Source organism: Barbus barbus, assembly GCF_936440315.1.
Source record: "Barbus barbus genome assembly, chromosome: 26".
In the NCBI taxonomy this organism is placed as follows: domain Eukaryota; kingdom Metazoa; phylum Chordata; class Actinopteri; order Cypriniformes; family Cyprinidae; genus Barbus; species Barbus barbus.
In genome coordinates this window covers 18,554,870-18,666,183 of record NC_136754.1, presented here as the reverse complement: position 1 = coordinate 18,666,183, position 111,314 = coordinate 18,554,870, and the positions used below count along the sequence as shown (strand labels likewise).

The 111,314-nt window shown below is 37.5% G+C and overlaps 8 protein-coding genes across 15 annotated transcripts; 5 read left to right on the top strand and 3 right to left on the bottom strand.

Moving 5' to 3' along the window:
- Positions 1–246: 246 nt before the first annotated feature.
- Positions 247–6,422, top strand: LOC306846320 (uncharacterized protein). 2 transcript variants are annotated; one of them, XM_079379613.1, is made up of 14 exons: positions 247–478; positions 591–711; positions 793–906; positions 1,747–1,860; positions 2,088–2,141; positions 2,685–2,750; positions 3,196–3,306; positions 3,452–3,658; positions 3,922–4,008; positions 4,096–4,235; positions 4,319–4,475; positions 4,572–4,673; positions 5,519–5,647; positions 5,814–6,422. In XM_079379613.1, the coding sequence occupies exons 2-14, from the start codon at positions 639–641 to the stop codon at positions 5,918–5,920; spliced, it is 1,461 nt and encodes a 486-aa protein (XP_079235739.1). In that variant the 5' UTR covers positions 247–478; positions 591–638; the 3' UTR covers positions 5,921–6,422. The 2 variants fall into 2 exon arrangements, with proteins under 2 accessions (XP_079235739.1, XP_079235738.1); XM_079379612.1 differs by having other exon boundaries at positions 476–505.
- On the bottom strand, positions 5,950–30,184 carry LOC306846319 (nucleoprotein TPR-like). Of its 3 annotated transcripts, none has more exons than XM_079379609.1 (51): positions 29,968–30,184; positions 29,340–29,444; positions 29,193–29,248; positions 29,009–29,105; positions 28,359–28,462; positions 28,074–28,238; positions 27,886–27,978; positions 27,713–27,793; positions 27,535–27,622; positions 26,869–27,009; positions 26,658–26,752; positions 26,385–26,582; positions 26,184–26,291; positions 25,571–25,791; positions 25,309–25,469; positions 25,087–25,214; positions 24,438–24,586; positions 23,545–23,707; positions 23,316–23,450; positions 23,087–23,227; positions 22,804–22,975; positions 22,558–22,730; positions 22,315–22,467; positions 22,114–22,230; positions 21,819–22,022; positions 21,254–21,444; positions 21,012–21,159; positions 20,554–20,691; positions 20,228–20,359; positions 19,955–20,085; positions 19,637–19,847; positions 19,390–19,536; positions 18,277–18,475; positions 17,025–17,221; positions 16,733–16,806; positions 16,411–16,607; positions 16,078–16,326; positions 14,057–14,214; positions 12,687–12,767; positions 12,389–12,589; positions 12,189–12,320; positions 11,874–11,964; positions 9,861–10,054; positions 9,699–9,770; positions 9,518–9,609; positions 9,322–9,431; positions 8,434–8,532; positions 8,185–8,344; positions 8,002–8,111; positions 6,527–6,622; positions 5,950–6,222 (listed from the first exon to the last, which is right to left on the bottom strand). In XM_079379609.1, the coding sequence occupies exons 1-51, from the start codon at positions 30,116–30,118 to the stop codon at positions 6,164–6,166; spliced, it is 7,068 nt and encodes a 2,355-aa protein (XP_079235735.1). In that variant the 5' UTR covers positions 30,119–30,184; the 3' UTR covers positions 5,950–6,163. The 3 variants fall into 3 exon arrangements, with proteins under 3 accessions (XP_079235735.1, XP_079235736.1, XP_079235737.1); XM_079379610.1 differs by having other exon boundaries at positions 14,066–14,214; XM_079379611.1 differs by having other exon boundaries at positions 20,554–20,679.
- LOC306846322 (protein odr-4 homolog) lies at positions 30,121–36,792 on the top strand. 4 transcript variants are annotated; one of them, XM_079379621.1, is made up of 15 exons: positions 30,121–30,337; positions 30,915–31,020; positions 31,097–31,234; positions 31,329–31,424; positions 31,631–31,737; positions 31,854–31,890; positions 31,984–32,121; positions 32,264–32,359; positions 32,431–32,490; positions 32,567–32,698; positions 33,157–33,244; positions 33,679–33,864; positions 34,561–34,683; positions 35,489–35,593; positions 36,503–36,792. In XM_079379621.1, the coding sequence occupies exons 2-14, from the start codon at positions 30,922–30,924 to the stop codon at positions 35,551–35,553; spliced, it is 1,365 nt and encodes a 454-aa protein (XP_079235747.1). In that variant the 5' UTR covers positions 30,121–30,337; positions 30,915–30,921; the 3' UTR covers positions 35,554–35,593; positions 36,503–36,792. The 4 variants fall into 4 exon arrangements, with proteins under 4 accessions (XP_079235747.1, XP_079235746.1, XP_079235749.1 ...); XM_079379620.1 differs by lacking the exon at positions 36,503–36,792 and having other exon boundaries at positions 35,489–36,456; XM_079379623.1 differs by lacking the exon at positions 36,503–36,792 and having other exon boundaries at positions 30,261–30,337; positions 32,573–32,698; positions 35,489–36,456.
- LOC306846323 (phosducin-like) lies at positions 36,789–40,218 on the bottom strand. 2 transcript variants are annotated; one of them, XM_079379625.1, is made up of 4 exons: positions 40,145–40,218; positions 39,010–39,075; positions 38,583–38,731; positions 36,789–38,117 (listed from the first exon to the last, which is right to left on the bottom strand). In XM_079379625.1, the coding sequence occupies exons 2-4, from the start codon at positions 39,053–39,055 to the stop codon at positions 37,599–37,601; spliced, it is 714 nt and encodes a 237-aa protein (XP_079235751.1). In that variant the 5' UTR covers positions 39,056–39,075; positions 40,145–40,218; the 3' UTR covers positions 36,789–37,598. The 2 variants fall into 2 exon arrangements, with proteins under 2 accessions (XP_079235751.1, XP_079235750.1); XM_079379624.1 differs by having other exon boundaries at positions 40,124–40,213.
- A 15,358-nt stretch (positions 40,219–55,576) lies between these two features.
- On the bottom strand, positions 55,577–58,991 carry LOC306845924 (prostaglandin G/H synthase 2-like). Its single transcript, XM_079378941.1, has 9 exons — positions 58,798–58,991; positions 58,570–58,686; positions 58,340–58,483; positions 57,934–58,238; positions 57,756–57,839; positions 57,198–57,444; positions 56,827–57,113; positions 56,413–56,560; positions 55,577–56,304 (listed from the first exon to the last, which is right to left on the bottom strand). The coding sequence occupies exons 1-9, from the start codon at positions 58,856–58,858 to the stop codon at positions 55,892–55,894; spliced, it is 1,806 nt and encodes a 601-aa protein (XP_079235067.1). The 5' UTR covers positions 58,859–58,991; the 3' UTR covers positions 55,577–55,891.
- Positions 58,992–61,949: 2,958 nt separating this feature from the next.
- Positions 61,950–76,955, top strand: LOC306845736 (cytosolic phospholipase A2). Its single transcript, XM_079378705.1, has 18 exons — positions 61,950–62,023; positions 62,254–62,334; positions 62,751–62,832; positions 62,917–63,065; positions 63,830–63,943; positions 64,050–64,087; positions 64,181–64,325; positions 64,436–64,572; positions 65,050–65,272; positions 66,721–66,835; positions 67,362–67,499; positions 68,284–68,373; positions 68,993–69,058; positions 70,608–70,847; positions 72,261–72,445; positions 73,756–73,945; positions 74,640–74,797; positions 74,898–76,955. The coding sequence occupies exons 2-18, from the start codon at positions 62,302–62,304 to the stop codon at positions 75,036–75,038; spliced, it is 2,244 nt and encodes a 747-aa protein (XP_079234831.1). The 5' UTR covers positions 61,950–62,023; positions 62,254–62,301; the 3' UTR covers positions 75,039–76,955.
- A 5,379-nt stretch (positions 76,956–82,334) lies between these two features.
- LOC306845514 (actin-related protein 2/3 complex subunit 5-A-like) lies at positions 82,335–88,035 on the top strand. Its single transcript, XM_079378369.1, has 4 exons — positions 82,335–82,551; positions 83,051–83,122; positions 86,088–86,264; positions 86,390–88,035. Exons 1-4 carry the CDS (start codon positions 82,411–82,413, stop codon positions 86,450–86,452), a joined length of 453 nt encoding a protein of 150 aa, XP_079234495.1. The 5' UTR covers positions 82,335–82,410; the 3' UTR covers positions 86,453–88,035.
- Positions 88,036–93,665: 5,630 nt separating this feature from the next.
- Positions 93,666–104,333, top strand: LOC306846627 (influenza virus NS1A-binding protein homolog B-like). The gene is made up of 15 exons (XM_079380118.1): positions 93,666–93,967; positions 96,746–96,880; positions 97,221–97,341; positions 98,530–98,702; positions 98,814–98,889; positions 98,975–99,148; positions 99,238–99,363; positions 100,139–100,246; positions 100,511–100,628; positions 100,939–101,163; positions 101,603–101,724; positions 101,801–101,927; positions 102,089–102,220; positions 102,318–102,491; positions 103,321–104,333. Exons 3-15 carry the CDS (start codon positions 97,231–97,233, stop codon positions 103,575–103,577), a joined length of 1,923 nt encoding a protein of 640 aa, XP_079236244.1. The 5' UTR covers positions 93,666–93,967; positions 96,746–96,880; positions 97,221–97,230; the 3' UTR covers positions 103,578–104,333.
- Positions 104,334–111,314: the final 6,981 nt, after the last annotated feature.

The window sequence follows — 111,314 nt, the reverse complement described above, 5'->3', positions numbered from 1 at the left end:
TAGCTTCATTTTCATGACCACATTAGAAAGGTCAAACACCATCTGTGTCAACTAAATAAAATCTGGAAAATGTGCAAGACCTCTGCAGTGACATGTTTTGGTTTCTCTGAATTTGATTAAAACGCTTCATTTTGACCCATGAGCTGACCGCATTGTGAACATTCTTGCACTGAAATCCAGTATCAGAACCACTGGACACTGAAATTTTAATAGCCATAATAAAAAAAATAAAAAAAAACCGATTGTGGAACATTGAGATCCAAAGACATTTTAAGAGGTCACTGACTCTTCTGTCAGCATTGTGGACACATTGCTGCTGTCTAGTGTGTGTGTGTGTGTGTGTGTGTGTGTAGGAGGTTAGTCTTTACATCATCATGCTTTAATTGGGCTGTGGTTGTTAATTAAAGTTTCTAGCCAACAGGAGAAATCCAGCTGCCATACAGTATAAAAGCGACAATGCGCCTAAGGACAGAACAAGGTGAGTTGAGAAAGACGCTTCTCTTTGGTAAGTCCTTCTCTGCATGCAGACGACTTTGATGATGACAAACTAACTTCAATGTTTTATGATCATATCATGTCTTTTTTTTCAGACATACAGGTGTTTTTATCAGTGTTGGCTGTTCTGTTGAGGTGTTATCATGACTGGATCTGCTCTGGTCTCATTTCTCCTGGCGCTGGCCTGTGTTCTTCTGCCGCTGTGTGCTGCTCAAGGTGAGTCGGATCATTTCTGGGTCTGTCCATCTCGGTTCTGGTAGGGTTTTGGTTGGATTCAACTTGTGGTGTTGTGTGCAGGCAGCTGTGTGGGCAGATGTGGCGAGCCGTTCACCCGCGGACAGGTCTGTAGCTGTGACTATAGCTGTTTTGTCCACGGCGAGTGCTGCAAGGATTTTGATGTCTGCACTGTTGGTAAGACCTTTATCATCTCACAATGACACTTGTTCTGTATTTACTTGTTTTTGACATTTAAATAATAGGAAAATAAGCAAAACTATGAATTTATGTAGTGACTGAAAATATCTTTTATTTTATAAATATTTTTGTAACTTGAATAAAAGTAATATAATCAAAACTATGAATTTATGTAGTTGTACCAAATGTACGTTTTATTTTAGAATGTTGGATACTTAATGCTTTTCCTTCACTGCCTGGTCTAATTAATACATTTTCATTCAATATATATATATATTACTATAACAATTGTGTGTCTTTATATATATATATATATATATATTATGCAAACAAAAGCCTTTCATGAGAACAAAAGTTTTCATGAGTGGGTCCAAACCTTTACAGGGACTGCAGATTTATTACTGCAAATAGTGACTAATAGTTTATATGGACTTTAACATTTTATACAAAAATCTCTTAATCTCTTAGTAAGACAATTGTTAAAGGTTTTATTTTATTATTTTTTTTATGATCAATGCTAGTTTTAATTGTGGGGGTAAAACATAATGCAACACAGTGATGACTGACAGATGTCCAAATAAATGTTACTCAAAAGGCTGATGTACCACATTTGATTCTGACATTTTAACATGATTTTCGTAATTTATTTATTTATTATTATTATTTTTTAATAAATAATTATTTTATTCTATTAAATAAATAATTTATGAATATTTATTATTATTATTTATTTATTTAGCGCATAGGTTTGATCGTGTTGTTCATTTCGAGGCCTTAGAAATGCATGTATCAGACAGGATGCAGTGGATTTGATAGGCTGCTGTGTGTAATTGGCAGGTGACTCCTGCAGGGGTCGCTGTGGTGAGGCGTTCCGCCGCGGGAGACAGTGTGAGTGTGATTCTAACTGTGCGCTCCACAACTCCTGCTGCCCAGACTACAACGCGCAGTGCGGTATGACACAAGACCACTCATGAACTACAGACTTAATATATATATATACATATATAGACTCAGGGACCCACAGTATAAAAGCACTATCTAAAATTACTTTACTAGGCTGGCTGCTACTTATAGATCATTAGCAAATGCTCACTGAAATTGTAATAAATATATGTATATATGATCTTTTATACCAGTTTTATTTCGTGTTTTGACTTAATTATTCTTGTCTTCTTCAGATGCTTTCTCCCAAATGCAAGCTGCAAGAAGCTCAAAACTAAACAAACCAACAGGTAGGCTGTTTATTTAATTCTATTTCTTTTTTTTGTATGGTTGTGAACCTTTTAGCCATTTGAGGAACCTTTTTAGTGCTGATTGGCTGTAGATTGTGTTGATGTTAAAGGTCATTCACTTAAGCTGCAACATGTTAAGATATAAAGAGCAAATAGTTTTCAGTCCCTCCCAAAAGTCCCTTCCTGATCTGAAGCCCCCCGGCCTTCAGATAGCGGGAGTGAGGAAGCAGGTACTCATGTTAAATCTGTGACCTGTAGGTAGGTCACCGACTAGAGGATACAAAACAACCCAATGTTGAACTAAACTAATAGTATAATGATCCATTCAATGGCACAAAGGTAAGAGCAGAAGGTTTAAAAAAAAAAAAAAAAACGAAAAAAAAAAAAAACAGGTATATGAATCAGTAGTGAACAGCAGTGGTTTATAACACCAATAAATGTGTGTTCCCTAGCAGAAAGAAGTCTGATTGGAACCCTGTAGTTCTCGTGTTTTATTAAATTCAGATTGGATGATGACAGTGTATTTTATTTGATGTTTTTTAGATTATACTGAGGAGTGTATGACAGTATGTCTCGCAGCACAGCAAAACCCAGATCTCATGAGAGATGGTAAGCTACATTTATTATTATTTGTAAAGTCCCTTATGCTTATCAAGACTGCATTTATTTGATTAAATATACAGTAAAATAGCAATATTGCTGAAAAACTACGAACGTAATTCATTCCTTTGATGGAAAAGCTGAATTTTCAGCAACCATTACTCTAGTCTACAATAACATGATCCTTCGAAAAATTATTCTAATATGCTGATTTAGTGCTTATTAAACATTTCTTATTATCAATGTTAAAACAGTTGTAAACAAGATTGTTAGACTAACTGAACAGCATTTAATTGAAATAGAAATATTTGTCAACTTTATAAATGTCTTTACTGTCACCTTTGAACTATTTAATGAGTCCTTGCTGAATGAAAGTATTCATTTCCTTCAAAAAATAAATTAAATTCTTACTGATCCCAAACCTTTGACCAATAGCTTAATAATTTTTTTCCAGGGAGCAGACTGTATAACTTTATGGCTCCATCTGATCAATCTGCATCACTTCCTGCTGGTGGCCCTCTGCCCCAGGACATCTTCGCTACTCTGACACCCGCTGACATACCCGGTAACAGCTTAAAAATAATTTACCTATTAAAATGTAAATTTATTTTCATTTTAATAGGAAAGAGAAAACAAATTCAAATCTACAGAAAGTTAGATACATGTGAGCTGATCAAAATATTAACCAAACTACTTATATGCCCTCACAGGCATCGGTTCCAACCCTTCTGGGTTCCCTCTGCCAGGATCCGGCCCTGCTCCTGCAGATGGACCTTCCTCTGACAATCCCTTAACCATCCCTGTGCAGGTTTCCCTCTCCGTCAGCGGACAAGGTGAGGGGCCGTCTGCTGCACACAGACCCAGCACTCTTGCAGACATCGCCCAGGCCATGGCAGCCAGCAGCCCTGCAGCACCAGGTATGGAATTTACATAACATCTGGATTCGTTAACATCCCTGATATTACCTTCTGGGTATGGAAAATATTTGAAATACAGTTCTTTTAAAATTTTAATATTGCTGTTTTAAATGTATAGTCAAATATGTTTTAGTCAAATAAATGCAAGGCTGATCACAAAAGACTTCTTTCAAAAACATTATCTTGATCATTCTTTAAACCTTTGACCAGAAGTGTAAATTAAATCTGAATATATTTGAACTATTAATTTCTGTTTTTTTAAGATGCCAACTCAAACCCTGATCTCTGCAGTGGCCTTGCCATTGACGGAATGGCAACTCTCCCTAATAACTCCATCATAGTTTTCAGAGGTACATCTTCTGTATAGATGTACTGTTGCATATAGTGCATTTCTTTCCCCCAATATCGCTAATTAAGAAAAGTGCTATCCATCTCAGGTCACTTTTTTTGGGTGCTGAACCCCAAGACCAAAAGAGCTGGTCCTGCTCGTAGAATCACTGAAGAACTGGGCATCCCGTCTCCCATCGACACGGCCTTCACACGCTGCAACTGCCAGGGCAAGACCTACATCATCAAGGTACTGAAGAACATGGAAAACCGTCACTAACTGTGTTTGCAACCCTTGAAAATCCACTGAATTGTCCATTTTCTCTCACTAAGGGTGACAACTACTGGAGTTTGGAGAATGGTGTTGTGGAACCTGGATATCCCAGATCTGTGTCCCAGGACTTTGGTGGGCTCTCCGGTGAGATCACTGCTGCTCTGCCAATCCCAGCCACCAGAAAGAGACCCGAGTCTGTGTACTTCTTCAAGAAAGGTGCTGACTGGAGCCCTCGGAGTCCTACGTTTGGTTCGAATAATTAGAAATGACCAAAAATATGAAAATTCATTATAATTTGTGTTTTCTAATCAGGAGGCACAGTTCAGAAATTAACCTTTCCTCCTGGAAGTGCACCAACTTGTGGAAAGAGATCCAAAAATTCAGACAAAGTTCCCAAAAATGGCAAACAAGCAGGTAATTGAATTGTTTTTATACTAAATTGAGGTACTCAAAGAAACCTATTGCAATGCATTGAAAAGAGTATTTAAAATTATAGCAATTATATCATTTTAGTATGATTTAAATGTGTCTCTGGACCACAGAACCAGTCATAAGTAGCACGGGTATATTTGTAGCAATAGCCAATAATACATTGTATGGTCAAAATGAACCATTTTTCTTTTATGCCAAAAATCATTAGGATATTATATCCGGTTCCATGAAGATATTTTGTAAATTTCCTACCGTAAATACATCAAAACTTAATTTTTGATTAGTAATGCATTGCTAAGAACTACATTTGGACAGTTTTAAAGGCCATTTTCAAAGTTATTTTTTGCACCCTTCCAGATTTTCAAATAGTTGTATATCGGTCAAATATTGTTCTATCCTAACAAACCATACACCAACAGAAAGCTTATTTATTCAGATGATGCACAAATCTCAATTTCAAAAATATGACCCATATGACTGGTTTTGTGGTCCAGGGTCATATGATTATTGTATTATTCATATTCAAACGTGCTTTTATTTTCAGGTTGCTCTCCTATTTTCAGCATTCATTATATTTAGAGTTAATATTTTTAGTTTTTTAATATTTACTTAGCTTTAACTTTTCAGTTTTCATTTTAGTAATTTGACATTTTATTGCATTTAATTGCCAAAACAACATTTTCATCTAATATTTATATTTTATTTCTGCTTTATTTCAAATGGAAAAGATTTTAATAGTATTCATTTTGGTTAATATTAATGCAGCAACAGGAAAAAAAAAAAAAAAAGATACAAAAGTTATTTATTTTGTTATTCTAATTTGACAGCGATCCAGTTGTCAGGGGAGATCAACATCAACCTCAAAATGAAGGGCTTCCCCACCCCTGTGACATCAGCCTTGTCCATGCCCAACCCCAAGAAGTCAGATGGTTTTGATTTCTTCGTTTTCTCTTGGCGTAAGTAACATTTTATCTTGCAACAATAGAAGTATTACATGTGTAATTAAAAGCAAAGAATCTTCTTGTGAGAAGATTCAAACGTAAAATATGTTACTGAGTCTGTTTCTTTGAATCAGTACATTTAAAGCGATGCATTCAATAACAAAATCTCTGTGATTTACAGCTAAAGTGCTAAACATCAAGGTTAGCGGTGATCTGCCTGCTCTGACGGCCCCTGCCAGTCATTCCTCCCAGCAGAATGACATCAGCAAGTGGCTCAACTGTGGCTGAAAGAGCAGCATGAAACAAACACCACCAGCAACTGCATGGCGAGAAAGATTCTCCATTTATTAGCAAAACCATTGAACATAGCGTCAGTATGATTACTCACAAAATATAAAATAAATCTAACCCATTTTAAAGCAGACAAACAAAACATTAAACAAAGTCAATCAGAAGTAGGTTGATTCTGGGTACTTTGAAGAGTCGTGATCAGTGTTTCTGCTGGGCAGACGCTGTAAAGGTGGATGGGATTTAGATGGGAGTGCCTCTGTTAAGTCCTCGACCCCGACCTCCACGAGGAAAAACAGCACCTACAGGAGAAGATCGAGATATATACCCAGACAAACCAAATCAAGTTTCATTGAAGATCTTTGTAGACATCCAAATTCCTGACCTGTTTCTACAGAACAGATAGCAAGTAGCCAAACAAGCACAAACTGACCAATGAAAAGCTTCTGTATGCATTTCAAGTAATCTTTGCTTTATTAAAAACAGAAAAGTTTTAAAATCCAGTCTGTGTTGTTACTTTTTGTGAGAATGTGTGTCTGACTAATGAGTTTATGTATGAGTAAGAGGATGGATGTAAAGCAGATGAGTGAGAAATGGGGTCCTGACCTCTCCTGATGATCTGGTTCCTCCGGGGCGGCTGGTGCTGAGGAAGGAGCCGGCTTGCAGGTTTGGCCTGACCAGTACTGGTGCTGGTGCTCGTATCTAAAAAGAGGAAGAGAAATGGGGTGATAAACAGGATCAAATACTTACGGGTCGGTGACAAATAAAAGTGTCAATGATAAAGACATGTTAAGTTCTTGGAAAATGTACTCTTTGTATTCATGTTGGAATGATGTGTAAAACCATTTATTATTTCAAAGAGTGTTAAAATTGATGACAAAATGTGGTAAATTGCTAAATCCAACAACACAAAAATGTCAAATTAAATAGAATCATTTAAGTTTTAGGTATCTAAAAAGTACACACATAAATATATAAAATGAGAATGGTGTATACATATACAGTGCCATTCAAAAGTTTGGGATCAGTAAGATTTTTCATGCTTTTAAAAAGTTTATGCACATCAAGGCTGCTTTAACAAAAAAATTTGAATTTTCTGAAATATTACAAATTAAAATAACAGTTTTATAAAATATAATTTATTCCTGAATTTTCAGCATCATTACTCCAGTCTTCAGTGTCACGTGATCCTTCAGAAATCCTTCTAATATGCTAATTTATCAATGTTTTGCTGTTTAATATTTTTTGGGACCTGTAATGGTTTTATCAGGATTTTTTGATAAATTAAAAGGTAAAAAGGACAGTCTTTATGTAAAATAGAAATTTGTCACAATATACACTACTATTTAAAAGTTTGGGGTCAGTAAATTCTTTTTTGTTAAGGAAATTAATACTTTTATTCTGCAAGGATGTTTTAAATGGATAAAAAGTGATAGTAAAGACTTGTACTGTTAGAAAATATTTCTAATTTGAATAAATGCAGTTCTTTGTAACTTTTTATTCAAAGGTTCTAAAACAATATTAAGCAGCACAACAGTTTAAACACGGACAATAAATCAGCATATTAGAATGATTTCATGTGACACTGAAGACTGGAGTAATGGCTGATGAAAATTCAGCTCTGCTTCACAGAAATAAATTATATTTTAAAATATATTAAAATAGGACACCAATATTAGAAATTGCAATAATATTTCTGTATTTTGATTAAATAAATACAGCCTTGAGCATAAGAGACACCCATAAAAGTAAAATAAAACAACAATCAAACTTAGTGATCCCAAACCTTTATATAGATTTCTATATTTATATTACACACACATTTCCATTTATCAATATCATGAGGTTTTAGACTCTGGAAAAATTGACACGGAGATTCTTTGCTTCTAAATACCAACTAAACATTCTAAACTACTCAAGGTATTTTGGACTTTATACCCCAACAAAATAAGAAAATACATTTTACTTTAGATGGAATTAGGTCAAATTTAATTTTTTTTATCTATTTTTGAAATGACCAGATCTAGAATAATAAATGGGGGGAAAAAAGTCTGTATACGTATACGGTATACGGTGTGTACCTGCGGAGCTTGATGTGGGCTCTTGACTAGTGGAGGGCAGGCTGGCATCATCGACCGGCTGTGCGGATTCCAGCTCCGACTGGCCCTCTAGACATGCCTCACTACTCGCCCTGCACACACACAACACAATCACTACAACTGAGCCGCTCTGAAGTGAAGCATGAAACTGTTGTGAGTGCTCACCCTTCGCTCTCAGCCTCCCCCACAAAAACATCATCTCCATCATCCCCTGGGACAGCTTCTCCTGGTGTGGTCAGACTGGCGGTGGACGTGCTGACCATGGGAACCGACTGAGAGGCGGTCTCTGACACATCTGAGGGGTGGCTCTCTGTGAAAACCGTCACTGTCAACACAAATGAAAGGAGGAGAGCAGTTAGGTTTGACAAAGATATCAACCAAACAAATTTGACATGACTTCCTCCAGCTGATCACCTGGAGCAGCCACTTGTAGAGGAGTGGTGGGGACACTCCTGCCTCCAGACTCTTCATCATGAGTGGGCAGGAAGAGAGGACTTTCATACATGCCCAATCCTGAAAAATAACAGGATGTTTTAGTTTAGACAAAATAATATAGAATTTTTATATCAGAAATGCATCGTATTTAATATTAATTAATTTGATTAACTTATGTTTGTTAACAATGCACTAAAAATGTGTACAGCTTATTTAAAATGTACACTAACATTTAAAAGTTTGGGCTCAGTAAGGTTTGAAAAGTGACAGTAAAAGACATTAATAATGCTACAGAAGATCTCAAATAAATGCTGGTTTTTCAAAACATTCCATTCTTTAAAGAACCCTTAAATATATCACATTTGCCACAAACTTATTATGAAGCAAAACTGTTTTCCGCAAGGATAGACATGTTTCTTGAGCACCAAATCAGCATATTAGAATAATTTCTGAAGGATCATGTGACACTGAAGACTGGAGTTTTCAACTTTGCCATCACAGGAATAAATTACTTTCTAAAACATTACAACTTAAAATAATTAATAATCAAAATTACCAGTAAAATATTTTTTTATTTTAATAACTATTTCACAATATTATGGTTTTACTATATTTTTGATCAAATAAATGCAGCCTTTGTGAGTATAAGAGACTTTCTTCAAAAATATAAACTTTTTAAAAGTAGTGTATTACTAAATGAAAAATTATATAGTAATTAATACTGTAAAAATATTGTTCAGTGTTGCCAAAGAAACTAATGCTTGCGTACAAAGGACATGAAAGGCTCAAAAACAGGTTGCCATCATGTTATCAAGGTCATTCGGAAACAATGTGAAAGCAGCATTACTGTGTCGTGTCTGTACTCACCTCCATGTGTGGCCAGATGGCTCAAGTCAGAATGAACGGAGCTGGCCTGGGGCATCATATCCTCAGGAGGGCCAAAACGGAAGCGAGGAACGCCGGCCACCTGGGGGGAACTGAGATGCAGGGATGCATCATTAGTCAAGGTGTTTAATGATGTATCCCTTCATGGTATAAAAGCGTAAAAGTTGCTGTGACTCACTGAATGGCCTCTGCAAAGCCATCTGTGCGGTGTGGCACGACGAGGGTGGGAGTGCTAGGAACCATTCTGTCATCATCATCAAAGAAGTGTTGCTGAAGGAACCAAAATACTCTGTCAGAATTTATGAAGCACTAAAGACGCAGGATGTTTATATTGGTTAAACAAAATAAAGTTCACTCACCATGCTTCCGATTCCAGGCGTGAGTTGGGGAACACGACTCATCGAGGGCCGTCTGCTCTGTCCTGACTGCCTCTGTCCAGAATAGTAGAGTCATCAAAATTATGTCATACAGAAATGGAAGAATTTATGTAGAAACAAAGGACATGGACATGGTCTATATACCTGCATGATGGGGGGTCCAAGTTCAGGGACGGGGTGGATGTTGAGGCGTGGGGGTGGGGTGTGATGTGGTCTCCGGGGGGATTGGGGAAGACGTGGGACCAGGGAGGAGGTGGTGGTGGTGGTGCTGGGGACTGGCTGTTGCTCTCTCACAGGCTCAGCAGGGAAGGACTCCAGGGTGCTGACACTAGCTTCACCTGTGAACACACAGGAAAGTTATTCAGATTCATTATTCATAGATTTGTCACTTATTCCTACAGGAATGGTGCCATATTGCACACTTTCATAGTCTAGACTTCAGTGTATAACCCTTTTTCCATAAGGTATGTGTGAACTGAACAGGGAAACTATGTTAAAGTATACATTATCATTCAAACGTTAGGGTCAATGCATTATTTTTGAATGAATTTAATAGTTTTAGTTTAATTAATAGTTTTCAAAGCTAGAATGATCGATAGACAGAGAAACAGACTTACAGATAGATGGATAGATAGTCACTAGGGTACTTGGAACGGTTGCTAAGCTGTTGCTAGTGTGATTTAAATTGCTAAAATAAAAATCAATTAAAACCATCTGATTTAGTAAAAACCAGATTAAAACCAGCAGATTCAACTAAAAAGTTAAAAACCATCTGATTCATCAAAAAAAAAAAACAAATTTAACCAACTAAATCCAGTGAAAAACTAGCTGATTCAATAAAAAAAGAAAAAAAAAACCCTAAAACCAGCTCATTTAGCAAAAACACCTAAAAACCAGCCGATTTAGTTAAAAAAAAAAAAAAAAAAAAAACTAAAACCAGCTTATTTAGCAAAAACAGCTAAAAAAAAACAGCTGAATTAAAAATAAACAGCTCAAACCAGCTAAAAGTAGCTGATTTAGCAAAACAAAAGCTAAAACCAGCCTAAACCAGCCTAAACTGGTTGTCTAGTCTTAGCTGGTTTAAGCTGAAAGTAACTGGTTTAAGCTTGTTTGGTCTTTTAACAGGTCTCCAAGCCTGGCCAGCTAAGTGGCCAAAACCACTTTAAAACCAGCCTGGGAGACCAGCCAGAGCAGCCAATCAGCTTAGGCTGGTTTTAGCTGTTTTTTCAGTAGTCAGTTGTTAAGGTTTGTTATAGCAATAGACAGCTTAAATGCACCATGGACTGGTTTCACAGACAGGGCTTAGACTAAGCAAGGATTAGGCCATAGATCAATTAAGATATTTAAGTATTTTTTATAAAAGTGCCTTAGAAAAAAACATTACTGGTGTCCATCTTGAGACAAAACAAAGGCACTGATATATTTTAAGATCAGTCAGTGCAAGTTGCTTTCAGTTGAAACAGCTCTTGACTTACATTTTAGTCTGGGACTAGGCTTAAGCCTTGTCTGTGAAACCGGGGGCATAGGTCTCATTATATAAAAGTTTCCAATCCCTCAATGAAAGTCAAAGGGATTTTTGTTGGTTTTGATAGTCTTGTTTACAAAAACCGTAAATCAGATCAGTTAGAAAAGATAGCAACTAACTTCAGAACAGTCTGAAGGTCTGACCTGAGTTTGGTAGTTGAAGCTTTAAAGCTATAGGAGATACTAACGAAATTTGGCCTAAAAAGGAGGAGGAGACTTTCTCAAGGCAACTTCATGGAAATCTTCATTTCAAAATTTTTTTTTTTAATAATGAACCATTTATCCATAAAAACTAACAAACAAAACAGTATTAACAGTATAGTTTCCACAAAAACATTAAGCAGCTCAACTGTTTTCAACATTGATAATCAGAAATGTTTCGGCAAATCAGCATATTAAAATGATTTCTTGAGATTTTCCTCATGTGACAACGAGGACTGAAGTAATATATTAAAATAAAAACTTTTTTCAAACTGATTTTGCACCAATAAATGCGGCCTTGCTGAGCATAAGAGACTACTTTCATAATCATTTTTAAAAGTCATAGCGACCCCAGACTTTTAATTTTTTTTGGAATATCAGCGTGTCGCAGTACAAGTATGAGAAATGAAAGCATTGTGTATGTCTTTGTACCACTGCTCTGAGAGTCTGCTTGTTTCTGGATTGAATCAGATGCTTCTTGACTCTCTTCATTATCAATGCCTGGATCAGCTGCTCCATCGCCCTGCCAACACAACAAAACTCTAATCAAAACCACCAGAAAAAGGTAAACGGTCAAAGAATCACAATCAGCTCACAAAAATTACAATAAACAAAACAGAACCAAAAAAAACCCCCTCAAACCTTAGTGTTTGCAGAAACAATGGAACAACTTGTTTTCTAGTAACCAACTGGCTTTCATTACAAAAGCAGCTTTATGCCCCGGAGCATTAGAAAACTAGGGGTCACCTCTGCTTCATCCCCCTCATAGGCCTCATTGGCATCTGCACTCCCACTGCCTTCATTACTCTCTTCTGCTGCTTCTGCCATTCCTCCGTCACCATCTTCATCATCATCATCTTCTGCATCATCCTCTTCATACTGCAGAAAGAAGGGAGGTTAATACATGCTAATAATTACAGAGTTTCCACTTTGAGAACCAGACTGACCTGTCCAGGCTCCTCCTGCTCTTCTTCCTCCTCCTCAGTGCCGCTATCTGTCTCGATGACGATGACTTCATGCTTATACTCCTCAGATGAGTCCTGTCCGCTGATCTGAGATTCTGAGGGTTGGGACTCGCTCACCTGATCCATCGGGACAGACTGAGACAAAGATTCTTCGTCTCCCTCTCCTAACACGGGATATGCTTCCTGTGAGAGATGAACAGACAGGATCAGTGCATTGGTTGTTCATTGTTGGGATGAGTGGCTGTGGTTATACTGTTTCTAAGGGATAAAGTGCTGGTACCTCACTGGCATCAGGAGGCTGCTGGCCTTCTCCTGGAGCTTCACCCATAGCATCATTACTCTCCTCAGTGCCGGAAGCATCCTGCAAAAAGAGTGGGGTGATGTATAATCAAAAGAGTCTATTTTAAATAGCCAAGGTTATAACTACAGTGAGTGTTTCCTGCACCTCAAGTGCAGTATCTACAACAGAAATTTTACATGCACAGTGTTTATAAAGCCTGGGTAATTAAATACAAATAGACTAAACATCTTTCTATCAAAATCAATGCATTCACTGTATCTGATTTACAAACAAGTGAAACACTTCCTTTTCCCTCCTAATGCATTCTAGAACTGCAGTCACTGGCAATTTTCAATTTTGACCTGGTGGAAGGTAAACTTGCGCAAGTCATAACTTAATATTTTTCAACTAAAACCATATTGTATCTGATCAATAACTTCTCATTAATGAATGAATGCAAAACAATCTTTTCTTTTTTCCAAAAGTCCTTATTGCAACATTATTTGAACAATTAAGAAATTATTTTACATTTTAAATTTTACAGCAAAATCACTATACTGCATCAAATTGAGAAATTTTATTTGAATATATCATTATGTGAAGTTAAGAAAAAAGTCTGTGAAATAGAGAATTACCAGCATTTAATTCCTTTAAAACCTACATATTCATTTTCTAACAAAACAACAAATATGGAATGTTTTCCAACAAAATATAGGCTATTCATTTTAGTTGCATAAACTTTCAATTTTGATGAAAATTACACATTTTTCATAATCCTCTTCCTCTAAAACCCTCATTACATTTTTAAATTTACACTATTTGTTTTTTGATCTTTAACTCTACAACCCAATGGGCTGAGGTTCATTTGAGCTAGTTTATTTGTTACGTCAGTAACATCTTTATGCCGTCTTTGTGCGTGCATATTTATATTTACAAACACAATTCAGTCAAAAGTGTATGTGTAAGATACAAGGAGGGTATATTTGTTAATACACTATAAAATATATTTCACATAAGTATTTGAGACAAATCTAACTCACAGTGGAAGAATAGTGTAAAAAGCCTCATAAAAGCCTCAGTGTTAAAATGTAAATTTTATTTTAAAGGTTTAAAAAAATCTGAAACAAATGTGTATTTTGATAGTTTTATCTTATTCCCAAAGTTTATGTTTCCATATTAAAATTATACTGAAAATAATCTATGAACTTCAGATATTTTTTGTACCTCTGCACAGTCAAAACTGACCCAAATGCAGGAGGAGGCTTTTTAGAATCTCTTTCACAAACTAGAAAGTTTCCATTTTAAATCAGGCATATTTCTTAATAAATTACAAGCCACTCCCACAAGATGACATGTGCACATGTACGTACACTGCTCACCTCCAGGCCCATTTTTCTTATGATGCGAAGCTTCTTAGTGATGGGTGGATGGGTGGGGTCATCCTGTGTAGTGTCGGTCACCTCTGTGGAGCTCTCCTGCTCTTCCTCTCGCACTCGCTTGGGCACAGATGAGCCTGCTGTTGCTGACACTGACAGAAGAAGAACATGTTAGTCAGAGTGCTGGGAGGGAGGGGGTTGGTTCAGTGAAAAATTTAGGAGTGTGTAAATAATAGTGCTGTCAAACGATTAAATCGCATCCAAAATAAAATGTGTTGTTTACATAATATATGTGTACTGCGTATATCTATTATGTATATATAAATTCACACATACAGTATATATTTTGAAAATATTTACATGTATATACATTTATATATTTATATTATACATAAATATATTCAATATATAAACATATATTTTTCTTAAATATATACACATGCATGTGTTTATACACATAAATACACACAGTATACACACATTATGTAAACAAAAACATTTATTTTGGATGCGATTAATTGTTTGACAGCATTAGTAAATAAATACAAATTAACAACCTTGTGCGCTCCTCATTTGGGGGTCACACTCATGGTCTTCACGGTCAAAAGTGACCAGACGACCACTGACTTTTTTTCCTTTCTTTTTTTTTTCAGTAAAATCTTTGTATTTTAAAAGAATTTTATGGTACTAATTAATATTTATGCAATAATTATGACACATTTTTCCCACTGAAAATAGTAAAAAAAAAAAAAAAAAAATTCAATTAATGCAGTATTTCAGATTAAAATAGAGACTAGGCCTTTAAAATCCAAGTTTTGAAAGCAAAATAGCACCTCCTGGTGAGAGCAAAGAAAGAAAAACATGTCATTTTATGGTGTAACCACTAGATGCCTGTATAGGTTTCTATAGAGAGGCTTGTGAATTCCCTAGCTGTTTTTATAAATAATTCTTTACTTTTATTAGGCTGTGGATTTAAATGTATATTAACATTCTCAAAGACTGTTTTTTGTTGTTGTTTTACATGTTGATTTGAAGTGTAGGTTTTTGCATTATTACTACATTCAAACCTCAACACAAAGCATTTTGTTACACAAAACATTAAAATTCTATAAAAAAAAGTAACAAAAATGAACAGGAATGCTTTAACAGAGGTTAATCCTTCTGGGTGTGATCTGATTTTAACCTCTTATTTCAGTCTTCTGGCTCATTTTGGCTATATTGTTATAGCCAGACCAATTCATTTGAGTGTGTATAATTCTGTATGTGTGTGTGTGTGTCCGTGAGTGTGTGTACATGAATGTGTGAGAGTGCATGTATCCGTTTTACACTCTTGATGTTTTAGAGTGTAACCCCTTCCTTGCTGTTCATTTTTTTTTACTGCATTGTAGTTGAATTTAGTTTTTTTTACAAATTTGCTGTGTTACAGTCACACCAGTTCATAGGTGTGTGTGTGTGTGTGTGTACAAGTGTGTGAGAGTGGGTGTGTTGATTTTGCACTCTAGATGTCTGAGTTTCACCCCTTCGTTGCTGTGCAATTTTTTCTGCATTGTGGGGGATTTGTAGATTGCGCACACACAATCATTTTTGACCGAAGACCATGAGTGTGACTTTTTTTTTTTTTTTACACCCACGTAGCCTGTTCGAATCATGCCCTCAATTTTTTTCTGTGTTCACATTCCAAGTGCCATAAAAGTCACCAAGTTTCATATCATTCCGATGAAGCTGTGATTTAAAAGAATTCAAAACATAAAATTCTCCGGTCAGAAGTGACCAAAGACCGCACAAGGGTTAACACATATCAAATATCACATTGGTGTCTTTATAATATCATAGTTACCATTTTCTCCAAAAATATAAATGGGTCTTATTATCTGTTTGGTTTGTTAACATTATTTCTGAGCTAAGCCAAAAAGTAACTTGATTCAATATTTTTCTCTATTTATAATAAAAAAAATAAAATAAAAAAAAATCAAGTAAGACTAAGAACATGTAAATTTCTTCATGGTTCTTCGTACCTGTACCAAAGACAGCAGTGGAAGTGGATGGCCTCTCCATCTGTGAGCTATGTACTGCCTCCATTATGGTCGTTGCTGGCTCCTGACTGGTCTGCTGCTGAGTGGGCTGGACAAAGGCAGTGGCTTGGTTCTGCTGCAGGCTGAGGATTGGCTGTGTGGTCTGTATGTTAGGGCTGGTGGAGCGCACTGAGCCGCTGGTGCTGCCGAAGACCGTCACATGCTCCATTGGACCCTCTGTGGATTGGAGAGCTGATGGAACAAACCAATGACAATTTACAACTTGTGTACTAATATAGATCCTATCAGATGTCAAAGTCTGAACTCCACCCATACCTTCCTGAGTTTCCACCTGTGTTGTGGGCATGACTGTGGCTGTGGGCGTGGGAGTAGTCACGGGAGCGGGTGTTATCATTGGGCGGATGCTTGCCCTAGGGGTGGACTTGCTCCCTGCGATTGGTGAAGGCTTGCTGGGGGTGGCAGCAACTGGTGTGGGTTTGATGTTAGCGGTGGGCGGCTCGGAGGTACTGGCGCTGTTAACAGATGGAATATAGAGACGATATTTAACAATGCTAGAATAAAATATGCAGAAGTCTTGCACATTCATGGAAAATAGTTTATTTCCGCAGTGCAAAATTAGGTGGATATAAAGCATTACCTTCCTCTGTCAGCAGCAGGTGTGGGTTTGAGAGTGATCTGGCGAGCATCTGATGACCTCTGTGCCTCTTGAACCTAGAAAAGATCACAAGTACTTTGATGATCATATATTTACTTAAATCCTTTCATTCAGCAAATAAAGCCCAGGAAGTCTCTTGTCAGATATATAAAACATAACAGTAAAAACCTATGAATGCAAATAAAGTCACATAGTATTCATACATACATTTCTATATACATAACGCATAGTATTTCTACATAAATTTGTACAGAGGGCATTTGTGGTGCTGTACCTTGCTCTGGCCAGGCTCCTGAGCTTCATCTTTCTGATCTCCGTGTCTCTCCTGTTGCTCACGGAGCTCTCTCAGCTCTCTCTCCTGTCGGCTCAACCGTCCTTCATACTGGGACTTGAGCGCACTCATCCTCACCTCCAGCTCCTCTCTCTGCTGCTTCAGTTCCTCATTCTCTTTCGCCAACTGCTCCTTCGCACCTAAAACACATTGGATATAGGTATGTAAGGATATAGGACGTAACTAAAGGCCAACAGCCTCAAAACCATGATATTTTTTTTTTCAATCTAAACCATCACATAATACTGAAGAAATGGATGTGTTAATTAAAATGCCAAAAACTTATATGGTTCAGAATATTCAATCTTTAAAGGGATAGTTCAACCAAAAACAAAAATTCTGTCATTAATTACTCACCCATGTCGTTCCAAACCTGTAAGACCTTTCATCTTCGGAACACAACTTAAGATATCTTTGATGAAATCTCAGAGCTTTCTGACCCTGCACAGACAGCAATGGAACTGACACGTTCAAGGCCCAGAAAGGTAGGAATAACATCATTAAAATAGTCCATGTGACATCAGTGGTTCATCCTTAATTTTATGAACCTACTAGGGAAGTTTTTTTTAAACATTTGGTTCCACAGTGTTTGTTGATCTTCAGTTTTGTATACCTAATATTAATTAGGCATATAGCATGGTGTATTTTTATTTGTTTTGTTAATAAAAGTTCTAATGTTCTACGTTGTATTTAGTTGGTGCTTGAATTGAATTCAAGCAATTGACGCCAAATTGACACTAATTTGAAAGTGAAATCATGCATCGTGGTACTCTTGTAAATGGCGGCAGAGACCGACACGGAAGAGAAGAAATTGTTGAATAAAGTCGTTATTTTGGTTTTCATTCTATTCACACAGCTTCATAACATTACGGTTGAAACACTGATGTAACATGGACTATTTTAACGGTGTCCTTACTACCTTTCTGGGCCATAAAACATTTCAGTCGCGTTTCAGTGACCCAATGCAGAAAGCTCTCGGATTTCACCAAAAATATCTTCATTTGTCCTCTGAAAATAAATGATGGTTTTGAAACGACATGAGGGTGAGTAATTAATCACAGAATTTTCTTTTTTGGGTGAAGTAACCCTTTAACTTATAAATAACGGTCATGATTTACTATATTGACTAAACTGCTTTGGATCATAGGAGTATCAGCAGGATTAATATGCTTGTCACGTATTCTGGTTTACTAACTGTTGAGCTGGTTGATCTTCTGCTTGGCACCCATGAAGGCTTTCTTGGTCTTCTCCTCTTTATCAGCGATCTGCTGTCGGAGCTGCTCCTCCAGGTTATTCTTCTCCTGTAGCTCTGTTCTCAGACGACTGAGCTCTGGCTGCACCTGTACCAGCTGCTCCTGCAGGCTCTTCACCTCGGCTTCACGCTCCCGCACTGTCTGCACACACAAACATCACCACATGTGTTTTGAATGCACTGCTGGCAATCTCATCGAGTATGTTCACTTCATCACTTTTATGAAGTCAACAAACACTTCATAAGCAACAATGAATGAGGACCAGAAAGAAAAAAAAAAACTCTTTAAACTCTTTTCCAAAAAAGTCCAAAAAAATATTCGTCTTACTCCATCAAACTAACTTCACACCTCACTGTCTCAATAGTAAATTAACAAATAACACTTCATTACTCTCTCACTTCCTGGATTAAACACTTTTATTACAGTTATATAACATGAGCCAAACCAGAGAAACCTACAATGGCAATGTTTGTGACTGTGTGCTGTGTACTTTTACAGCACAAGACCGGACGTCCCAGTGCTTTGAGGGATTATAAAACTGTGGTTCTGTAAAAGCAATCATTGTGAGGAAACATTAATTGTTTGATTTGTATGTTGAAAGTTTTATTCTAATGCAGAGGCAAAGGATTAGTTCACCCAAAAATGAAAGACTTAATTTAGCCTTTTATTCACACATAATTTTTTTTTTTACCAACATACATAGCGTAGATCAAACATGGTAAACAGAAGCTCAAACCAATGAGGTTTCTTCTTGTGTGTCCCACAAGCATGTCTAAGCTTCTGCAAGAACCTGTAAGGTTTGTTCATGGTTGATCTTATGGGTTTTGAATGCGTTTCAGACCTAATGAGGTCAAAACAGTAAGTAACATGCTCACTTGTGTTCATGCACTTGTAAAGCATTAATGCATAGCAATTCCCACTTGATCCAATTGAGGAATTCACATTTTTAGCCTTTCTGGACACCAATGAAAGAAAGGATCATCTCACATAATCGTTCGTCCTACCTATGGGAAGGCTTGTTTGTCTGAGCAGCACATGAAGCCATAAATGAGTACCTTTTGTATGCTGTCCAGCTGAGTTTCCAGTTCTGAGGTTCTGTTCTGTGTCTGACTCAGTGAGCTCTTCAGGTTTTGAATCTCCTGCACTGAGGCCTGACGGTCTTCCTGCTCCTGTGCTGGCTTAGAAGCAGCCTCTGCCACCATCTGTCAGATAGATGTGACCGACTCAGATTATTTCAGGACCTTTTCATTGGATAAAATGGTTCACATGAAAAAAGGAGAACAACAGTATGTTGTGGTGTACCTTATCATGCTGTTCTTTCAGCTCTTCATACTGGGTTTTGTAGCGACGGCCAATCTTCTTGACCTGCGTGATGGTTTTGAGTTTCTCTTGGATGTCCACGATCTTTGCCTCCAGCTCCTTCTTCAGACTGTCCCTTTCAGTGGTGACCTTCCCAAGGCTGTCCTGCAGGTTCTGCACCTGGCTCTGAGCTGTGGTGACTGAAGCTTGGCTCCTGTTTGGTAGGTAGAGAATGAAGATTGTTTTGTTAAAACCAAACTAATAAATATAAAAAAAAAAAAAAAAAAAATTAACATTGATTCATACTAACTGCACACTGACCTGGCCACCTCATTCTTGAGTTTGCCCGTCTCCTCTATGAGCTGCTGGATGCGTTTAAGATGAGCCTCCCTCTCAGAATGAAACCTCTTAGTTTCCTCCTGATCGCTGTCCTTCTGCTGACTAAGAAGTTGCTGCATGACCAATTAAATCAAAGTGTTAGACACTGAGAACCATACCACAAGTCAAGTTTTACTGAATTAAGCTGACCCAACATACTGGTGTTGTTTAATATAAGATTCTACATGATACATTAAAGGTACAGAAATTCATCACCTGTGTTCGAGTCTTCAAGCGCTTGACGTCCTCCTCCAGGAGTCTCTTCTCAGCCTGTAACATGCCACTCTTCTCACTCAGCTCAGCATTAGAGTCCTGCAGGGGCTTGATGTCTGCTTCCAGCTTGCGCATCTACAACATCATATGACAATCAATGTCTTCCATATAGTGTGTTATTCTTATATATAAAAACCTCTGACTCTAAAATCTGATTGGCCATGTCTGAAACAAATATACAATATCTATGTATCACAAAATGTTGGTACATCTGACTGATCTGATTATGTATAATGGTTGATGCACACTGTGTGCTCTTAAAGTCTTACCTTTGCTTGAGTCTGTTGTAGTTCATGCTCCAGTCTGTTCTTCTCATTCTTCAGCATCTTGTTGGTCTCAGTCAGAGCGCTCATACTCTCCATCCGCTTCATCATGTCTTCCTGCTGTGCCAAAGTCTTCGTTGTAACCTGCAGGTTTGAGATGATAACTGATTGCAAGAATATGCAATATTTTTCAAAATCAGATCAAGTTAGGTGAAGTGTTAAACACCTTAATGTTAAATACTTTCTCTTATCAAACCTAAATATGCAGTAACAACTAAACATAAATAATTTTAAAAATTTAAATGTACATAATATAAAATTAATAAAGACAAACAAATAAAAATACATAAATATAAATAATGTGGGAAAATAATATTGGCATGGGTTTGTGGCAGAGCTGTTTGTCCAACCAATAGCATATGCAGCGAAAGTTTGAGTTTCTGTCTGAAAACATTTTTTAGGACCTGTAGTTTTTCTCTCTCTGCGTTCAGGCTGTCCTGCAATTCCTTCAGCTCTCCCTCCAGGTACACCATGCGCTGTTTATAGCGCAGGGTCTCAACCTCAGCCACTTCCAGCCGGGTCTCAGCTATCTCCTTCTCCCGCCGTACAAACCTTTTGGGAAAGAAAGGCCACATGACTATTACCCATTTCTTTTTTAGTATTGCAAGGCATTCTAACAGCATGTCATTCTTCAAGAGGGTTTTACCTGAGAATGTCCAGGATCTGCTCATGAGATTTGCCCTCCTCGTTCAGAGAGATGTTCAGACTGCTCTCTCTAGCGGTCTGCTGATGGGTGGAGGCGGTTATCTTGCTGCTCAGGTTCTCCATCTGCTCATGGAGCATGGCGTTCTGCTTCTGCAAATCCTCTGCTCTCTTTTGCTCTTTAGAAAGTTCTTCCTGGGGAGAAACATTGTAGAGGAAGTATATCAAGTAATAGCTCAACAAAAAACTATTATGCTAAAGGGATAATCCTGTTATCACTTATTGAAGTCATTCCAAACCTGTATGCTTTTAGTTCTGCAGAACGGACAATAAGATATTTTGAAGAATGTCAATAACTCAACAGTCTCCGTTCCAACTAACTTCCATTGAATAGACAAAAAAATCAATGGGAATGTCAATGGGAAGCAAAACTGTTTGGTTATCAACATTCCTCAAAATATATTTTGCTCAGCAGAAGAAAGAAATGGATACAGGTATTACATTTATGAAGACTCTCTAACATCTGTATGCATCAGTCGGTTCTACCTTTGCCAACCACAAGATTTTACCTTCAGTCTCTTTTCTTGCTGTTCCCAGTCGACGTGGCCCTGACGCAGCTCAGACGCAGCTTTCTGGGCCTTCTCCTCAAGCTGCTTCATGGTCTGTACAGAGTGCTGTCCCTGTTTCTTGGCAGCCTGTAGGGCTTCCACATCTGCAGCATGCAGCATGAGCTCTCGCTCATATTTATTCTGAGCCTCTGCAGCCAGCTTAGCCTGGGACCGAAATAAGACACAGGTATGTAAGCATCCAAGAAAATCAGTGGGTAAACAATTAGCTGACTTGATCCAGGAGTATCACGCCCACCTGTAGTTTGCTGTCCTGCGTGGCTCTCTGCTCCTGGGCCACCGCTTCCGCAGCTCTCTGGAGGGCATCCTGCAGCTCTGTCTGCATGTCTGTCATGCTCCTTTTCAGTTCCTTCACCTAAACAATTGGTTTCAATCTTCAGAACTTTCCTATTCAGAATAGCTACAAAAAACATGGATGTGCCATCCGTGAGTTCCATACCTGTTCTTCAACACTCTGCACAGCTTTCATCTTCTCCTCCTGGAGCTCCAGTTTTTCCTTTTCTGCTTCCACCAGCCGGGCTTCCAGCTGCTGGTTCAACTCCCGCGCTGTCTTCAGCTGGCTGTCAGTGGAGGTGCGTGCCTGCTCAGCCAACTGTAAGTGAAACACAGGGCAATTTTTTTGTACTGTGGTCACCTATGTCCTGCATTACAAACAACTGAACAGGTTGAAGCAGATTAATACCTGCTTCTCTTTGTTTACAGACTCCTCCAAGCTGAGCACCATGGATCTGTACTGCTCTAGGTTGGTGGTGGTGTTCTTCAAACGCTCCTTCAGGTCAGAGTTCTGTTCCTCTGTCTGCTGTAGACATGCTCGGAGCTCATCCACCTCTTGTTGAGGAACACCAAGAGCCGAAGCTGCACATAACGTGACTTTGAGTTACACAGCACTGGAAAATATGACACTCACAATTTCATCTTCTATGTTTACCTCTGGGTAATGTCCTAACAGGCTGTTTAGGCGCTGTGCTCAGGTTCTCGTTGTTGTTCAGTTGCTGTCTCATGGAGGTGACCTGCAGTTCAGCTGTTCTTAGCAGCTCTTTAGTCTTCTGATGTAGTGCTGTCTGTGTCTCTAACTGCTTCTTAGCCTCCAGCAGCTGAACCTAGTCGATAGAAATGAGAGAAATTAGTCTTTCAGGTGTAGACAATTCAACCAACTAGTTGACAATTGTAAATCATCCCTACTAAAAAGGAAGTGAATTTTAAAAGCTTACATCTTGGTTGCGTTCCAGTGCATGTCTCTGTTCCACTTCCTGTTCCAGCTTCTTCTTAAGCTGAATGATCTCTTTCTCCAAACGTTGAATCTGGTTGTTGTAGCGCTGCTTGGTCTCAGTCTCAGAGCGCTCCATAATAAGCTGTAACATAATGAGGAAGTTAACAGGAAAAAGCCCAAAGAGAAGAGTGCTTTGACAAAGTTGGTTGGGATATGTAGACAAACTCTACCTGAATGGATTTGAGGTTGGTAAGCAGGAGGTTCTGGCCCCGCTGCTCCATCAGGATGGACTCTTTCTCTTGGGCCAGTCTGTTCTCCACCTGCTTCAAAATGTCTCTTTCTTTACGGATGTTCTCAAGGCGCAACTGGCAGAGAGAGGGAAAAACAATATCAATGAAACTGAATACCAGCTGAATAGTTTGCTGATAGTCCATTCAGTTTATTATACTTTCTTCTTACCTCAGCCATGGCTAGTTTCTCATTGGCCTCCCTTAGATCTTGAGTCATTGTGTGAATGATTTGCTCATGTCTCTGATGAGTGGCAGTCATCTTTTGATTCCTCTCACAGTGGGCTTCAATCTCTCGTCGAAAGGCATTCACATTTTCCTGAAGCATCTCATACCTGCCATGGACCAATTTAGATTTTACTTATTTTATTATTTTTAAATGCGAGTTGGAATTTGGATTAAAATACATATTCAAATTCATTTCAATTAGAATTTTGACATTCACCACTAAGAAAACTCAGTGTTTTATATTATGGTTCTTGAGGTTAGTTTATAAAGTTTGCAAAGTTTTTTGCACCAGAAAAGGTCCAGTATCTGTAAAAATGATAAAACTCTTTGTGAAAAACAGTCAACTTCAATGGGTGTTTACTCTTGCAGAAGTGGAAGTAAACACGCACTTCTCACTGTTTTCATACTTAAGATGGCAAATGCTGTGATAGAGTCGTATATGTTTGAGCTCCAACAGGCCAAACATGAGTTGTTTAGAACACGCCTCCTTAATTACATACAATGACAACACATGTTAAGGGGCGTGTTGAGAAATCATGACATCACAAGTTGCAGTATTTTTTATTGTTGTGTAACCTCTTATCTACATGAAAATCAAGACCATTTTGATTCTCAATTTCATGACCTCTTTAGTATGATGGAAAACCCATGCACATATGTTGTGTGTTTGAAATGTTGGCAAAGAAAGAAAACGAAGATGACAGCCACATGCAACAAACTGCACACGTTTAACTGTGGCTTTACCTTGCTTTGCTCAGGATAAACTGAGGTTAAAACATTAAAATCCAACTTAAATTTAGATTGCAATGTGAGATATTTCAGGCAAATTGTGCTCACCGTTTGAAGGCGAATTCCAGCTGAGAGGAAAGTTTAGCCTTTTGTGAGAGCAGATCAGACACTTGACCACAAAGCCTTTCAATTTGTTCGTTCAGAAGCTTGTCGTTTTCTGCTTTCTCCTTTTTATATGTTGTAAAGGCATCATTAAGCTGTGAGAGGAAAATAGTCAGTTTTAATGCATAATACTGAATGTTCAAATGAGATTTGTGCTTCAGTCATTTTTAGGGAATATTTCACCAAAAAATGAAAATTGCAATAATTTACTCAAATTTGTCATTCCAAACCTGTAAGAATTACTTCCACAGAACACAAAAAGAGCAGTCTAGCACAATGTTTATGCTCCTCATTTCCATTCAACAAAAGCATACAGGTTTGGAATAAAATGTCGGTATCACTTTATTTTACAGTCCTGTTACTCATGTACATACTATGTACTTAATATAGTAATTACAATAAGTAATAACTAGGTACTAACCCTGAACCTAACCCTACCCCATGTAGTTACCTTATATTACAGTACTTTCTTATTTAGGTACACTTGTAAGTACACTGTAAGCGTACGTACTGTAAAATAATGCAACCAAGATGACACTTCATTTTTTTAGCTTAACCTTTTAAAAGAGAACCGAAGCAAGTCAATATGTCTAACCTGTTTAAGTGCTGCTTTAGCCTGAGTTGCCTGGACAGATTCTGCAGCAGCAGCCCTCAGGGGTGTAGATCTGGTGGCCATGGGTCCTGGCCTGCTGGGAGTTGTGGATTGAGACCCAGCCTCTGAACCTGAACACAACCACAGGCAAATGAGTTGCTTCAGTTAACGTGGGTTAAAAGCCATAAAAAGAGAGACCGTTTTGTCTAAAGGGTAAATTTTCACCTTGTGGTGGAAGCTCGACTCCGGCTGTCTGCAACAGGATACGGTACATGTCTCGTTGCCGGGTGGCAGAGTCAGCCAGCTGCTTCTGGTGGTTTAGCTGTTCCTTGATCTGCTCCAGCTCCTTCTGAACCTTCTCTCGACTCTGCTCCAACTCTGTTTGCCTGAGAGAGCATATGATTTTTTGTTTTTACTGATTTTGTGCTTTACTGACGTATATGTGCTTCTCTAAGATGAGCACTAATGTAAGGTAGATGGTCAGTACCTGGCAGTCTTAGCCTGGTTCTGGTCCCTCTCGCTTTGTTCTTCCAGATCTCTGACCTGGGCCAGCAGGTTCTGGTTCTGCTGTTGAAGCTCTTGGATGCTGCGGAAAGCCACCTGCCGTGAGCCCTGGACCTCAGAGCTGCTGCTCACAGCAGAGTTCACATCCTCACGCACCACCTGATTTCCACGTGCTTCCTCCACCTCCACCAGCAGCACACGTACCTGAATCATGAAAAAAAAAAAAAAGGTGCAAACATGTATAAATTGTCATAAGATTTACAGTGCTGTCTGAGGCGAAGACTAGGTATTAATAGGGGTGTGCGATATTGAAACAAGACAATATTGACAATATTGTGACTACAACGTAACTCACAATATTAACTTTTTTTATACACATTTCTAATCATGCTGATATTTGGGAAAACAGCACACTTGCTTGTGTGATATTGCCCCCATATATTGAAGTTTTGCATTCTAATAGGTTATATCACACAGAGAAAGGGTGTACTCTTAAGGCACAACAACAATTCCAATATTATTGTTGATACATATTGCAAACCCCTAAGTGTTACATCTCAATGTTTACTGTAACAGACAGTCAGTGTGTGGCTTACCTGTTCAGACATGTCTGTTAGCTGTCTCTCTGATCTCTGCTTATCTCTCTCTAGCCCTAAAGCTCTCTTATTGGCTTCATCGGTCTCCCTCTGCAGCCGATGGACCTCCTGAAATGCAAGAGAAAAGACACAGATTATTGTCATACCAAATCACCATCATGTTTTTTTCTCCTCTGCCATCTACTTCAAATATGTGCAAACCTTCATAGCTTGCTCCAGTTTGGCACAAAGGCTGGTCATGGACTTTTGCATGTTTTCATATTCTTCCCTCTGGCGTTTCAGGATGGGAGCTTTGGTCTCCACCTCCAAAACTATCTCATCCAGAACCTTGTGCACACGCTTGTTCTCCAGCTTCTCCAGGTGCAGCTGGTCTTGCGCCTCCACAAAGGCATTATACAGCTGAAAGCAAATGTTGGAACGTTACTTATAATGATACACATAAAATTAGTTAGTTTGTGATAAAATCTTTTATACCTCCATTAGCTTCATGCCTGGCTTAACAATCTTGGCTACTACAGCTGCAGTTGGGGAGAGGTTTGTCAGCTCCTCTTCTGTGAGAGCTGGAACACCTGTTGAAGAACAAAAATAAAGAATGAAGTCTTGCACAATGAGATGACATGAAATGTAATTACCCTGAAAAGATTCTTCAGCCTAAAACAAAGACAGGGTTTTCTGTGCTCATTACCTCTCCTCTTAAAGTCTGCAAACCGTGTGTTGGCGTTCTCCAGCTCTTTCTCCAGATGCCTGACCTTCTCATGAAGATCAGACTCTGCTCTCTCCTTCACACTCTGCAGCTCTGACAGCTTCTTCTCTGTACCTTTATTGGCTGTTGATTAGAGACAGAATATCAGCTTAACACCACATAACATATAACCTTGGCACAACATTCACAGTGAGGCAATGAGAGAAAATGTGTAACTAAATCCAAAAGAAGGCAATAGATATGTTCAGAGAAGCATACTACAATACTACTACATCTACAGTATGCATACTGCGAACAGATTGAGCATGCAATATACTACACACAGTATTCTAGGAAATATCCCACAATGCAATGTGCTTCACCTTCCTTTTCCATTGCAATGGTTGAAAAATAAATACCTGCTACAATCTTAGCATCTTAACCAATTTTTTTATATGAGAAAAAAAAGGACTAAATTGAAATTTGTGCAAAATTAGATACCATTGTATGAAATTACAATTGGACAAATAAATAAATAAAAATCAATCAATCAAACCCCAAGGAATTGAACCCATGACCTTGAGAGTGTCATTCTCTGATGCTACAGGAATGAACTCAAATAAATGAACAAAAATACAGATTAACTTAAGCAATTTTTCATTTTCAAACCTTCCATTGCCTCCTTCAACAGTTTGTTGAGCTCTTCTACAGCTCTGTTCAATTCAGCGTTCTTGGCTTCAGAGTCTGCTGCTGCATTCTGTGAACACACAATAGGATTCAGATGTTAATCATACCATACATTAACACTGACTGGACCCTGCACAAAAAATTATCAACATCAACTGACCTTGTACAAATTACAGAGTTTGAGGTTAGCATTCAGCTCATTGCGATACTTTTCCTCCATGGAGGCCCGCTGGTCTTTAGCCTAAAAACAGAAGACAAACAATGCAACCTTAATTTAAATTATCGTCCATGTGAAAGGGTAAACTAAATAAGAATAGGAAGGTGATAGTGAACCTCTTTTAGCTTGTTCATCATATCCTCAGTACTCTTCTGCATGCTGTCATTGTTTTTCTTGAGCGTGTTCACTTGGTCCTGAAGTCTAGTCACCTGATGACATACAATATGTAAGACTGTTGCAGATAAAATTATCTAATAAGAATATAGCTCAACTGATAAATAAGCATCTCAAAAATTCCTCACACCTCTTCCTTCTTGCTCTGTAAAGAGCACTTGAGCTCCAGGATCTCTTTGCCCTTGTCCCTGGATAGTGTGTACAGTTCATCTGTCTTACTCTTCAGCTCTGAATTGAGCCATGTGTTCTGGTTCTGAAGGAGCTCCTTTTCTTGTTCCATTCGCTTCTCACGATACTGATGAGAAAGAAACACGGTAAACCTTTCAAATAATCAAATCAAAGTATGGAAGCAACGATCAGATGTATTATTTCAGTGTAGATACAAAATGACAGGTAAATGGGAGTCACTATTCACCTGAACGGAAGTCTCAGATGCCTGTAGTTCATCTAATTTAAGTTGGAGCTCCATCTTGATTGTGTTGGTCTCCACAAGTTTGTCATTGAGACGTTTAAGATCCTCTGTATAATGAAGATAAGATACATTTTAGCAATTATGGATGTCAAAAGCATTGGTACTTTAGAACATATGAGCAATCGATTCATTTCTGACTAACTGTTTACATAATTATACCTAATATTAATTAATTTACAAATACCTAATGGCTACATTCCACTGTTTTAATTTTATTTACTAATATTTAAACCAAGTTTGGGGTCAGTAAGATTATTTTATATTATTTTAAAATAAATGCTTTTATCACTACTGAAGATTCATTTTTAAATATATTCAAATAGAGAAATATTTATCTATTTTTGATGAACATAAGACTCTTCTTTTAAAAACTTTTTAAACAAACAAACAAAACAAAAAACAGACTTCCAAAGCATAGTAGTTTTTGCTATGGTATTGAGAATTATGAAATTTCACATCTATCTGGACTAATATTTTGGTGCATAAAATGTTCAATTAAGTAATGCAAACAATCCTATTTTGTTAATGCCATTAAACTCCAAAGTCAATGACAAGCTTGATTGCTCATGCAAATAACAGTGCTGTAAATATACCGCTGAGGTTTTCCACTTCTTGAGATCTCTTCTCAAGCATCCGCGAGAGCTCTCGGTTTTCTGCCTCGATTTCATATTTGGCTCTTGGTGGCTTACTCTGAAATGCAAAAATATTTTCATCATCTTTAACTGCTCGAGTATGAAGATCCATGTGCAGCATGACAGGTGAGAGACTCGTAGCTACCTCTTGCGTGGTCCCCTGCTCTTCCTCTATATCTTTTAGCTTCTTAAGTTCCTCAGCTTTAAGAAAGAACAAGCACACTTATGTTATACAGCAATGCCGCATCAATACAATCCCCATATTAAAAACAGAATAATGCATAGAACTTACCGAGACGGCCGTTCTCCTCTTTAATACTGTGATACTCTTTACTTTGGGACAATAATTGCTCCTGACTCTCAGCTAGCTTCTTCTCAAGATTAAAGTACTGTTGCTCTGTTCATTAAAAAAAGTAACATTTTACTGGGACAATTCATACTCACAGTTCTTTTGAAAATGAATGGCAATGCATTTATGATTAAGAGAAATAGTAACTGTAAGAATGAATTAATGATCATTTACAAGTTAACAAGGAAGGCTTTATATGTGTATGTTATATAATTTATAGCTTTTAATCTCTGTATCTAGAGATCTGATCAACTGCATACATAAAGTTTAAGGTTAAAAAAAGAGAAAACAGACAAACATGAGCCAAATGTTTTCTTTGGTTTGCCACCAAGTTACCTCTCAGAATGATCTCATATCAAGAATTGTGTAGTAGACACAAACTGGTAGCTCATATGTGCGGAACAAACAAGCTTTTACAGAATAATTACCCAGACAACATATTCTTCAAAGTTTTGAATCAGTATAAATGCATTTATGATGCCTAAACATGCTGTCTAGTGAGGCAGAACACTAGTGTATTAGACACACAACTGCTGAATGACTTTCTGGCCCGCCTGCTCCCGTTACTCACCGCAGTCTGCTTTATATCGCTCGTGCTGGGACGTCAGAGAGTCTTTTTCCGTCTGCTGCTCTGACAGAACTTTCTCGAGCTTGTTTTGAATTGCTTTCGGTAGTTTGTTTATCTCTGTCCTCTCCAGCGTTTGCTGAAGAAGCGCCGCCATCTCTCCGGCACACTGCAAAAGTTAGCATTAGCAGCTATCTGCCCTTACGTCATATTTGAGCGATGTAAACTCAAGCCGCAAAGCAGCATGGACCTGCAGACGTATTGTCCAATCAGGTCTCTCGAACTGAGTGGCGTGTATTAGATGCGACGATATGCCACACGTATTGCGTCCACTGAGAACTCATCAGCTGTCTGAAGAAGTGTGCATGATCTAAAGGTAGGTTTGAAGATTGCAAACGTTTTGATTTCATTCATAGTTAGACGTTCAACTGCTTTTATTCTTCATTTTGGAGCTAAGTTGTAGAAACCGTGATGGCTCAAAATAAAATCTAATAATAACTATATTGATTTTTCATTCTGTTCGTTACAATGCCTGATTCCTAAATTTACTTTTAGCATTTAAAACAATTACTTTTATTTGTAATTGTTTTATTTCGACAAAATAGTCAATTTATTGTTATCGGCCATAAAATGAAAATGATTTCACACAGGCTGACTAAATACACTTAATTTTTCACTATTATTTACTGTCGTTGAGACAACTGACACTGATTTAAATGCTCATTTGAAATTGACGGATTATAATAATAATAATAAAATTAATCCCCTTAACAACTCCAATAAGTTACCTGTCCAAATGTCAATGTTTTCTCAGTGCAGTATAAAAGTTTTTAACAATTGTTTTGCATCAGTTTTGAAAGTGTAACATATTGTTGGTAGTTATTTTACAGTTGCAAGCAGGTTAATATGGCTTAATATTGAATATTTATTAATTTGTTCATTTGTATGTTTAGAGGCAGAATGGGTAGGAGTTATTTTGTAGATGAAGCTGTGGAGGAATATCTTGGTGGGCTTCAGGTAGCTCCTGGATCATGTGTCACTGGACTCCTGGCTGGTCAAGTAAGGAAACTGAACTCATTTATATTTAATAATATCAGCACATGCAACTATTTTTCCTAACTTTTTCTTTTTGCAGTCCTCCGCTCAGAGAGATTTTGTGGTGCTGGCTGTGCAGACTCCTCCCAGGGACAGTGAGGGGAAGCCGAAGGCTTCGAAAGGGGTCAGCCCACTGGATGACATTGATGTGGAGTGGGTCACAGAACATGCAAAGCAGGTGATTAGCATGATGTCTTACCACTTGCACGGTGGCTTTGAAATGTTTTACTGTCTAGTCGTTCAGTAAAGGGTTTTGACTTTCCTTATTCTAGGTATCCCGCATGTTACCAGGAGGTCTTTGTATTCTTGGCCTGTTTTTAGTGACCCCACCTGATCTCTCCAAAGATGCCCAAAATGCATTAAAAAGGGTACCTTGATGTATTGTTTATTCATTTTCTTAATTACTTTTATTGAATTAAAATGATTTAATTTATTGTTATTATTTTAAATTGTTTAATTAAAAAAGTAATAATTTAGAAATTGACTGGATCACATTTTAGCTTGTTTTATTAAAGGTGATTTAGTAGGCCATCATCACTTAATCACTTATTTGTGTGCTGGTCTCTTAACATAGCTTATATTTGCCATGGATAAATACATAACTAAAGGAAGATTGTGGGAACTGTCAGAGGAGGATGTGACTGATCGAGTCACCCTGCATATCTGCTCCAAAACAAAGAAGTATCCTGCACACTACCTCCAGCTATAACCCTGCATATTAAACTCTGTGATCTAAAAGCATTGCGTTATATGAATAACCACATAAATTTGCATGATCCTTGACTTAAAGTGTACAGGCTTGTCTGCAAAACATTTGATGTAAAAGATCCAAAGGTAAGAGACACTTTTTTTCTCTCTCTCTTAAAGCTTGGAGTAGTTTGGCAAATAGTGTATTTAGCTGTGTTTTATTTACTGTTGAATTTCTAGAGTTCGGCCAAGCCAGCAGACTGGAAGTATCAGACAGGCATCTCATCATCCTGGCCCATGCTGACCTGCTCTGTTGAGGTGGATCTGCAGATCCCTGTGACAGGATCTTCTTCTGATAACACAGACAAGTGCATGAAGGTGAGATGAGTATATATATGAAAACAAGATAGTGTTTTCCCTGTGAAGGATTTTGTATAGAATGAAGATTTGGAAAAAAAAGGAAATAAGCAGAGGAAGTTGACATGTTGTGAATTTAATCTTCTTTGCCCCCCTTGTCCAGGATGGTCTTAGGAGGTGGGCTAAACAGATCGAGGCTGCTTACTGTCTCATAAATGGCAGACATGCATTAGATGACTCTGAACTCATATCAGGACAGGTAAAAGCTCTGTCATTCCTCTGTCATGTTGCTTCTACATTTGAGCTGAGGCACATGTTTGTTCTTTTCAGAAAAAGAACCCAAAAACAACCAGTCGTCAGACACTGCCAGCACGGATCTTTGTCTCAGATGTGAGTGTCTTATAATATTGTCTTCATATCAGTGTGGTGTATTGTCAAATGTTTAATAGGTTTATCAATGTCACAGGAACAGTCAGAGCTGGATGAGCGGAGCAGTGCTCTGGTTCAGATGTGCAGCGGCTCCATGAAGGTCCGAGGGGTGGTTCACTGTAGGGCCTACATCCACAACAACAAACCCAAAGCCAGACATGCAGCACAGGTCATTAATGCCTACTCCTCCTGCTTTATGCTTAGGGATGTGTATTGTATATCTACCATATTGTTATGAGACAATATTCTGTATATATCAATATTGGGTATTTAATTATTTTTGCTCATTTCCCCTACTTTACATTTAGTTTACCATCATCATCATATAACATTCACTTTTATGTTTTTAAACACTAATAATGAAGTAAATACTCATTTTTTTATACCGTATATTATAATGTTGTAATGCCTGAATTCATTTGTAGCATTTAAAACATGTTTTTTTTTATATATTGTTTTACTGAAGGATTTTAATAATAGCCTTTTATTGGTTACCAGATGTAGCATGAAAATTATTTCACATAATATTTGTCATGATTAGAAAGCTGACTTTTTTTCCCCGTTTGCCTGTTATTTACTGTCTTTGTGAAGATTAATCCTGATATAAATTCTCTTTTGTACTAGCAGGCCATTAAGAGAGATGTCATAAACACGGTTTGCACCAGAGTGGAGATGTTTCTGGAAGATCTTTTAATAAATGAAGGGAGTCAAAAAGGTACAGTAGTCCATCATGTCTTACATGTGCTGTTGAAAGGGATAGTTCACCCAAAAATGACAATTCTGTTATCAGTTATTAACTCTCATGTTGTTCCAAATGTGTTGGACTTTCTTCTTTCTAAGGTGCATAAAAGATGTTTTGAAGAATATTAGTAACCAAAAACTTTTGGTTTCCATTGACGTCCATTGCAATGGTTACCAACATGTCTTGTTTTAGGTTCCACAGAAGACAGAAAGTCATTCAAGTTTGGAATGACATGAGTGCGAGTACGATAACAGAATCTTCAAACTTACCACTAGAGAGCAGTAGGTTACCACTAGATAGCCGCAGTTGTCTTCATTGGGTTACAGCTTTTGTACGTAGCACAAAATACATTGTGTTCATAATTCATCAATGTATTCATAATTCAAGTTCCCATATTGTTTCTCTAGGTTTGTGCAGTGGGCAACAGGCCCTTCCTCGGCGTGTGTTTGCACCAATGCCCATCTCCGGCCTGTCTGTGTGTGACTACATATTCCCAGACGAAAGTACAGCTGATGTGGCCGAGCGTCTGAAAGAGATGCTGGACTACGAAACACCAGAAGAGGACATAGATACTAGTTTGGAGAGCAATCAATGTAGGCTTCCATATTTGAGTAGGAGACTTTAGGGTTAATTAATTCTCTCACTTTGAGTGTCTCATGTTACAACATGGCTTATTTGAGTAGTCAGTACTTATGGAATTGCACTATTGTATTGATTTACAAGTGTCACCTCTAGGCTTTTCTAAGTGGCCATCAGATGTGTGACTGGGGCATTGTGCAATGTAGAGCAAGTCCTTGCAAAGTCGTTAGGATTCAGGGATGACTGAACTCAAGTATTGTAGGAGCTTTATGGTTAAAGAATGTGTATAGGTGTGTGACTATAGAATACCAAAGGATAAACCTTGTCAAAATGGGTGCATACAGCCCTCTTGTGACACACCCTGCCTCATTTCTTCTCCAAAATAATAGCCAGCTACACCTTGCCTCTTGTTCAAACCAGTTTAAGTTTGCTCACAAATGGCTTCCATGTATGGTTGGAAGGAAAAATGTGAAAGAGGTAATATGACTAGCCGCAGGCTATAGAATATCTGATCCCTTCCAATAACAATCCCTTTGGGGAATTTTGGATTATTGTCTCTATGACAACACAACCTCCACCTTGGAAAGAGGAGATTATTTTCCTCTTCTTTTTTTTTCCTTGTCATTTCTTTATTTTGGTACAAGTATGGTACAAGTCTACCATACCTGGTAATTACATTTTTTACACGTTTGTGTATGCTTTTTCTTCAGTAGTTTCCGCTGTTTCTGGATCGGAGATGACCGACAGCCATGATGATTATTCCAATAAGCATGTCATCTCAGAAATCCAAGCTGAAAATCCCAAAGTTCAGAAAGCTCCTCAATATTATGCTGGTAAATTATTCCGAATTATTCATTTTAAAATAGATCGCTCTCTTTTTCTCTGTGTGCAAGGAATTTATTCATAAAATAAATCATTCTCTTTCCATCATGGCATTATCATAAATGGGGCTCAACGATATACAGTCAAACCAAAGAAATTTCAGACACCAGATTTGTATTTACTAGTGGGTGCAAGACGCCATAGTTCATTTATGTAAGTGAGGATAGCAAAATAAAGTAAACTATGAAGTATTATACCCCAAAATTCTGGTGACTTGGCGATGTCCTCCTTAAATGTTTTTTCTTTAATTACTAATGTGGCCTTTTTACACCACAGACTGAACAAAATCAACCATTGCTTGGTAATTGGTAGAATTAAGTTGGTATTATCTAATTGTGTACTTAAATTTAACAGCTGACAGCTATTCAACCTAATTCATTACATACCTTTCTATCAAAGTTCTCTGACATTATCAAGATGAATTTGCTCATTTGATGAATTTATGACTGTTTAAATGTAGTTTTTGTCATATTTTATTACTATTTTCTAAACTATAGCGAATAAACTGTGATAATGTGAGAAATGTTGAAGGTGTCTGAAATAAATTTTGGTTTGACTGTAGTTAACGATAACAATAGGTTGTATAATGATACAGTGTGTGTGACTCCATGTTGGTTGTTACAGTAGTTGGGCTGATGTGACCATATTTTTCTTTGTGTGATTCCTATAATTCCTAGAGACATTCTCACATTCCCATTGGTCCATTTCCACCTCCTGATGACTGATGACCTCTCTATTTCTCTCTCAAACACACAGGTGTGGCCATAGCAGCAGCCATTGCTCTTCTTGCCACAGCCACATCTCTACTGTATTTCAGTTAATGACCATGGAAATAGCAAATATGTGTATTTGAGTGAGGGTGTAAGTATGCATAAGTGAATGTGTATGTTTGTATAATACACTGTATGATCCTAAATATGATTTCAAATATTTTTAAATTTGGACTATTATAGGATTATATAAAATACAAAATAAGGCAAAAGTATATGGAGACTCCCTTATAATGAATAGGTTTGGCTATTTGGGTCAAGTCAAATCTTAATGTTACACTATACAATTACAATCTAGAGAATTGTGTCCCCAACATTCACTGTCTGACCCCACTGATAGGTTCATTTTCTTCTGAAATTAAACGTTCGTTGAGAAACACTTCACAAACTGTCACAAAAGTTGAAGCTGAAACTCTCCTATATTTGGCCATCAGAATATATATGTTTCAAACCTGTTAATTGAGTAATAATATACTGGTTTCTTAAAATGTAAATTACAGTTATGTGTTTTGATTATTTTCTTGGAATTTTTCCTCTTAATTTTCTTTGTTGGAAGATTGCTCGCTAGTGGCATGTTTATAATCATACATCCTCAATAACAGATCGAAAGAAAAACATGAATTGTCGTCATCCTGCACGTGTTGCTATAGAATGTTTGTGGCTTCCCTCAGTATATTGTCATTGTGCTATTTGTCATGTCATTATCAAACCAGTTTCTTCTGGCTTCTGTAACAGTGCAGCATTAAAGGCATAAATGAACTGTTATATTAAGTTTAACTGAATGGAAAATGCCCTTGGCATGAAATATAATTGTAGGAAACTATTTTTGTGATGATGGAATGGGTAATGACGCTCCTTCCTGCCAAATCAGGGGATTTGATTATTTTCCAGACCTATGATTTCTACATTGCTAAGCCATTAAAATTGTTCACATTTGAATGTGATTGATTGGGCTCACTGTTCTTAGTTAATGCTTCTTTTTCTTTCTTTTTTTTTCTAGTTTCACATCAAACCATAATTGTTGGACCCCCTTAGAAAGACCCCTGTTCTAAAGTACCAAAATCATCATGTTGCGTCATTAACAAAGTCATTTAGTTTTAACGTTGTTACGCTGACCTAAAACCACTTTCACTTACACATGAATACTCTCTCTCATACACACAGTAATCTTGGGATTTGTGCGCATGTTTTAGCAGTGATTTAGTTGGGGACGTGTCAGGACATGTTTTACCTGGAATGGCATTTGTAGCATGAAAGTAGTCATGAAGACATAAAGGAACGAGGAGTGTCCTTGCCCTTTCTTGTGTTTTATTGAAGGAAGTCACCCTGATGTCATGTAGCATTACACCATATGAAATCACATTATTTCAGATTTTTTTTATTCATTAAGCAGATAGCGGCTCGATACACAATGGATGACAAGTACAGTGTCACAGTGTGACAGTTTGACTTTCATGTGGCTAGCCGAAGCATGCTTAAATAAGATAGCTACTCTCATTCTCTGCAAATCAGAGTTCCCATAATTACAGAAAGCCAGGAAATTCTATAAGATTTAAAAATTCTGTTTTGTAGACCTGAAAAATGTCAGAGGAAACAATTCCATTTCTTTTAAACACTACTGTTTAAAAGTTTGAGGTCGGTATATTTTGAAATAAGTTTTGATCAAAAATACAGTCATATTGAGTGAAGAAGAACTTCCCTATGGATCTGACGAATCATTCTTGTGAGGCTTTTCACTTTCACTTCAAATCTGCTTCATAAATCGGTCCAAATGATTCATGAGTGAGTAAATCTAAATTTGAATGGTTTTTGAAGAATCCTTATCCAGGAATCTCAAACTAAAGGGCATGGAAAAGTCACGGAAACTCATTAGTCAAAACTTGTGGGAACCCCGGCAAATGAAAGGAGCATGACTGTGTGCCTTTGATAACACTATGAAGTATTTAACCGCTGTAAATCACGTGTTAGTAAATGCCTTGAGGTGTGCGTGTTTGTTGATGTCATGGCCCAGTCAGAGCATTATTACTCGATCTATCTATTAACAAGTCTGACAGGTTGACTAATATAATTCACTTCCACCCTTTGAATTTCCACAATTATTCCACGTCAGCATTCTCTTCCTCAACGGGACAGGCTGCAAACTCTTTCTCTGGCAGCAGACCGTACTCATTTAGGAAGTTCTCCACATCCGTAGCGAAGAACTCCTCATTCAGATGCTTTGTAATGCATGTAAAGTTGCCCAGCAGCTCTCCAGCCTTGTACACCAGCAGGGCGGGCAGAACGTCGTCTGAAAAGCGCTCCTCCGCTCCTGTGGCAGAGGCTCGGATTCGGCAGAATTTGATAAAGGAATACTCTGCTGCCAGGCAAGTCAAGCAGTTGTTGAGAGTGTCACAGCCTGTGATCCCATCATCATAGATGTGCACAACCACTAGGGTCAGATGGTGCTCTTTCTCGATGACATCCAAGAAGGCCTCCCCACTATCCAACTCAAACACAGCATCGAATTTAGGCCCAAAGCTCAGGCGCTCGTGCATCTCCTGCATGCACTGCCTGCGATACTTACGCAGACAACTTTCATCCTCTTCTTGGATCATTTCATACTCCTGAACGCTCATCTGCATGTGGTCAGATACAGCAATTTTAATAGACATGCAAAGCACTCCTACACTACCAGTCACCATACCCAAGGACAAATTTAAATGAATTGATTCTGATTTTCTTAAAAACCTTTTATAGTGTTAAACACTACAAATACATATAAAAATAGTTTTGTATTTATTATTTTATTTTTTTAATTAATAGATTAGACCAAATAGTGAAGGACAAGCATATACATTGCCATTCAAAAGTTTGGGTTAGTAAGATGTTTTTAAAATTTATAAAGCACTGTGATTACCTCATGAAGATTTACTTAATATTTTTTGATCACTGCATAATTTTTTACTTTTCTTTGATTTTAAAATGTGGAAAATATTAATTATGCAGAATGAGTATGAAAATGGGATGTATTTGGATTTAAAATGACAAATTTTATTGTGCTTGTTATATGTAGATGTCAGTTGTGAATCTTTTACTGTTACCTTGCGGTTGATTTTTTCCCCGGTTTCATCATTACTGTATTTGGGGTTGGACATCTGTCTGAGGAGCTCTCTCTTTTTTGGAGGGACGCTATCATGGTCCTCACTCTCAAGTTTGAACTTCCTCCAGTCATGGATCACACCTTTGGGCCCTGAGATGCAAACGTGTTTTGTCATTTAAGATCTGAATTTGTCATTTAAATCAGTGGATAAATCCTGTTAAATAGTTTCCAGATCTACTGTATAATGCAGCCTTAATTACAGATAATTGGGTGTATCAAAGCATAATTAGGGAAGTCTCCAGTATTGCCTCATCGTTACTGTAAAATAAGGAATAGCTGTTAGCAGGATGTGTTCTGCAATCAGTGTGGTATTCTCTAGAATGTAGATCTTTCCTTGTTTGGATAGCAGTAATTAAATCTTTTTTCACCTGTTTGTGTTGCTGGAAGTTCCTCAATCTCAGGTGAACCTGACATGATGAATCTTCTAAGGAGACCTGATGATAGAAATTACAGATGAGATATTGTTTGTTGTGTGCTTGTGGTTTCAGGTTAAATAATAGGAAGTTATCTGAATATGCCCAGTTTGTGCAACTTCCTCTAAGAAATGGCCTGAGGTAGTTGACATTTCTTCAGTCTGTTTTATATTTCTAGACTATATGAGATGAACAAGCAGATGGGAAGTTTTATGTTATGATGGGTTACGCTATTGTGAGTAGTCTTCATAATCAAAGTAGATTTTATTTCTGTTGCATGAGCTCTTGATACTGTCAGAGTATGTTACAATTATTCAGGTTGAGGTGGAATTAGCAGATTACTTCCTTGTAGGTGTTGGATTAGAATTAGAATCAGATTATATTGGTGTGAGTAATGGTTTCTTGCTTGTAAAAGTATTGTACTAATGGTACACGTACTTAAACCTGAACAAGGAAATGTTGAGCATCTCTATCTAAACTAACCACCTACATTTATGTGCTTTTCACAAAACACTACCAATGTGCATGTGAGCAGAGAAAAGAAATGTGCTGATAAGTTATTACACTGGATTCTACGAACAAGACATGCTCAGAAATACGTCAGAAATAATCTTGTTCAATCCAGCCAATCTACAGATTGCTTTGTCATGCCTCTATTTTACCTCAGATTTCCACTCATCAACAAGTTCCTTTTGCAAAAGTGCTAGTTGCAGTTGTCATACACAGCAGGTCTATCTAAGGCCTATGCAGGATTTAGATACTTTTTTGCAGTAAACTCCAAAAATTGAAATCATTGAGGTTTATTTTGCATAATTAAACATTATTAGTTTAAATCAGCACTGTCCAAACTTGGTCCTGGAGGGCCAGTGTTTAAATATACCAGGTTTTATTTATTTATTTTAAGCAGAGTGTTGTAGAAGTTTTTGTATTGTTTGAGCATCCTGCATACACAGTAATACTGCAAGAAATATCTCAGAGAAACATGTTTAAGTGGTCATTAAGGATTTCAATATTTCAATCTGTTGGGTGTAGGTAAACAACAGAATAGGCAGAAAAATGTCATACTTACCTGAGTGTTTGCTGTGAGTACCTGTCTCTGCTGTGTACTGTCTCAGATAGTAATGCCATGGGCATCACGGTTGCATCTCGGTAATAATATGGTGTGATGTAATAGGATTACAGTAGAGGAATTAAACCAGCCTGTCACAGAGAGAAACAAACAGACAAAACACAACCTGGCACTTACAATGTAAGAGATCCAACTTCTATTTTGTCACACACATGCTGCAATATATACAGTATTTACCTGTAAAATGGACAATTTGACTTTGCTTTCAAGCTTATAAAGCTTGCATCTGAGCAAATCTACTAGATAAGCACTGTGGCTGGCCTGGTGGGAATACCCATAATCCCTTGCGTTTGAATAATTTAGTTTTATGTGGTTGTTAGTTTGTAACAACCTAAAACAAACTAAATAATGTTAGTTTGGCTTAACAACTGGTCTAAAAAAGTTTTCAAAATTCAAAAATGCGTTGCAACTGGTTGCTTTATTTTTTTTAAACAGTTAATTTCTCAACTGAATGCAATAGTTAGTATTCAACAGTGTCATCATTTGGACATAACGTGCATTTTAGAATTTATACCCTATAGTGAAAAATAAATATACTGAAATGTATTTGAAATTCATTTGTTTCAATTTAAGTGTACTACAAATACATTTACATATTATGTACATAATAAAAATACCCTGCAACTGTACTTTTAGTTTACTAAACTGGTAAACTTAAAGTCTGCTAAATTGGAACAGCTAATGTTGTACTTACTGCACTTTAATTGTACGGAAGTAGTGCTGAAGTCCAACTAAAGGTATACTGAAGTATATGTGATTGTGCTAAAGTGGAACTATTGCAAATATACTTTGAGTACACTTTAAATATCTCACATTTAAAGATCCTCATCAATAGTGACATTAAAACACATTTCAGGCTTGACATTAAGAAATGTGCATTGTGCACAAGTGATACTCCAATAAACAGTGTTGAGTACTCGAGACTCGGTCTTGAACTCGGTCTCGAGACCATATTTTAATGGTCTTGGTCTTGTCATGGACTTGTGTGCATTTTGACTTAGTAATGACTCGTACTCGAACATATTAGTAATCGGACTTATTCCCAAGTCCACTGGAGTCCCAATCAAAATATTTCATGATTATTACTGTATGTTAAAATTTCTTTCGTTTGATTGACACGTCCAATGATTGGTGATTTTCTTGTGCGCGACTGCGCATGACTTGAACTAAAGTTAGTGCGAAGGCAGCAGGACTCAGGTCAGGATGTCATGTGGAGCATCTTAACAATGTGTTGAAAATGTCTGTTACATCATTTATTATTCAGTTTACATATAAGAGCCACAAAGAGTTCATATGCAGTAAGATGTTTTTAGACGAGCACTTAAGCTTAAAGGTTAAAAGTTATGTAAAAGTTGTTACAGTTGAACATAATGCTACAGTAATGTTATGTGTACTAGAAATGTTATGTGGATGTAGGCTATATAGTGCTACAACGATGTTATGTGGACGAGCACTAAATACTGACAAGTAAGTCATAATTGTAATAAAATTACCTTCACAGCACCTTACTATGTGAATGTGAAGCGTTATGACACCTAGGTTAGGTACTCTTGGGTTAGAGACTTGATGTACAGACTGAGTGATATCCCCTGCTGCCTGCACATGACTTGTGTAGGTGATACTAAACATGTTGTACCATGTCCTTATCTCATCTCAGCTTACTTTACATACTCTCTCTACAATGGGACAAAAAGAGGAGTAAATTTCTGAAGAAAAGGAAACACTATAGTTAACAAGTAAATACATTTTCCGTGCATCACTAGATGGTGGTAAAATCCACTGAAATATCTTTCAAAGCTTTTGTGTAAGTGGCAAGCAGAGAGACCTCCCAGTTTGCACAGTCATTTCTTTGGCATATTTCTGAGCCGTTAAGGCACACCCTTTTCTGACACTCTTTGTTGAGGGGTGGGAACTATATTACACATTGTTGAACTTTTTCTTCTGATCGTTTGATAAGTCTACCATTATACACTAAACAAATACCTCAGCAGCCTCTTTTATGACCTACATCAATCACAGCTCTGCACACTCTATTTTACACTCTTAAAAATAAAGGTGCTTAAAAGATTCTTCAAGCTATGCCATAGAAGGACTATTTTTGGTTCCACAAAGAACCATTCAGTCAAAGGTTCTTTAAAGAACCATCTCTTTCTTACCTTTTTATAATCTGAAGAACCTTCTTTTTTGTGAAACAGAAAGGCTTTTCAGATGTTAAAGGTTCTTTATGGAACCATTTAGACAAAACGGTTCTTCTATGACATTGTGAAGCACCTTTATTTTTAAGAGTGTATTGTAAACTCAACTTCATCAGGTGCATGCTGGGATCATTTTTAAACTGTGCTAAAAGAGTTGACATGCATGATGAACACTTGTTGACTACTTTTTCTTTACTATGTGGTCAAAATGTGCTCTGTTTTTAATAAAATACAGTAAAACCTTTTTTAACCTTTTATTTTTTAAAGAAATCATGCTATTGGTTTTTGTTTTAAAAACATAAAAGTAAAATAAATTAATTCAAGCATTTACGTGTAAGTGAATAAAAAGGTTTTCAGGTCCATGAAAAGCATAAATTCAGTCAAATGTCTTCAAACTTTGGCATATAATAGTGTGTATATGTAAACTGAGCATGTTAATGTTCCCGTATTCTGTCAATTATTTCAGCAAGCATTTCAAGTCTTTTGTATTTTCCAATTTGTAACCGTATCTATTATGAAATTGTACAGTGTTATAACTATGTCAACTACACAAAATAACAAATAGAAAAGGAAGTAGTGTAATAAATGAGTAATAAAATAATGAGTAATAAATTATATAAGCCTTTTGTGCTAAATTTGGAAGAGTGCGGATCTCCTTCGTCTTTACACAAAATAGAACTTTTAAAATAGAAAAAAGTTATTTTAAATTGTTATAATATTTAACAATATTGCTGTTTTTGCTGTATTTTTGCTGTATTTTTAAGCATAAGAGACTTTCTCAAAAACATTACCCCAGATTTTTGAATGATAGGCTAGTATTCATGTTCACCTAAATCTGACCTTTCTGAAAGTAAAGCGCTACCCTCCCCCCAGTGTGGCAGGACCTGGCACAGCACAGCTAAAGGAGTCAGCCACCCTGTTGTGTAAGAAGTGAAAGTTTTGAGGAAGTGTGAATCTCCACTCTTATGACAGACCCACCAGGGAAAACTCACTCTTCACTGAAGCATGCAACACGAGAGTGTTTCCCATGCTGACCACATATGGTTTTATCATAACCTGCAACGGAAATGACCGTCTAAAACCTCAGTGCTGGATTGTTCTGGATCGTTGAAGCTTCACCCGTCAGGAATGTTTACTTACGTACGAGTTAGTTCCCTGACTCTATTCCCTTGTTAATTTTACAAGTGAATGGGTTTTTTTTAAGTGAATATCGCAAAAAAAGCTTATTGTTTATATTGTGAAACATAGTACACTGATTAGGATCTTCAGACCACACTGTGAAAAATCTAAAGTTGAGAGAACTTTCAATTTTAAAGGGGTCATCGGATGCTCATTTTTCACAAGTCGATATGATTCTTTAGGGTCTTAATGAAAAGTCTATAACATACTTTGGTTAAAGTTTCTCAATGGTGTAAAACACCCTTTTTGCCCTGTCAAAAACAGCTCTTTTCAGAGCAAGCTGTTGTCTTGCATGCCACTTTAAATGCAAATGAGCTCTGCTCACCCTTCCCCTCTCTTCCGAGTCGCTCTCTGAGAAACGGTAAACTTTAGCCGCATTCATCGTGAAACTTGCTAATTGGGACATTATTAGGAAAGGTGATTTGTAAAGATTCATAAAAAAAGTATACTCCCTTCTTTTGTAGGTGAAGCTGGATCACGAATGATTTGCATGTAGGTAGATAAATGCATGTAGGTAGATCGGGGGCGCATTCCCTTCAAAAACAAATGTAAACCACTGCGTCTTCAGCGGCTCAGATCTCGGGAGTAAATGACGACTGTTATGTTCATTATTACATCCAACAACAAAACCCTTCAATCGCTATGGAGTCATTCTTGTCTACATCTGCTCCGGCGATGAAACAATGGCGGTTGGACTGTTGACAGCTCACTCAGGGCGGGGTTTATCAACTATCGTGGGAAGGCCTGGGTCTGTGTGACGTCACATAGACAAAAAGCTGAAAACATCTTGATTTGAGAAAGGGGAAATTTTTTAAATGATTTTAGTAGATTAAAAAAAAGCACTGGGTGGATTTTGATCATTATAGGATGGTTGTGTACACACAATGCCAACACACATTAATGTTCGAGCAACATGTTCGAAGTTTACAGCAATCCTTCTGACAGTTGACAAGGATCCGACCAGATCTATGACCCTTTCTCTAGATATTTGTTCACTGTTGCAGAAAGCCATAGAAAAAGTTCCTCCCCTCAGTCAGATGTATGGGTTTTACACCACATAACTTCCTCATTCCGACAAAGGATAGGGGCTTTCAGCCAGTTCTGGATCTGTGCCACTTAAATGTGTTCCTAAAGTCTGTTCGTTCTTCAGTCTGTGATGGAAGGAGACTGGTTCGTAAGTGTGGATGCATACTTTCATGTCCCCATTGTTCCCCACCACAGTAAGTTCCTAAGATTCAGCTTTCAGGGCCAAGCATACCAGTTCAGAGTTCGGCCATTTGGTCTGTCTCGGTCCAACAACACATTGTCAGTGTTTCACTTGAATCACCAGGGCAGGACCAGGACTCTTGCATGCTAAAGGCAAACTCTCAAGATCCTCAGATGGTCTCAGTACTGGCTGACCTTGTTAAGAGCAGGATCAGATCTTGTCGTCTCCCAGGATCAGACAATCAAGTGGCAGATGTTTTGTCCAGGGATCTGCTGCCTCCGGGGGAATGGAGACTTCACCCAGAGGTAGTACAGCTGATTTGGAAGAGGTTTGGAAAGGCAGAGGTTGACCTCTTTGTCTCAGAGCTGACCACTCCATTGGGTCCAGTCCAGTCCATTGGTTCAGGATGCATTAGTCCACGAGTGACCAAATTGCCTGTTGTACTCATTCCCACCATTTCCACTGTTATGGAAGACATTGCACAGAATATTCCTATTAATATTAATATACAGAGTGCTTCTGGTGGCACCTCGATGGCCAGTCAGGCCATAGTTTCCTCTTCTTCTGAGCCAGTTACAGGGCGAACCATGGGAGTTTCCCATCAGACAGGATCTTCTCTCTCAGCTGAACGGGTGTGTTTGGCATCTGGATCGGGCTCGTCTTCAGCTTTGGGTTTGGCAACTGAGTCCAGTTCACTGTTGGTGGATTGTGACCCAGCGGTAATCCATACTATTGGTAATGTTAGAGCTCCTTCGACTCGACAGAGTTATACTGCTCATTGGAGAATATTTTCTTCCTTGTATGGGGATTCAGGAGTTGATCCAGTTCACTGTTATGTGCCAAAAGAGTTGCTTCTAATAACTCCTGTTTCACAAAAAGGAATTGAAATAACTCTATTTCTGTGCCAGTTAACTTTTTGTGAGCATGTCTGAGATACAGTTGTTGTATCTTGTGCTTGTTGAATCCATCTAGCATGTTTTATAACAGGTGAGTATTAATTGCTATTAGACATTGAACATCTCTGTTTGGATGCTGTCAAGGAAAATCCAAGAATCAGGTGTGAACACGCCTGGTTGTCTGTTATTATTTTCTGTTGGATATAAGCTTGCCATAGAAACAGAGTTATAGTTTGGAAAATATTGCATAGCCAGGGTGAAAAAAGCAATGTGAACAAGCAGGTGTTGTGTGTCTGTGCATGAATGTGTGTGATTATATAACCAGCTCATACCTGAGCCAGGATTAGGATGCTAGTCTGTGCAGTCAATTCAATTTCATGAAAGATGCTAAGCAACACTGAAATTCTCTGCAGTGATGCAAATTTTTTAAAATGCAGTACGACTTGATAGAAATATTAATTGTGACAGCAAGTATGAATACAAAGCTCTGATTGTTACTTCATCTTTCAAATGAGGTAGTGGAATCAGTTTCATGTCTTTGCTGTGGTTCTGCACTGCCAAATTGTGCTGGCTCTGTGTTTAATCTCTATAGGATGCATTTGTTGTTACAGCATTAATGAAAAAAATAAACCAGCATGGAAACTCACAGCCAGAAAAAAAAGTTGGAGGTGGCCCTGGACTCGGTTCCTCTGTTATTACTCTTAATTTCTTTTACACTTGTTGGATGATGACCAGAGCTTTCCCAGAAATGTCGTAAGAACCACTACATGAGCAACTCTCTTATATAATACATTCAGCTAGTGGTCGCTGAAGAGTTTTGTCCACTACTCCCTCATTAGTGTATACTAGCATACTAACACTGTTATCCCTTAATGTTCACTCACAGATCAGATCTGATTACTTCCTCAAAGAATATGAGCTCATATAGCGATGTCATATTTGTAACATATGAGTAACTAAATAAAAATGACATGACAAAATACAGCATGTATACATGTCTGCACTAGCAAATGAGACTTGAAATACAATGACATGCAGACTGGGCCTAAATAAAATTTGTTTTGAGAACGATACAGATAATTTAACTCAAATATTTTTGGTAACTTTAATTTTAACTCTCTTTTTTTCATTTTAAGGTGTTCTTGTTACTCATGCTACATGTAATTACTATTATAATAACAATTAATTGTGCATAATTACATGCAAGTAACCCTAAACCAAACCCTAATCCTAACCTTAACCGTACAAAAAGTATGTTGTACTTATTCAGTACTCATTACTCAGTACTTAAATGTATAACTGTAACAAGGACACCTTAAAGGAGTATGTGAACAGAACAAGAATACCCTTATATTGACATGGTTTGGGAGCGTCCAAACAAACCTTTGCAATCATTGAGAATAATTCAAAAATTTTTCAAATGTTTAAATGTATCACTCTGCCTTAATCACTCCAAAGAGCATAGTATATGTCTTTAAACCAAATATATTTCTGTGTACTGTGTACTGTTTCTTTTCTTTCTTTTTTTTCATTTGGTATTTGCTGCAAACAAATATAAAAATGGATAAATATGTAAGGGATATTTCACACTGAGTTTTAATCGGTTCAGGGCAACTCTTCATATAAATGGCCATTTTATTTACCCTTTACCAGTGGCTGCTTCCTGAAGCGATTTGTTTGTTTACATTCACGTGGAATGACCTGCATACTGAATACTGTTCCGGCAGTGCTCTTAAATAATAGTTCACCCATAAATTAAAATTTGCAAATTACTCATCCTCAGGCCATCCAAGACAAGCTTTTTTCTTCATCTGAACAGATTTGGAGAAATGTAGCATTACATCACCTGCTCCCCTCTGTAGTGAATGGGTGCCGTCAAAATGAGAGTTTAACCAGCTGATAAAAACATCACCACAATCCACAAGTAATCCACATCACTCCAGGCCATCAATTAACAAAAAGTGAAAAGCTGCATGTTTGTAAGAAACAAATCCATCATTAAGGCATTTAAACTTTGAACGGTCGCTTCTGGCCAAAATACCAGAGAGTATCTTGTTCTGACGGCACCCATTCACTGCAGATGATCCATTGGTGAGTAAATGATGTGAGGCTAAATTTCTCCAAATCATTTAAGATGAAGACGCAAACTCATCTTCTATGGCCTGAGGGTAAATTTTCATGAAACTTTATTTTTGGGTGAACTTTTACTTTAAATGGCTTTTTACAAAAAAAATACAATTTGGAATTAGTCTGATTTTTTTTTTCTTTTTTTCACTTGACTTTCTTTTTCTGTTTAGACAACTTAGACTACTTTGTGATGGCTGTGCATAATCATCCCCTCTACAGAGGTGGTCTAAACTCTCACTTGGTATCTCTCTCAGCCACAGACGGTTTCCATTCCCAGTCTTGTGCCAGATGTCTGGTGTGCATCTAGGCAAAGCATCAACTCTGAAATGCGTAGACGGAGGCAAAACCCCAATTGAGAAATTCCTGCTCCACACGCACAGACCATCAGGTTTAGTGAATCATTCTGTCTTCTGCAGTTTTTTCTTTGAACATGGCTTTACTGTCATTACAACGCCAACAAGTACAGTTATCAAAGCGGCTTCAGTCCGGTTTACAGTAAACTGTGAGTCAGTGGGAGAAATGTGTTTGGGATGATTCTTTTTGTTTTCTTTACAGGGGTTCTCATTCATACTTTTCAAATCTGTAGAGTAAAGGTGAAAAACAATATTCCGCTTGAATGTTTGTCAAGGACATTGACATCACTTTGAGCTGAGTATTGGTAATATGAGCTGATTTTATCGGCGGAAGAAATCTTGAGTTTTACACCCCACTCAAAACAAATAAACAGACCTGTGTCCTTAGCAACAGGCCTTGCCTAAGAGATTTAAAAAATGTGCCTCTGAGCTGAAGAGAATTCCTAGTATACTTAACTTCTAACCGTAAAAGTCCAACACATCCGGTCAAGACACTCCCACTCACCCGACCACAGTTTCTGCTTTACTCCAGACGTTTAAACATCTTAAATATTTAAAACATATTAGACAGAGACATTTTTTTATGACTCAGACCAGAAATGCCCATAATGAACTGAGAATGGAGACTGAAATGTAACTGAAAAAGAGATGTTCACTATCTAATTATTAATTATATGATATTGTAACTGTTTTCAGTTCATTAAAAGGATGTATATAAACAGATATGAGATGTGTACACCGGTGTAGAGGTCTTTGACCGCTTCATTTTGTTTTGCGCCACTCTGTATAGTTAGTTTATAAACAGTGTTTCGCTACTTTAAATATGAACTTTTATAACCTTCAGCAAGCTACAATGCTTAACTGGTAATGACAGCAATGTTTCTAATAGCAGTTTAAAAAAATATTGTGTAATGCTTTGTGTTGAAAAAGCTGTCTAGTCTGTTGTTATTATATGACTTCATTCAGTGGCTGATACTCATCTCATTATCAGATGAAACCTGCTGGTGAACTGAAGCCTATGTAGAAATTGAGATATCAGAGATTGTACATATTTGAAGAAAAAAAAAGTGTAACAGTGAATGTTAATGTCGTCCTGCATCTTAAATACTAAATTAATGTATGCCAGAATTGTCAAATCTTGTATTGACATTTTATATTAAATGAGTTAATCATGAGTTTGTCGTGGTCCAGTGTTGCCAGTACAAAAATAAATGACGTGTATGTTTTCACCTGTGATATTTTACACAATCACAGCCATGTAGTGAGTGATGATAATGTTGAAATCTATGATCTAGATGATCTGTGTGTGATAATGACAACACTGTCACTGCTTGGCATGATGTATCAATACTGTGGCACATTAATCATCCATTTGTCATAGGTGTTGTGGTCTCAAATCAATGTACTTTATACTTTATACTGTAGGTGTATGTTGCTGTGTAAATCAAAGTGTCAACATGTTTGTGTCTGTATCACCTCTTTATCAATTTTTTGTTAAATGCTCCAAAGGCTTTATGCTGTTGTAATAGCAGTTTAAAATTGGTTTGAAACACTATGCAGAATTCTTTATTATTAAAGTTTAAAGGGATAGTTCACCCAAAAATTTAAATTCTGCATTAATTACTCACCCTCATGTCGTTACAAACCCGTGAGACCTTCGTTCATCTTCGGAACACAAATTAGGATATTTTTTGTTGAAAGCCAAGAGCTCTCTGGCCCTCCATAGACAGCAACACAACTACCACGATCAAGGCCCAGAAAGGTAGTAAGGACATTCTTAAAATAGTACATGTGACATCAGTGGTTCAACCTTAATTTTACAAAGCTACAAGAATGTTTTTTGTGTGTAAAGAAAACAAAAATAATGCCTTTATTAATTGAGTAATTAATAGCAGAATGTTCATCTTTGGGTGAACTATCTATCATAATAATTATATATAAATATATTTACATATATTAATTACACATAATAAATAAATTTCTTACAGTGTGTGTGTGTGTGTGTGCGTGTGTGTGTATATATATAGGACAAAACAAGCATTAACAACTACAAAATAAAGATGTGTGTTTTTTTTAAATCACCCCCTCAACAGCAGTTTTTTTTCCTTTTAAGAAAAATGTGTGACAGTATATTATAAAATTCATTTCTCTAGAGTCTTGAAAAGTCATGTCAGTTAATAAATTCTCATAACTTTTTTGTAGATTTATATATACAGCAAATTGTAAAATAATTTATCAGGTAGAATTATTATATATATATTTTTTTATCTTCAACTCTTATTCAGTAACTCACAAATAACTGTAAAAGTCACGCGGCCAATGGGGTGATTTAGTCTCAAAAACACTGAGAACTGCTCAAGATGATAGTGTCAGCCTCCTTAGTAGTTAGATTGTTTGATATCTAGATGTTAATAGTTGAGGTCTCACTTTAGTTTGGAGACCAATTCTCACTATTAACTAATTATTAACTATGACTTTTGCCTCAGTAACACCTAATTTGCTGCTTATTAGTTGGTAAGGTAGTTGTTAAGTTTAGGTGAGCAGGATTAGGGGATCTAAATTAGAATCATGCAGAATAAGACATTAATATGTGCTTTATGAGTGCTAATAAATAGCCAATATGCTAGAAATTTGCATGCTAATAAGCAATCGCAACTACTTCAAGCGAGAATTGGTCCCTAAACTAAAGTGTTACAATCGTTGGTCACTGTCTGAAGTTGTCCAGTGGTGTATTTTCTAACCTGTCTTCACAACAAGAAAAGAGACTGTACTCTTCTCATTCAGCCTGGACTGAACATCAGTTCAAAGGGGTAGTTCACTCAAAAATCATTTTCTCAATCTCAATTTGTTCCAAATCTGCATGAATTTCTTTCTTCCATGTTTTCCATACTAAAGCTGAGCTTCTTTTATGTTCCACAGATGAAAGAAACTCAAGAAACACCTGCTCTCAACAGGTTGAGGATGAGTAAATGATGACAGAATCTTAGTTTATGGGCGATATCCATTTAATTACTTATTATTATTTAGTTAAATAAACACACTGGAGACTAGTTGCTAAGCTAAGTCCTGAGCCAAGTTTTTTTTTTTTTTTTTTTTTTTTTTTATTAGGGCCGGCCAACTTTAGTTTTCTTGTTTTTAGTTTTTAGTTTCTTATACAACAAGCATGCAGTGAACATGTGGGTTTCGTAACCTACATTGCATCATAGATTTGTAACCCCTTTTGACCTTTGTGTGTGATGAGCAGCATGAATCCAAGCCTTTTGTGATTTCTGCTTTTTCTTTAGCCTAGACTAAACATCCATTTCACTTTCCTCTGTCAGTTAGGTAATTTGACTCACCGAACCAGTGAACAAGACATTTTTCAGCTGGTTTTCTTTGGCATGTTAGTGCTTGTACAGCCTTTACAAGTTCCCATGCAACACCCAAAGAATTGTCTCAGCACAATAACCCAGTTTCTCCAATTCATTTCTTTGATTTACAACATTTCATTCTTTTAGTTTATGGTTGTCAGACACACCTTTATTGCAGTGCAATGAGGCAATATGTTTCTGCCTTTGCTTCTTTTTTATCCATAATAATATAATTTCATTTCCCCAGCCAGCATAAATGTGATAGTAAAAAGTCATGCTGTCATGCTAAGTATATCAAATCTATTAACATATTTACTGACATATCGCTTGAGGCTTACTGATATAAAAATTATAATTAAACTTTATTTGTAGTACCACTTGTGCACAATGCACATTTCTTAATATTAAGCCTAAAATGTATTTTGATGTCACTATTAATAAGGATTGCATGATCTCTGTATAATATCAGTCTATAAATGCAAGATATTTAAAGTGTACCTAAAGCATACTTGCAATAGTTCCACTTCAGCACAATCAAATATACTCTTTTGTTGGTCTTCAGCACTACTTCCGCACAATTAAAGTGCATTAGGTACAAAATTAGTTGTTACAATTTAGCAGACTTTACCAGTTTAGCATGCTAAAAGTACAGATGCAGGGTATTTTTATTAAGTACATAAATATGTAAATGTATTTGTAGGCTAGTACTTAGAATGAAATAAATGTATTTTGAATATATTTATTTTTCACTAGGGAAGCCATAAAGAAAATTTAGATAACCTAAACTAACTACTGTATTTTTGCTTTAAATCACTTGCTTTAAATGCTTAATCTACATGTTAAAAATAAATCTTTCCTCCACGCAGAGAACCTACAATCTTCTGCATTTGAACTTCGCCTGTTGTCTGGGAACAGTAAGCTCTTCTCCCTAATTTTATCTTCCAGTTAGCACGTTCTAGACACTAAACCACTTTCCCAGAACAGTTGCCATGGTTAAATTTTCCTGCCCCGCTACAAAAGACACACATTCCCACACATCATTGTGCACAGCTTGCTGTGTATTTTTCCAGGTTGATTATTATGGAGCTTGACAGTGTATGTTAACTGAGGTCAGTACAGTGGTGTTATTTTGTCTGGGTTCATTTCAGTCAGTATGCATCACATCATGTAAAATCATGAGGGAGTTGGATCTACTGAATCACCATTGGTTTAAGAGCTTCACTGAGTATTGTTTTTTTTTTTGCAGACTCATTTTTGGCAGACACACTGTTTTGGAAGCTCAGCAAGTTCAGCAGACTCAAAAGTCTTTTAATAAAAGTCCCGAAAGAAAAGTTTTGCAGTTACAGAAATTACAGGGCCAAGTACACAGTGAATGATATATCATAACTTCAGCACAATCCAAAGAATCAGAGAACTGTAAAACAATTATTTTGGTATAATCTCTTTTCAGCGGAATGCACGTAAGACTCATAAATACACAATACATATTATTATACACATAAAGAAAATACATTTTGCTGTCCAGTTTTTGAGGTTGGACAATTTGTAGGACATTTTTAAATACAGTGCTGTTCAGTTTGGGGTCAGAAAGATTTTTAAAATCTGTCTGAAGTCTGTAATATTTGATCAAAATACTAAAAAGAGTAATATTTTAGTATACTAATATTATTTAAAACAACTCTTTGCTATGTCAATATATTTTAAAATGTAATTTATTTCTATGATGGCAAAGCTGAATTTTTAACAGCCAGCTGAAAATTCACATTTATTCAATGTATTTAAAATAGAAATCCTTGTAAAAATTATAAATGTCAGTTTTAAATAAACTGAATGCATTCACTCTTAAAAATAAAGGTGCTTAAAAGGTTCTTCAAGCGATGCCATAGAAGAACCATTTTTGGTTCCACAAAGAACCATTCAGTCAAAAGTTCTTTAAAGAACCATCTCTTCCTTACCTATTTATAATCTGAAGAACTGAAATAGAAAGGTTCTTCAGATGTTAAAGGTTTTTTATGGAACCATTTAGACAAAAAGGTTATTCTATGGCATTGTGAAGCACCTTTATTTTTAAGAGTGTTCTTGCTAAATAAAAGTAATAATTTAATTTTGGAAAAATCTTTGTGACCCCAAAAGTAAGAATTCAAGAAATTATACATGAAATGTTTGTTTGTTTGTTTATATAACACATTTAAACACAATTTAGAGTTGACTAAAGTGCTTTACATAGCAAAGTAAACAACAAGACAGCAGAGCTAAATTATAAACTAATAATTAAAAATGATAATAATCCCAATAGATTATTCAAAACACTTATTAAAACACTTCATTGACTTGCTGCAAATCGATCAAGGAGATGATATTTAAGCATAACTTTAAAAATTCTAGATGCTTGATGATTGTTCCAGAGTGTAGGACCAACAATTACAAAGGCTCGATCGCCATGGTGTTTTAATCTGGACCTATGAATTGATAAAGTTCCTAAAAATCTGGATCTGAGTGGCCTCACGGATTTGTGTGTTTGCAACAACTCAGTCAGGTTGGTGCTAGACTATGAAGGGCTTTAAAAAACAATGTTAAGATTTTGTATTCCACTATAAGTTTAACAGGTAGCCACTGTAATGTGGTCAGAATGGGAGTAATGTGCTGGAATTTCAATAGAAATCAATAGACTGGATGCTGCATTTTGAACCAATTGCAGTCGCTACATGGAGGACTGATTTATCCCATAGTACAGCGAATTGCAATAGTCTAATCTAGATGTAACAAATGCATGAATTAACTTTTCGAATGTCTGTGTTGAAAGGAGAGTTTTAACTTTAGCCAAACATCGATGATGAAAAAAGCATGACCTGACCACACTGTTTATCTGTTTATCAAACTTTAGACTGGAATCAAATAAGACACCCTGGTTCCTTACACAAGGAGTAATCCACTGGGCAAAATAACCAATATCAAGATTATAAGAATTAAAAGGTAGAGCATCACTACGTCCAAACAGAATCACCTCGGTTTTACCTTCATTAAGTGTCAAGAAATTACTCATAAGCCATCATTTAAGTTCCTCAATACATACACACCACTTTGCTAATGCATTTTTATCACCAGGTTTAAAAGAAAGATACAACTGTGTATCTTCAGCATATAAGTGAAAAGAAATACCATATTTCTTGAAAATAGAACCCAGCGGCAGCATACAGATCATGAATAAAGTTGGGGCAAGAATGGAACCCTGAGGGACACCACAAGTTAGAGGAGCACTGGAAGAAGTATATTGTCCTGTGCGTACAGAGAATTTTCGGTTCGTTAAGAAGCTCTGGAACCAATTTAAAACAGTACCTCTCAGACCAACACAGTTTTTTTAAATGAGAAAGTAATAAATTGGGATCAACCAAATCAAAAGCTGAGCTTAGGTCTAGTAAGATCAAAGCCACAGCATTTTCCAGCATCTGTTGACATTTAAATATGATTATAAACTTTTAAGAGGGCTGTTTCTATACTGTTTAATTTCCTAAACCAGATTGAAACATTTCGTAGATTTGTTTAGATCTCAAAAAGACTTGTAGCTGAACTAAAACAACTTTCTCCGAAATTTTGGACATAAAAGGTCGATTGGAAACAGGTCTGAAGTTAGAAAAAATGGATGTGTCTGAATTTGGCTTTTTTTAAATTGGCATATTAAGGCACATTTCAGAATATCGGGAAACTATTCCGGTACTCAAACTCAGATTAACAAAATTTAACACATCAGAACCAACAATGTGTACAACCTGCTTTAAAAAGTGAGCTGGCATAACATCATAAGGACACATAGTGGGTCTCAAATGCTCAATGACATCTTTACAGGCAGAAATAGTAACAGGTTTAAAATTAGACCACATTGCAGAGTTTTCAGCCGATGTGTTATTGCATTTCAGTTCATTTAAATTAGACACGGCATTTTTGCATGCTTCCTTTATATTCTTAATCTATGTCCTAAAAAGTAATCTTTCCCAATCTCAGACCCCAGAAATTTCTGATTACATTTATTGTATGAGTAGATGTAACTGTGTAAATAAGAATAATTGCAATGAAATGACACAAGATATTAACATAAGATCAAAACAAATTTATTCAAGAAATGCGCATTAATAGCAACAGTTGCACTTGAAATGTGGATATCCAGTTTTCTGAAACAGCTACATTTAATTATTAGTTAAAAATCTGTCTAAAGGGAAAGCCTCATGTGACTTTCATTCAAGTATATGTAAAAAAAAATTCAAATGCATGTTGCATGTCAATAGTTATACAAAAAACAGCAATAAATACATATACATATAAATTACTTAAATAAATAAATAAACAAATAAATAACAAATATGACATCAAGTATCATGGTGAAGGTAATGAGGCCTTCAGAATCTTTTAGAGCTCTGAACTTCGCTCGTTCAAGACAACCGTTGGGTTAATATTATTTTGTGTGGAGTGCACAGAGCTTGAATTCATGTTTTCTGAACTCTGATATTTCACATCAGGCACCTGAAAAGACACCATCGGACAAGGTCCCTTGATATTCATGCACACCAGCTTCTTCAATGAGGCTGTGTTAACAATGTCAAATCCCACTTTCCCACCAAATGTGCTAGGCATCCAGTATTCAGGAGAACAAATAGCATTTCCCATGAGGCCTTTGAGAGAGTAGGGCGCTCCCATCTCCACCATAGTCTCCCCAAACACAGAGTTGGGTCGGGGCTTCTCCACAAGAAGGCCGGTATACAGCTCAACCGCATCTATGTGACTGTACAGCTGCTTCATTTCGGCTGCCAGCTCCTTGTCTCCTGTTTTACCATACAGATAACATTACAATTAAATAAGATGCATTTTTTCAAAATGTTCTTATTTCTGAACCTATGTAATTTTTTTTTTTTTTTTTTTAATTATCTTACCTGTCATCTCCTCAAAAGACGAGTAGGGCTTCATGTTGAAACGTTTCCTGTAGGCATTTAAAGACTGGTAGCGCATCTCTCTGGAATGCTCCAGAACTTTAACAGCCACTCCTTGAACTGCCGCGGGCAGGTTATGTCCACCAGCAACCTGCTCACATAAAAATGATATACTAAGGGATTGTTCACCTAAAAATAAACACTTGGGCACCCTCATGTCATTCCAAAACTGTATGACTGTAGAACACAAAAGATATTTTGAAGAACTATGGGTCTAAAACAACACTGGACCCCAATAACTTTAATTTTATGAGGCGTTTTACAAAATATATTCTTTTATGTTCCACAGAAGAAAGAAAGACATTTGGAACAGCATGAGGCTTCTCTGAGAAGCTTTCTATCTATACTGAAACTCACCCTTCCAGCCGTCTGTTTGGTGAAGGAATCCACCATGTTGTGGATGCCGTGTTGGGTCAAAATAGAGTTGTTAAACACAAACTGGTGGTAGCCGTAGACTTGGTCTTGGATCTGAAAGTTGTCAGGCATCAGTGGATGCCAGTGATACAGAGTGTTGAATTCAGATGAGATGCGGTTCTGGTACTGGAAGCGCTCATTGAAGAGAAGCTCTGGGTCAAACTTGAGCTTGAAGTGGTAGCCACTCAAGTGCTGAACATAGTCCTCGATCACAATTTTGATGGTCTCACCTGGGAGAAAAAAGCGAGAGTATTGAATTCCTCCACAAAGTTATGATGATCAGGGTTGTTTCAGATGATGAGACCAAGACTCACCAATCAGGATGAGACGAGTGGTTTGGAAGATTCTCTCGTCGTCCCAGTCGGGATGCTCTTGCTTTATGATATCACAGACGCGGTTGTGTTCACGAAGCCAAATGGTGGCATACATCATCAAACCTGGAACCAGACCGAAGGCCTCATGGCCCACTGCAAATTTCTGTTCCTCTGGGATGTGAGGAGGATAGTGCATCTCCACCTGGACATCCTTCACCAACGGAGGATACACCTCACCATCCACAACCTAAGAATCAAATACATTTTTAATTAACTAGGTTTAAACCAACAAGCAATACTTGTGTCCATTTTAACAGGATAGTTCACCCAAAAATTTGGCCATTATTTATTTACCCTCATGTCATTTCCGAACATGTAGCTTCTTTCTTCAATATTAAAGAAGATATTTTGAAAAATGCCTTGAATAAAAGTTTTGTTTTGGTCCCTACTGACTTTTATTGTGTGGACTCCGCAAAAGAATGAAATGAGTGAATGACAGAATTTTCATTTTGGGGTGAAAAAAACTTTTAAGTGCTGTCCATTTTAATGTCCACAAACCTGATACTTTAGCTTTCCATCTTTAAATAGACGAAGTTTGTGTTGTCTTTCCAGTGTCTCCCCATAAATATGCCCCAAATCCACCTGAAACGTTAGAGAACCTTTAGAAATTGTATTGCAGTTCCTTGTTCCTTATAGACTTTGGTAATATAGACTTAGGTTAATGAATGTCACTTACTCCATGGCCCTGGGCTTTGGTGAAGGCTGGTCCTTTTTTAAAGTCTGACTTGAAGAACTGGTGAGTGAAATGCTGGGCGAAGAAAGCAAACATGAGACTGGTCTTCTGTGGATCAGGGATGAACTGTTTCCTCACCAGCACCTTCTCCACCACCTGCTTTGCATTCGGGAGATCAGGCGTAGGGCAGTTCTTGGGCAATGGGGCAAGGGTGCGGGTATAATAGGACAAGTTAGAATATGCTTCCCAGCTTTTGTAGTCATAATCTGCATTGTACGTCGGTGGACTGTTGACCAAATGGGACCTTGCTGTAAAACAAGAAAGAGGAATAGTTTTATTTTATGAATTTATTTTTAATTATGTTAAATTTTTCTATGAATCCGCTTCAAAAGAACTTAATTGAACTTACATGTCAAGACATATCTCATTATGGCATCTCTCAGGAAGGAGATGTTGTTGATGATATCCCAGATCCATTTATAATGCGTTAAAATATAATGCACTATGTTTGGCCTCGGTTTCAGAGTTGATTTGATAAGTGTGAGAAGTTCGGCTGTAAGGCAAGAAAAAACAGTGTTGAGTGCACACATCTTATGTAAAATTTTGATCTATGTAAAAACAATCCATGGCCAGACTTACGGTTAGTGCAGTTTTCACCATAATATCCTGTCCTGGTACAGTCACATTCATAAGCATCAGCACCCTTAGATAAACACACACCCTGGTTTTGGCAAGGCTGTGCGCAGCAAGGGTCGTCTGCAGGAAACATTAATAAAGAAAAGGCATGATTAGACTGCATTTGGGTAGAACAATCAAACTCTGAAAGAAGCACGTAAATCTAACATTGCTAAAGCTGAGTTCACTTACATCCTTCACCGGGAAAGATCCAAAAGCTTGAAAGTAAGACCAGGCAAATCAGTTTATTCATTCCAGAAGTTGTATCTAGAATGTCTTACTCCGAAGCAGAAGTGAGTTGTCTGGTAGAGCGCGTGGAATCTGAGCGTCTGGATGCGCTCCTGTGCCTTTTAACTGCAGAACGAGACGCTTGCGCAAGAAGATTGGAGGGGTTGTAACGTCATCAGCCTACTGTATTTTTCCATGTGTTGCACGTTTCACGGATTTATTCTTTTTTGAAGGATTTATATTCAGGATGAAGTAGCTAATACTTTATTATTAAATGAATAGAAAAGGATGTATTCCTTTGAAATAGGTTATGTATCTAATTGTTATTGGTACACGTTTACAATGACAAATAAATCAGTCATTCTTGAGAAGTGGAACAAAACAGGGTGCAAAATTGAACCTCCCAACTTTTCTCTCTTTTTTTTTAACAAAATGTAGCCTACTTTTTACCTTGGACTGTGTAATATAATTTCAACTCTATCTTTAACAGCATTCAAGATGTTTTTAACATTTCAAAACACATTCTCATGTTAGCAGACAGATTATCATGGACTTGTGTGCATTTTGACTTGGTAATGACTCGTACTCGAACATATTAGTAATCGGACTTATTCCCAAATCCACTGGAGTCCCAATAAAAATATTTATTACTCATGATTATTACTGTATGTAAAAATTTCTTTAAATTGATGTTTGATTGAAACGTCCAATGATTGGTGATTTTCTTGTGCGCGACTGCGCATGACTTGAGACTAAAGTTAGTGCGAAGGCAGCAGGACTCAGGTCAGGATGTCATGTGGAGCATCTTAACGATGTGTTGAAAATGTCTGTTACATCATTTATTATTCAGTTTGCATATAAGAGCCACAAAGAGTTCATATGCAGTAAGATGTTTTTAGACAAGAGCACTTAAGCTTAAAGGTTAAAAGTTATGTAAAAGTTGTTACAGTTGAACATAATGCTACAGTAATGTTACTAGAAATGTTATGTGGATAGGCTATATAGTGGTACAACGATGTTTTGTGGACGAGCACTAAATACTGACAAGTAAGTCATAATTGTAATAAAATTACCTTTACAGCACCTTACTATGTAGCCTTTTTACCCTTAACTGATAATATTTTTAAACCAATATCACTCTAAGTAAATAAAATACAGTGTACATGCCATGGTTTATTTGATGTACTGTTTGATTATTCCTGAAGATTTCTTTAGGTCTTGTCTCAGACCCAACCTTATGTGGACTTGGACTTATCTTGGACTCCAGCCTCTCTAAACTCGGTCTTGACTTGGACTCAAATGAGCTGGTCTCGACTACAACACTGTCTGACGGTGTTGACAAATTTAGCCTTTCTTTCACAAAACAAATAGAGTTCATGTGGCCATTTTGTTTTGCTTTTTCTGTTGATGCTCGATGCTAATGGAACCTGCTTCAAGTGAATAAAATTATCTAAATATTTCAAATAATTTCCTCAGAAACTGGAAGGTGGTGTTGACATATGCTTGTGACCAGGAAATATTAATATTAGGATTTAAAATATTCTAAAACTATAAAACTTAGTAGAGTCTGTCTGACAGTGATGTACTCTGCTGAGGAGGATTGTGGCAAGTTGGTCCTTTAGAGTGACAGCTACCCCTGATATTCCCTGATTGTATTACATTTTAATGAATGTCTGACAGTGTTGAGTGGGTACACAACTTTGAAACCTTGCTTTGATATGAAATATTATTAATTGTTACTTTCGATATAACAAGGTCTTTTTCATCATTAAAAAAATATTTTTGTCCATTTATGAATGATTGAACCCTTCTCTGTGTACACTGTTTTAGATCTAGTGAGAAAAGTGTCATAGATTTCACATAATAATGCTAAAATTAAATTGAAGGGGATAATTGTGTTAAATACATTCTATTATTAATCCCCATAACATTTACAATTGAAAATATTTTTATTTTTAAAACCTGATAGCAGTTACAATTGCTGGACATGTTTTGTCCCATGTCTCTAGAATGACTGAAATAATAAACCTAATAAAAAGATAATCTTAATGGTAGCCTATTTATAGTTATCTGTACGCTATTTATGTCTAGCCTATAGCTATTCCGAATTATAGGCGATAACCTAACATATCCAGTGTTTATAAGTAGCACTTTATGTAGGCTATGTCCCTCCAAAATATACTAAGTAATAAATTATATAAATGATATGAGCAAATTATAAATTATTATAATTTATTAGGCCTATTATAATTATTATACATTTGATCAACTAGACACTTTAAATTGAGAAATGATAGAATTACTGTGTAAACCTCCGTAGTTTTCAAAACCAGAGACGACCTGGAAAAGATGGGCATTCCAGTGATTATGATGTTGCTTTAACTCATGAGCGCCACCTTGTGTCGGAGAAAGTGTCGCTATTAATCTACATTCATTCGCAATCTTACATGGTTTCTGGGTTTATTTTTATGCGTCATGATTTAATCAATCTGTCATTATCTTAAATTAAATCCTGGACACTTGCATACGATGACATTTCTCATAAATAACATATGCTTAGAAATAGTAACATAACGCTAAAATCATTCCCATCGGAGTCCTAGTGAAATTTGAAGAGCTGGGGCGGAGGAAAGAGTTTTGCGTCCGCCCTGAAATCGACTGATAGCGAATCGATTCGTTTGAATGATTTGATTCAATAAATTGGTTCAGGAAACTCATTCTCTTTTTGAATCATCGATTTAACGCTTTCTTGTTTGTAGTTACTTAGATATCTTATTCAATAATGATATCACCACTGATATGATATTTTCGATTACTTTTATATATTAGATGCATTTAGCGTACATTTTGCTGGTCCAATTTGGTGCAGTCAGCCCTGCCAGCCCTGCATTTTAGCAGATAAACTGTCTCAGTAGTTTAAAAAATGTTGTGTCAAAAGTTGCAATGTATATAGTCCCAACCCTTCACCCACCTCATATAGGTTTAGGTTTTTTGCTGATAAACTGTTGTCTGTAAGATTTACAAACGTTGTGCGTGTCGGTTCGATTGAATCATTGCAATGAACAGTCTCAAACGATTCGATTCGTTCAAATCGTACATCTTTTAGTCCGCCCAGTAGTGCATTCCTTTTGGCTTCCTGAAATGACTTTCTTGTCGGAGAGGGTCCAACATCACTGTACCACCAGCTATGGTAAGTTATTGCATGTTTCTTTTCTCTGTAAAATCGTAAAACTTGTAGTATATCCACGCGTGTAAACCTGCTTCAACAGTTTCTATCATACTTCTGAACTGAGAGCGAACTTTTGGGTCTTAGAATGTTAAACGCTGCATGACATTCGGAAAGGCGGTATCATGTTTCAAGCGCTTGTGCTTAGACGGTATTTTGTTTTTCTTCCTCTTTTTTATTGTCTTCTTTCACAGATGTTTTCCGGACTGTCTTGAAATAAAGAGTCTTCCATTGCTGCCAGAATGTCCTCCATAGATCCCTATCAGTACATCATAGTAAGTTTCATTATTATGTCATTAAGAAATCTCTTAAAGTAGAACCTGTTTCATTAAATTAGAGTAAATTAATCCTGGATGTTGACATGGTATTTGGAGATTTTGAATAAATCTGTTTTAATTTTTAATATCTATTAATGTTATCAGCATGCATTAACATGCCTAGTCTCTATGTAAGAAATGGAAAACTGGAAAGCTGCTGCTCTTTTGCAGTGGTTGGATTTATTTGCATGCAGACAGCTGCTGAATTTATGACATTCGAGACACATTTACTGTCTAGATATAATTCTGTTTGGGAATCACCTAATGTCTATTTCCTACTTCAGTGGTTAAATGAGCTTCCTTTATACATACATACACATTTTACTGCTCTTGACACTCTAAATCCTTGACTTTGTGGATCATTATATGCGCAGGTTGAGCATCAGTATTCTCATAGATTGAAAGTAAATGTGGTGAGAGCTGAAAATGTGACGAAAGGAGCATTTGGGGATTTATGTGAGTATTTATGCCGTCTTCTTGCTATTTAAATAAACCTTTGAATGAGCATTTATACTTAAGTGATTGTGTGTTTGTTCACAGTGGACACCCCAGACCCTTATGTGGAACTGTCCATACCAACCACGCCAGAGTCAAGAAAACGAACACAACACATAAATAACGACATTAACCCGAAGTGGAATGAAACATTTGAATTCATATTGGATCCCAATCAACCCAATGTTTTGGAGGTGAAAAATTTCTACTCTTAGTATTATTTACACTTGCCTTTCAAAACAATTTCTGTATCTCCTGATTCAGCACAGTGGTCCCAAAAAGTATTTTGAGACTTCAGTCACACTTTAAAATGTATGCATTTCTTTGAATTAGACAACAGCATCAAATCGAGTATTAGACATTACATTAGACGTTTTACTAGAGTAACTTAACATTTCTCAGCTGCTATCAAGTTTACACAAAGGGCCCTTAAAGCTACAAAGTTCCCAAACACTTTTTGTCATTGTTTTCACCTAGACCTACACTAACGTTCAAAAATTTGGAGTCAATAAGTTTTTCAACACCAAATCGGCATATTAAAATGATTTCTAAAGGATCATGTGACACTGAAGACTGGAGTAAGGTGGCTGCTGAAAATTCAGCTTTTGTCTTCACTGGAATAAATTACATTTTAAAATATATTAAAATACAAAACAGTCACTTAAATAAATGTTTTAATAATATTTCCAGAAATACTGATTTTACTGTATTTTTGGCCAAATAAAAACTTCTTTCAAAAATATTTAAAATCTTACCAACCCCATCCTTTTGAATGTATGTATTGTTTTATCATTTAAAACTGAATAAATGTGTTTTTGTGAAATGTTTTGCTTGAAAAGTGTGCCTGTGCTATTGTTGGTTTATATCGCATGTTTTATGAAGTATTAATAAAGGTGTTGTATTGAGCTGAAATACAGCAGCACTTTATTATAATGCTGTTTGAATACTCTTTATTTAGATGACACTGATGGACGCTAATTATGTCATGGACGAAACTCTGGGCACGGCTAAATATTCCCTTTCAATGCTCAAAGTGGGGCAGACAGAGCATGTGACCCTATCTATTGGCAAGGTAAATGTTTTTTGGTTTTTTTACACCGTGAACCTGCATAAACTAAATTCAAAGTTACTGTTTTTCAGTGTCTTGTTGTTTACTATTATTCTCTGATTTTTGTTAGACGACAAAAGTGTTCCTTGACTTGTTCTTAGAAGTGTGGTATGTATGAAGAAATGTCTATTTCTATAAATTGTGTAACTTTTATGCATACAAGAGTGGACGAGGGACTGAAAGTGAATTGTTTTTGTGCAGTGCGTCCACAGACTTGCGCTTCAGCATGGCACTGTGTGATCAGGAGAAACTCTTCATGCAGACGCGCAGGGACAGAGTTATGCTCAGCATCAAGAAGCTTCTCAAAATGGAAAACCCACGCTTCCTTCCAGCCTCACGTAGAGAAGTAAAGTCAAAAACCACAAAAAACTGCCTTATAAATAGTGTTGTACTAAAAAAAGAATCTTATCTCTAGTGACAGCGATCCTTTCTGATAGCAGCTCTATTTTTACACAGGTTCCCAGCATCGCCATTTTGGGTTCTGGAGGTGGTTTCCGTGCAATGGTTGGTTTCTCTGGTGTGATGAAGGCTCTGTATGAATCTGGGGTGCTTGACTGTGCAACATACCTGGCAGGACTTTCTGGATCAACATGGTCAGTAAAAGTCAAATGTTTAGTTTTTTCTTTAAAACAGATGCTAAAATCCCATGGATTTCTACAATCTTAAAAATACAAGTAATGGTTCCAAAATGGCCTTTTCACAGCATTGCCATACTAGAACCATTTTGGGTTCCTTTAAAAACCTTTCAGTGAACAGTTCTCTAAAAAAAAGCTTATTTTCTTAGAGTGAAGAACGTTTTAGTAATCCGAAGAAACTTTTTCCACTATAAAGAATCTTTTGTACAGTGGGAAGGTTCTATGGATGTTCATGGAACCATTAAAGAACCTTACCAGGGACCAGAAAATCCAAAAATGTTTATGTGGGTCCCTAATTAACCATCCAAAACACCCTAGCAACCACACAACAATATGCTGAACACTATTCTGAACACTTCACAACCACATCAATCACCAATCACATCAAAAATGGTAAAAATCTCGTAAACATCCATGTTGGTTGTATTTCTACAGGTATATGTCCATGCTGTACTCGCACCCTGAGTTTCCCGCTAAAGGCCCAGGGGATATTAATATGGAGCTGATGAACAGAGTCAGCAATAACCCGCTCAAACTGCTCCTGCCCCAAAACATCAACCGCTACGTTAAAGCACTGTGGAAGAAGAAATCGGCCGGACAGCCTGTCACCTTCACTGACATCTTCGGGATGTTGATCGGAGAGACTCTTTTACCAGGGGTGAGATATGCAGGAATACAAACTGGGTTATTGAGAGTTTTTGCTGCAGTAGGCCATCAAGAGCGGCATGAACTGCACTGGGCTGCACTGTACTCTATTTATACACTGTAGTTTGTTCAAATACAAAGACTCCTTTGTATGTTGTCTCTCTATTATGCATCCCAATGCAAATGGAACCTTCTCTTGGGGAGGATGGTCCTTGTGAATCAGGAAGATACTTCTCTATACAGGAAGGCAGTAGCTCCTGTATTTAGGAATTAATACTCCCGTAATGTATACATTAATATTTTTTTAAGAAAGAAAGAAAACGCTTTTATTCAGCATGGATGCATTAAACTGATCAAAAGTCAAATAATGTTACAAAAGATTTCTATTTCAAATGAATGGTGTATTTTTGTAACATCAAAGAATCCTGGTTTTCACAGAAAAGCAGCATAACTGTTTTCAACCACAACTCTTTTCAATACCATATCAGCATATTTAAATAAATTCTGAAGGATCATGTGACACTTAAAACTTGAGTAATAAGTGCTGAAATTTCAGCTTTGCTGTCATGGGAATTACTCTTTAAAATTCATTTAAATAGAGAACCGTTATTTTGTACTAATATTACAGTTTTTACTCTATTTTAAAAAAAAAATCAGTAAATTAAAAAATGCATCCTTGGTGAGCATAAAATACTTTTTTCTCCTAACGACCCAAAACCTTTGAAATGCAGTGTATGAGAAAATGCGTGCGCTTGATATTGTGCATTCATGTTGCTTATTTGTTCATTAGAGTAAGATATTTTAAGTAATTTACCATTTAAATGTGACATTTTATCATTTGAATGACTTTACTTGCTGAAATATTTGCAGAGATATAGATGTAGCTTAGCAATATTGGACCACTGAAAGTGTGTCTTATATACATGATGACCAATTGATTTTAAGAAAGGATTTCTATTGCTTGAACGGACCCAAATTGCACCAAAAATGTTCACTTGCATGCTCTCTTTCCTCTGTGGAACACAAAAGGAGGAATTTTTGAAAATCTACTTGCTGTTTTCGTCCACGCAGTTACAATTAATGCAGACTGGAGCTTTTAATCTTTAAACAGGACTCAAAATCATCATAAAAGTATCAGATAATAATAACATAACTTTATATACATACTAAAGCTATAGCTTAGTGTAAGAAACAATCCTGTCTGACCAGCAGAGTGTTTAAAATGTCCTCTTTTCATGTTCAATGTAAAAGAGTAAGTCAGGTTTGGAGCGACATGAGGATAAATAAAAGGTGAGGAGACTTTCATTTGAAGATGCACTGTGCCTTTAATAAAACTACACTTTTAGCACCATCCTTTTAGAAAATGCTATGCCTTATTTACATGCATTGACACAGATGCTCTAAAGAAAAAAGTTTGATCGTTGAGCTTACTTTGTGTGTGTGTGTGTGTGCTTTGCACAGAGAATGAACACCAAACTGAGTTCAATGCAGGCGAAGATTAATGAAGGTCAGAGCCCCCTTCCTCTCTTCACCTGTCTGCACGTCAAACCTGATGTCTCTGAGCTCATGTTCGCAGGTAAGATGACAGTTCACACAAACATTAAGAATGCTACATATATATTGATTGTTGTGTGAATTATGAAAAATGAATGAGAAAGACACAGCAACTGTCCGTGTTTGTGCACATTTGTATAATACCACTTCATAGCCTCCGTGGAAGCTGAACACTATCGATTTGTTTACATTTGCTTAATACTGTGGAAAACATGCAAATACTTGTTATGGGGCCTAATGATTGACCCACTGTGAATTCATTATGAACTTTCACAGTTCCTCCCACAGGTGTAGACAGTATTTTTAGAGACTAGTTATTGTGTGGGTAGGTTGTTTTCTGTTGAATGGGATCAGAGATTGTAACTAAACAGATGATGGTTAAGTGGAAGTGTTTGTCAGTTCACTCACTGTACATTACGCATTGTATTTGTCTGGACATGAGTCACACAGTCGAGTAGTATTTTGGTAGTGCAGTGTAATAGATAAAAATGCCTTTGATTGTCATTTTGACTTAATAATATTGAGTTTGTTTGCTCTGTCTCAATCAGACTGGGTGGAGTTCAGCCCGTATGAGATTGGCATGGCCAAATACGGCACCTTCATGTCTCCAGGGTTGTTTGGGAGCAAGTTCTTTATGGGGAACGTTGTGAAACAATATGAGGAAAACCCCATTCATTTCCTCATGGGTAAGACTGGGACTGCTCTGAATTTCAACAGAACGGTTTGCTAAGAGACCCCTCAAAATGCATATAGTGTCACTGGATACTGACAGCAGTTATTCATGTACTGTGTGATTATTCATACTTTCCATCAATATATATATAATATTCCTAAGAAGTTTGCAAATATAGAAAGCAAGAAAGCAGTTATTTTATATTGAATAAATGTTCATGATACTGCTGTTTTTACAAATGACAGCATAAAAATTACAAATAAATGCAGCCTTGTTCAGCATTATAGACTCTTTCAAAAACATAAAATATTTTAAAGGTAGTGTAGGCAAATAAATAAAGTTTGTTACAATGTGATATATAAATAAAAACAATGAGATATCATTCATCCTTGTGTTAATTTAGTGAAAAACTGTTTGATTTGTACTTTTCACATTATTCTCACATGATTTTGAATGACTCAACAACAACAGCGGTTACTGACAGCTGTTCAAAGCAAACATGAATATTGAGATATAAATCATCAAAAGGCTAAAAAATATTGAGATAAAATCACGCTCTTCATGCTTTGTTTAAACGAGTAACTCTTTATATAAATGCTTCATACGTTGCATCAAGAACACTTCTCTTACACAAACATCTTGAAGCCTTTCAAAAAACGTTTTCTCATTTGAGGAGGGTCAGAGGGTCATGAGCTTTACATCTGAATTTATAATACTTCATAATTTTGTTTACTAGAATATCAGTTCCAAGTATTGTTTGCCGTTAAGCAATTTTAATGTAAGCATATGTGCTGCAGGTGTATGGGGCAGTGCTTTCTCCATCCTCTTTAACCGGGTTCTGGGGGTGAAGGAGACCGCCAGCAGTAGCACAATGGAGGAGGAGCTGGGTGAGTAAGATTGTGTCTCTGTTAGCTATCAGAGGCAAAGAACTTGATGGAAGAGACAAATTGCTCCACATTTCAAAAGAACCCAAATAGGCCAAGTTAGATTGTTATCATATTGTCAATTTGCATCCTTGTAACATGCTGAAATGTGCCATTACTTGTTGTTCTAGTGCAAACATGTACAGTCGACACACATCAGTGCATGAGTGATAAATGATAAGATTAACACACTGCCACACTGATCTACATACATTTCATGTGTGACCTCAGTCAAACCCCCTGCTGACACTCTGAGTTGAAGTAAAGCATGATATTACACTTAACAGATAAGTATAGTTCATAAGTACAGTAGCATAAGTAACAGTTCAATACATTCATGTTCCACTGTTCATACGTAATTTTGATTAAATAGTATTTTGCGAATGTTTTTTTTTTTTGTATAGTTAAAGTTTTTCCAGACAGGGACTTTATTTTCAGCCACGTTTAGTGTAGTAAAGAATCAGGGGATCACAATGAAAAATCTTAATGTTCTTCTATGCAAAATTAAGAAAAGAAGGAAAAGAAAGGGGTCGTTTCTTATCACGGTTACAATCTGAAACTGTTTGCATCTTCTGTTTTTCAGAGCAAATTAAACCCGAGCATATTGTGGGTGATGATTCAGCAGATAATGAAGAGGAAACTCAAAGGGGTGAGAAAGTCCTCTCTGATCGTTTATCTGTCTTTCATTTTCTCTCATTCACACACACAATTCAGTTCAGGGCTCAACAATAACAATGACCTACAGGTTTGGGGTCATTGTGGTAGAGTTTCAGATCAGTTGACGGGACTGGCACATACACTGTGTTGTGTCATTACATGTTTTTATACCTTACGTGTTTAAACATTTGGCTTTGTGTGGTATGCTGAACATCGTTATTTGAATTTTGTTTTATTAATTTATTCATTTGATATTACCAGGGTAATATTATGTATGTGTTTAATGTTTTAGTCATTTATTTATTTATTAGTCATTCATTCATTCATTTAATCATTTAAATTGCTACCAAGGTAACATTATCTAACTGTTTTGTCTATTTATTTATTTGTTTGTTTGTTTGCTTTAATTGTTACCAACGTAACATATATCTAAAGGCCCATTCACAGAAAGGACGATAACTATAAAGACAATGATAAAGATAAAGTTCTAAAAACCGTCCACACCACAACTATATAACGATAAAGGCACAGAGAAACAATATCGTTGGAATCACTCCCAGAACGATTTTTTGCCAGCTGATGAACGATACAAACATTGACATCCAAACAGAATGCATCCTGCTGTAAGGAGCTCAAGAATTTAAAGTGACAGATGCGCGTGCGCTTAACTGTGTAATGTTTTACATAACATGCTAACAGTTTCCAGTAAATTTGTATGTATTCATGACTTTCATTGAGTAACATCATAGCTGCATAATTTCCAGGTATTATTGCAAAGTAAAAACCTAATGTATCATGGTCAAAAATAAAAATGCATACACTAAAGATAAAGGTATGTAAGTATACTCTAGTGAAAAATAAATATACAAAAATGTATTTGAAATACATTTACTTCATGCTAAGTATTCTACAAATACATTTATATATTTATGTACAATATTTAATAAAAATACCCTGCAATTGTACTTTTAGTATACTAAACTGGTATATTTAAAGTCTGCTAAATTGTAACAACTAATTTTTTACTTAATGCACTTTAATTGTGCGGAAGTCCAACTAAAGATATACTGAAGTATATTTGATTGTGCTGAAGTGGAACTATTGCAAGTATACTTCAGGTACACTTTAAATATCTTTATTTATATATCAGGTACATTTAAAGACCGATATTATTCAAAAATCATACAGTCCTCATCAACAGTGACATTAAAACACATTTTGGGTTTAATATTAAGAAATGTTCATTGTGCACAAGTAGTACTCCAAATAAAGTTTAATTATAATTTTTTTATCAGTAAATCTCAAGCAATATGTCAGTAAATATGTTAATAGATTTGAACTATACTTAGTATGAAATAAATGTATTTTAAATATATTACTTTTTACTAGGGTATCTTTCTGATACGTTTATGCCACTGAAAATAAATAAAAATTTCATTCATTTTTGTGGTTGGTGCAGTGAAAATATTAGTAGAGTAGGTAAAAATCTGGGAAAAATGAGCCCGAGAATCACTGTTTGTCTCTGTCTCTCGTTCATTCAGGAGGCACAGAGAACGCAGAGGCAGAAGATGAGCGGCAGCGTCATGCCCAGGCTAGCTGGGTTCAGCGCATGTTGACCTCCATAATGGGGGACACCACCCTTTTCACCACACGTGAGGGCCGTGCCGGCAAGGTGCACAATTTCATGCTGGGACTCAACCTAAACTCTACCCTGCCCTTCTCTCCCTTCAGCGGCCTCATGAACCAGACCTCTGTGGATGAGGAGGTTGATGCTGTTACAGGTACTAATGAGTCATTTAGCTGACACTTTTATGCAAATTTAGATGCATTTTGATGTAAAGGTCCCCCAAATATGATAAACCCCTTGCAAGTACCCCCTCCTTAAAAAGGAAGGCTATTATAATTAGAAAAGCTATATGTTTTATTAGTGCTGTCAAACGATTAATCGTGATTAATCGCATCCAAAATAAAAGTTTTTGTTTACAGAATATATGTGTATGTACTGTGTATATTTATTATGTATGTATAAATACACACACATGCATGTATATATTTAAGAAACATATGTTGTTTATATTTTAAATATATTTATATATAATATAAATTAAATTAATATAAATATATACATGTAAATATTTTCAAAATATGTGATGTATGTGTGTGTATTTATATATACATAATAAATGTGCACAGTACACAAACATATATTATGTAAATAAAAACTTTTATTTTTGATCCAATTAATCATTTGACAGCACTATATTTTATATATATATACAGACTTCATTATAATATTTTTTATATTATTAAAGTTGTAAAAAATCTCATCTTGAGATTTTACAGCAAAATTAACTCTTTTTTTTCAAATTTTAATATTTTTTACTGATATTTTTTATAGCACATACTTGGGGTCTTCACATCCCATTTTAAACACCCCTGACTCACAGTTCAACCAAATGCAAGGTGCCTTGATCAAGGGCATAATAGTGAGAATTCAAGGATAACCCTTCAGAGGATTCAAACCTACAACTTTTCCAGAATTTTACTCTGTATTTTTCTTAGTGCCTGAAACCTCTACTTAACCTGGTCTTGTGAAGTATGCCGTTAAAAAGAAATGGGCTTGACGGACTGTAGGTGGAACAATAGGCTGAAATCTAGTCAGGTGCCACGAGACTTGATGATGGGCTTACATTGTTGATGTCTGAGTGGGAGGAAGTCAGTTAGTCAACTCTCAAAACTTCTTTCATCTAAGAAATACCTACACACCCAGTGCAGATTAACTTTTCTCCCAGGGGTTAAAAATGCAGAAACATCACACAGGAAGCATGTTTGACACATGCACGACACTGCAAGATTGTGTTAAATGAGACAGATTCTGCGTTTTCTTAAGTTTATGTGTCATTCTGTTAATCTTACTGATGATGAAGGCAAAGTCTCATTTATAATTACTGATAATAATAGTACTGCATGTCTCTTTGACTCAGCAGTCTACTTCCTGTTGATACTTGGGTGTGGGAAAAAAGATAAGTGCTTGTAAGAAATTGTACAGCAATGTTGAATAAATGATGACATTGCTGCATAAAATGTGTATTACTCACAAGCAGCTAGGTGAGTGTTAGTAATGGCATTCTGCTGTTCCTTTATAGATCATTGACAAACAGAAGTGAAAACATTGAAATGATATTTTCCTCCAGATCCTGACGAGTTTGAGCGAATCTATGAGCCCCTAGATGTGAAGAGTAAGAAAATCCACGTGGTGGACAGCGGTCTTACCTTTAACCTGCCCTATCCTCTCATTCTGCGGCCACAGAGAGGAGTTGACCTCATCATTTCCTTCGACTTCTCAGCGAGGCCCAGTGACTCCAGCCCACCATTTAAAGTAAGTGCCTGACATGAAGCTTATGCATGACATGTACATATTAAAGGGATAGTTCACCCAAAAATGAAAATTCTGTCATTAATTACTCACCCTCATGTCATTCGAAACCTGTAAGATCTTTGTTCATCTTCAGAGCACAAATTAAAATATTTTTTAATACTGACCCTCCATGGGCAGCAACATAACTTTGTGACTGTACTAAAGCATAAAAACAACATAATGTATTTGCAGATATTTAGGACACTTGCTAAGTTCACATTTCTCCGAACACAATGCTTGCTATATATATATATATATATATATATATATAATATATATATATATATATATAGCAAGCATTGCTGGTGTGTGGTGGGTGTTCTGGCGCACTATGGCTGCCGTCGCATCATCCAGGTGGATGCTGCACATTGGTGGTGGTTGAGGAGATTCCCCCCTTGTATGTAAAGCGTTTTGAGTGCCTTGAAAAGTGCTATATAAATGTAACAAATTAATGCTACAGCTAGTTATTCTACTTTGAAATGTGTGTTCTATGCCGGAATGTCTGTTTTTGTTTTGGTCCATGTGTTTCCACTCCAGTTTCCACTGCCAATTTGTTCAATAGTATTTCGACACCCTGGGTTGCCAGTTGGGGGAAAACACAGGGTATTGCAGCCATGGAAGCCAACAAATGAGCTGGGTCAGAGATTACAGATTCCACCCAACCTAAAAGGCCTCGGCATCCATCTAAAAAGCTCTGTGACCAGTTTAAAGCTTGTCGCCTTCCATTGTCAGTTGTGCTCGTTCCTGTTGCATGTCCTCAATCTGGCAACCCGTGTAGGAGAAGGAGGGTGGGAGAAACAAATCTCTCCAATATTTTGAATTTGGACTGCAGTACCCATGTCAAACACTAGCTGTCAATATTTCACACAATGCAGTTTGAGATTACAGTAAAAAGGAAGTACATTTTTATTGGTTTCACAGTTTCTGCCTTTAAGATAAGTTCCTGTGAGCATAGCAGAATGGGTTATATATACTAAATGTTATTGCAGTTTAGAATAACTGATGGCAAAGCGGAATTCTCAGCAGTCATTAGTCCAGTCTTCAGTGTCACATGATCCTTCAGAAATCATTCTAATATACTGATTTGGTGCTCATTTATCACTTATTATTATTATCAATGTTGAAACCAATGGTTCTGCTTAATATCTGTGTGGAAACTGTCATACGTTTTTATTCAATGTTCTGTTCAAAACAACAGCATTTATTTGTAATAGCAATCTTTTGTAACATTATAAATGTCATCAACTTGTGTCCTTGTTTGTCTGTGTTAGGAGATACTGTTGGCTGAAAAATGGGCCCGCATGAATAAGCTGCCGTTCCCTAAGATCGATTCGAAAGTGTTTGACCGAGAGGGTCTGAAAGAGTGCTATGTGTTCAAACCCAACAAGGGAGACAAGAGCTGCCCCACCGTCATTCATTTCGTCTTGGCCAACATCAACTTTCGGAACTTTAAAGCCCCAGGTGAGAGTATGCCATTGTAACAACCTGTCAATAAATAAGCTGTTTTGTCTTTCACTACCTTAAATGTATGTTTTAACATAAAAAAAGGGCTAAATAACAGTAAAAGTACTCAGCTCATTTCAAATCATGACCTGCACTAAACTGTGGCTCAAATAATAAGTGAGTCATTCCAGCCTATTCTGTGAAGTAGTGAGTTGTCTGACTGATTCAGTCTATGATTCAGACTCTATGGCTCCTACTGCAAGTTCAGTTACATCTGATTCACCACTGGGTCCACTGATTCATAAAAAAAGAATCACAGAGACTTGTTTTTTTTTTTTTTTTTTTCAGTTAACGTAATTTTTTTATGTCTTTTATGGTTTTATTTAGCTATAAAAACCATATAATAACAGTTATTTTTGTTTTACTGTATTTCTGATCAAATTAATGCAGCCTTGGTGAGCATAAAAATATTACTAACCCCAAACAAACTTTGAATTTTACTGTATACAGAAGGAACCACAAGTCTGAGACCGCATTGAAATGCAGGGATTCAAACTCTAATTTAAACCTGGAAATTATGTTTTAGGATTTTTAAAATGAAGAAATGTTTTGTCAAGTGAATCAGATTCTGTACTATTTTTAGGACACTAATAAATTGTTAGTGACGTGTGAACATCTTTTTAAAAAAATTCTCATTTCTGTTTTCTTGAAGGAGTTCCCAGAGACACAGACAAGGACATTGAGTTTGGCGACTTTGACATATTTGACGATCCAGCCTCTCCCTACTCTACTTTCAACTTCAAATACTCCAACCAGGCCTTCAAGAGGCTTCATGACCTCATGGAATTCAACACGCTCAACAACATTGAGGTCAGTTCTTCTCCTTCAAACTCTGATTCAGTCTCCTTCACAGCAGTTTTTGCAGTTAGTTTCTGGTCTTCTTTCAACATGATTCTGTTTTGTTTCATAGGTTATAAAAGAAGCGATTAAAGACAGCATTCAGCAGAGACGAGAGAACCCCTCACGCTGCTCGGTTTCCCTATCACTCAATGAGATTGAAAACAAGAAGTTCCTGAAACGAGATAGCAGCATTGCAAAACGACCCACCTAACAGATAGCTGCAAAAAGCTATCCAAAACCATGACGTCTGAAACTGAATCGGTCCACTGGTGCTGGTTCTCATTCAGACATTTCATGAGAATCGCTGAGCAAATTCATCAGACAAGACTGGACTGACCGTTGACTGCATTCCAGACAACTTTGAATTCTCCCACCTCCTACTAAAGATAACCACTGGAAAGGGGCTTTTGGTCAGACTTCCAATTCATACCAACCAGGGTTAACTAAAATTAAAACCACGTTTATCAATGATTCTAAAATAACACTTACAAACCCCAACTCCAATAAGAAGCGCAATTTGACGGCATTACCAAGATGCTGGCAAATAAAATGACATTCCATTGGTTATTTTGAAGTAGAGGTGGACAATTCCAAAAATCCAGGTTGTCTGGAACGCATCATGAGTGGAACGCTCTAATGGTGGGAAATGGAAAATTTCAATTCAAGTCTTCCCACCCTTTGACTTCATCTAAAATGCAGCATCAGGAACACAGAATCTACAGGCATTTATGTATTTTCTGCACTGATTTTGGGGGAAGTTCTATGGAATAGATTTGAATATGTGACGCTGGACCACAAAACCAGTCATAAATATATTTATAGCAATAGCCAACAATACATTGTATGGGTCAAAATTATCGATTTTTCTTTTATGCCAAAACTCATTAGGATATTAGATTTTCTCAATATTTAGATTTTTTTGCACCCTCGGATTGTTGTGTATGGTGAAAAGATCTGAGAGACGAGAGTACTGCACTCTTATTGGTCACTGAAAACATTATCAAATTAGCCCAAATATGTAATAAACAAACACAATGGGCAGGGGACGAGAAGACCTTTACAACATTCAGGACAATCTCCTAACTTCATTTCCGAACGGTTCTTGAATCTCCATGTTAAAGTGCTTACGAATCTGTCTGTACTTCTGTACGGGTTCCAAGGAGCCAAGTACTGGCAGTTTTGTTTTCACTTGACATTTTAGCAGTAAATACTGTTCTGCGAGTAATTTACGATCGCAGTGGTGGCCTGAGCCTCAGAACATGTTGTTCCTCATCTTTCTACCTGTGTGATAAGAAAACAATTTATGTTCTCCGTTCAGTTCTACTGTGACGCACCTATGACCAGTAGATGGTCGGTGGTTAGCCTTGCCTTCGGGACAGGATTCATCTCATATTTTAGTGAAAGATTCATTGCTTAGGAACTGGATTCAGCTGCTTCTATTTATTTTGCTTACAAATGTCGTCTCCTGCCCAAGGGGTGAAAGGAAGAAGGTAAAATGCCATCTTACACCTCCCACGCAGGACTCTGCCTCCTTGTGAGGCATCAGGAACAATGGCATGATGGGACATGTTGTGAAAATCTTATTTCCTGTTTGTATCAGATATATTTGTGGCACATACAGATCTAACTTCACACATAATCATTCCTCTGGTTTACATACTTTATGATGAAATTGTATACAGGATTATTTATTTGTATGCTTATTGTTTAGTTATTGTGTTTTAAAATTCATTTTACGATTTGGACGTCTCAACATCAAATATTTGAAGTAAATGATAATGAGAAAAAAAGTGCTTAAAGCAGGACAGGCAAGGTCATTCATAAAACTGAACTAAGTTCAGTAGGATAAAGGTGGCAGGTAGAGACCGGAAAGACAGGTTGTGTGGTAAAAATAGACCTAAGCATTAGAGTGCACTTTAGGTCCAAATTAAATGTCTATTATTACACATTCCTTGCTGTTTGTGGTCTGTACAGTTTGAACGATACAGATTCTGTAAAAGTGGGCATGTACTGTTTTTTGTATGATTCATGTATACACAATAGAGTTATATGTCATGTACATTTAAGTAATGTTACTAGCCTGTGTAGTGTTGTGCATAAACATAATAAAAGGATATTCATGCCGATGAATGGACTGAGGACTTTTTACAGGAAATAAAAGTGTTTACTTTAAGAAACTGACTCAGGATCAGGATACTGACAGTATTACAAACAAAAAAAAAAACTATGTGTAAATAACCATCGTGAGCTATTTTGGCACCTCGTTTGAGGAAATGTGTAGTAACTGGGAAAAACTGTAGTTGTTGGGAATTTCCTGTAAGTACTGTATAGTAAACTCAAAATCAAAAATACAAAGTTTCATAATGGAAAAGTGAATTATAGATGTTACTACTACTACTACTACTAAATTATCTCTAATAACAGAATTTATGTTTAAATAGTTTGTGCAATCACATTTATTGTGCCTTATCATCTTGTATCTTACACAGGGCTGACAAAATTCCAAGATAAAGTTTCTTACAAGCCAGAGAAATTATTCCTGCACAGAGTTTTATTCATATATACACTTCATATTTCATGAAAGGGCTATTATCAATCACATTAACACAGATCTCATCAGAGAAAAGTGTTCTTTCTGGTCTTCTTTCTCTCTCCTCTTCTTCCAACTCCTCCTCTAGTCTAGTTTGAGTTTTTCACCTATTGTTTGGTCCAGCGTATCTTGTGACTGGTGTGTAAACTACAAATTGTGTGAAAGCAACTGAATAATGATTGTCATATATAAAGTTTAGGGAGACTGGTTCTCCTTTTAGAAAATGATGTAATGATTTGAGTGTTTTGCTCATCTGTCAGAGGCAGCAAAACTCATTGCCATTGCCTAAGGAATTTGATGTCAAAATGATCTCAGTATATGTTATGAAAAAAAAATGTTACAAACCATAACCCATAAAATCTCATTCATACAAAATAATAGGCTGTTGCTTTTTATGCTGGTTAATTCTGAAGTGCCTGGAGATGTCTTGTCTACTCACACGAACTTGTCCAGCCTATTATCTCCACTAATATTTTGGTGGAGCATTTTGGCATTGCTTTCTGGAGCCAAAAATGATGGGATTGCCTCTTTTCACTTTTGGGAATGTTTTAATTTAGCCTACATCACCATCTGCTGGAGAAATGTCAGTATGAGAACAGGACAATCAGGTCTTGTGCAAAGACCATAGACTGTAAAAAACAAAGACTCACCCGGGTACTCACTATTAGCTCATGTAGTATGACTTAAGAATAATACGTCAGTAACACATCATTATCATCATGCAGTGCTGGAAAACAGGATGGGGATAAAAAGAGATAACTACATTAAATTCACTGGTCAAAACAAGTCAAATAAAAAAGGTTAGGGAGTAGGCCTATTAAATTTAATGGCTTCATAGTGGTAAAAACAATATCCCAACCCAAATCGTTAAGAATTGCTAAACTGATTTTTTTTTCTCATTTGGTTGAACAAGTCATTTTAACTTAAATTATGTTCAACATCCAAATTCTAGCAAAGCTTAAGAAATCAAGTATACCAAGCTAATGTAAAAAAATATTTTTGATCATATAATTTCTTACAGTGTACAAATCTACAATGAATTAGTATGAACTGCTATATCTACACACACACACACACACACATATATATATATATATATATATATATATATACACAGTGCCCTCCATAAGTATTGGAACAGTAAAGACAAAATTGCTCTGTTGGCTGTGGAGTCAAGACATTTGCAAATATGATTAAAAGATGAATATGAGACAAAACTACAGAATGCCACATTTTATTATTAGCCGTTTCAACACATACATGTTTTATCCCACTCATTGATGTGAGCATAAGTATTGGGACAGTTGAACATAAGGCAGATAACAGCAGTGAGTCTGTGACCCATAGACATCACCAGACTCTTGGTCTCATCCTTTGAAATACTTTTCCCAGCCTTTAATGCAGCCAATTTCAATTGTTGCTTGTTTTGGGGAGTTTCTGCCTTTACTCTCCTCTTCAGCTGGTGAAATTCATGTTCTATCAGATTTAAATCTGGAGACTGAATTGGGCAATCTAAGACTTTCCATTTATTTGCCCTTATAAATTCCTTGACTGAACTGGCTGGGTGTTTTGGGTCATTGTCCTGATGCAATATGAAGCACTTCCCAATCAATCTGGTGGCATTTTCTTGGTAGGCAAGATTCCAAATTCATTCTGCTACTGTGATCATACATTAAGTCATCAATAAAGTTGAGAGAGCCTGTTCCAGAGACAGCCATGCATGCCCATGCCATGACACCACCTCCACCATGCTTTACAGATGAGGCTGTATACTTGGGATCATTTGCAGTTCCCTTTTTTCTCTACATTTTTGCTTTCCCTCGGATGTTCCTCCAATACAGAGTGGAGTCACAGCGCGCAGGCTGCGCATCCCTCCGAGTCCGCACAGAAAAGTTCAAAGTACAAAAGGAAAAGATATTGATGCATAGCGTATTAAATCTGTGCGTTAGTTTATTGATCCTGTTCTTTTAACAGTTTTAAACCTCAGTAACTGTGCGCTCTTGAAGAGAGTTTGACTGTAGTAACCGAACGCGACGTGCAGTTTGATTGCTGAATGGAGGATGACAGACAGCCGCGGTGGAGAGAAGACTTTACCTGAACTTGAATTTAACAACTTAAATATTCATCTGTACCTCAGATTAAAGTATGGAACAGCTTCAGAACACTTGAAATATAGTGCACGAAAACTTTATGGTGATTTATGTTTTTGTGCCTTTCGTGGGGCTTAATAATAACACAGAATAGTATAAGCACAATATCGGATTTGGATCGGTGTCGTCTAACCGATACCCGATCCGCAGAAAATGTATCGGAGCCGATACCGATCCTGAGTATCGGATTGATGCATCCCTAGTTCCAACGCCTTTGTTATTGTTTACGTCCTTGAAATGGTCTATACACAGGTTAATGACTAAAACACAGCTGAACAGAATAAACTAATGATCACATTAAACAAGGACAGGAAACAAACCAAATATGGAAATATGAGGAGGGAACACAAGACACACACGACAGAGGTCTGACATAACTCCCCCCTCCCGGAAGGCGTGTCCCGCGCCTTAACAGTTCCACCGGGAGAGGGGGGATGGGCGCTCTGGAGGACTCTCAGGACACACACGGACAGGACCACAGGACGGGGACCTCCAGAACGGAGGCCATGGTGGTGCAGGAAGCTCGTCCCTCAGCCTGGCCTTCTACCCTTCTACCCCCCCCCCCCCCCCCCCAAAAAAAATTTTTTCCATGGGGCAGCTAGGGGGTATCAGGAGCCCTCCGTACCTAGACAGACAGCAACAGGACAGCCTACACAAGGCTAAACACACAGGAACAGGACAGCCCACAGGAACAGGAAGCTCTCCTGGGCTAGCTTGGAAGCTGAGGCTTCTTCTGGGCATGACAAGGAGTCAGGGGCCCTCACAGGGTCCCTCAGCAACCGCTACCACCTCAGCGACAGGAGAGGCTGGTCGGCTGGGAATGGCCTCCATAGCCACCACAAGAAGAGTCTCCGTGGACAAGACCGACCAATATGACAAGACTAGATTAAAACTGTTCCTGTGGGCACAACAAGACTTAAAACGGCACTCCTGGGCGGAACTAGGGAACTGGAGTCCGCAGCAGGCTGGCAGGCTTGAGTCAGCGGTGGGCCGGGGGGCTTGCCACCTGCACTCCAGGCGGGCTTGCCACATTAACTGCAGGCTTGGGAGAGCCGTGGACGGTGGTGTCAATCTCCCGCGAACGGCGGGTTGGCTTTCCCTGCGCATCTTAATAAAAGACAGATACAGCTTTACGATTCTCTCCGGAAAAAGCCGAGCTCCTGGAGGCGTGCCATGTGGGCGGAGCTAAAGAGTGACGAGCAGCTATTTGATGCCGTTTCACTTATCATTTTACAATCATTTTACAATCATTTTATAGCTGGGACTGCTCCATCTTTCAGTATTAAACGATGTGCAATCCAGCATCGACCTGGGCCTTGTTTATAAAACGTTCATCAACAAAACACTTGAGAAACTCCATTGCTGCCCTGGAAAAACAAACTATATCCACTGTTCACGTAACGGTGGGTTCTTTTGGGAAGCTGAACAAGGTTATCTTTCCCTTACAACCAAAAACACACTTCTTTAGAAACATTCTTCCCGAGGGAGTCCTGTGCAGTGCTGCCGAATGAAACACATTAATAGGCGCGCTCTCGCTCTTGCTCTGGTCGATACGTGCACGGGCGCGTTCTTCCGGGAGAAATGCCCATATAAGGAGTTTCACCGTTGTTTACGTCAGCAAGAACCACGATCGAAAAAAACTCTCCGAAATTTGTACTTGTAAACAACTCTGAATGCATGAAACAGCATTGTACCCCCCCCCCCCCCCCCCCCCTTTAATGACTAAAACACAGCTGAACAGAATACACTAATGATCACATTAAACAAGGACAGGAAACAAACCATATATGGAAACATGAGGCAGGAACACAAGACACAGACGACATAGGTCTGACCATAGACTGTAAAAAAAGACAATAATAGCTTTTAATCTTTTATATGCCTTATGTTCAACTGTCCCAATACTTATGCTCACATGAGTGGGATGAACTCTAAAAGTGCTGTTCTTGTTATTTGGTAAAACATGTATGTGTTGAAACGGATAATAATAAAATGTGACATTCTGTAGTTTTGTCTCGTATTCATCTTTTAATCATATTTGCAAATGTCTTGACTCCACAGCCAACGGAGCAATTTTGTCTTTACTGTTCCAATACTTATGGAGGGCACTGTCAGCAGGAATTTCATAATCTAGAAGGACAAAAACATTATTAATAATTCTGATATAACATTCCAGTTGAGAAATATAATAAAATACAATGTTTTGTTTGTTATATTCCAGAGAATATTATTCAGTGAATTAACATTATCCAGTGAATTATTCTTGACTCTACAGGCTTATTAAACAGCTTATAAACCTACTAAAACTGTAGTTTTGATATGACTCCTGTCCTTTATTTATTTTTTCCATTTGAAAACATTAGACATTCTACATTTATTTTGCTTATTGTTAATATTAGTGTTGCTGCTAAAGCTTTTTTTTTTATAAATAAAATGTTTTTTATTTTTGTAAAAAGAACAGCACTTTTAGAGTTCATCCCACTCACTGATGTGAGCACAAGTATATATATATATATATATATATATATATATATATATATATATACTTAATAAATAATCTTCTTATAGCAATTCAACACCAACATATAAATTAATTCATTTTCTCACTTGCTGCTGTTCGGAGTCAAAGTTCATTGAATTGCAAAAACTAATAAAAAATAAAATTAAACTAAACTAAAAACAAATTCTTAAAAGGATCGATTGGGTGCCACCTAGAGTTGACATGAGATGACACGTGACACTATGGGGCTTTCTATGCGGAAGTCAACAAGCACCGAGCTTCTTCCTGTAAGTGCTGGGACTAATCTGTATAAACTGACATCTTCTGATTGATTACACCAGCCATGTCGAAGAACACAGTGTCTGATCGATTCAGAAAAGTTGATGTGGATGAGTACGACGAAAACAAGTTTGTCGACGAGGAGGACGGCGGAGAGAATCAGCTAGGTCCGGATGAGGCTGAGGTGGATTCTCTCATCAGATCATATCCTTTCAGTCCCACTTTTGCTGTTACTTTCCATAGATTTCCTAATTACTTTCAGTGTAGCATTTTGATTAGTCGTCTTCTGAAAGCGCTTGATATGTTGGTGTTGAATTGCTATAAGATTATTTCTGTCCTGTCGTCCAGACATGGGTGTGGTAGTCAGTCACTTCATTCATTGAGGATATGCACATTTCACATTGTCAGTACAAGTTTGCACTGCGGATCCCCCTCTTTGGGTTCTTTTAAAACCGCTGAATTACAGCTGTAATGTTTAAAGTGCAACACGTGAAGCTGTATTTTATAGATGTGGCAATTACTTAGAATGAGGTTGCTGTAGAAACACTTCCGGATGCCACCGACTTCCGGTTGCACGGGTCCTTTTTAATTCTTCACACCTTCTAATATGTACTTTCCGGCAACTTTTAATAGTTTAAGTATAGTTTTAATTGAAGAATGAATGTTATTCGTGCTAGATGTGATTTTCCTGAGCGCATGATACAGGGAACCTGATGGGAGCTCTGCAGGCAGTACTGAAGAACCCACCCATCAACACCAAGAACCAGAATATGAAGGTGAGTTAAAGCTTTTAGCATGATCATCTTCTGCCAGTGGTTCTCAACCTTGCCTCGAAGGTCCCTCCATTGCCCCCAACAATATTCAAAGGCCCCGTGACTTTTCCTTTAGTTCAGGATTTACAGGATAGGGATTAATGATAAAAGTTTTATTAATTGCATTTGCTACCTGATAAAATATTTTAGAGCTTGGTTTAATTATAAACTATAACTGTATTTTCACAATGATTTTTCTAGAAAAATATCTACTTCGTTATGTTTTCCAAAAATGTGGGATTATTACTGGTTCTTCAAAGAAAACAAAAAACGCAGTTGTTGATGGAGTGAATTGACAAAAAATTTGTTTTCCTTTTTTGGTTTATGCTTGTTTTGTTTTATTTTAAATAATTTTATGTCATCTTGAGGCCCCTTTTAAATATTTGCTGAGGTCCCCTAGCCCCTTGAAAAATCATGGAAATGAATAAAAATCTTAAATTTTGTTAGTGCTTTGGACCGTTTCATTGACAGTTACAGTGTAAGCATAAGGCACATAATTTCTTCACAATTAACAAATAACATAAATATATATTTTTTTAAGTCTTTGAAAATAAGTATTACACAGGGTAAAATGACATGGATACAATATTATGTCATGGCAATTTTATTTATGTAGCACCAACAACATAAAAACAACATAAGTTGACCAATACTTTACAACAGGAAACGGCCTAAACAATAACTAGATAAAAAAAAAAGTTTATAGACAAACTTTAAAAACTTTAAAAAGGGAAGTCGTGGCCTAATGGTTAGAGAGTCGGACTCGTAATCCAAAGGTTGCGGGTTCGAGTCTTGGGCCGGCAGGGATTGTAGGTGGGGGGAGTGAATGTCCAGCGCTCTCTCCACCCTCAATACCACGACTGAGGTGCCCTTGAGCAAGGCACCGAACCCCCAACTGCTCCCCGGGCGCCGCAGCATAAATGGCTGCCCACTGCTCCGGGTGTGTGTTCACGGTGTGTGTGTGTTCACTGCTGTGTGTGTGCACGATGGATGGGTTAAATGCAGAGCACGAATTCCGAGTATGGGTCACCATACTTGGCAGTATGTCACTTCACTTCACTTTAAGTTCACTTTAAAAGAAAGTTTGAATTAGGGGTGTGCGATATGACGATTTTTGATCGTGGACGATAAAAATGTCTCCACGATCTGCTTTTTAAGAAATATCGTAGTATCGCGCTACAGCACACATTGTCAAATACAGTTCTGGCGCCTCCGTCTCTATATACTGTACAACACGACATACAGCAGTAGAGTTACTCAGACAGGACACTGCACTTATTCGCGATCGCAAAAGTACATTATTTGCATACAAGCCTTGCTGGTTAAATGTTTAATTCACGCGCTGGTCTGACGTGCGCATGTTCTGAGCGGATTCACCTGAAGCACGCGCACTAAAACGCCTGTCTAACAGCGCCTGATTACTCAACTAAGTTATATTTTGCGCTAATACTGTCAAAACACACAAGGTTTACATACAGACTGAGTTGGTTATCTCTAAAATGAAAGTAAATAGTTAAGAGAGAAACGGATGCGTGCCTGTATATTAGATGCGTGCAGCTCTTAAAGGAACAGGACACTAAACGTGCTGTCGACTGTCATTAAAGGGATAGTTCACCCTAAAATTTAATTTCTGTCATTATTTACTCAGTGGAAAACCAAACAGTTGCTGGTCCACATTGACTTTGATAGTAGGAAAGAAAAATCCTATGGAAGTCACTGAGGACCAGCAACTGTTTGGTTTTCCACCTTCTTCAAAATAGCATTTATAAATGTTCAGCAGAAGAAAGAAACGCATTCCGGTTTAAAACAACTTTTGAGTAAATGATGATATAAAAATACAACATTATGACAGAATTGACAGACAGATGACAGAATATTAATTTGTGGGGGAACTATTCATTTAACGTTAACAAAACAACAAAGCGCAAAAGAGAAAAATCACTCACTATTCTTGACTGAAAAACTTTAATACAGTTGCTTTAGGAATCAGTCTATCTAGTGTTTTATTTTTATATTTGTTCATTCAATTTCATTGAATGCTCTGCTAAATACACCTATTGTACCTGGAAATAAAGCACTGTTTGTTTTATTTGTATATTATGTGTATTTGTAATGTGTATCTTTGTTCTTATTTTTTAATAAGAAAAATAAAATAATGACAAAGATTTTTTATCTTCACCCACTTTGGCCTAAATATCTGCCATGCATCTTTGTCTTTCTAGTTTGGCTGTAATGCTCAGACAACTTGTAAAACCAAAATAGTAAAACTAACAAAGAATCGTGATAAAAATCGTGAATCGTGATATTTCTATAAAAAATCGTGATATGATATTTTTCCCATATCGCCCACCCCTAGTTTGAATTACATTTAAAAGCTTGAAGTTTTAACTTTTTTTTTTTTTTGGTTTTGGTTTAAAAGCTAAAAACAACTAATTTAGCACAAAAAAAAAAACCTAAAAGAAGTGCAATTCATAAAATAAGTATAATGTTTGTGTAAAAATCACATTTAGCATTTGTATGTTTAGTTAAAATTCACTTATTTAGATGACTATATAGGATTGGAAGTGTATAAAAAGTGTATAACATCTCAAATGAATGGAATCATTAAATGTTTTCAAGGGTAGTTCATTGTGTGTGTGTGTGTGTGTGTTTATGTGGTTTATGAGGACACAAATTTGTATAATGACATGGGTATGACGGAGGTATTATAATATGAAGGTGGTTTATGAGGACACTGCCTATGTCCCCGTAATTCAAAAGGCTTAAAAAACATACTAAATTGTGTTTTTTTGAAAATCTAAAGTCTCCTGTGAGAGCTAAGTTTAGGTGTAGGGCAATAGCACACACAGTTTGTTCAGTATAAAAACCATTACGGCTATGGAGAGTCCCCATAAACCACAAAAACCAACATGTGTGTGTGTGTTTGCAGGAACGGGCTGAAGGCCTTGTGTTGAAAGTGCTGAGCTCTTTCAAGACTAGTGATATAGAAAAGGCTGTTCAGTCTCTGGATAAGACTGGAGTCGATCTCCTGATGAAATACATCTACAGAGGGTTTGAAAGACCCTCAGACAACAGCAGCGCCATCCTACTGCAGTGGCATGAAAAGGTAAATACATTTCTTTAAAGGAATAGTTCACGTAATGATGAAAATCTTTAGGATATAGGATATCTTGGAATGGTGTCAAATAGGACCATTGCAAACCCAAATTCTGTGGTTCTCTGTCTGTATAGGCTCTCTCAGCTGGTGGTGTGGGCTCCATCGTCAGAGTGCTCACGGCCAGGAAGACTGTGTAAACTTCAGCACCGAGGCAGGGTTGACGGAGGGACTGGCTGGCACAACCCCTCGTGGTCTGGTTTCTGCCCACACTGCCAAACTGTGGAGGATGTCCAGTCAATCAACTTTTTTTTTTTTTTTTTTTTTTTAAACGATCAAACATTACAGTCCCATTTGGATTTCTTGCAGTGAAGATAAGCACCTTGGATCGATGTTAACAGAATGGTGATGAGAAAATGTTATTGTTGACCTCAGTAGGCATTAAGCACAGACATTTTAGCTATTATCAAAGGAAACATCTCTTTACTCGTCCACTTCATGTACTTCACATTCTCATACCTGTCCTCATGTAAAGTCAGAACAAACAAAAAACAGAACAAACAGTACATGTAACTGCATGACTAAATCTTTACAGTCATGTTATTACAGTGGTATGTGATGCTACTCTGGAGTTGTTTTTTGTTTTACTTAAAGGGATAGTACACCCAAAACTGTAAGTTATGTCATCGCTTACTCAGCCACCAAACCTGTATGACTGGAACATAAAAGAAGATATTTTGAAGTCCAAACAACATTTCATGTTTTCTTTTGTGTCACACAGAGGAAAGAAAGTCAGACACATTAGGATGATGTTGAATAAATGATGACAGAATTTTCATTTTTGTGTGAACTGTCCCTTTAAGAAGGTGATCAACCTCGAGTTCATAGGATTCTTACTTTACACTCTCTTCTTCATCTGCTTCTTTTTAAAACATAATCAGAGTTGGTCTATGGAACATGCCAAGATCAGTATTTGCTTTTTCCTACTTGCATGCATTGCATTATATATAAGTTCCGAGCTGGTTGTTGAATCTAGCCTTATATGAACACCTGTGCTTTCCAGCTCAATTCTTTGTGATCAGAGTGCTTATTTTACTCCACAGTCCCTGTAGTAAATCATAACGTTTCTAGCATCTCTTTGATTTCATATCATACCTGCATCACGTTTTAAGAAACAAAAAAGGGAATAACTTTTCTTAAGTTGCCAAAAACGTTTTTATTGTCATAATCGTTGATTAATACTAGTGTGTTTTTGTACACGCTACAAAAACGATGTGTTGAATTTTTTATAACGTTGAGTATTATTAGATTGTCCAACAAAAGCTTGTGTATATTCTGATCACAGTATTTTTGAACTGTATTAGATGTTAGCAGTTGTAGAACAATTAACATCAATGTGTACTTTGAACTCAAGACTTTATGTCAGGTGCTGATGATATAGCTAACCTCTGAGACACACGTGTGTGTGTGTGTGTGTGCGTGTGTGTGTGTGTGCGCGCGTGCGTGTGTGCATGTGCGTGTGCTCTCACAATTTCCACCAAACACGCAGCTACCACTCAAGCTGCGGTGGAGAATTTTGCTTCCACTGTGCTCTGCTTGTTTTTGCCATACTTGAAGCCATACATAAACAACCCTAGGAAGTCTCCACTTGTTAATTTACGATTCCAAGTGAATGTTGAGTTTGCATCACACCAGTTAATCATATGGTTAAGAGCAAAAATTATGAAATGGTTTACCAACTGCCTTATAAAATATTTCTTTTATATTGTATGGTCCTTTTGAAAAATAAATGAAATTAATACAAATTTGTCACTTCTTTTCCATCTTCTTAGATTATGCAAACCTAAAGGCCTGTTTGATGTGTGTGCCAGATGTTTGTCTGCAGTGTGACAGTATAGTTCAAGTAAAATCATAAAAAAATATATGAAAAATTATTATATGAAAAAAATGAAAGTTAAAATAAAAACATAAAATACATTAAACAACCTATTTACAAAAATAATAATGAAATGAAAAGTGTGGGTTACTTGTGGATTATTGTGATGTTTTTATCAGCTGTTTGGACTCTTCAGTTGTTCTGACGGCGCCCATTCACTGCAGAGAATCCACTGGTGAGCAAGTGATGTAATGCTAAATTTCTCACCATCGCCTGAGGGTGAGTACTTTTATTTATTTATTTATTGCCAAAATATGCACTGTGGTATTATTTCATTCAGGACTTTTCATATCAGTCACATGGGGGCGCTGTTCCCTTTGCAATTATATGCACTGTACTTTGTAGACGTAAAATTCTCATATCTCATATAAATGTGGGTCAAAAGAAGTGGCATCATGTGACAAGTTCAAAGATCAATGATAATATATTTGGAGTGAATGTCCTTTGGAAATATTGACAAAGAAGTTATTTAGATTTATTGGGTTTGTGATTTTATGGGAACGAAGCGCTCCTTATTCCAGGTCATTGATCCAGAGCAATAAAGGCCTAACAGAAATCAATAACACAATGTACACTGTTTATTTTGATTTCTTAGAAAACAATGCATCCAAAAAAAAAATATTACAGAGAGAAGAGGTCCTAAATATGGCATTCCTGATGTCTTATATAAGCCTGAGAACCAGAGCAGGAGTGGGTGGATAACTATGAATTAAATATACAGTCTTACACAATACAGCAAGATACAATGCTGTATTTCAAAGAAAATTATTAAAAGTTTTATGTCTGCTCCCAAAAATAAGACAAAAAGCTGATTTAAATGTCAACATACTTCAGTGACAATGGTCTGACAAGTACATTGTATCGAAACAAAAACAAATAAAATGACACAAAATTGCTATAAATTTAACTAAAATATGAAAATATAAACAATATAAAAAATATAAAACAATGCAAAGTCCCTGACAATATTAAATAGACAGCTGAAAATGCATCTCTTACGTGAGCATTTAACTGTATCTTAAACAAAATATATTATAAAAAATGTATAATATAATTACAAAGTTATATATTAAAATATAATATATAAAAATGTAAATTTTGTACTTAACTTTTGTTTGACAGAAAAAAATGACACCATCCTTAAGGGGGCGTTTCCCCCCACTCTACCCTACCTATAATGCTAATTATATACAGTGGGGAAAAAAATTATTTGATCCCCTGCTGATTTTGTAAGTTTGCCCATTGACAAAGAATAATTTTAATGGTATGTTTATTTGAACAGTGAGAGACAGAATAACAACAAAAAAATCCAGAAAAACACTTTCAAAAAAAGTTATGAATTGATTTGCATTTTAATGAGTGAAATAAGTATTTGATCCCCTATCAATCAGCAAGATTTCTGGCCTCCAGGTGTCTTTTATACAGGTAAGGAGCAGAGATTAGGAGCACTCTCTTAAAGGGATGTGCTCCTAATCTCAGTTTGTTACCTGTATAAACGCCACCTGTCCACAGAAGCAATCAATCAATCAGATTCCAAACTCTCCACCATGGCCAAGACCAAAGAGCTGTCCAAGGATGTCAGGGACAAGATTGTAGACCTACACAAGGATGGAATGGGCTACAACACCATCGCTAAGCAGCTTGGTGAGAAGGTGCCAACAGTTGGTGTGAATATCCGCAAATGGAAGAAACACAAAATAACTGTCAGTCTCCCTCGGACTGGGGCTCCATGCAAGATCTCACCTCGTGGAGTTTCAATGATCATGAGAACGGTGAGGAATCAGCCCAGAACTACACGGGAGGATCTTGTCAGTGATCTCAAGGCTGGGTCCATAATCACCAAGAAAACAATTGGTAACACACTAAGCTATGAAGGACTGAAATCCTTTTTCTGCTAAGGGGACAGATAACTGCACCACATCAAAGGGACGATGGACGGGGCCATGTACCGTCAGGGCCAGGGCCAGGGCATTGAAAATAGGTCGTGGATGGGTATTCCAGCATGACAATGACCCAAAACACACGGTCAAGGCAGCAAAGGAGTGACTCAAGAAGAAGCACATTAAGGTCCTGGAGTGGCCTAGCCAGTATCCTGGCGTTAATCCGGTCTGTGGAGGGAGCTGAAGGTTCGAGTTGCTAAACGTCAGCCTCGAAACCTTAATGATTGGGAGAGAATCTGCAAAGAGAAGTGGGACAAAATCCCTCCTGAGATGTGTGCAAACCTGGTGGCCAACTACAAGAAACAGCTGACCTCTGTGATTGCCAAGAAGGGTTTTGCCACCAAGTACGAAGTCATGTTTTGCGAAGTGGTCAAATGCTTTCAATTCATTCATACTTACAAATCAATTTATAACTTTTTTGAAATGCTTTTTTCTTCATTTTTTGTTCTGGCTCTCAATGTTCAAACAAACCTACCATTAAAATTATAGACCGATCATTTCTTTGTGAGTGGGAAACATACAAAATCAGAAGGGGATCAAATAATTTCCCCCCCACTGTGTGTATATATATATATATATATGTATATATGGGTGTATATGTCACGGTTTGGTTTCTGTTTAGTTCCTGTTTGTCCTTATTTGGTCTGTTTCCTGTCATTAGTTAATCATCGTTCATCCTGTTCACCTGTCTTATGTTAGTTATCTCGTTTACTCCTTGTTCGCTTTATAAGCATTCAGTTTGATGTCTAGTGTTGTCGAGTCTTAGCGTTATGTTGCTACTGGTGTTGAGAACTTTGCTTATTGGAACCTTAGAGTCATTAAAGCCTATTTTCACGGAACTCCCCGTTTCCTGCCTTCCCTGGTGCATGTTACATTACAGTATATGTATGTATGTGTGTATATATATATATATATATATACAGTATATGCTTTCACATAATGACTCCATGTTCTAGCTTGTATGAAACTTTATATTACGAACACTTCTTTCTTGTGTTATTTGCCTCTTATTATGAATCGCTTTGTGGTATTTCATTATTTGTAAGTCGCTTTGGATAAAAGTGTCTGCTAAATAAATAAATGTAAATATAAATGTAAGTAGAAAAACGTCAAACAAATTCACACTCGACAATTGCAACATGAACCCTGAATTTCTTAAATTGCACATTTCAGGTAAATTTTACATATTAGCACTTAGTTGCTTCCAATAAATAAAATTGATAAATTTTTAAATATTAAATAAATAAATGTTTGATTATCATAAAACACTATATATGTATCATTGCTTATTTTAATTAGACCAATGAAACAATTGAATAATAAACCTGAGTCTGAGTTCACTTGAGAAGTCTTGATTATATAGGTGTGGCTCAGGACTGTCTGAGAATGATTATATTCTGTTGTCATTCCACAGGTCTGTAGATGTCCATATGAGTAATAATGCATCACCTGTCCTGTCAGAAACAGGCGAGGAGCTTTCATAGGCCATTGTGTAGTACGAGTGAATTGGCATTGTTTTCTAACAAGCAATGTTAAGTGTGTGTCGCAGTCGCTATAGAGACGTAAGTGCACAACATCTCCACACATCTTAAACCAAACCACTTCTTACTGGTTCCATGCTTACAAAATAAGGGACAGTTGGCTTGTTGCAAAATAAATCTAAATAGGGTGAGTGGCGTCTTCCTAAAATATAAAAACAGTGCAATAAAAATAGAGAACAGTAAAATATGAGTACAGTTTCATATACACACCCATGGGAAAATAGCAAGCAGGGTTTTTATAAAAAAGACTTTCTACTAAAGGTATTATACACTATGAAATACATTATTATTATTATTATTACCTTAATTAGATTTATGGCAATATTAGGAAGAAAAGGAAGATTTTCAATTTAAATTAAATGATATTTATTTGTATAGCACTTTTCATAATGGTTCTCACTTCCAAACCAACTTCACAGATACTTGTCACACACAGTCAAGTTGAAGTAAACAGTTTAATAAGGTGACATTAGTAAATAAATAAAAACTATGAAAGGGCATTTAGAAATAAAATTACAATATATTTAATTAAAAATAACATAAAATTCATAAAAGAAAATGAGTGTTTGGTTCTGGTGCTATTAGTAAATTAACAAATATAGAGACGAGACATTTAAAAATAAAATTACAATATATTTTATAAAAATAAAATAAAAGTTTCTGGTGCCCAGAAAAACATTAGTAATTAAACAAACATAAACCAAGATGATATATTTAGAAATAAAATTACAATATATATATATATTTTTTTAATAAAATAAAATAAAATGAGAGTGTGTTTCTGGTGCCATTAGTAAATAAACAAATGTAAACTATGACGAGACATTTAGAAATAAAATTACAATATATTTTATTTAAAATAAATAAATAAATAACATTCAGAAATAAAAAAAAAAGAATCAAATCAAACGAGTTTGTTTTTGGTGCCCAGAAAAACTTGCACACTGTTTTTATCCAATGATATAGTATTATCATTCATAGTCTTTGACTAATATTTTTATACTCTTATACAAGCCTATAAACTCCAAATAAAAGCATTCATCAGATTAATGGCGTATCTACAGTCTGTGTCATCAACGATGTTAGTTTTTATAGGCCTGAATTTGACTTATGTTGTCACGCCATGTTCAGCAGAGTGTGTTATGTAAGACATGCTCAACTGAACAACAGTTTGCGTAGAGGATCCATAGAGAGGGCAGGAGGAGGCGCGTCTGTCTACATATTCATGTTTCTTTTTCTAAGTGGCTGGAAACCATGGAGACAGCAGGCTGAGGTGGAGGCACTTCAGTTGTGCCAGTGACGAAGTGGTTACATAATACACATCTCCAGAGGAAATGGAACAAATTGCAAAATGATATAATAGGAAATATGACATATAATACTCATTTCTAATGCAGCGATGCTTCTTAATTGGCTTTTATTTTCAGTGTTTATCAAACTGCATAATGTTTTCCTCATGTCGGAAGTGGATTTATGCACTGAAAAAAAAAAACTACCATAAACCTTGATATTTTTAACAAGGACTAGAGAGAGAAAGATTCTGGGACTTAATGATAGATAGACTATAGAATACTCTTACTCTTAAAGAGACTTTGGATATACATCTAAAATAATTAGATTTTTAGGGAGAATGTTGCAGGTAACATAGTGATTTACAAACAGCAAGACTTCTCTGTGGACTACAGTGTATAAATAACTGATGAATCAAGTTTTTAAAAAATGCTTCCAATATCTTTGCATAACTATTTTTTTTTTTTTTTTTATCAAGGCCAATTTATTATATTTGAGATTCAAGAGATAGGCCTATAAATGACACAACACTATCATAAAACTCCAAGCATTCGCTCCAGCTCCAAAGTGTAAACCTAAAATATTTATATAGACAGTGTCAGCACACATCTGTTCTGCATGAATGAACTGCACTGTGTTCTGGTTGCTGCTGGGCAAGAGCTGGGTTTCTGGGATTAAACTGAACAACGGCTGATGCTGATGACACAGAGCCAATCACGCTCACTGCATATTCACACAATCGACGCCTTTCTCTTTATATAGATCCAGGTACGCTACTATTAATCTTTATAGAAACATTTATTTTACTTGTAAAGTGTCATATTAAATGCAAGTTAGAGAGGGGCTCCATTATTTGTCCCTCCCATCGTGCTGTTGTCATCAGTGACGCAGCATAGTTAAGCGCGCGCACTTCGGAGTCACTTCGTAAACGGCGCTTCTTTGGATTGATAACTACCTTTTTTCTAAATAGAAATTATGTTTTTCATCATAAACAGACAAAGGAAAACGGTAAGACATTTAACTTAGTTTGTGTTTGAAAATGAAAGCAGGTTGAAGTTAGTCGAGCTCGTGAAGCTGTTGTTGTTGTTGTTTGAGGAGAGCTTTTAGTGTCTGTTTACTGTTTTACAGATTTAATGTCGGTGAGGGAGAAAAATAAGATATTCAGTTTTATATCGAGATGACATATGGCTGTTTGTTTTGGTGAATGGTTGAGAGTAATTAATAGCACTTTAACCGCCCAGACCGTTTAAAACAAAGCGATGTCCGATTGTCGTTGAAGAGGTAACATTAACGTTAAGATAAAGATGAAAATGAAAGGAGAAAGCAAATGTTACTGACTTTCATTTTTCTGTGGAACTGAAAGAAAATGAGGTTTTAGGCAGAACGACAGCCCAAGTCACCATTTACTTTCATTGTAAAGCAAAAGGATGCATTGAAAGCGAATAGTCACTGAGGCTGTTGTTCTGCCTAAAACCTCATTTTCTTTCAGTTCCACAGAAAAATGAAAGGGTTCTGGAAACTTTTGAGTGAATAAATGACGCAGTGTTTCGTTTGAACCATTTAACAATACAGCTGGCTCTTTTCAGCTATTTCTAATTTATTATTCACATAAATATGCGATACCTCAATAATGAAACACTATCTTGGGTCACGTGTGTTTGTTTCAGAGAGACTGGTTTAATCTAGAAAGAGCAGTTCCTCCTCGAGCTCCGGGTCTCGCGCCTTCAACAAACATTAAACCCGGAAACATTCAAAACACTGAGTAACTGGGGTTTTTCTGAATGCTTTAAAAAAACCTTCTAGACATTAAATGTAGTGTATAAGGGTTATACAGTTAAGATAAGTTGTTAAAAGCAATAATATGAACCGAGGATATTGATATGGACCAGAAAATACAAGTTGGGGGTTATAGTTTTGGTAATCGAAAATCCAGGCTTCCCAGCCTGGGAAAATCTAGAAATATCAGTGTTTTAATAGGGATTTTCCAGGTTTGGAAAAGACCGGGGATTTTCTATAATCAGTGCATAACTTTCTAGTCAAATACAGTTGTAAAATATTTCTAGAAATCTAAAACTACTGGAAAAGTTAAAATAATTTATTGGTAAAAAGGTGTGTGAACTATCGCAAAACTGAACATGATGTTTTTTTGTATCAGTGTCCTGTAAGGGTTTTGAAGAAGCCTCTTATGCTTACTAAGGCTGCTTTTATTTAATAAAAAATACTGTAAAAAACAGAAGTATTGTGAATAGTGTTCGACCGATATTGATTTTTTTTTTTATAACCGATACCAATTATTTGCATGTTTATGTGCCCGATAACCGATATGCAGAACCGATATTTATTTACTGTTATAAAGTAAATAAATGACTGCGTGAAGTAAGTCCATACTTCACTTTGGTTTTTCCTCCTTTCAGTCATCTTAACAAAAAATGTTTTGAGAATTAGCAGTCTTTCATGCAGGGCTCTAGACTCATTCGTCCCACTGATCTCACTTTTGCGACTAACTTTCTCAGTTGCAATTTGTTTTTTGTTTTTGCACATTTGAACATTTGATTAATCAATGCATGCTGATGAACTTTTATCATAGTTTATAGTTATATAGTAACGAAAGTGTTCAACATTCAACTTGTTCTTTTTCATCGGTATTATTTGTGATTTAAATTTTGTGAACAGGAATTCCTTTTTTCGTGCACTTTCACTTTCAAATTCGCAATCTTGGTGTCACATTTTCAAGAAAATATAATTGTCTGTTTTGCTTATATCTATACACCTTTCATTTTTTAAGACTAAAACAAAAGATGGATTCATTGTTATTCTTAATTCAAAAGCACAACAACTATAAAACAGTACGTTGACAATGACAAACTAGCTTACATAACATATATTACAGAAGTATTACCGAGTATATTACAGAATTTTTAGCAAACTCTGAGGAAGCAAATAAATATTAATATTTTTTAAATTTAGGAAAGCCTCCATAGCATAACGTGAGGTAAACAGCAAAGATAACAAGCGTTTCAAAACGAAAACAAAAAGAAAAGTAAAACTAAACTGGCTGTGGCTGACAGGACTTGCATGTTTTTTCTACAAGAACACCAGCATGTTCACCTTCTCTGGTTTAAGAAGCGGTCTTTTACTTTAGTTTGAAAACAAAATCCTCCGTTGTGCTCCGTCCCTGACGCGCACCTTTGCGCTCGTGCTGACGCGGCGAGTATAAACCAGGCTCTATCCACGAAGCGCTCGCGCTGAAAGCACCTCTCTTCACGTGATCAGTGAAATCTGACTCCTGCTATAATGTGCTAATTGCTTTCTAATCATGCTAGCGACATGCTAGTAGCATGTTAATCATGCTGGAAACATGCTAGGGACATGCTAATCATGTTAGAAACATGCTAGCGACATGCTAGTAACTTGCTAATCATAATTTCTGACAAACTGTATTGCCTTTAAAACATTCAAACTTTAAGCTTTTAAAACTACTTTAAACTTCAAATTATTTCAGACTGCAAACCATCGAACTTAAAACTTTTTTAAACTACTTAAACTTTTTAAACTTTTCAAACTTTCTGGTCCGGCTTTCTCAAGCCAACTTAAAGTTTGTCTTGACAAGCTTTTTTATCTAGTTTTAAAATGTATTTTGTTCCTGAGAATTTTCAGCAGTAATTACTCGAGTCTTCAGTGTCACGTGATCCTTCAGAAATCATTCTGATATGATTGAAGCTCTTCTTATTACTGTAGCTGAATTGTCTTGTTTGAATTGAGTGAATTTATCTTTCACTTCTTCAGGTCATCATGTGTAGTCAAGGTGGTAGGACTTGTATTCTTTAACCCACTGAGTGACATCATATCCAGAAACACCTGCGTGTGGTACACTCTGCTGAAAGTGCCTTAGAGCAAGACCGTTCTTCTATTACCTGTTTGGTAAGTTTCCTCACAAGAACTGCATGGAATCTGTGACCAGAATTTTTACAGGAATGTGTGGGGATTTCTGCAGAATTTCAGAGCGCTCTTCACATCCCCCACCCCTTACATATTCATATTAAATATTTAGCTGATGCCGTCTAATATGTGTAGCATTCTCAGCTCAGTTTAACACATTTTATACCATATTTAAATCCATTTTAGATATCCCCATTGTCATCGCAGAAAATGTGGTTCAAAATACCACAGATTCCATGTGGGTCTTCTCATCATGTGTTGCATTTGTAAATACAAAGCAGTCATTCTCATTTTGCTGTGTTTGATTCCTTAACTTTGATAGATCCAACAAAATGACTCCCAACGGATATTTAATATTTGAAGATGAGAGCTTCCTCGATTCTACTGTGGCCAAAATGAATGCTTTGCGTAAAAGCGGCCAGTTTTGTGATGTCAGACTGCAGGTGAGACCCCCACCACCAACACCACCTTTGTTTCAGAAAAAATAAACATGACCATATTTTTACATGTACATTATCTGTAAAGTTTTTTTGTTTGTTTTTTTTTGTTTCCTTTTGTCTCTTATGCTCACTTTGTTTGCATTTATTTGATCAAAAATAAGGTAAAAACATCAATATTTAGTTTTTTTTTTTTTTTTTTTTTTTTTTTTTAATTGTAGTATGTTACCCCAGTTTCAAGAAACATTTGCTGTTATTATCAAAACTATTGTGCCGTTTCATCTCTTTCTGGAAACCATGATACGTTTTCCAGAATTTGATAAATAGAAATGTTTTGTAACAATATAAATGTTTTTACTGAAGCCGCTTTTCCACCGAAATTACCTGGAATAATTTGTCCCAGGAATTTTTTTTTTTTTTACCCCAGACCTGGTGATGTCTGTTGATGTCTAAAATACATGGGAAGTAAATAATTTTCATTTTATCATATGAATAGGATAAAGACCTGTTAGATTTACCCAAAGCGAATTATATCACTATACCAGCTAATTATACCACTACAGCGACATCAGAGCCAGCGGCAAATGTCAGAAAGTCTAGACGAGATTATGCTCCTCTCAGTGGGATACATGAGCACTGAACGCCCGGTGATCGCGTGGAGCTCACATCTCTGAAATCGGCGAAGCACATTTTCAAATAGACGCTATCTTCATAAATAAACCGCAGATTTGAGTTTTAAACAACTACATTCTCGCCTGAAATACTTTTAAAACTACATTTCATGACATGATAACAGTAATATTTAAAAAAAAAATTAGGCGAATATGATGGTTGAAATGCAGTGCTGCGTAAACTCAACCAATCAGCATGATCAGCACCCAAGTCCCGCCCCCGAAATTTCCGGACCTTTGAAAAAGTACTACCTCATGAGCAGGGACTTTCTGAGGGGCAAATTTGTACCCGGAACTTTATTTAGATCCTGGTTCCTGCAGTGGAAACACATAAAGTACCGGCCCAAAGTCCCTAGTTCCTCTGTAAAGTTCCTGCGGTGGAAAAGGGGATTGACACTTTTGATCAAGTAAATGCATCCTTGCTGAATAAAGTATTAATTTCTTATGCTTTTGAACTGTAGCTAAAGGCTCTCTGTAGCACAGATATGTTTTTACAACATTCTTTATAATGGTTCTTATGCAGGTCTGTGGACATGAGCTGATGGCCCATAAGGCAGTGCTGGCCTGCTGCAGTCCTTACCTATTTGAGATTTTTAATACTGACTCTGAGCCACAGGGTGGGGTTTCGCTGGTAAAATTCGATGACCTCAACCCTGATGCTGTGGAGATCTTGCTCAACTATGCCTACACAGCCCAGTACGTATTTAACTTGACTCTTAACTTTTTATTTACACATACTTAATTTTACACATTGATCATTTCAAGGACATACAGGTTTCATATATTCCCATAATCTCCTGTTGACAGACTGAAGGCAGATAAGGATCTGGTTAGTGATGTGTATTCTGCAGCAAAGAAGCTCAAATTGGAGAGGGTCAAACAGGTATGTATGTACAGGCATTTACATGGTAGTTTTCTCATCTATACACTACTGCTCAGTCCCCTAATCTTCTGAATCCTGTTTGCAGATCTGTGGAGACTACCTACTATCAAAAATGGATTCCCAGAGTGCCATTTCATACCGCAACTTTGCTAGTAGAATGGCTGATGGGCGGCTTCTGGGCAAGATTGATGCATTTATACAGGACCATCTTCAGGAGATCTCAGAACAAGATGACTTCCTTAAACTTCCTCGGCTGAAGGTATATAAATATATTGTATAAAATATATATATGCGTATGTTATTTGCATTTAATTTGTTATAATATCATATATAATTGTATCTGTATAGCTGGAGGTTATATTAGAGGACAACCTGAACTTGCCAGGTAATGGCAAACTGTACTCAAAAGTGATAAGCTGGGTTCAGCGCAGCCTGTGGAAGAATGGAGATCCCCTGGAGAAACTGATGGAAGAGGTCAGTATTATGGCTTTTTCTGTACCCATTCCTTTTGCTTTGCTCATGTCTCCTAAACTTCTGTTCAGTGGTTGCCTCTGAGTTCCCCACCCATCCCCTGCCCCCAGGGTTTTTGCCCTTAACCTTGTAAATTTTGCAGTACGTGCTCCTCAAAATACTGAAAAACTGGTTTTCCAGGTGAGCCAAAGGTTAAGTCTGTTTTTTTTCCCCCTTTTCTTCCTATCTCTGGACTGTATTGGCCTGAATTGTCTTTGTAACTCAACGTTTTCTCCACAGCAGGGCATTTTGGACTATTATTAATTTGATTCTAATGGCTGCTCCTCCCCATTGATCTCCCCATGTCTCCTATAGGTTTAGTAATACACATCAACAGCAGATTTGTCCAGCCCTGAAGAAGAATGCAAGATCCCAACCATCAGTGGTACTAAGTCAACCTACCAAAAACCATATGCTCCCATCTGTGCACACTGTCCCTGAGAGCTTTGCAACTTTTTTCCAATCCCACTGTGCTGCGATCATTTGTTTAGACAGCTCTTTGACCCGAAGCAAAGTTACTTATAATAGGAATGATCTCTCCCTTCCAGCAATTTCCACAATCACAGTGACCGTAGACATGTGAAAGGTCATGGCTCCCTCAAGGTCCAGGCAGCACATAGTTGTCAAGGACCTCCCTCATAGCAGCTGACTCCACTGCTTCAAGGAACAAGGCAGAACATTGCTTTGTTCTTGTTATGGAAACACCCACATGGGTCTTGTTGGTGTTTTGTTGTTGCAGGTGCAAACGCTGTACTACTCAGCAGATCACAAATTGCATGATGGGAGCCTGCTTGAGGGGCAGGCAGAGGTCTACAGCTCTGAGGATGACCACATCCAATTTGTGCAGGTACATGACTGGTTTTCAGTCCTCCCCTTACAGTGCACTGCATTCTTTGCTGTAGAATAGCATGGCTCCCATTTTAATACGTTTCAAGTGGTTTGCACTAAAAGGGAGTTCTTAGCTCTCTGTGCACTGTGGAAAGACCCCTTAAATGGTGGTATTGGCACTGGATGGAATGGGTTTAGTCTTTGACCCCAAGCCTGTATGCATGCAGTAGAGTTAGGGGATGAAGTTTGGGCAGGTTTAGAGCTGCCTGGTTTGGTTTTGCAGAAGAAGCCTCCTCGAGAAAGAGACGAGATGAGCTCAGGTGCCTCTGGCAGCCTCTCTCCCTCCAACAGCCAGTTCAACAAGCACGAATGGAAGTATATTGCCTCAGAGAAGACCACCAGTAAGTCTATAGTGCTTCATCTGACCTGCTTTTATCTCTTTCTGAAACTCATTTTATTTCAATCAGTAATAATGATTTTTTTTTTTAGTTAGTGTTTGTGGTGCTTGTGGTGCCACGTTTTTTTTTCCTCCAGGGTACTTTGATGAATAAAATGGCATTTATTTAAAATATAAGTTTATAGTAATTAGTGTTTAAAATATATTTAAATAGGAAAAAAAACAATAAAAAATCGTAATTTTTCCAAATATTTGACAGTGTAATCTGTCGGGGGGGTTGAAGGGGCTAAGCCTCACTGTCTGCTCTTTTCTAGACAACGCATACCTGTGTCTGGCTGTTCTGAGAGGTGTGCTGTGTGTAATCTCCCTGCACGGCCGCACCAGTCCTCATACTTCCCCATCTGCTACACCATGTGTGCTGAAGAGCCCGAGCTTTGAGGCTCAACCAGAAGATCTGCAGGAGAAGCTGTTGAAGCCCATGCATTATGCTCGCTCAGGCCTGGGAACCGCTGAACTGGACAGCAAGCTCATTGTTGCAGGTATGCTTGCCCAGAGAGTGAAAAAGTACTCCTTAAAGGAAAATAAAGAGCTTAGTTGCGTTATAAGGATAAAAATACAATATTTTACACTTAGCTTCCAGTAAAAGTATATCACATATTTTAAGTGTGTGTATGTATATATGCGTGTGTGTTTTTATATAATATTATTTTATTATTAGTAGTAGTAGTATTTTTTTTCTTACATATTTAAATCTAAATTGCAGTTGTTGCACACAGATGCAATGTGTGCTTTGTAATGCCATTCATGCAAATTTTGCAAAACAAACATTGAGTGTTTACAGTAGTGGAGCTGGAGAAAAACAAATATAAAATGAAAGCACCCCATATGTAGCATGACATAAGATGGGAAAGAGAATTGTCATTCACAGAAACGGGAGCTAGGTGTGCAGATCTAATGTGCATAATGATATCTGTCCAGGTGGCTATAACAGAGAAGAGTGCTTGAGGACTGTGGAGTGTTATGACCCAAAGAAGGACTGCTGGACTTTCATCGCTCCCATGCGTACTCCACGAGCTCGCTTCCAGATGGCTGTGCTAATGGTAAAGGCATGGTTTCCAATCCTGGAGCAGCTTTGGTGCATCTGCCATTAAAGCTAAATTAATGTTTTTCTCTCAGGGTGAGCTGTATGTGATGGGTGGCTCCAATGGTCACTCAGATGAGCTGAACTGTGGAGAGATGTATAACCCCAAGACTGATGAGTGGATTCAAGTTCCTGAGCTCCGCACCAACCGTTGCAATTCAGGTAGGCATCACTTCTTGCTAGGTAATGTATTGAATATTTGTAATCTGTTTGAATGAGCTTTTTTTGTTCGGTCCTGAAGGCTGAAAATAAAAAAACCTGTATCGCCAGTCCTGGTAGGGACAGTAAAGAAGTGAATGATCTCATTCTTTTTTTCTTCTCAGGTGTGTGTTCGTTGCAAAACAAGCTTTTTGTGGTGGGTGGATCTGATCCTTGTGGCCAAAAGGGCTTGAAGAATTGTGACTCATTTGACCCAGTGACAAAAATGTGGACCAGCTGTGCACCCCTGAACATCAGTATGTCAATTCAGTTTTATGTTCTGAAATGACTTTGATATTTGTAAAACCCTAAATGTGTGATTCACCATGTACATCGTCTCTCGTCTGTGTTCAGGGAGGCACCAGGCGGCAGTGTGCGAGTTAAATGGATTTGTGTACGTGATAGGTGGTGCTGAGTCCTGGAACTGCTTAAACTCAGTAGAGCGCTACAACCCAGCAAACAACACATGGACCCTGGTGGCCCCCATGAACGTGGCCCGTCGTGGAGCTGGTGTGGTTGTGTATGAAGGTAACTGGAGACTCTTGTTTAAAGGAATAGTTCACAAAAAAAACACCAACTCGCCCTCAGGCCATCCAAGATGAAGATAAACTTGTTTCTTTATTGGAACTTCAGCATTACATGACTTGCTTGCCAGTGGATACTCTGTAGTGAATGGGCGCCATCAAGAATGAGAGTCCAAACTGCTGATTAAAAACATCACAATAATCCATATGACTCCAGTCCATCAGTTAATGTCTTGTGAAAAGCTGTGTGTTTGTAAGAAACCAATCCACCAATAAGGCATTTTAACTTTTAAACAGTCCATAATCCATAATCATGCTTCCTCCAGTGAAAAAGTCCCCTGTTATTTTCACCTTAAAATTCTCCACCATATTTTAGAAACTTTTGGACCATTGACAGTGGACAGGTTTTGATCTGTGCACATTTCTCTCCTGATTGAGGCAAGATAACTATTTCACTGGAGAAAGCAATATTATGGATAAGGGACTCGTAATTTAGCTGGATATAAAGAAAAGTTTAAAAAGTAAAATGTCTTTAACGATGGATTTATTACAAACACACAGCTTTTGCTTCGCTGGAGTCATGTGGATTATTGTGATGTTTTTCATCAGCACCCATTCAGTGCAGAGGATCCATTGGTACTGCAAAATTTGTCTAAATCTGTTCTAATGAAGAAACTCATCTACATCTTGGATGGCCTGAGGGTGAGTACATTTTCAGCAAATTTTTGACTGTTTATTCCAGCAGGGTTATGAAGTCTCACTGGTAGGAAAATGACTGAAGCTTGTCAAATTTAGGGCTAGGCCTCAATTAAGTAAATTTCAACTGCTTCCAGGGAAGCTGTTTGTGGTTGGAGGATTTGACGGCTCTCACGCTCTGCGCTGTGTGGAGGTCTATGACCCAGCCAAGAACGAGTGGAGGATGCTGGGAAGCATGACATCAGCACGGAGCAACGCAGGACTTGCTGTGCTGAACGGTGTGCTCTGTGCAGTCGGGGGCTTCGATGGCAATGAGTTTCTCAACACCATGGAGGCATATGACCCAGAGAACAATGAGTGGAGCCCGTTTATAGAGGCATTAACTAAGAACTGAAGGGTGTCGGGATCTCTCCTTTCCTCAAACTGACTAACATTGTAATGTGATTGTTTTACTGATGTTCATCTGTTTAGGTGCTGAGGAGAGAAACTGATAGATGCTTATATGAAGTTGCCCAAAGCGACATGAAGCCTTTGCATATTGCATAATTATTACTATGTAAATAAGTTTTCTTTCTTTCTTTCTCTCGCTCTCCTTTTTTCTTTTGCTATCAAAGACAGTACCCAGAGTGATATTTGAAGCTGGTATGGCTAATGTCATGAGAACAACTTTATTAGATTATAATGTGAACTGTGGCAGAGGTTCATGGTGCAGTGCTTAGTTCATCATGAATGATTTGACATTGATTTAATGCCTTTCTTATTGAAGATGAGATCTATATATGTATAGCTAGAAAGTCTTAGAGCACAGAATAAAGCTCATCTGAAATGGAGCTGTAATGCCTCAGTGGGATTGTATCTTTTGCCTTTTTAGAGCATTTTTATACAACTTATGTAAGTGTCTAACATGTAAAGCTGACAAGCATACATTCCATTTATGAATGAATTTGTGCTGCAGGCCTGTTTTTACATAGATGCTTATCTGTATCTGCTTTATGCTGAAAAAGCCAATGACGATAATGCCACTTTTAACCCCAATTAATGTTTCATCTCATTCATTTATGTATTTAAAACTGTTAGACCTGATTTCTTAATTTTGTCTTTTGATACAAAAAAGGTGCAAAAATTAATAAACCATTTCATCTTGGAGTGATTTGAGTGTCAACTTTCATGCATCCATCTAAATTTATCTTTTTTTTTTCTTTGGCTAGATTTAGCTTTTTTGTTAATTATTCTGAAGAGTAAAGCATGCCTCATTAACATGTCTCAATTAAGATGGAGGCATTTACTAGGTTCAATATAGTAACTATTTTTTTGTAAATCCACCTCATCGTAATAAAATTAATAAATAAATATGTAATTATGACTGTAAAGGTCATGGTAATGTATGGTTCTGATGTGTGGAGATCAGGGGCCTCGTTTATAAAGTGCGTACGCTCAGATTTGATCGTAGAGTGTGCTTAAATCCACGCAAACCTTCATATTTATAAAAAACGATCATTGACGTGGAAAAGTGCTTAGCGTCGCGTCAGGGTCTGAGCAGACGTACGCACTTTTTATTGTTCGGAGTATTGCAGGTTTAAAAAAAAAAAGCTGTTCTTACAACTCGCTGATCTAAACTATGATGATTGGTGATCTTTTATATGTTAATGATATTAATTAGGAGTCGTTTACAAGGCAGAGAGCTGAAACCAGTCAATTGCGCGCAAGCTCAAGATCATTTGCGATTCATAGATTTCACATCTGAAAGAGACGCGTACGCGCGATTTCTGTTCGTGCGTTCATTCTATGAATCGCACGTACGCATATCTTAGAAATGTTTTACAAATTTAGGATGGTTTCTGCGCAACATTTTATAAACGAGGCCCCATGTGTTTAGGGTGTCATCATGTCAAAATCATCTCCATGCAGATTACATGCTGTATTAAGAGGATTATGCCAGTCAAATTCATGTAAAATTGTTTCTTGGCAGTTGGCCTACAGGTCACAATCATAGAGCAGAGCAGTGTTAGCCCTGATATCTGTGCTTAGGTCAGGACAGGCCACTCTTCAGGCAGCATCACTGTGAAATGAGTGGACCTGAGAATGACAACTGGAACTCAAAGATGGGTCATTTAACCCAGTTCAAAATCTTCCACAGATAGATCCAGTGTGGCAAGAATGCTGACCTTGGATTAAATCACATAGTTCAAGAAAACTTGTAGGCTATATTTGATTTCTGTAGGCTACTAAACTGGAAATATTATGCTTCTGAAATTATTGACATGAACAGATATATAGTTTTTTGTATTAATCTATGTTGTTTAATTCATAGAAAAGACAAAAATATAAACATATACTCTATTGCTTTGGTCCTTCAAGGGCTTTTACATCTGAATTGCTTGATACAACTCTGCTCTGTAAATATGGAGAGCCACAGGATGTAGAGACTCACATGGAAACCACACAGTACCATCACAGTGCAGAACTGCATCCTAGTCTGTTCGAAGTTAAAACGCAGTATTGTTTTTCTATACTCTGAAAAATGTACTAAAATCACCAGTATTCTAAATGTAACAGAATAAGGTTTACACTTGTGTGCAATGCCAAAAGCAAATATAACAGCACACTAAACCCTTTTAAACGGGATTATGTAAGAGCCATGTTATTTTTAATAGTTGTGGTCTCTTACATAAGGCAGGCAGTGCCTGTGAGCACAGGTTTTAAAGACTCTTATGCATAACAGCCTCAAATGGCTTGCTTTTACTGACACCACTATTTAGAGTCTGTTCTTTCACTCACTTTATTGCCAGGATGTATGTGCTGGCAACTGGCCCCAAAATGTGTGTGATAAACAGGAAATAATATGTTTTTAGTTCGTAGCCCACAAAGTCACATTCTAGATAACGTGAGGTTAATTGTTCACCTCTCCTCTCTTTAACAGCCTTTGAAGACTGTCCTTCAAAGCCAATGTGCCTCCTAGTCTAAATTACACTTCATCTTTCTGTAGATATATTAAGAACAAATGTGCTTTCAGGTAAACAACTTAATTTTGCAATCATTGTTGGTTCCCAGAACATTCTGTGAACTTTATTTTATGGTTGTAAAAATAAAACCTAATTAATTAGAACATTCCTGGAATGTTATAATTTGGTTCCCCAAAACATATACTTTAATATTGCTTTAATATTGGTATGGTTATGGTTAAAAAATAAATAAAATAACCAAAAGGAGCCAAATACTAACATAAGGAGAACCACCCACAAGCAGAGCTATTTGAGGACTAGTTGTTACCAATACTTATATTTGCTAGGAATTAGAGCAAACTAGACAAACTACCTGTATCACCAGCAGCCCTGATTTACAAAAACATCACAGTACTTTTCCAGAGAGTTCTGCTAAAATGTGAGTGAATGATTTGTTGAATAATGCAGTAATGAATCATCCAGTCTATGAGTAAACATTAAGAATTTGCATGCTCGCACTGCCAGCAGTAAGGGAAGCTGGGCACAGTGCTGGATGGAGGAAGAGGGGAAGCAGGCATTGTATTTTTGGCAGTAGGCAGAAAATATCCCCCAGCTTGATTACTTGTTCATACATTTGACATAGAACATGTTCTGTGTAAATATGCACTTACATGGACATTTTTGTGCATCTTGCTGTTTTTTCAGCATCTTGCTCCATGAGCACCAGATTAAAAGAACTATAGAACTTCTTTTAGCTTGACAAAGCATCTTGAGGTCCATTTTCACCAATGCAATAAATGTAAGTATAAAGTTTTAGTAATTGTTCTAAAGGACTATCAACACAAAGAGGTATAACTACACAGTAAAAAAAAATCTGTAAAATTGATTGTAAAAAACCACCAGCTGTGGTTGCCGGAATTAATATGTACCGTAAAAAATATGGTAACAACATTTTAAGTTTCACGGATTTAACTTAAATTTACAGTTAAAGACCGTAATTTCATTAACTGATATAATGTTAATATACCTGTCAGTCCTTGTCTTGTGTTTCCCCTCCTCCCGTGCCCATATTTGGCCTTCCTGTTCCTGTCCTCGTTTGTCTTCATTAGTTTAATTAGTCCCTAGCCCTGTGTTTTGATTAGTCCACACCTGTTCCTTATTTCCCTGTGTTTATAAGACCTGTGTTTCCTAGCCCCTGTGTCCGGTCTATCGTCATAGATGTTCGTCTCTCCCCATGCTCCCTGTCTGTCTGCTGGATTCCAATAAAGAACACTATTTGGAACTTCCACGTCTCTGCACCTCCTTGTATCCCGAGAGGGAATGTGACAGAAGACCGGACCTACAACAACACTATGGCTGAAGACAGGCTTTGGTGTCTGCGGCAGGATGGTCGGGAGTTGGTAAAGTATGTGGAGGAGTTTCTTGAGCTTTCCAACGAGGTGAGCTGGATTGACGCCTCGCTCGGTGTGTGTTTTCGGTTTGGGTTGGACAAAGATGTCATCAGCTGCGATATCCCCACGTCCAGTTTTTCCCTTATCGGGCTGATAAATTATGTCCTCAATGTACATGGCATTGATTTCGAAGTCGAAGAATGTCAAACCGATCTTCGTCCAACCCAACCCGAGAACAACCCGGCCTCACCAGCTCACCGCTCGCCAGGACCCTCCACATGCCCTGCCAAATGTTCCGGCCACCCAACTCTTCCCAGCACTGCTGCTGTCCTCAGCCCAGAGCACCCCCGCAACCCCGCGCTTCAAGAGCGCCCTCCTGAGTTCCCGCTGGTTCCGTCCAGCCCTCCTGAGTTCCCGCTGGTTCCGTCCGGCCCTCCTGAGTTCCCGCTGGTTCCGTCCGGCCCTCCTGAGTTCCCGCTGGTTCCGTCCGGCCCTCCTGAGTTCCCGCTGGTTCCGTCCGGCCCTCCTGAGTTCCCGCTGGTTCCGTCCGGCCCTCCTTCGTCTCCGCTGGTTCCGTCCAGCCCCGCGCCTCCCGAGCGCCCCCAAGTGTCCGCGCCTCCCGAGCGCCCCCAAGTGTCCGCGCCTCCCGAGCGCCCCCAAGTGTCCGCGCCTCCCGAGCGCCCCCAAGTGTCCGCGCCTCCCGAGCGCCCCCAAGTGTCCGCGCCTCCCGAGCGCCCCCAAGTGTCCGCGCCTCCCGAGCGCCCCCAAGTGTCGGCTCCACGCACGCGCCCTCCCGTGCCGGCTCCACGCACGTGCCCTCCTGAGTTCCCGCTGGTTCCGTCCAGCCCTCCTGAGTTCCCGCTGGTTCCGTCCAGCCCCGCGCTGCAAGAGCGCCCGACAGAGTCCGCGCTGCAAGAGCGCCCGACAGAGTCCGCGCTGCAAGAGCGCCCGACAGAGTCCGCGCTGCAAGAGCGCCCGACAGAGTCCGCGCTGCAAGAGCGCCCGACAGAGTCCGCGCTGCAAGAGCGCCCGACAGAGTCCGCGCTGCAAGAGCGCCCGACAGAGTCCGCGCTGCAAGAGCGCCCGACAGAGTCCGCGCTGCAAGAGCGCCCGACAGAGTCCGCGCTGCAAGAGCGCCCGACAGAGTCCGCGCTGCAAGAGCGCCCGACAGAGTCCGCGCTGCAAGAGCGCCCGACAGAGTCCGCGCTGCAAGAGCGCCCGACAGAGTCCGCGCTGCAAGAGCGCCCGACAGAGTCCGCGCTGCAAGCGCGCCCGACAGAGCCCGCTCCTCTGTGGCTCCCAGGGGGGAGCTTCCCCAAGAAAATTTTGGGGGGGGGTAAGAGGGTCACAGCCTGTGTGGCCGGGCCAAGGGCCAAGGCCACACGACCCGAAAAAAATAGGCCGTGGCCTCCCGAGTCCCCTGACCCGCCCTGGCCTCCCGAGTCCCCTGACCCGCCCTGGCCTCCCGAGTCCCCTGATCCGCCATGGCCTCCCGAGTCTCCAGATCCGCCATGGCCTCCCGAGTCCCCTGACCCGCCATGGCCCCTGGAACGGGCACCGCCCTGGAGGCCTCCAGAGCGCCCACCCCCCCTCCCCATTGGATGGTGTTAGGCGTGAGGACACGCCTTCCGGAGGGGGGCGTAATGTCAGTCCTTGTCTTGTGTTTCCCCTCCTCCCGTGCCCATATTTGGCCTTCCTGTTCCTGTCCTCGTTTGTCTTCATTAGTTTAATTAGTCCCTAGCCCTGTGTCTCTGCACCTCCTTGTATCCCGAGAGGGAACGTGACAATACCAACCTACTGAAGTACTGAAATCTGCTTAGTACCTTTGAAATACACTGATAACCACCAAATGCACGGTGATGAGGGTCACATGATGAACCAAAGCCCATCACAAGCAGCTTTTAAATAATAACATATAAAGAAGGTGCACAGTGTCATTCACACAAGCACTAAACACCATCATTAAACTGAAACATGCAATAAACATTAATTTAACAACATTAGATTAGAAACATAGTTATTTCAAAGAAAAAACAATGCAGGGAAATGCAATGCAGGGAATTCTTCTGGGAACGTCAGTTTACAGGAACTTACCGTTAACCATTTAACAGGTTTTTACTGTAGCATTTTCACAGTTTTTTACCGTTAAAATCATAGTCATTTTTTACAGTGTATACTGATAACTATAACTAAAACATTTTAATAATCATTCTAATTCTGAGAATAGGAAATTCCAATAATAAAATATCGTCACAGAGGAACTAAATTGGAAACAGCTAATGACTGATAAAAACATTGACAGCCAATTAAAGATCATGCATTTAAAGCGACAGATGACATGCTGCATGTGCTTATAATAGATAGATCATTATCAGCCGTTCTAATAGTCTTGTTGTGAATACACCTTAATTCTAAAAGAATACAACAATTTCCACACCACAACTATAACAGCCAAACACAATCCACCTGATTTTAAAGAGCTTGAGCATATTAAAGCAGCAGACGACATAACTGTCTTGACTTGACTTGTCTTGTCACACAAACGTCGGCAAGTTGTCTGTTAAAGATCGCTTCATCTGGAAATCATCTGCTGTGTACAAACCTCTGATAGACAACTTTAAGATGGCAGTTTTACATACATTCTAAATCATAAACACGTCTATTTGACATCTAATAGGAAACATCCTAGACGTATCGCAGATGAGCAAATACTCTAAAAATATGTCTTGCAGATGTAATGATGTCAAATAGACATCTCTGTGATGTACATGTGTTATCAGGGATAACTATAAACCATTCTGCCAATCCAAACTATATGTTAATTGTTAATCATCTTTGACGATAGTCGTCCCGACAGAACTAAAAGATTACACACAATATATCAAGATTCCGAAGAACTTCTATTGGAGTTATATGTACGTATTAAAAATTATTTACTAGCATTAGGAATTATATTCTTTTTTTAATGAATAAAAACTTCCAATATGCCCTTTCATATAGAACATGCAGTGTGATAGAAGTCTGTTGAACTTTAAGTCATTAACTCTTTCAGTTTTCTTTGATGCATGACGCAAACAATAAATACTTTCCTTTGAATTTGAAAGTAGCAGGTTAAAAAACATATAAAGGTCACATTAGGACAAAATTCCTAACGCCATGCTAGAAAATATGCCATATTTGTGTAAGTACGTCATAAATCATATCTACACAGCGACACAGACGATAAGCTCTCAGATTTCTGTAAAAGGACTTTGTGTACGTGTGCTGCATGATCTTCTTGGGAACTGGCTTCAGGCTGTCATGTGATCTGTAGTGAACACTGTGTTCCTTTGATTTAGGAAGTCAAACAACACCGTGTAGCAACAGCACACCAACAATTGTCCCAAATGCCCAAACGGTGGCATGGTGCCCAGGCGCTCAGATTTGGCCGAAGAGTTTCTATCACCCCCTAAACAAAGCAAGAAAGTGTTGGAGAGCATTCACATTCACATACAGAGCACCAATCACAACACTGCACATTCTGTACTTTTATCTCATTGGCTGAGGAGGCTTATTCAGAACAGACTGACACTTCTTTAAATGATAACAAAAAAGTGTTGTGGCTTGAATGTGAAGAACATGTCTGCATGCGCGTAACAACACCATTAGCACGTTAGAAACTAAACAGTCAGTCCAGGAACATGATACATTTCTTAAAGATAGATGGATGCAGAGGATCTAAGAAAACTTTGTTTACACAGAGAATAGTTCATCAGTAGTGTTGTGGAGATGGAATGTGAAGAAGCATTTCCTGAAGTT

What these genes read in the sequence shown, in the direction of transcription:
- LOC306845736 (XM_079378705.1), top strand. Translation starts at nt 62,302, where the DNA reads ATGTCCTCCATAGATCCCTATCAGTACATCATA. An exon ending in GAGAGACTCTTTTACCAGGG is followed by an intron (nt 65,273 to 66,720) that starts GTGAGATATGCA and finishes TGCTTTGCACAG; the next exon opens with AGAATGAACACCAAACTGAG. An exon ending in ACACGCTCAACAACATTGAG is followed by an intron (nt 74,798 to 74,897) that starts GTCAGTTCTTCT and finishes TTTGTTTCATAG; the next exon opens with GTTATAAAAGAAGCGATTAA.
- LOC306846320 (XM_079379613.1), top strand. Translation starts at nt 639, where the DNA reads ATGACTGGATCTGCTCTGGTCTCATTTCTCCTGGCGCTGGCCTGTGTT. An exon ending in CCCAGATCTCATGAGAGATG is followed by an intron (nt 2,751 to 3,195) that starts GTAAGCTACATT and finishes ATTTTTTTCCAG; the next exon opens with GGAGCAGACTGTATAACTTT. An exon ending in CTCCATCATAGTTTTCAGAG is followed by an intron (nt 4,009 to 4,095) that starts GTACATCTTCTG and finishes TATCCATCTCAG; the next exon opens with GTCACTTTTTTTGGGTGCTG.
- LOC306845514 (XM_079378369.1), top strand. Translation starts at nt 82,411, where the DNA reads ATGTCGAAGAACACAGTGTCTGATCGATTCAGAAAAGTTGATGTGGAT. An exon ending in CCAAGAACCAGAATATGAAG is followed by an intron (nt 83,123 to 86,087) that starts GTGAGTTAAAGC and finishes GTGTGTTTGCAG; the next exon opens with GAACGGGCTGAAGGCCTTGT. An exon ending in TACTGCAGTGGCATGAAAAG is followed by an intron (nt 86,265 to 86,389) that starts GTAAATACATTT and finishes CTGTCTGTATAG; the next exon opens with GCTCTCTCAGCTGGTGGTGT.
- LOC306846319 (XM_079379609.1), bottom strand. Translation starts at nt 30,118, where the DNA reads ATGGCGGCGCTTCTTCAGCAAACGCTGGAGAGGACAGAGATAAACAAA. An exon ending in AGTCGAGCTTCCACCACAAG is followed by an intron (nt 25,215 to 25,308) that starts GTGAAAATTTAC and finishes GGTTGTGTTCAG; the next exon opens with GTTCAGAGGCTGGGTCTCAA. An exon ending in GGGGAGGCTGAGAGCGAAGG is followed by an intron (nt 8,112 to 8,184) that starts GTGAGCACTCAC and finishes GTGTGTGTGCAG; the next exon opens with GGCGAGTAGTGAGGCATGTC.
- LOC306845924 (XM_079378941.1), bottom strand. Translation starts at nt 58,858, where the DNA reads ATGAATAAACTGATTTGCCTGGTCTTACTTTCAAGCTTTTGGATCTTT. An exon ending in GATCTTTCCCGGTGAAGGAT is followed by an intron (nt 58,687 to 58,797) that starts GTAAGTGAACTC and finishes TGTTTCCTGCAG; the next exon opens with ACGACCCTTGCTGCGCACAG. An exon ending in CCAAAGCCCAGGGCCATGGA is followed by an intron (nt 57,840 to 57,933) that starts GTAAGTGACATT and finishes CTAACGTTTCAG; the next exon opens with GTGGATTTGGGGCATATTTA.
- LOC306846322 (XM_079379621.1), top strand. Translation starts at nt 30,922, where the DNA reads ATGGGTAGGAGTTATTTTGTAGATGAAGCTGTGGAGGAATATCTTGGT. An exon ending in ATCTGCTCCAAAACAAAGAA is followed by an intron (nt 31,738 to 31,853) that starts GTATCCTGCACA and finishes TAAAGTGTACAG; the next exon opens with GCTTGTCTGCAAAACATTTG. An exon ending in AAATGAAGGGAGTCAAAAAG is followed by an intron (nt 33,245 to 33,678) that starts GTACAGTAGTCC and finishes TTGTTTCTCTAG; the next exon opens with GTTTGTGCAGTGGGCAACAG.
- LOC306846323 (XM_079379625.1), bottom strand. Translation starts at nt 39,055, where the DNA reads ATGTCAGGTTCACCTGAGATTGAGGAACTTCCAGCAACACAAACAG. An exon ending in ACTTCCAGCAACACAAACAG is followed by an intron (nt 38,732 to 39,009) that starts GTGAAAAAAGAT and finishes TTTGCATCTCAG; the next exon opens with GGCCCAAAGGTGTGATCCAT. An exon ending in GGGAAAAAATCAACCGCAAG is followed by an intron (nt 38,118 to 38,582) that starts GTAACAGTAAAA and finishes GACCACATGCAG; the next exon opens with ATGAGCGTTCAGGAGTATGA.
- LOC306846627 (XM_079380118.1), top strand. Translation starts at nt 97,231, where the DNA reads ATGACTCCCAACGGATATTTAATATTTGAAGATGAGAGCTTCCTCGAT. An exon ending in TGCCTCAGAGAAGACCACCA is followed by an intron (nt 100,629 to 100,938) that starts GTAAGTCTATAG and finishes GCTCTTTTCTAG; the next exon opens with ACAACGCATACCTGTGTCTG. An exon ending in CAGCAAGCTCATTGTTGCAG is followed by an intron (nt 101,164 to 101,602) that starts GTATGCTTGCCC and finishes ATATCTGTCCAG; the next exon opens with GTGGCTATAACAGAGAAGAG.